The following is a 108,519-nucleotide window of genomic DNA, read 5'->3' as shown; positions in this document are numbered from 1 at the left end:
AAACACAACCTAAATGCTATCTATAAAATTCTTGCCGCAGCTCATGAAACTTTTAATATTCAACTTAAAATTTGCTCAAAATTGCGGCATTTGCGTTCACAAGCTGCCAATACAGGTCAGCAACTTTATAGAGAATTTTAGACGTCCCCCCCCCCCGATATTTTCCAGCTCCAGATGCATCACTGGAAGGGAGCCTGCAAGATTCATAAATATGAGGATTGGAACAACAGCTGAATAGTACCACAACTCTGATGTGTGTCTGTTCGTCTGGCTGGCTCACAAGCAGGGTGTGGTTTAATATCCTGTTCCCTCGGTTCGTTTTTTCATCTTCCTAGTTGCTCTTTTTGTGTGGTCAGATTCCGGTAAGAGACGTGAATCACAAGAAGAGCTCGGATCTGCAGCTACACCTCTACGAGTGAAGTGTTTAAAGGTCACAAAAAAAACATGTTTTAAATGTTAGTTTGGAAAGTATGAGAAGACTGAAAGGCTCTTGTGTGAAGACATTGTAATCGGACAAAGACTGGAGAGATAAGTGCTAGAGTTGTGCCACCTCTTTCCAAGACAGTATCTGTTCACACTGCATTCAAAGTTATGTCTGAGTGAAAATACGTAGTAAAAGACAAAGATTTCCTATTTAAGGCAGAACATTTAAGGCCTATAAGTTAAAAATCAACTTATTCAAACAGCAGACTAGTGACACACAAACAAAGACAAGCTTTCCTAAGAGAGAATAAACAAGTAAACAAGAACTTAAACTACTACGACTAATCTTTCCCTGATAAGCCTCAGCATCAGACTGTATCCAGCACAGGATACAGAGGAGCACAAATAAATTCTACCATCTGCCAGACGACTTAAATGAGCGCATGAGTTCAGAGTCTGTCAAGGGAGCAGTTCACATGATCATTATAAATGCGAGTTCCACGCACACAGGCACCAGACTACTGTGGAAACAAGTGTGCACACAGGTACTCGAATACTGTTGGTATGCACGGTCCAACTTTAGGAGGATAGAGTGCAAGAAAGAAAGACTCCAAGAGAAGAAAGAGGGAGAGGAAGAAAAAGTAGACAAAAAAAGAAGGGAGGAGTGATTCCGGGGGATCCAGGTAGACATGTGGTGTTGTGATACGGGGTCAGGGTCCTGCTGGACCGTAGGGAGGTGCTGGTGAGCTCGCTTGCCCAGACGAGGCTCTTCCCTTCTGGACACGCACCGAGCCAGTGGAGCCTGGATCCATCCTTCGAGCCCTCCCTCCCTTCACTCTCCCTTCTTCTTTTCACACCCCCCTCCCTCCTCTCTCTCTCTCTCTCTCCCTCTCTCTCTCCCCCCTCCTTCCCTCCTCCTGGCACTCCCTCTCGTCCCCCTCCTCCTGCTCTTCTTTCCCAGGCCGTACGGGTGCAGTGCCACGTCGCTGAGTGAACTTATTAGACTGAAGGAAAGAGGGAAAAAGAGAAAAGTGCTAAGCACCTCCACGTGGGCGAACGCTTTTTCTCCTCTTTTGGCTTTTTTCTCTTCTTTACTCTCGTGCAAAAATAATCTTCACTCATTGTCTCTGAGTTATTTGTTCCCAGGCTTGTGGTCAAATCAAATACGGTCACGTTTTATGGAAGAGAACGCCATAAACACTCCATGTCTGTGAAACTCTCTCATGACTTCTGCCAGTGTGCATCAATGTGTGTGTGTGTGTGTGTGTGTGTGTGTGTGTGTGTGTGTGTGTGTGTGTGTGTGTGTGTGGTGCAGGGGTGAGCCTGAAATATACCTTTTTACCCACAAGATAAACTTCCTGAAGCATATGTATTTTATTTGGTGCAACTTTATATTTGATGACTGAAAATGAGTCAAACTCAAGTTCTCATTTTACAGGGGCCTCACGACCATTTCCCTATACATTACTGCCATCTAGTGGATATTTCTGTTAACATCACATTCACTTTCTGATTCTTATGCTCTCAGATTACCGGAGGTAGATTAAAGAGATAAAATATATTTGAGAAATGTGTTTATCACTAACCATTTAATTAAAGTTTCAAGTAATTTTTGAATGAATGCAACAGGACCACTCTAATCTTTGAGGCATGTTGGTAAAAAGAATCTGGGAGGAGAATTAATGACATGAAAGCAGTCAAAGAGTGAGGAATACACACAACAAATTGAATTTCACACACATTAAATATATAGATGTTTATTTCTTTCAACCCGTTGGTAAGTTTCATTGGTTTCTGGCACATGAAAGGGATAAAGCTTGAAAAGTATGGGTGTCAATCAAAGTGTTTTTATAATCCTCTCGTGTATCTGTCAGTGGCTCAGTAGAAGTGCACCACCTGGAATCCCCGTAAACATCTGAAAGCCTGTGCATCCAACTTGCCCATGTCAATTAAATTGTGTTCCAGCTGCACTTGTACGAGCCTGCTGGGACTCAGACTTTTATTGCCCCAGCAGAAAGCGTCACGGGGCACAGACTGAATCTTGTTGTGCGTCAGTGCGACCGAGTGCAAACCTTGCGGCAGCTGTCGGGGGACTTGGCGCAAGGTGTTGTGGCACAGGTCTAACTGGTGCAGGACAGGCAACATCCTGAAAGCACCTATTGCAACTTTGAAGATCTTGTTCCGAGCCAAGCCCAGGTGTTCCAGGTTTTTCACGGTGCTGAAAGCGGCTTTCTTTATGGAAGATATGAGGTTTCCCTCCAGATTCAGAGTTTTGAGTGAGCGGGGAAGGTGACGTGGCACTTGCTTGAGTCTGTTCCCTTCCAGGTTGAGACTTTCCAAGCTAGTTGTGTTTAGGAGGGACTCCCTGAGAAGACCTTTGTTTGTCAATCTGTTTGCACTCAGATCCAACACCACCAGCTCTGATATTCCATTGAAGGCTCCTGCCCGGAACTGCTCAATGAGATTCCCTTTGAGATACAGCTCCTTGATGGACAGCGGTAAACCCATGGGGACCAATGTCAGCTGGTTGTGATTCAGGTTCAGAGTGCGCAGGTTGCACAGAGGAGAGAGCACTGCATTAGCAAGAGGTTCAGATCCGTTCCCCAGGCTGTTGTTGCTGAGGCTCAGAACCAAGAGGCCGGGGCAGCGGGCCCAGGCGGCCTCAGACATCACCCCAACATGGTTATTGTCCAGACGGAGCTCCTCGAGAGAAAATGGAAGGTCCGTTGGAATGCTTTCTAGGAGGTTCCTGTCCAGATAGAGGCGTTTCAGAGCTGGGACACCCTCGAAGGCGCCTTCTATGGCGCCGTCCGTGAGCCGATTGTTGCTCAACACAAGGAACTCCATCGAGACGTATTCGTTGAGCAGGTCCAACTGGATGCTGTCGATGTGGTTATTCATGAGGAGGACGTAGCGGGCGTTATAGGGAATGCCGTAAGGAACTTTTCCCACACCTTTATCTGAGCACTGAACCACTCTGAAACAACAATATGAGACACAGGTTCAGTTATTGATTACCAAACTATTCTAACACCAATCAGACAATTAATTTCATCAGGCTGTATGTGATATATGGAATATGACATTTGTATGGACTCAACAAATGAGTTACACTCTGTTGACCAACCACCAAGGAGCAATCGAGAGGATTTGGCTTAACCTTTGGGGAACCGTTATGTCGTCCATCTTTACATACAGTCTAAGGCTTTCCCTTGTGCTAAGCTAACATAGCCTGCCATTGGCTGTGGCTTCATATTTACCGTATAGACATGAGTGGTAGTGTTGCAAGAAAGTAAACAATCATATTTCCTAAAATGTCAAACTTGTATTCCTTTGCTTCATTCATAACATGTCAGTCACCAAGTTGGATTATTACATCAAGTATTATTAAGTGTAAATTATATCAGTATCCTTATCGTCTTACCTTCCATAGCAGGCACACTCAGGTGGACAGTAGTTATCTAAAAAGTAAGGAAAGCTCGTTGGCGCTGTGACCTTCTTCTTCTTCTCAGATGGAGTTTTATTGGTCTTATTGTCCTTTTTTCTTTTCTTGTCCTTGGACTTTCTAACCTTCTTATTTTTACTGCTTCTGTTGATTTTCGTTGGCCTCGTTGAAGGTGTCCTGGCAGTTGCCAGCCGTGGTCTGGCTGAAGGTTCGGTAACTGGTGGTCTGGAAAGAGACGATTTATTTTGCTTCACTGCGAGTTTGGTGTCATTTTCCATCAGTTTATCTGATCCTGGTTTGCCTGTGGCCTGTGTCATGTTTGGTTTATGTGTAAAATTGACCAGTTTAGCTGTGGATATGTTTTCATTTGACTTTGGCGTACGATTCGGTTCTTTTGTGCTTAGATCTTCTGCTTCTTTGGGTTTCGGTGTTGCTTCTTGCACACTGGGGGTAACTTCACTCTCTGGTTGAACGACAGTGTGTATTTCTTGTGCTACATTTGGACCAGCCTTCACTTCCTGATTCTGCTTGAGATGATATCCAGGAGTTTTCATCTCCTCAAAGAGGAGATCTTCAACCGGCGAGACAGACCTCACCTCGCCAGGGACCACAGTTGAGACCGAGGGATTGTGAATAAAGACGACAGGAGGAAAAAATTGGGGACTAGTTTTTGCGTCAGGGGTGGAAGGGAGGGAAGAGATTGGAGGAACCAGTGTGGGTGTAACCGGAACTAGTGGAGCGAGATTATGATGATTACGACGAGGAGGAATTTGAGTCAGAGTGTTAATTGCTGCAGACACTGATTCCACTTGTGCAGGGGCTGTTCTTAACAGAGGAACTAGTATGTGATCTTCCCTTTGTCTTTCCTTCCATTCATTATTCTTTGCATTTTTAACGTCCTGCCCCTGTTCTTCTCTTTCCTCGTTTCCTCTTTTCTCTGATGTAATTATCTTTTCATCCTCACGAGCGTCTCCTCTTCTGTCATAATAATCACTAATCCCTGCAACCAGCTTGCTTTTTCTCTCCTCTTCCACTAGTTCTTGTCTCGGCTTCTCCGTTTGCTCAAATTTCACATCTGTGTCATCATATTTTTCTTCTTCTTGTGTCCCTGTGTTATGACTTTTCACTTGTAACCAGTTTTTGGGGTTTGACTTTGGGGCATTCCGCCTCTCATTGTTTCCTTTCTCATATCCTTGATTTCTGTCCATTTTCAGCCCATCTTCTCCTCTCTCCTCCACAGGCATTTCCCTCTTGACAGGCGTCCTCACGGGGTTCGTCTCTGGACTCACTCCTTCACTCTGCTCCCTCTTCCCCCCATTTCCCCTCTCCTCTGCCGATATAAAAATACCTCTCAACTCAGACTGGTGGTCTCTGTCCAGCCCAGCGATCTGTGTCACGGTCGATTCTACAAACCAATAAAACAAAAACATCCCTTAGAAGACGACATTTTATGCAAAAATACAAAACATGTAAAACAAGTAAAACAAGTAAAACAAGTAAAACAGCTAGAGTCATCTTAGCATCTAGATTAGCATTCTCTTTGAGAGGCTCATGAAATAATTAGCATGGAGGCGTTTATGGTCTTTTAATTGTAGGATTGTCATTATCGGGGCAATTGAAGTCATTAAATTTGAAATATTACCAGAAAAAAAGGCCTGATGTGCGACTTACTTGGTTGCAGAACATATGAATATCCAGGTACTGTGAAGAACATGAGCAGGAGTAAGAGTGCTTCCATTTTATCTGAGGAAAAAAGCGTGGAAAAGCATCAGAACAGAGAGAATAAACTCATGAAGAGCAGCACTTTCTAGATGGAAATGTTTTTTAAGATCAACCTTTTTTAATGGTTTTAACACTTGTAACACATCCTGGGTCCTGCTGAATAAACCTATCTGACAATCGCCTTGATGTTTTTTTTCTTATTTTAGAATGATTTTGAATTATTCATAGTAAGACTTTTGTGGGCTCTTCTGTAAACAAAAGGAAGATATATCTGTTCACCAAAGTTAACGGTTACTGCTCCAAAATGTTTCTACAAATAAGGTTAGAAATCAAAATAAATAGAAATTAGACAGAAATATTTTTGCAAGAGTTGTCGTTTCTACATGTGCGACTGTAAAAATAAGGAAATCAACAAAGTGTATGGGTTAAAAATACATTATCACAACACAGCCTAAAGATCTGAGAGGTTTCCTGCATAATACAACACCTTTGTTCATTGAGTTTGACCGATGAGTGATGCTTACCTACCATGAGCTTGGCCTCCTTATGTGTCAGAGCAGAGTTCTTGCATTTGTCAGTCAGTTATCCTCCTGACCCTACACCTGCCTCTCTGAGCAGAATGAGAGGGTCCCGAAGTGACGGGGCCAACCTTTGAACCGCACGCACCGAGCACCGCCGGCTACAGACGTCTTTAATGATCCATCTCAGCGTCCCCTCTCTGTATCGGTGAATTTTCACACACACACTCTGGATGAGACATAGTTAAGACTCCTCGAATGCCTTTATCTGGAAGAGACTTCTCACACTTACCCTCGACGTCAGAGGAATCTGGAGGATCAATAGCGGGAAAGAGGAGCAACTTTGGGAAGAGGGGTCAGAGGTGACGGCTGGTTTTTAGAGTGGTTACTGTTTGCTCCGCTCAGTGGAGACATTAGCATCCCAGTGGTTATATGGGGGTGACAAGTAGCTTCTGGAAACTGCATGGCCTTTGACCCTTTGCTAATAACCTGCTGTACTATAGGAAGTCTCGGGGCTCCTGATGCTAATGTGCAACCGCTGAAGGTTTTATTATGTGTTTTTTCTAACAGTTCATGATGGATTCTTGCATGAGCTTTATCTCACATTGTGCGGACTGTTTTTCTGTAGTCCAAATGTAAGGAAACCGAATTTGGAGAAGGTCTAGAGTAACTATTACAGACATGGTGTCCATTACAGTTTCAAAGAGGCCAAGGCGACATCTTCTTTCCAGTCTTAATGCCCTTTCAAAACACTTCACCATCATTCACATTCATACAGTGCTTCATAATGTTATTTTTTCTCACACTAATAAATTCAGCAGAATTAGTCAATGTATTATTAGATTCAGCTTCCAAAAATCTTTTAATCAAAATCCTATCTGCGTTCTTACATGTTTTGATCACATTGTGCATCATATCAGCTCATATACAAGATCTGATTCAGTCTCCATTGCTGTGTTTAAAGTGTATTAACATATATAGTTATAAAAAGAATACTGCAGATATAACCACAAAACGAAATCTGTGCGTCACAGAACACACCTTTTTATTTTGTGAAATGAGTCCCTGCAAACTTTCACTGAGGTATTGACAGTTATTGTGTTGTCAAATGAGGTGGGTCTCAGCGGGTTATTTGCTCAAGCATTTATGAGAATGGGACTTTGACCCAGGAAGCAGAGACTGATTAAACACGAGGTGTAGTACCTGCAAAAAGCCACAGAGAGGCAGCATATACCCACATACCATTGCCTTTGAGTGTCCCTGATTGTCTTTGTTTTGCACAACATTGCATGGGAAACACACGGCTGAGGTTTCCATGTTGTGTTTGTGTCTGTGGCCAATTCCATTCTCCGTTTCCTCTGGACCATGACAAAGAAAAGCAAATCCACATGAATACTGAACGACAGGAAAAGGAGGCTGATTGAAGCAAAGGCCTGTAAGAAGAGCTAGAGGAGTGTTTTCTAACAACTTGAGCTGAGGCATCTCATTTCCTGTCGAAGGTGACGTCATGTGTAGGAGCGGAGGTGTGAAAGGCAGCAATAATGGAAGAAGCTGAGAGGTGAGGGGGGGGTGGGTTCTTATTACACCTGCACCTGTTTCTAGAGTAAAAATAACACTGTGTCTTTCAGTGGCTGCTGGATGTCGTCATTGTGGGATTTAAAGTGGGAATTTTATGTTCCGGAGAATTCACACCGTTGATGGAGTTTCAAGGTGTCATAGACAGATGAAGATGTCAACTTGGAACGACAACGAGATTCGAGAGCTTTTGGCGATGAGGGCCGACGCCGGTGTGGATGATTTCCACACGCTCCACCCAGGCGTCACCCCTCGCCGGAATATATTGGACATTTTCCTGTTGTTGTGAATGTGTCAGAACCAAACAATCTCCTGCTGTGTTCTTCATATGTGAAAGGCAAAGGCAGAATGTCCATACCCAATTCAATTTCGTACATTTCCATGTCATTTTTACAGCTGTAGAAGGATCCTGCTTCCTCTCTGACCCCGTTTTGATGCCACTTTATCTGTCTCTCAGGCAAAAGTTATATTTTTGAGAAAGTTTAAAGATTATCTTTGCTTTAAAATGAATTTCTGATATTTCTCTTGTTTTTGTGGCTTGGTCAGAAGAAAGAAACCCATTTGTAGGTGTGCCCTGACCTCACAGGGAAAAACACTGACCTCAGTAGTGGAGCAGAAACAGAAAAACAAGCGTGCATCGTGTGTAAGAGGCCTCGCAGCTCAGTGAGGAATTTGCATGGGTCTGAATGGGTACGTGTGTGTGTGTCTGTTGGTGTGTAAAGCGAGTAAAGGTGTGTAATTGCAGTTGTTTGTGCATGCAGGGGCACTGCAGAGCTTCTGGTGTATCTTGATGTAGGTTATGGTAATTGGACAGATAACTGATGACAACATTTACGCCGCTTGCCCTGGGGTTTTGTGGAGGAACACACAATCTAATTTACAGTAAACAGACCAAACATCAATATTGTGTATCTACAGGGCATAAATCCATGGAGGAGGGTGACAAAGAGACAAAGAAATGAGTAAAATTAAATACAGGCAGAAGAAGGAAAAAAAACTAAAGCATGAGTGACAACACGGCTGTGTAAAAAGAAACCCTCCCCCTCCAAACTCTCCCATCTGCTCAGAGCCTGTCTGGTGGCAGCAGTGGCGGTGGTGGGGAGCGGGTTAACAAGGGCAAAGGGCAAAGGTCACAGACGGTGATCAATTTGTTGGCTAAGAGCGTCAGACACACATTTGTGCCGTGTGCGTGACTTACCGGCCCAGCAGCTCAAAATGGAAATGAACTTTAATCCTTGTGCGTTTCTGTCAGAACAGATTGCTCATGTTCATGTGTCCTGAACTGAATGTAATTACCACACTTTTGGTTCTGTACAGTTTTTACACCGGGAATAAAACCAGTGCCCTGATATCCTGGAAAACTGGGTCAAGACAGGAATAAATGCTTTGATGCAACGTCTTCTAATGTTCAGTCTAATGTTCAATCTAAATTACCCTCATTATAATATCAGCCTTATCACGTGCTGTCGGTTTCTTGTTGTTGGGAATGTCGTACTCCTGGTTTCTCCGCCAGGACTCCCCTCGAAAAGCAGAACTTGTGACCGCAATAGGACTCACCTTGTAAAATAAACACACTGTCCTGCTAGATCTGATGAAGGTCTAGCACTGAAACATTGCAAACAAATAAAGGTTTTCAAAATATAAATGAATGTAAATGATTCCAGTATCAGACATGTGGGGATAAATAAACAATAAACATTAACAAACATTGACCATCGCAGTTCAAAAGTCCTTTGGCAGCAGAATAGCGACCAGTCACAGTCAAGGATTGATAATATTATTGGATAATTTTCTGAGATTAATAAAAACCTAAAATGTTCTTTAAAAAAAAAATCAGCGACCAGACTGTGTAGTCTGTGTTATTCTTTCTTTCATACTTTTCATTATAAGAACGTCCAAATATTTTTCCTCCCTTTGCTTCCCTCCCCCCCAGAGAGGGAGGGAGTCATCATAAGCAGAGGCTCCGGCCTGGACGCTGTTGTCTTAACCCTGCCTAGAATAGCTCCACCAAATTAAACTTGTGTTTTTGTTTAAGAGAGGAGTTCTTGTGTCAGTAAGTACAACATGACAAGAAAGGGAAAAAAAAGATGGGAGAGGAAGGGAGGGTCGGGGGGGGTTGGAAAAGGAAGAGAAATGGGAGATTCAAGCAGAAATAACACAGCATTCAGGCTCTTGTTCGGACTCGGGGCACTGTTCCTTTGAATCAAAGACTCAAACTGGATAGAACCCATTTCTCTGGTAGTAATGAAGCTTATCTAACCTGCAGGTCAGTCAGCTCCTCAAACATCACATCCAGGGTCAGGACAGGCTGATCAAAACAAGGTCAGGTGTGGAAAGACTGGCTGGACAGTCACATGGTCTGAAAAAGAAAAAATAAATATCATTAATATGTCTTACGGCATGAGGAGTACATTATTTTTATTAATAAAACCTTTTCAACATTTTAACAAATAAGAAAAAAACAATTTACTTTACAGAAATGTGTCCCTATAGGCAGGTGAACAATTCTCTCTGGCACATTTCCCATTCTGACATCAATCTGCCAAAATGCAAACACCGGACTTCTACAGGGAGACGTCATTCTGATTGATTTATTGCATGCTTAAAACCCACCCATTATTAATAGATTAAGTGCAACCCTTTCGAAGCATGTGTCTGGCACAGCAAACCTTTTCTTCCACTTGTAAAGTAGCTAAATGTAATTTGGACGCACCCTAAATGCACTTCAGATCATGCCCATATATAATGAAAATAGAGCCTGAGGACTCGAACGTGCAAGCCTCTGCAAAATGTGCCTAAAAGCAATGTTTCCCGTGGCGAAGACAGCAGAATCCATTTATTTATTTTTCCCCTCGATGTGAAGTGGAGAAGCATCAATGCGACGCAGCTTTGACATTTGGCCGTCACATATTACGTCAAAGCAGCAATACTGAAGCACTGTAGCAGAGCGGCTCCTATTGTCCTGTAAGTGACTCCATTGTTCCTCCAGACTGACTCATATGTTGCTGAAATCTCCATTTAGAGCCTATTAATGATAGCGCTCAGTGTGTGTGTCTATGTGCATGCTTAACCGATTATTGATGCCATCAGCCAAGAAAAGCTCCACCATATGCTACATGACGCACGACATATTGCAGTCAGTCAAGTGGTCGACGCTGTTAAACTTGTCACTTGCGGGTTTTGTTGTTTTGTGACCCACGGCGGCGCGGATGCACTTTAAACAGGATTTGAAATCGCTGCAGAAGCAACAAGTGTGAAGTAAGAGGGTGGGAGAATGTACAGGATGTATATAGGGGTTGTATTGTTTCAGCAGGACACGGGGACAGATGGACAAACATTGTTTTGCTGGGTGATGTGGGTCATTGGGCCTGGTTAACAATTCTCCATAGCCATTACGCAATCTGTCACAGTGCAAAACAAGGCCGAGGACGGACAGACAAGGTCACAGATTCATATTATTTTTCTCTCACCCGTGATTTCCTCTGTCAGTGCAGCATGTGAAATCGACCGCTGAGCACTCATGTTGTAAACATATTATAGCCAGCGTTTTGCTTTAATCAATATCTTAATCAACAGTAGACCATAAACACAAGTGTTATGGGGATGATTCACTGGATCAAACCCATAGAGAAGTATAACGGCACCCAGTTGAACCTCCGCCAAGGCCGAGCAATCATACACACGATCGTTTAGTTCTTATTGCGAACATATCACAGAAAGAAGTGATCTGATACTTCAAATGATTCATCATGAAAAGGTAGCTACATCCGCATTCGCACATTTTATCCACCAAATCGAGTAGTTCTTGCATAACAAACAAACGACAGTGGAAATATACACAACACTACCAAACAGACAAATGTTCTGCATATACACACTGAACAACCAAACACACAGACAGATCAGATTCTGACCAAGCCAACCCCACAGACTGTAAATAAACTATAAAGAAATGAAGCCAAAGCACCGCCATCTTGGGCATTTGGAGTCTGTGTGGTAGCGATCGGGGGGTGGAGTTGATGTAACAAGGTTCCCACCGAACACTTGAACAAACATCAGTGTGATTAGAACTACCTAAAATGACAGAAACCATCTTGGAGTAAAATTTATTTTACGTGGAATTTGGCTTTTTAATTTGGCTCATATCCCATTCACTAACATGGAGGAGGCCGAGTTTGTGACCTATACTCCAAACAGCCACCAGATGGCAATAGAGAAATACAGACAATCACACAGCATTGCAGAGTCTCCAAGTGTCTTTTTATCTACTGTTTTGGTTTTCTTGCTCACAACCAAAGTGTTGTTCCACTGTTGTTTTCTGTGGAACACAAAAAAAACCAACTGTGAATGCAACCTTCCCAGCAACTGATGACAAACACATTAAGTTTACAAGCATTTAGCAGCTAAAGAGCCGACATCTCCCTCAGCAGTTGGGGTAAAGTCCAAAGAACAGACAATAAAAGTCTAGTGAATATTAGCTTTATCTTCACCAGCTGTGCAGGAGCACAACTGCAACTTAATGCCTACGTTGGTCTGTAATAAAGAGCTGTTCACCAACCAGCTCACCACATTAACTTAAATGAAAAAAGTCATCCCTGGTGTGTTTACAGCTTGGTTGAATTGCTCCTAAAGGGCCAAAACAATCTGTTAAAGTTGGAATGAAGCCCTTAAAACACACAAAATAAAGAAACAGGCACCGACCAGTTTGAATGAAAAACTTGGTAAAACAAAAAAACACGTTTCCTTTCAAAACCCCCTTTGCTATGTTTTGAAAACCTTTATCTGCATGATCATAGTATTTTGATAGTATTACTTCATACCCAAAGTATTTCAAATTTCTAATGAATTCAAATGAAGGTTTAAAATACTTTTTGTGGGATTTAATATGTTCGATAGAATTTAAGAAAGTCCATTAAAAAATTCCAGTGATACTTAAAGTCCTCTTGTCTAACTCCGTTTCCTGACAGTAATCAAACAAAACTAGTGCAGATAACTTTATTATCACCATAAATCCAAATCAGCCTACACTCTGATGTCTCTTTGTGTCTGTGTCTGTGTGTCTCTCTGTGTGTGTGTGTGTGTGTGTGTGTGTGTGTGTGTGTGTGTGTGTGTGTGTGTGTGTGTGTGTGTGTGTGTGTGTGCACGGCGAGGGGCCCCTGTTATTATGTCCTGCTGCTTTTCAATAGAACAGCTGTGCGAGTCTCCAGCCGGCGACGAAGACGGCACGGGCTGCCTGGCAACTGCCCTCCCATTGGCCCACTTTCCACCTCTCTCCGACCAATCGCACGGGCCATGCAATGAGGAAGTGAATGGGGGAGAAAAACACAACAGAGAGCGAGAGAACAGAAACCGACTGTGAGAAAGTTTGCCAGAAAAAATAAAAAAGAAGAGATTGAGAAAGCAGCATGTGAGCGTAGGAACTGATCGTGATTAGAAGGCATGAAGTTTAAAGTTTCAATCTCTTTTCAAACAGATACACAGGAAACTAGTAGAAGTTCATAAATCCTGTCTCCTGTTTATTCCAGCATTATATCTTCACGTCACTTTTTTGAAATACAAAGGGGGACAGCATCTGTGCCGCAACTTTCTGAACTTTTCCTGTCTTTCCCTTTGTATTGCAACCAAAAACATGTCTGATAACACCTTGTCATTCATGGAAATTGGCTAAAATCAAACTTGACAATAAGCAGATAGGAAAAACGAGATGCAGGACATGACAAGTTGCGACAAAAACAGCCCATCAGAGGCCCAGGTTGTGCATCAGACCCAAACGTGCAGATTTCTCTGGATTCTTTAAGTCGACTTGGACCCGTTTTTGTGCGACGACAAGAAAAGGGTTGACTCGTCTGTTGGTGCTGCGGGGCTTTGTGTTTGGCAGGCTGAGACATGCCACTGCAGAACCTGCGTTTCCAGGGCTTCGAGTGGGCTTACTGGGGGGGATTTGAGTCACATCTCTTGGGGATAATAGGTGTTTGTTTTACAGTAGCTGTGACGCACGCGGCTGCTAGATGTGAGGTCGGCAGACGAGAAAAGTGGTTAGGACTGTTGTGGGTGATAAACAAGTGTGTACGTGTGTGTGTGTGGGGACAATTGGGTGGGCGCCGGGCTTAGATACATCCTGTAAATACAAACCCAAGCAGCTGGCAGATCTTTCTGAGAACATAAGAACGAGACACATGGTCCTCTTCTCCCCCGGAGGTCACACTTGCAAACGACAAGACGAAGTGAAGAGGCTCAGACACGAGGAAGGAGCGAGGTGTCATCTGTGATGTGGTAAAGACGAAGGCTATAAACTTGCGTGATTACAGACACACACGTGCACTGAGCAGAACCGTGCAGGCACACACATTGCACTTAAGTATTGACAAGGTTGGCGTGCAGCAAAAGTCACAACCTAAAATACACACCCATAGAACAACAGAGTGATATGCTGACATGGTCTAATGGTGGGCGACTGAGTCAGTGGTGAACCGCCAGCAGCTCCACAGCCTGATGATATAGCTGACATGATTCTCACGGCTCATGTTTACACAGAGCTCATAACGGTCTGTCAAATATTTTGCAAGCGACCTAGATTTTATGGTGTGACTTTATATCACACACACACACACACACACACACACACACACACACACACACACACACACACACACACACACACACACACACACACACACACACAATTGAGTTCAGGACATTTGATAAGCCGACTTCTTTAGACAACAGAGGAAGTGTTTGGGTAATTTATCATGTCTGAGAGTTTAATAATCCCAGAAATCTGTATGTGGCTAAAGTATCCTAGTGCCGTGTCAAATTTGGTTCATTTCGGACATGTGACCAGCCGCAACCAGCATCTCCACAGGCCAAACCAACAGGCAGGTTCCCTTCGCTCGACCCTTCAAGAACACACACTTCCCAGGACACTGAATCGAAACCATCTGCTGGAGCAGAACTAAAACCGACAACAAATAGGTATCACGGTCACTATGGCAACATGTTCGCATGCAGCAAACAAAACAAATCTACTTTAGGTAGTTGCAATATTCCCCCCCGCACCAACCAGAAGAGAGGAAATCGGCCTAAATGCTTTGTTTGTGTCGAGAGGAGCTGATCTTCTCAAATCTACTCCACGCCAACTAATCTGAGGAAATGACAGGTGTAATCACTATTTTCAGAAAAACAGAAAGATGCCTTGCGAGTTCTGTACAGGCTTAGAGTTGTGTGTCCTTGTGTGTGTGTGTGGTATTTTTTTTTTTTTAGCGTTCATATAATCCTGTCCATAATGCGGAGATGGTGGGTGGAGCAGACGTGGTAATCCAGAACTGGACCCTATGGATTAGGCTGGGATTGTCTGGGAAGCACGGTGGGAGCAGATTGAAGCTGTTCTCACACACATGTAGTCTTGGAAAAGACTCAGTATTGATTTGAACAGCAATTGGTCAGTTTGGGTAAACGCCCCCTCAAGAGGTTTGTGCAACATTACACAATGGGGGTGATTTGGGGTTGATTCCCTGTGGATGATAGAAAACAGATAAAAACAATGAAAAAACATTTCATGAGGAGATATTTACACCTGGTGAGCATAAGGTGCAACTGTGATATGTCTTAAAACATAACTACTCATTTATTCTGGTCTCAATAAATGGTTCCAGATAAATAGAGAATGGCCTTAAGAGCTCAATACACTGCAATTTTAGAGAACACACACACACACATGGATGAAACACAAGCAATATCAGCAGAACTATCATTGATTGGTTCTTAAAAAGGAACCGTTTGGAACCCAACTGGTTCAGTAAATAACTGCTTTTCATTGGTTGTTTTGTAGTTTTTTCAAAATAAATGGTTCTTTAAACATTTTTATTTAAGGTATTATGGGTATGGTTGAAAAACAAGTACATGGACATAGGTACTGTTCCTTTTAACTTCAATTAATTATATACACAGTTTTGGGTTAGGGAATTTGTATACAACCAAATAGACAAACAGATCATATAAATACAATTTCTAGAATTTGTTTAGAGTCGATGTGACTGTTGATCTGAGGGAGCCACGGTAAATCCAGGGGCCACATGTTGCAGGAACATCACAAAACATTAGGACAAAAGAACCAAGACAAAACAGCAACACTAACCGTACAGCCATTAAAAACACCGGTCTAACTACTGATTTATGGCAGTTTGCCTGCGCTCGTCTGGCTCTTCAGCAGCTGTGTCGTCTTTTCAGAACCTGTTACAGCCTCAGGCTACAGTGGCTGTCATTTCACAGTACGATCGCTCGTCAAGATAGACGACAACTGCTGGAGTGTGTCCTTGAGGGGAGACAGGACCACAAACACTTCGCTAACACACTGTTAGATGCTGCAATTGTAGCATTAATGTGCTGCAATCATAGGCTGAATGTTTTTGTATGTCCGAGCATGTCTGTACAGTACAAATGCAATAAAGTCACAATAAGACCAAATTAACTGTATAACGCTAAGACATGATACATTCTGAAAGGAAGCATGGTGATAAATGCTTGTCACTTCACATTTTGAATTTTATATTTTAGCAGCCGAAAGATTTGTCCCGTTTTAAACCGGCCTGTTTGGAATGGGCTGTGTTCTTGGCCTGTGGTGATGACCATAACTCCATTGGGCCCTCAACGATACACATGCAAATTGTAAATAAGGTGTATGAACAGTTCCTGAGATATGTGAGCCACATACAAAAATACTTTCTGGAATTATTAGAGAGATACCTCCACAGGTGAAGACAAGACAAGACCCTGTACATGTGTGTAGTTTCATGAGTGTTAATGGTTCTGAATGGGCTGATTTTCTGGAGATGAGAGACACATTAGCAGACGGTTCAGTGACTGTTTCTGCAGCAGAACTCTCATTAGCCATGTGATCTCTCCAGTGACCTTATTTCTTTCCTCTTCTTTGCAAGAACACGCTAAACCACTGATGTGACGTCTCTCCACGAGCATCTCTCACTTTCCACCCACTCCTTTCCCATTTTCATGGCTGAAAGAAAACCTTGTGAATTAACTCACGCAGACTTTGAAATGAAAAAAAGGGTAATGGGTGTGTTTCTTTTTTAAAAAGAAATGAAGATGCAGGTGTGGCTGTTCAAAACGTGACACTAAGACACGTGCGGCATGCGAGCGAACATGAGGCCACTTATCCAATGTTGCTAATCGACACACATGAAAAAAGATCATGCACGTGTTCGCCATTACACAAAAAGAGGAACACAGCAGGACTGAGGGTAGAGAATTCACCTGCAGCCACGAAAAGATTCTCATGAACGCTTATTCCAGTTGGACATGAACATTAATTTACTTTCTGAGCAGTTTTCAGACCAAGCTGTTCAAAAAAATACAAAAACACCATCGACCGGCCCGAGAGTTCGACGACCTTTGACCATTAACAACGTTGACAAATAGAAGTAGGAGGGAAAATAGACATTATTGGATTGCCAGTAGGTGTGAAAGATACCTGACCAACGAAATGTTTTGACTGCTGGTTTCGGCTGAGTGAAGCAACATCGAGAGAGTGAAACTCATCCTCCTAAGATTCAGAGATAAGTAGAAAGTGATTGAGGCTTTGAGACACGACAGAACCGACAGTCAGGCTCCAGTCAGTACATGATGACTCTGCTCAACAGCCTTAAATGTAAAACCTTTCCACTTTTCCTATTAGTGTTTCGCCTACACGCTTTTTTCCGGTTGTTTTCTTTCTTGCCTTTATCTTTGAGCACAGCCCTCTGCAGAAGTGGATGATGAGGGGTTCAGTGTAAATGATCCAGACTTAAACAGTGATTTACATCCCTGCTGAAAGACTCAGCGGTCCAGACACATGCATTCCCAGCTCAGAGGCTGTATTTTCCCCTCCGGTCTGCAGGCGATATACATTTAAGGGCAACGTCTTCCTATAATTAGACTGTGCTATGGCCCCTTTGAAAATAATGAGGAGTTTGTCTGGAAATGTGGACGTATGTAAAGTAGAATTCCCCCAAACCTCTTGTGTATTTGAGCTGCAGCAGGACGAGTGGTCACTTTGATGGGAGCTAATGCTGATCCTAATGAACCTGAATTCAAAATGAATGTTTTGCAGTTGCTTATGTTTTTAACTGATCAGGCGGTGAGCGGCAGACTCCTCTTCCTCGGAGAAGGGGGTCTTGTTTACCGAGTAGCTTTGGAGAAAATCTCACCCAATTACTGTCGGTGGTAGAAACTGGTGTTTTAAAAAAAATTATCTTGTGTGATTTGTGAAATTGGCTGTGATCAAGGTTCATACATGGAGGCTTCTTCAAAGAGATTAAAGTGTTGCATTGGATCTTTGAAGCAGAGTTGGGATCATGTATTTGCCCTCAGAGTCATTTGCATTAATTCATCTTTACTCTCAAAGTAATTCCTTGAATTAGACCGTTGAGGATCCATCTCTACTTTGCTTTGAAGGCTACATCCATGTTACTACGTTTTCGTTGGAAACAGTGTTTTAAAAAAAAAAAAAAACAATCTTGGAGCATTTTGGCTCTATATCACTTTTAATCCCGTCCACACTAACACACCGGGGAACGCATATCACATGAGCGTGTGGCAGATTGCTCAAAAAGATATTCAGCTGTGTCCTATAAAATATAAAATATGCTCCAGACAGAAGATTCAGCAGCTTTCGGTCTAGTTTAGTATTAATGATATTTTTTTGGAACATAATCCTCCATCATGCAAGGAAAACATGCTTTGTTTTGACTCGTCAAATCCTGAGCGATCCAGCGGGACAGTGGGAATTTCCGTTGAGCCCATTATAATCCTGAAAACATATTGACAGAAGGTATTAAGGTATGTTGGTATGATCTCTGCAACACTGGCAAATAAAGCAGCGCACTGTACGTTATTGATGTATACAGATGCCACACAGGTGCGTCCAGAGAGCAGCAAACTCACTCCCAGTTGGAATCCTGGAATTACAAAGCAATAACCTGTGAGTGTTTTCCCTTTACCTCGATGTGTCTGTGTACAGTCCGACCCAGCTTCAGGAAAGTCAACAGAAAACATCAAAACAGGTCAACTAAGAGAATCACGTTGCAAAAATGTGCAATGTTTGCTTCATATTTGACCTAATATTTGTGTTAAGTTTCATTTTAATTTCATTTTAATATGTTCTATATTATTTTCCATTATGTCCTTTCGAGTATTCTGACTTCATTCTCATTCTATTATTGTAATAGACCCGTTCTGATACAGATACCAGCATCGGAAATGCCTTCGATACTGCTAATCCGGCATCTGCAAGTATGCAAATCTATATAAGGTTTCGATACCATGTCTTTAAAGTACATCAGTTATTATTACTGAATTTAGTGTGTTATATTTTCTATAACTTAGTATGCCCCCTGAAGGATTTATACAAATTTGAACTGCCCTTTGATAGGAAAAAGTTGACCCACCCCTGCTCAGGGTATATCCCTTGTTACCTTTACGGTGCTGATGATTCCCTATGTACCAGAAATACAATAAAATAATCTTTAGTGAGGATTAAATTTCATCAAAGGATTATTTGATGCAGAAACACACCATGTGGAAATGTGAGGCAAATATGTAAAAGGAAGAAATATGTTGACAAATTGTGTAAATCCTCTTAAAGTGGAGTTATCTGAACATATGGAGGGAGAGATTTGTAATTTGTGGAAATTGGTGACTACCTCCTCTAGGGACAATTTGCATATGCAAAGTACAGAGATAGTGGAATAAACAATCTCTGGGTATTGGGTTGGGGGGGTGAACAGGACGGACATGGATCACAGATTACTGAGGAGCTGAGTGCATCAGCAGGGCCTCCTGCCACACTCAGCTGACTGTGTGTGTGGAGATAGCAGCGTGTGTTCGCCACAACTTCCAAAGCATGAAGTTTCTCAGTGAATCGCTCGGGTGTGAGTTTGTGTTTGTTCTGTAGAACACACAGAGATGGAGGAACTCAAATTACTTTCTAATTAAAATTTGTCCTGTTTGAAGAATAAATGAGAGAAACGAGAAGAAGCACAGTGAATCAAGTGTAACGGGAAAATAACAAAAGAGGATTTTATTAAAACAAGAAATAAAGACTTAGATTCCTTAAGATTTCCATCATGGCTGAGGAACTTCTTACTGGTTGTAAAAGCAAATGTAAGTTAATTTATACTGATTTCATACAAGAGCGATATGGATTTTAAGGGCCGATACTGATACTGGCGATACTATTATTAAAGTTTTTAGATACCAACATATGGGCCAATACATATCTAAAAAAAACTGCAATGACCCAACATTTTAACCATAAACCTTAATATGAATAACTATAAACATATATCATATACATGCTGTCTTACCAAAGACGTCACCAAGTGATATAGCAGGGAAATGTGTTTGCAGTTTGTTCTCTCGCAGCCGGATCAAAAGGTGTGTCCAGTTACTGCTATCATGCAAACACAGAGTCTGATATAAACAAGTTTAAACTGCAAGTAGTGATGCAGGATGTCATGCTCGCAGCGTTTCTGTGAATCCATCGTGTTTGTCATGGCAGCTTTAATTTGAACACAAGCAACAGAAGCTACTTTCAGTAAGTCAGCCTCATTAGTATTATGTAAGGGTTTGATTTCATGCAGCAAAGCAAAACAGACAGATGTAAAAAGATATGACACTGAACTACTTTAAACTTTACTTACACCTTTTGGTCACCTTTGTCAAATCTATTGCAAAGTCCTGATTTACATGTAGATGAAGCTCACAATTTAGAGGTTCCTTAATCATCTGATCTTTATTATCCATCGATACTCTATCTACCTTTTGTAAACTTTGGACACTGTTGTTAAACCTTTGGGTTGGTTGTTGTTCTTATGATTAATTTACTACGTCTGGCTGCAGCAGGTGAGTCTGACCCCAATTCACAGACTCGTACGTGATTGAATCAACAAAAAAACCCGGTAATAAATAATAAAGAAAAAAACGTTTGTTTTCTCTGATTGTGGCTTTCACAGTCTGCACAGCCTCAGAAACACTTCATTAAAACATGAATTAAATACAAAGAGAGCCAGGACATCCTGTCTTCATAGCCCTGTGTGTGTGTGTGTGTGTGTGTGTGTGTGTGTGTGTGTGTGTGTGTGTGTGTGTGTGTGTAAGAGCAACAACTAAAGAGACAAATGGAGTGCAACAACAAAACTGAGCCTGATCGACAGAGAGGAGGACGTGCAGTGCACGTGCGTGCGTGTGCGCTCGCGTCAGTGCAATCACATAACTTGTGATGAATGGAAAACAAAGAGCGAAGTGATAAATGAACACTGGCAGGCTTCACTGACTAAATGCTGGAACATTAGCGTTCGGCTGCTGCATAAACAGCAAACAGAACTGCACTCTGGATAATAGATAATATTATACGGAGCTGTGGCTTTTATTATTAAAGTCTCATATCACATGTAACGTCCGTGTGCTCAACAGGAAGAGCTGACCTTGCATGCGAAGATGAAAAGTGGCGCACACGTAACACGTTACACGCAGGTGGCCTGTTCTTCAGCAGTTAATACAGCGGGAGTGGGAGTGATTGACCATCGGAAGAATCTTCCAGGATCATGTGAAAACTCGTGCTTACAGTGAGTCCAGCTACACTGATACAAAAAGACAGGCCTGTGTTATAGGTGTGTGTGTGTGTGTGTGTGTGTGTGTGTGTGTGTGTGTGTGTGTGTGTGTGTAAATGCACTAAGCAGGGATTCAATGAGAATTGTGGGATTCAATGTTGGATGTTTGGACTCCATGCAGACTGGGACATGGTTTTTAAACGGACGACAGACTTCCACTCACAAGTAGAATAGCAATGTGTCATCAATTCACGTCTCAAACAAGCAAGTACACAAACCCCCATATTACAGTCCACACACGCACAAGCGGCTAATTTCAAACACAAGCAGACACACAAAGCTGTATCGCACATGTGCTACAGCGATCAATTAATCATAAATAATATCATTGCATAGAAGAAAAGAATTGTAGCACGTGTGTCGTATATGTGGCACTGTACAGCCCTGTGTAGAAACTAATCATCTGTGTTTACTGTGTGTGTGTGTGTGTGATTGTTCTATAAGCTATAGGCATCTATATTTATCATGTGTGTTTGTTGTTCATGTGTGTCTTAGTCAGCGCAAATGGAGGCAGGGATCAGTGGTTTATTTGTGCTTGATTATAGGACTGACTATGTGTGTGTGTGTGTGTGTGTGTGTGTGTGTGTGTGTGTGTGTGTGCTAATACTTATGTAAACAAACACACACACACACACACACACACACTAGGGTTAGCCATGTAGCTGTGATGGTTAAGGTCAGGGGCTAGGGAATGCATTATGCCATGTAAATGTCATCACAAAGAGAAAAGTACAAGAATGTGTGTGTGTGTGTGTTGCCTCAAACATTAACCACAACCCATGCATCCATCTTTCTTCCCTCATACTTCACGGCCATTAATAATCTGTGTTGGCAGTGACTGATTGCACTGACCTGAATGAACTGTGCTGCGCTCAGGTGGCTGTGAGAAACACCAGTAATAAGAGAGAGAGAGAGAAACTCTGACAATAATGGAAAGCTTATCTTGTGTTCCAGTTCGGTTCAGACTCACTGAGCCCGACAGTGCGATCGCTGTGGGGACAGACCGACGTCAGCTCTCCTCACTTCACACTGTCCCGGGCGTGCGCACGTCCACGTATGTGTTTGCATAACCCACTCAGCCGTGTTTTCGTAACCGCGTTCATCTTGGACATAGCTGCCTACTTCCCACACAGCTGAATACTGATGGAGCTACAGGTCTGATGCTCCCTACAAGGCATTAACTAAATTCCCAGATGCACTGTGAGTGGTTGGACAAGAGCAAAACTGACCTTGAGATAAAAACATTGCAGAAAATGAGAAATGTGTAAGTTGAGGAATCAAGTTGGCTTGTTACTCATTTTACACTTTACACATTTTAGTTTGATTAAACCTTAAAATGGAATTCAAAGATTTTTCATGACTGGATTGAAATATCTTTTCTGAGTAATCTTCGTGCTTGAATCTCTGTGACCAGTGTCTTCATGCAGCAAATGACAGGTTTTACATGTTTGCAGGAATAAAATAAGTTTAACCAGATCTGCAGTGCTTTTAAAACAATTCGATTTTTTTTGCATATAAAATTGATTACAGCCTAAAGTCTTATTCTTTCTAAGTATTTATAAAAGCCCAAACTTAACCATCGACCCGTTGAAGTTATCTGACATACATATGCATACACCCACAGGCACAAACAAGCGAACCGCCCTCCTGGGCCTTTGCCAGATTCACAGATTATACAACCAGTGCTGCAGTAGGTTACCATGTTCCACAGGCACAGCTTAGCACCAGCTGTCTGTGCCTCAGTGTGCATGTGTCAATGTGTGTGTCAATGTGTGTGTGTGGCAATCCAAACAGCTCAAACTGGAATGCATCCAGGCAAAGTTTTTTATGCATGCTGACAAGTGACATTTGATTTTCAAATTTATGACCTTTTGCCACCGTGGGTTCATCAATATGTGACTGTGGATGCGAGTGTCTCCAGGGACCCGGTGGTTGGCTGTGAATTAAACCGGAGACGCGGCCTCCCAGGCAGAGAGCTACGCTTCAGGACGCCTCGCAAATCTCCCCAGCTGTCTCTTATCTGTCTGTCTGAGCCCACGGCTTCGACGTGAACGTCTTCTGTTACCGATTGCTTAATATTATTATAGAAGGAGCACTCGCATATTGTGTTCCGGCACCCTCGTCATTATGACGCCGTCGCACTTCAGGTGATGAACTGAGCAGCTCTGCACGCCGATTCCTGTTGTTTCACAAGTGGAAGGTTTTAACACTTTAAATAATGCATGGGTGAATATGTGTTTATGTCGCCTGCTTTCTCTCCGTTTCTGTCAAGGCAACTGGTGTCACCTGCCTCTGCACAGATTTGTGCCACAGCATAAGAACAGAGTGCAGCTTTTCGCACCGTTTCCTGTCACCATATCCCCCCTTCTGCACGTCAACAATTCATTACCACCTGGAGAATTACATATTTCTGTGGTGTTAAAAGAGCACGGCGTGTGTTGTCACCTCTTAGTGCAGGATAGCTTGTTTACCTCATCAGTGACGACTGCCGCCACGGCTCAAGGCTACTGTCATGCTGTTGCCATGACATCTGGAATCCACAAAAGAAAATGATGGTGTGCTTGGTGCAAAATGGTGGTGGTGGTGGTGGGGGGGTGGCTGTTGACAGAAACAAACACACACAAGCCCACACGATAAAGATGCAGACGCAAGAGCACACATTTTATCTACTTAGATAAAAGGGGGGGATAGTAATCGCGGTGGCGGCTTCATGAGAACATACTGAGTGATTAGACGTCATTACAACACAGCGGGCTCTCAGGTAGCCAATCTGATTACACCCACACTGCAGCCGTTGACAGACAGAGTAGCCCTTCAGTGCAAGTTTGAGTCAAAACACATTCCCGGTCTGTCATTGAAGGAGTTTTCAGAAGTCTCCTGACAAACCTCTGGGATTCTGTCAGTAAATATTGCATATGTGTGGGGGTATGGAAATGTTGTGATGAGGAAAGAGTTGCATAAACATATTTCTGTGCCCTGAAACAGAATATAAAAACTGAGGGAACCGAGCTATAGCTTAAAGTAAGAATACAAAATAAGAAAGAAATGAAGCTGAGCTGATGTAACTCTACGTGTAAGAGTTAGAAATAAATTTAAATGTGAAGGGGGTAAAAAGCTAATGTGCAGACTTCAGGTGCTTTCATGTTCCAATTCATTTCAGTCGGTTCAGATACGACACACAACATCCCAAGCATTTGAACAGGTTTTAATGAAATCTGTGTACGTGTGTTCTACAGTATATTTTATTAATCTGGCAGCCAGGCACGCAGATGTCTCATGGTGAAGTGTGTTTAATGAGTTGAGACACCACTTCATGGATTTTTAAACACACACACTGTCCCACTGGAGCTCTATAAAGTCCATACTAAGAGCAGGACCTATATAAAATGCATTTGTTTTTCACAGAGCTGGGAACAAAGAGAAAAACTGCATTTTGGTTAAAAATACTTTATAGGAAAGCAGGAAAGCTGAGTTAACGCAGCCCACTTCCTGTGAACAATTCCACAGAAGAAGAACAACAGCGCAACACCCGTTATTGACAACATTGTGTAAAGCTCAGTGGGATGTAATGGGTCTAATCAGCTGTTATGCAACCCCTGTCAGGTGGTCGCCATGGCAATCAGTGCAGAGCCGCCACCTTTAGGAGGCACTGACCTGCCACAGTCTCCGGCCACACGACTCTGCTCTGCAGGCTGGTCAGTTTACTGCAGGGAATACCGGGACAAATGTCAATGGGCCCCCACATTGGTGGACCATCAAAAAATGCATTACGGTTTTATCGGACCTCAGTGTGTGCCCAACCAAGTATTCCACCCCCACCCAAATGACATATGAGACAGCCCTGAAGAAGACTACACAGGCTATAGGTCCACATTGTTTTATTTTTGCATCCGGTATCCACACTACTCTGGAGTTAGCAAGCCCCTAAAACTGGGGCCACATCCACATCAATGCTTTATTTTTAAAATACTGCACTTTTGTTATGTTTATGCTTGGTGTCCTCTCTACTGCAGTTTTCAAGCTATGAAGCCGCTTAAACTGGAAACTTTTCAGAAACGCTGCTGGCCCCTTTTTAGAAACTCCAGAATAGCCCTTTGGTTTGGATGTGCAAAAATAGAACCCACATTTACATCCTGATTGGGTCTTTACAATCAAGACTTAACTACCAGCAGTGAATGCAATTTGATAACAAATTGCAAGCCTTGCTAATCATCCCTCTTCTTTTTCACCATTACTGTCCCTTGTTCCTGGTACTTTGTACAACTAAGCAACCACATGCAGGGTAGACAAGCTGCTCTTTGTTTCCAGGTGTGTTAACATGGAGGGAGATCATATCTTATTCTGAGTTTGTATTGTATTGTTTGCACGGAGGATTAGTGTAGACGTAGCCTCGCTGACCTCTCTGCTCTACCTCGGTTTTCTCCTCCGACTTGATTTCTTTTGTATTGTGCTCTGCCCTCTCAAACAAAACAGTGCCATATTTACTTTGATGTCATTGAGGCGTTCCTCGGGTAACAATAAATGTTCAGTTGGTTTATAGAAGAAGTGTCAAACATATTTTGACTTCCCACAAAGCAAACATTGTGTCCTGAAGGTCTGATGAGAAATACAAGGGTTTGCTCATGTGCTACTGGTCGATTGTTCAACAACCCAAACACAATCTGCTGCTGTAATCAGCTGCTGTCCTGCTCAATCGGCCCTCAAACTTGGCACAGCGCTTATCCATTGAGCTGGTGGCACCAGGAGGCTTTAGCTGGGGGTATTATCAGCAAAATCTGAACAACAAACTAAGCCAGGTAGGGCTCAAGTCCCCAAACTTGTTATGTCATGCATGTGAACCTTGGACTAGATTTTTTAAAGATGCAGCACCGAGGTGATGGTAACTCTCGATATTCAGGTGGTTTGTGGTCAATCGTTCTCTCTTTTCAATGTAGACACACTGCAATTATTTAGCTAAAAAATTGCAGAGCAGCACATTTAAAAGCTGACAGTAGTATCTAAGCTATTGCAGCACAGCAGTATTTAGCAAGGCATCTTTCCCTGGACTTGTGTGAAGGCATTGCAACTGAATTGGAAGTCACACCGTGTCAAACACCATTTTCTCTGCTGGGCCATTTACCCCACAAAAATTATTGACTACTCATTACCCATTACTCAAAAACTTTGCAAAGTCCTACCTACACAATGAGGTTACTTCCAGCCCTGTTGGACAAAGATATGTCTCTGTTCAGCTCTCCTCACCCGCAGTGCTGCAAGGAGAGCTGTAGAAAGCTTGTAGCTTTTCTCAAGTCATTTATTTTCATCAGACATTTCATTTGAGAAACTCATCCTGTCACGAAAAGTACTTCTTTGCAGGCCATAGCTGGGTAATCCCCTTTTACTTTAGGAGTCGAGACGAGAGGACGCCATGCGAGAAGAAAAACATACCAAGTTCTGAAACATGACAGGAGGAGTCAGACCTAATCAGTGAATGCAAATGTCATCCTGGCACCAGCCTCAGGTGCTGCCGGGACTATGGAAGCCGAGGACGTGTGGAACTAATCCTTAGGATTTGGTACGCTTTCCTCCATAACCTTCCCACTGCTCTAAACTAATTTCCCCATCTCCCTTGTCCATCATGCTGCACCAACTTTTCCTCCATCCTTTCTTTTCATCACATTTGATATTTATGTTCTTACACAGTGGTCACCCATGACCTTCCTTCCATTAATCTGTTCACTGGCTCCTGCTCACTTCTACCAATTTGCCGTCCGCTTATATTTCCAACAGTTAGATTGCTCGCCCCCTTTTATTTTGCTTGTCACTCACTGCCTTCTACTTTCTCCTCTGCCTCCTCGCTCATTATCTTCTTCCTCTATTCCTCTCTCCCTGTGGTGCCTTCAATCCCCTGCTCCACTTCTCCTTTTGTGTTCTCCCTCTCACCCTCCTCTTTTTCTTCCCCTCATCTTCTCTCCTGTGGTACCACGAACAAACTCACACTGGCGGGGTCCTAAAGTTCATTTGCACCTTTGTGGCAGGCTCCACTGAACCATGTCGTGGGTCAGAGCGTTGACCTTGGGAGAACAGTGCTACTATGGTAACAGTGTTGGAGCCATGTTGAGTTACCACCTCCACCTTAGTCCACCGGCATGAAACCATATAATACATTTTGTGGTCACCGTGTTGGCACCAATGCTTGTACATCACCATGAACAGAAGTGAATCATAACAGTTGTGGCTCTGTGCTTGTTTATCTTCCAAAGGACACTATGTTATCACCACTGACTGCATATTAGCATACAAAGTAGGAAAAGGGTTCATGGACTTCACTGTAGCTCTCGACTAATCACTTGTTCATGTTCCATATTAGTCTGCAGAGCCGCTGCAAACGACGGAGAAAACTAAAACCTGTGTTCAGTAAATCTCACGGCCCTTTGCCCACAGCTCCAGGAAAGAAGCTTAAATAATGTTCCAGTGACCAATTGCCAAATGGCAAGCCGTATCAACAAGGTGAAGCAATTGGACAATTGAGGCTGTTACATCACATTTGAAATCGGGGGGGAACATTAGCCCAAGGTGAGGGTCAACATAGAAACATTAAATTGTTTGGGCTGGAATGGCTCTTGCGTCAATGCCTGACTCAGCGAGATCAAATAAGGATATCCTGTTGGAACTGGAAAACAATCTGTTTCTCTGAAGGCCCTCAAAGCGTAATTGTTCAAATGTTCAGTGTGTGTATGTTTATGCTTCTCTGTCTGTGAGTCTAAGCAACTGAGGGACTTGCAGAAAGAGAGAGAAACCAGTACCAGTAAGTAAATGGGAGGACGGGTCACTCAGTGCTTCTGTTTCATGTTATTTCCTGGTTTAAAAGACATTTTAACCTGTAGAAAATCATAGTATTTTTCTTGTATGACCTAATATTTTACTTTTACCTTTCCCAACTTGGTAATACATCCTGTTTTGCTTTCAAAAACTGGTACTATTTAGGTACAAAAAAAGCTTTTTCCCCCATTTAATTTGTACCATCCCCCAAAAAGTTGAATTTGAGCTTTACATGTCATTTGGCAAATTCAAGCTGTGTTTAAACTTGTAACAGATTAGTCTTCCATAAAACCAAACTTCTTAAATCCGTGGTTGCGCTCCCCCTCATCCCTGTAACCGTCCCTCAGTCGCTTCAGTGAGTTTCTTCTGTCGTGTTACAGGGTTGACAACTGTGACATCTGCGTCACACCGGGCTGAATCGAGGTAGCAACAGCAGACGTTGGGTGGTGTTACCACGGCGACCACTCTTCGGGTCTTGGAGATAGAAATGGAAGATTCCGTGCGCTTACGCTGTCAGTGCCGCTGTCAGGCTGCAAAGTGGATGTGGAGGTGAAAGGAAACAGGAAGCCGGACGAGCTGACCTGGCCAACGTTTCTGGAACGTCTTCAATGTTATGAATCTATCTTCCACCTCAACCTTCATTCCAACCGTCTGTGTGTGTTTTAACAGTTTCTCCTTGTGAGTGTTTTATTGCCTCCGTCTCTCCAGCTGGATGAAGTTGGAACAAGAGGTTTCCATGCATGTGTGGGCAGAGAATGGTTTTCCCATGTATGGCTCTGAGCAGCGTTCATGACGCTCGAGTAAAGAAATGAGCTTTTAAATTGTTTTTTTGCATTTCTTCCTTCTTGGACAGATGAAGTAGAGAGAGACAGGAAAGGGGTGGGGAGGTGGAGGGTGACGTGCAGCAAGATGTTTATTTTGTAAATTATTGTCCCATTTAGAGCAGAATTAAATAAAAAGCATGGTATGCATCGGGGCGTAGATACCGTGTAATTGACAGCTAGGACCGTCCAATGGGTGGAGGTCACAGGCGTAGGTAGTTAGTGTCCTCAGGCTCTACTCAGGCTCGCCCCTCGTCCAAATATGGTTACTCCTGGTTTTAAAAACCCAAGATGGCGCTGGACAAAATGCCAAACTCGAGGCTTCATAATGGCAGATTACAAACCTATGGGGGACGTCGCCATTCTTGTTGAAAACGCACTTAACTGGAGATCTGGATCTAAAACTTTATGCAAAACGTCGCTAAGAGGCCGTTACTTTCTTCTTGTGCATGCCCAGAAAAGAGGTGAACTAGCAATTTGCACCGTTGCCTGGGAACACACCTGGTAATTTATTCACTTGTGTTCTTTTAAACACATTAGAAGCAATTTAAATTTTGCACGCCGATACAAATCATATAGACAAAGCCGTAATCATCACATCGGCCTGGCCACAGAGGGAGGCAACACTCCCCCTCAGACATGACACATACAGACACACACTTCATTACCACATACTGAGAACACGAGGCTGTTCTCATGCTCCACCAACAGCACATCCTGTGATGCATAGCAAGAGATATACGTTACGCATGCATGATTATACAATCAGCATCATAGTGTGACACTTGTGCACACGCAGCAGCCTCCTCTTGTATGCACAAGGGCACTCTAACTCTTATTTACATGCGTACATACACACTATGCTCCATTGTTCACACAATCACACACACACACACTATTCTGCCCAGAAACTGTATAATTACGATGATGCTACTTTGGTCCCCAAACAAGATTATTCACACATCCTTCTTTTTCATGCATCTATCGTTCGCTGTCTTCCTTTTGTTTCCGTAGGAGGCTAAAGAGTGGTTTTGTCAGATGGCCCCTTGTGCTCACATTTGCCTGCTACCACATTTAGACTTTGTCAAAGTTTTCTTGATTGACACGGTGCACATAAAGGGTTGAAATATTACATGCACATGTGAATAATCACATAATTAAACATGTTATTTGTGGATATGGATGAGCACAGAAAGAAAAAGTAGCCTGGAAAAGCTTGAACAAGAGCTAATCGCTGGAAAAATACAGGTCACCGACGTCCATTAAATTTATCAGAGTGACCTCAAACCTAAGTTAAAGTATTAAAATGAAATTCCAGCCTGTTCAGTCAGTCGCCAGAGTTATGCCCTACATCTGTCAACCTGTTAAGAAACACCACACTTCTCTCCAGGATGTGAGGCTGCCAAAGTAGGATAGTAGGAGTGTGTCTGCATAGTAACAAGACCTGCCAAACCATGGGGAATAATGCTGTGTGTGTGTGTGTGCGTATCTGTGTGCGGTGTGTTTTTGTGTGCGTGTGTGTGAGATGACTGTCTGGTGCACTGGCTGCAGTCTGCAGGGGGTCTGTTCCTCTTCACTGGGCACAGAGATACAATGTAAACAACCCCCCCTGTCAGCCAATCAGACAACACGCTACGGTGACCACCCATGCCCCGACAGTAACCTCACCAACGCCCACACACACACACACACACACACACACACACACACACACACACACACACACACACACACACACACACACACACACACACACACACACACACACACACACACACACACACACACACACACACACACACACACACCAAACCATCTGCAAATTGTGCCCGTGCAAAAATTCCTCCAGTCGCAAGATATTTGAGGGTTTTTGCCACTTTTGCTTTGTCTGCACTTTATTCCAACAGGCCTGGTGTTTGCCTACATATTCATTGGCAAACCGTACTCTCGCTCTGATGTTCCTTTTGGAAGGAAACGGCTTTTTCCTGGCACGCTCCCATGCAGGTCAAATTTGTGCAATCTCGAAGAAGATTGCAGACGCACGCACTTTGACACCAAACAGTTGCACGAGTTACCTGCTGATCCTGTGATGAAATGTTGGATTGCAGTTCTGTCCCGGGCACATGAACACTGGAAGGATTCATTTCAAATAAAACTGAGATCTTTTTTAAATTCCTTGCCAGACTCTGACATCCGCAACTCTTTTTGTGGAGGTGTTTTTTATGTCTTATTTGTTCAAGTTTATCACTTTTATCTGTAGGCAGGGTTTCTGTATGGGAGTGTGCCAGGACAAAGCCTCCACTGTTTAAAAGGGAATGTTAGAGTGAGACTACAGTTTGCCAATGAATATATGTATATAGGGGAAAAGCAGGTCTTCTGGAATAATGTGCAGACAAATCCAAAACAGAGTTTGGCCACAGGAACAGTAGATATGTTATTGGCACACACCAAAGACAACCTGTCAAGAGAAAGTCATGTCAACGATGCCAACTGTACAAAAGAAAACCTCTTGCAAAAGGAGGAATTTTTGGCATAGACGAGTGGTTTCAGCATGAAGACGTCAAGGACTGGACGATTATTCAAAACTGAGGCAGAGGGTGTTACTAACGTTTCCACAGAATAATTTGTGGGTCTTGATGTGATGTACACATTTAGGAGAGAGATATTCATGAGTGTGTGCAGTACGGTGCAGCTTGGATGAATTTAAGGGGACTGCTGGGGCTTGGCAGTGCTCTGCGCTTTACTTAGTGCCATTCTGTTTTATCTGTGGGTTGGTTGATTTGTTTGTCAGCAGGATCAAGCAGAAATTACAGAACACATTTGCACGAAAGCTGGTGAATGGATGTGGCACGGGCCTACTAAGTTTTGGCACAGATTCAGACAAAGGCACGGATCCATTTTATTTATTTTTTATCTTTCTCCTTTACATTGCGATATAGGATGTTTTATTAAAATCTTCACTGGTTTGCTAACAATAATTCATAAATCGTGATGAAAGTAAATCAGGTTTATGAGTGTGTGCAGTTTTCTGCAGCTTCAAATACAACCACCAACATCTAGCTGCGATAATGTGGACTCAGAAGGGAATGAAAACCTTCTACGCATCTTCTATAGTTTTATAACTATGTCAAACCGAACATGACGAATTTGATGCAGAATTGAATGTGACCGTTGGGCCTCTGGCGGTGGTATTTCCCTTTTGATGTTATGTACGTCTAAATCAAATTTTGAAAAGGAAAGAAATTGGTGTTTTGGCGGCACACTGACCTGAAAAACAACAACAAACAAAAAAACTATTTCCATGGGATGCAATTATTTAATCACATGAATGTCCGTGGATTCACACACACACGCACAGTACGGAAAGAACAGCTGGAGGACACACGGCCGAGACATTCATGACAGTATCTGACCTCATTGCAGTGCGAGTGTGTGAAAGTGTGTGTCTGAGGTGGGGGGAGGCTGCAGACAGACATACATTAGTGATGGAGCTGGGTCTGCGTGGAGTTCCACATGAACAACATAATGGCACAAACACTGTACTCCAAAAAAGCTATTTGGCAGCGCACAGCATGCACCTCCACCCAGGACCGGCAGCGCGTGTGATACAGTCACCTGGAGAAAATGCAGCGTGAAAAACTCCAGTGTGGCCCGTTTGTGATGTTTGTCCTTGTGCTAGACCTTGTTTACCGCTGTTTTGTTCCTCTGGATGGAAGCCATAATGAAATCCCTGTGCGGACCACAGGATCGCATCGTCCTCGCCCGTCCTTGTCTGGTTGAGAAGAGACAGGAGAATGAGGAGAGGTGTCCCGGGACAGACAGACGGATGGACAAACTAATTAGTAATTAAAGACAATGACAGAAATGTATTGGTCTTGTGGGTTTTGGGAGAGAACATGCACACAGCGGGAGACGAGGATGACTTGTCTTTGTCGTCAAACAGTTCTGTCTCTTTGTCGTAATGTTTCTACTTGAGTTTGTTATGTGATTGATGATTTTCTAAAATGCCATTACCTCCACAGTAACATTAGTTTGTCATAAAGCTGCCAAACAAGCAATGTAAAAGTCCAAACTCAAGAAACTACAGGAAACAAAGGAGACAAACCAGGAAAACTGTAGCACAAGGATAAATCCAGGGATGTTAACGAAGGAACTGACTGTGAGGAGCTCAGAGACTAAATACAGAAAAGTAAACAGAGATAAAGAAAGACGGTGTTACACATTAGAGCAGGTGCAGACAATCTTGAAGGAGGGAAACCAGACAAAGACAGGAAGTGAAATAGGAGACACAAGGAAAGAAGCTATAAAAAGAAGATATAAAATCCAAATATACAAAACCAAACAACTGAAAATCACAAAAGATCATGACAGAGGCCAAATTATGACACGTCGGTCAAGATAGTTTAGGATCAGGCTACTTGGAGTAAGTAAAGTTAAAAACAATAGATTACATGTTAGTTGGGAAAACTTAGCATTTACTCTGAAACTCTGATATTACGCTGAAATGCTTTGCTTTAATGTGATAAATGATTTAACACTTGAAGTGAAGGGCTTAAAATAATGACAATAATTCTTACGTATATATAATAAAAATAATTTTCATCTTACTATAGAGTAAAATATATATACATTTCTAATACCAATCAACCAACAATAACATCAAATTTGAAAATACTGCACTTTTAAAAATGCGTTCAGGAAGCCTGCTCATGTGATGGAAATATGGCAAAAACTAATTTTTTGGTCTGGTTCACACTCACGCCTGCTTGACAGTTGTATGGAGACCCAGTTAAAGTTTACCTCGTTCTCTGTCTGAGTGCATTATCGTGTCTGTGCCGGTGATTTACTGAGCCGCTTCAGTCAAGGGCGTGTAAAGGCAGCGCCGGGACAATAGACCTCAGGGTCAGATCCATTTTCATTTTACATCCCGTTTACACACAACACCACGCAGATGGATTGATTCGGGGCTCCGATACATGCATAAACAACAGCAAAGGTACGGCACCTATGAGCCTCGTAACAGCGCACACACACACACACTCACACACTCACACACACACACACACACACACACACAAACACACAAACACACACACACACACACACACACACACACAAGCACTGAGGGCGACCAATACATCTTCATAAAGTGAACATGCCACTGTAAATTCCTGGAGTGAATTGAATGGGCAAAGTGCCTCTCTCCCTATTCAATATTCATGGTGATGGAGAGAGAAAGGGGTGAAAGGGTTAAACAACAATAACAACAACACCCACACACACACTATATTAAGTGTTTTAGAGGCAAAACATTTCACTTGTGGACTCTGATTTCCGCTTGATTACCTGCATGTCATTTATAATGATTTTTTTGCCTCCACCAGGGAGGTTATGATGCCACCCCTGTCTGTTTGTTTGTCAGCAGAATAACAGCAATAACTACTGAACATATTTCCACAAAACGTGGTGGAAGAATGGGACATAACTTTCTTTAACAAGGCGAGAATAGGGTTGTTAGCCTTGGTGGGGCTATGCACTCCCCAAACACCAATGTATTTGGGCTTGTGGTCTTCATCAGGGTCATCCTCTTCCTCTCAGAGCAGGTGATATCTCTTTATTTAATTATTCTCCAATACTATTTTAATAGTTTTCTGGGATTGCACGTATGATCCTATTCTGGGAGCAGACGTGCATTTCATTGTGCTCCACAGGCTCAACAAGAGTCCTTGGTTTCTCAAGGGGAGCGGGATTAAGAAACAAAATCCCGGCATGCCGAGTTGAGAATATTTAAATCTTCTTTTCCTCCAGACGGAGGATGAGCAGAGGTGTGGGCGCAGTCAGGCTAAAGATGGGATTGTCTTTCAGGACACACTCACTGAATCCATAACAACACTGTCTGGAAAGCTGTGAGCCTCTTGGGACATTGTGCGAGTGTGCATACTGTATCCATCTGCCCCATCATTCCTACCCCCCCCCCCCCCATCTCCCATCTATCTCCTCCCCTGCTCGCCTCCTTTCATTTCCAGGTGGGCCGACTGCAGCCCACTGCATGCATGTTATTAGTGCTTTCTTGAAGTGAGGCAACCTTCAGATGCCCTTCAGTTTCCATAGCAGCGAGCGTGGCGATGGCTTTCATTATAACTAAAATATGACTTGAAAATGAAATGAGCTGGAAGGTTGAGAAAAATAAGAGCAAGAGGCGGTAAAACATTCACACGTGTACAGTGATTTGTTTTGAAATCATAATTCTCAGAAATAAACCAAAAGGAACAATGACCAAATATGTATCTGTTTTTCCAGCACTTTAATAGGATTTTTAATATTTCTACTATCATATTTTTTATACATTTTATAGATGATGCAACATTATGACTTCATTGTCATTTGTCTTGGACATCTCCGGGTAAAATTTTAATGTATGGATTCATGACGAAATACCTGCAAAGCCGTTAACAATCCGATCAGCCTCCGCTGTACTTCGTGGTTAATGTCTATTTGTGCTAAGTTAAGATGCTAACACAGCCAAAGACCCATTTTTAAAGTATCAAATTACAAATTAAAACCAGACTTATTGGACAAATGAGCACTTGAACATGCATCAGTGTGAGAAGAAGTACCTAAAATGAGGAACCATCTTTGAGAAAATGTCACATCCACCACTTTCCTGCAGCCAGCCACCAGGGGGCGATCAACATGATTTGTCTTCACTTTTGACGAGCTATCATTTTGTCCATGTTTATATTCAGTCTACGGCCCAACTCAAGATGTAAACATTACACCATCGCTGCACATTACACATCTCCATTATGACCACGTTAGCATCAAGCTCTTGATATGTGCAGCAAGAATCTCTCCCTTTGTGAGGTTTAAAGAAACTACTTGCAATGTCAGGATTTCATTGAGTCGAGACAGCACGAGTTTATCGATTTTCAGTGTCCTTCATCTTGGCATAAAACATTGTGTAGTAAATCATTTCCCAAAGAGATAGGACTTGGCGTTTATGGCGAGGTACAGTAAGGAGACGTGTCCTCAGAGGCTCATTGGTGCATTGATTTGTGCTTTGAAATGATCCCAGTTTAACCCTGTGAAGGGGACAGCGGAGCTCGGAGAGGCAATAACAGAAGTTCCTTTTGACGGCGACTGGCCGACGCGCACAGACTGAAGTGCAGCACAGATTAACAATATGTCTGAACAATATTTAGAGATTTAAATCGATAAACACACAACGCAGACATACAGAGAGTGGGGTGGGCAGAAGGGTGGAGTGATTAGATGTGCAGGGAGTCAGGGATCAGACAGACAGTCAGAGACAGATTAAATAGATACTGATACAGGATTAACACACGATGTCACACACACCTACTCAAGCACACACATACAGTGGATTTAAGAGGTGGCGGCCAGCTGACCTTTGCCCTTTAAGCTGAGACGGGAAGCTCTCAAAGGTAGGAATAAAGTTACCTACTGGGAGAAGCTTAACATTTCTAATGAGGCTTTTTGTTTCTGCATGTGGACAGAGAGGTGATGAGGAAAAAAAAACAATGGATGACAAATAAAGACTCTTTCCCTGGTTATCTGCTGTCTAGCCTCTCATTTAGTTCCTGGGTCGGGATTTAGCATAATCAATTACAAGATGAGCCCCCACCCCTCCGATCCTTCCCTGCTCCTCCTCTTTGTCTGCCTCCATCAATCCCCTACTGTATTTCAGCCTCCCGAGTGCAGATGATTGAACGCCACTCTCTTTTCACGGCTCTGCATCTGCGCAGAATATAGAGACATCGTGGCATTTCGGCTGCCCTTTGTCCACGGGCCGCTGCGAGACGCCGATAAAAGACGCAACAAGCTCAGTCACAGATCAACCTTTCAGGGCTGGAGGAGGAGAAAGGGAGGGATGAAAAGGGAAAGTGCTTCAAAAGCCCAGTGAAGTGAAGGAGGGAAAAACACTGGGAGGGAGGGAGGGAGGACAAGGACATGAGTGGGATGCGGTGATGTAAGAAAGCAGCTGAATCGTGGCTGGCAGTGAACGTGGAGTGTGCGTATCATTTCCTGTGTCTGCTTGTTTGTGCAGGGGAAGGTGTTTTTCGGACGCATGTGCCACGTACAACACAGCGAGCGGAGCCGGCGGGTAAAGAGGCTTTTCTCAGACTACCGTTTGAGATGAGTGCCCGTTGTGTGCCTCCTGATGATGGCCACCTTAACCTATCACGGCGCTGCGTGGCCCCAGCTCGCCATACGGACCGAGCTCGAGGCCATCGCATTCAGCATGAATAATGCAATGATCACTCTCGCTCAGTTTTCTCCGTCTGTCTGCTCACCACTTCAGGGTACGGGACAAAATGAAGGCGCAGACAATACAAAGCTCGCCCACGCTTAAAGGGATATTCTGGTTTTTAAGATACTTTCATGAACTATTAAGCCTCGCAATTATATTATCCATTAGAGCTGTTTCCGCCTCTGACGGTGGTGGCTCGCAGCTAAAATCATTAATTCAGAACATAGCCTGCTGTTTGGTTAGGCTAATCATCATCAGTATAGACCTTTTCATTTTCTCGCTGATGGGTAATTTTTTTTTTGCTGTTTTCACACAGGAACTGTGGAAAATGGTGCGAAAATTGGGTCCGGAAATGTTTCAATCACATTTGAGGAAAGCTGCAGGAGATTGTGCGGGTCAGACGCGTTCACAACAACACGAGAAATGTACGGACATGACGCATAGATTCCACTGTGGAACTCCCTTATTTTTGTGTACAGCACATTGACTGGTGTCGTCCTTTATCGCCAAAAGCTCTTGAATCTCGTCTTTTAAACTTGAAGCTCATCAGCATCTTCTACGTGCATGTCATCTCTTTTTCATCCTGAGATGTTTGTATTAGAAGCAAGTTAGAAAACGTCATCAACCAGCCCAACCCCCTCTCAGTGAATCTTCCGGCCGTATTGTCTCATGGGCTCAAACGGACATTTACCGGACATTAACCCCAGGAGGCCAGCAGGAACATAATTGGAAAATGTCCATAGCAGCTGACTCGGACATTTGTGTTCAGAGAAACAGCCCCTCTGGAAAATTTCTGGTTAAATGTTTGGAATTCAGTTCATGTCTGAAAGCAGCTTTGCTAGAATATTATATCATTATCACAGTCTTGCGTTTATAAAAAATAATGGAATTTATAAATAAAATAGTACATCAATGTATAATAAAGGCTTGAAATGAAAAATACCATGTGTCATTCTTCTTTCACCAAACATTAGATAAAAGGGAGATAAAATGGAACTGAATATTGATCAGACTACTTCTTCTGTCGCTATTTTCTATGCAAATGATGGATGTCTCAGTTTTATTTTGCATCACTTAAACTCGCCGTCTCTTTAAGATGAATATATGTATATACGTATGAATCCTTTTGAATTCCCCAGGGGGCTTTTCCACTAAACATATATAGTACGTTATTCTCTGATTATTCTGAAGTGGCCTCTGAACAGTGGATATCATCTGACAGGCTGAGAGCGTCGGGGAAGATGCGAAGCGATTCAGTAGCAGGGTGGCAGAGCGAGAGAGAGCGAGAGAGAGAGAGAGAGAGAGAGAGAGAGAGAGAGAGAGAGGGGATGTCTATGAATGTAGAGTGGGACATAAACAGCAGTGTGATGCAATGTGCTGTAATCACAGCGCTGTCAGGTACACACTTTAGGTGTGAGTGTGTGTGTTCATGCAGAAGCAGGGAGATTGAAGATGGCAGGAAAAATCCATTGGGGCTCAGTACTATGGAGGAACCAGAACTAATCAGCGGCCGTGGGTTTACAGTATAGGAGGGTGTGTGTGTGTGTGTGTGTGTGCGCGCGTGCGTGCGTGCGTGCGTGCGTGCGTGCGTGCGTGCGTGCAGCAGGCAGTAATTAAAGCAATTAACACAACGGCACAACAGTGACATCTGTGGCTGGTGTGACCCGACAAACAGAAGCATCATCTACAAAATGGCCGTGGACATAATGGACTAGCAGGTCAAAAGATGGATTGCTGTGAGATTTTAATTTTGTAAATGTAAAACTTTAAATTAAGATTTTTTTAAAAACCAAATGACAGTTGTGTCTATTGGAATCAAACCGAATAAAAATTGTTGAACAGAAACCACTCTTCACGTTACAGTCTCTTCATTCATTGTTAATATAATGTACTGATGAATAATATACGTTTTATTGACGTATGAGTTATTATAGACCGGAGGAGGAAAACATTGCTGCTGTAAATCTGTTCAGTTGATTACAGTGTGTTTCCTTCCTATGGTCTTTCTCTGCGTGATGCTTTGCTGTTATTTACAGTTTGAGGCGGGTGCTCTCGTGTTCAGCATTATGTAACGTCAGACTCCAAAGGAGGCAACCGTTGGACAGACTTATGTAAACAGCTCTCCTGCTGTTCTTCCACTGACTCACTCCTGCTCAGACCTGTGCTTTGTGGGTGGCTGTGTGTTCTTATGTTATGATTGCAGCAAACGACCTCAGATGGCGATCGCACAAACTTGCAATCACTGCAGTGGCGTCTGCGCTGACGTGACCATTACACGACGAACACACACAAGCACATGCGGACACAAAGTCCCCCCGTCTTCCGACATCACAGGTAATTGGTTTTTCAGTGTATCGTGTCTCATCCTCCCACAACAAAAGACACACTTTTAAAAAGAACATGTTTCTGTGTATTCTCTCTGCGTCCTTCACTCCTTTGTCCCCACCCTGCTCTGTCTCTTCGTCTTTGTCCCTCAGCCTGTGAATATGTAACTATCCTCACGCTGAGGTGACTATGGTCTCATGTATGAGGAGATGCGACTATTAAGAAGGAGTTGTATGGTGGGTGGAGGGCTGATGGTTCACTTGTGCCCTGGGCTAAAAGCCGCTTTTCAAGGTATAGTAATGGAACAAAAAGAAGGCGACACACCCTCTCGGGTGGGGGTTTTCGTGTGCTAACTCCGCAGGAAACCAAGACTCCAGAGGCGATTCAGGTATCAGATGCATGCATGGCTGAGAAGCATGTGACACCCATTGGGGATTGCATTGTTTCTAACAGCGTGCTTCCTCCCGCTGGGCAGGAGCTGGTTGAATACACTGAAAGAAAAAATGCTTTTCTTCTCTCACAGCACAAGGAAGCTGATTATGTGATACATTTACCAGAGAAGAAGTGAGACTCCTCCTGTCACAGGCATGATGATTCATGTGTTATGAACACAACATTAGACAGATGTGATCAGGTCATATCATGCTTTGATTACACACCCACTTTGATTGCAGGCAAGAAAGAAGAACGGTGAAATCAGTCCACGTGTCTTGTAAAAACCCCAGAAATGGGGACGACCTGCAGGGCTGGTTGAAGCATAACTGGGAAGACCAGTTACCTTCTCAAAGGTGGTTTCTGTCATTTAAGGTGGTTTTTATAACATTGATGTTTGGTCAAGTGTTCTGATTAAAACTCAATCATGAAATGTGTGATTTCACGAATTTGACTTCAATTTAACACCACAGGACATGTTTCACTGCAGTTCCAGTAAATTAGTGCACGATGCCAAACGCTTCTTCTTCTCCCTTTTTTCCAATCACATGTGCCAATTGGAGAGTATTCCCTCTGTTCCACTGCCGCCTCGCATTAGGGGAAACATGCTTAGCGATATACGAGATTGATAACTGTAACCACTGAGACAGAGTAATTATAGGAGGACAGAGTAATTAGAGGATGCACTCATCATTAATTCTAACTGCCATTAAGTGAATATGTTACGGTTCATGTGTGCCGCTTGTGGTGGGATGTGCAGTGAACGGAGGTGAGGTGCTTGTGAAAGATTTATATATTTCTATAGGCGGTGAAGGATGTATGGTGCGGACATAAGACATGCCAGCAGATAGACAGGCACATCCTCACCCCCACAACCGGAATCAACAGGACAACCCAAAACGAAAGTTGCCACCCTCAGCAGCATCTATTATTGAGAGGGAAATATAGAATCACTCTGTATTTATGATATTCCATTATCTGCCTTTTCTACTTCCTCCCACTGAATTTAATTTTCGCTAAGCTAGAGGGATTTGTGTTTTGCTTACTTGCCGGTGGATTGTCAGAGTGTGAGAAGAACAAACCGGTCAGGAGCGTGCGCACACTTGAATCTGCTCTATGATTATGTATAGGGGTATTTAAATTCCCTCTCCTGTGAACTTCAGCACTAACAAACAGTCAGAGGAATCCAAGCATTATGAAAAATGGGTTGAATGTCAGAGACATCAGCATAAAATTCTGCACAAGCAGTATAACGTGTTAGGTGCGGGCGAACATCGCTGTTAAACAACACTCCGCCATCAGCTTCGAGTCATGCAGGATTGTGTTTTTGCTGAAAGAGACAAGTTGAGAAATGCTGAGTTTTTTTGTTCTTCAAACAAAAACACTGTTGGGCTGTTTCGGGCCAGTTTGTCTACGGGATGAAGGATTTGAAGACAAACAGGGAACCAGCTGCTCACAACATCATCCATTCCAATGCCTCTTATATGAAACCAATCAGGTTTGAGGATTAGGAGATCCTCCTCCAAAAAAAGGCAAAACACAACAAATAAATCTCTGATATTTAATCTTGTATTCTGTATTAAAAGCTTATAGATTTTATGAAGACAGCTGAACAAGCTCAGATGGAAAAGCTGTGCTACGGCAAACTGATTTAATTCAAAAGCGGAAAATGGCTGCCAAGGAGATTTTTACTATGCATGACGGATAGTTTTGCGGGAATACACAATAAATCAGTATCACATTTATCGTCACTTACATGTGACACATTTATCGTACATAGAAGTGAAATACCTCAAAAACTCTAATAAATAGCCTAAAAAACAATATATATATATATTGTTTTTGAAAACTTTAACTTGCTAATTAAAAAGTGGAAAACATAAGTACGGATTAAATAAGTGTGTCCATACAATTATAAATGGGCAGAACCTTATATAAGGATTTATGAAGTGAGGATAACATATTTCTGCCGCATATGTTTTAGTTTTAAAAAGGGTTTAAAAAACAAATATACCTCATGAAATAAGGATTTTACCGTCACATCAGAAGCTCCATCTATACTAACGCGCCTAAAAATGCATATCAAGTGACCATTCACATACACTGGGCACACATGCAGGTGTTAACAGGAAGCAGATTGTCGTCTCTGCAGGTCGTCGCTTGGATGCAGAAAGACAACAGAGTGTGGACACAGACAGGCTCAGACAAAACATTTGAAAGTATATTCGGGATCAGATCGGGTTCGGTCACATTGGCTGGGCTGCCTCCTTGATTGTTTTTACACTGAAGTCTCGACCAAAGCTAGTTTGACTAAAATATTCGCCACATTTTCTTCTTGTCTCTTTCACTAGCGTAATGGAAATCTAATCTCATTCCACCCCCAAGCAACATCTGCACCAGTGACATATCTTCTTATATCTCTATGGCAATTGTGCAGCGGGATGGTTGAGTCTCTCAGTCAGGGGTTAGAACCCTCGGTAATGGGACCATCCATCCTCATGGTGAGAGTTGGAAGGAAAAAACCTAATGTTCTGCGTTCTCTGACACACACACACACAAACACTAACACACACACACACACACACACACACACACACACACACACACACACAAACACATTCACACCTGAGCCGGAATAAATGAGCAGCCCCCCTCCCCCTGTCTCTGTAATATGGATGAAGGAGCTACTTGGCGACTTGACGACCCTCATTTCCACACCAATGGAGAGCGTCCGATACAGCTGTAGCTGATGAAATACATTACCGGGAGATGCAACTCCCCCTCAACAGATGATAGCGCCCACAGAACAAAGGCTGTCAGCGATGAAAGGGACAATAGTACGAACACCTGTTTCCACCGCAACGTGCGTCCAACACACAACGCTCAGGAAGAAATTGTTCAGCCGTCCTAAAGAAATGCAACACTTGAGAAAGTGTGTAAGTGTGTGTTTAATATGCTGACATAGTACAATGCGCTCTTATCTTTACACGTGTTTAAAGCCGTACATGTGCTTGTATCTGTGTGTCGGGTCCATTGCTCCACTGATGTGTCGAGCCCATATGGTCGGCAGGGTGGACCGTCCAGGAACAGTGCATTATGTGGTGATTTGGCAGCGCACACACCGTTACCCCTGCTACCCTTTCGTTCCCTTCACGCTCCGGCGTCGATGAAGAGGCACCGCACAAGGTGTAGGGTTTGTTTATGAGTGTACAACTGCAGTGTTTGTGTGTGTACATGCATGCGTGTGCGTGTGAGGTAACGAGGCATTCGGTGTGTGGGAGTATGTCCTGCCAGGAGTGTGTGTGTGTGTGTGTGTGTGTCCTCAGAGAAGGCATGTGGGCACTGAGACGGCCCACATGGTTGCTGCTACCTCTCTGTCACCTCCAGAAACGGAGCAGATGCCACCTCGGGACAAACCGCAGAAAATATAACCCACACTCAGGAATATTAGATATATTATATTTCTAAGGAGGGTATGAAACACACAAAGTAGAATTTGCAAAGCAACAGAATTATTTCACTGCCATACATCAAAATAACTTTCAAGAGACTGATTGAACTGACCACTGGCAGGTTTTTTAGTCCATCTATTTCTTAGAAACAAGGTGAAACTCCATGTTCCCCCCTGTTGTGCACTGATGTGTATATTCGTTCCTAATGTTGCCCCACAAGCTAACAGTCCTGTTTACCGTCACATACACACACACGATGACACACATAAACACCATCGCAAACCTATTGCACGATGAGCTAATGACTACGAGTGTGTAAAACCTTCACATCCAATGGGATCAAATGAATCACTGAAAGATGAGATGAAAATTTAAACGGCTGGTCGGTAAAAAGGGTCAATGCAGCGGCAACAGAACAGTACAACAACGAACTTGAAATGAACTCCAAATGGCTCCTACATTTAAACCTAGAAGCCACGTAAGCCTGCAATCCCCTGCATAATATTTATTCTGTTCGTTGAGCAAAATGTGTCGTGCTAGTGTCTGCAACAGGAGATAGAAGTTAACCATTGTGTCTGTTATTTCCATTTTCTGATGCAAAAATAAAGCACGTAGAGGATAATAATGTGGAAGCGTATGATAACCTGATGTCGGGCTTTTACTGTTGAATATTGATGTATTTAGAAGACACTGCATTTTTGAAAACAAAAAGAAATGATCTCACTATCCAGGAGGAGACCTCTGGATCCATGTCTTTACCTTAAGGACGCACGAGCACAAACACACTGTGAAAGATCTATGTTGAGCACATGCTGCCGCGGCAGTAAGCAGTCTGACAGACGTACAGACTGAGCAGTGGAAGTGGGTCATATCTCTATGGGGCAGGAGAATAACAACAGAAATATATAAATATAACTCTGTCCTGTCAGAATCATCCCACTGTCTGTCTGCACAAATGTAATTACACAGCGAGCGGCGGGGAATACACGCCGCGGTTTTCAGGCCACGGAAAATCCAGATTGATCTTTTTTTTTTATGAAATGGAAGAATTAGGAAAGCAGCAGCAAGTAAACATTTTTGCTGAGTGTGTGTGTGTGTGTGTGTGTGTGTGTGTGTGTGTGTGTGTGTGTGTGTGTGTGTGTGTGTGTGTGTGTGCGTGTGAGGATGGGGGTAGGGAGGTGAAAGGTCGAGCTGCTGTCTCGTCTTTTGTCCTTCTGGCTGTGCTTGGTTGCATTACATTTCAGACGAACGTGCACGCGCTAATTGTTACGCGCACACACAAGAGCCGCATCCCACTACTTGACCTAGCCATTGGCCATTAGCTGTCTACAAGTATTGTGCACAGCCATGACCTAATGCTGCCAAGGCAACAAAAAAAAGGAGGTTAAAGCCTGCACCCACGTAGCAGGAGGGACGGCCAAGGGCACAACTTGGCATCACAGGCGTATTACACAAAGATGGAGATATTTGGAATCGGCTGCATCCACAGCCACATCCACATGAGATGCTCTGATTGGTCCCTTAGCCTGTTAATGGGATTCAGCTGACGATCAATCATGCGCGCACACACACACACACACACACACACACACACACACACACACACACACACACACACACACACACACACACACACACACACACACACACACACACACACACACACACACACACACACACACAAGCTCTCGCAGGCATAACCACTCATCCCCCGCGGTACGCAGAGCTCCATCTTGTCCATGCTGGTGTCCATTTGTGACGCACTCTTTCCCTTTGTTGTTCGCACCGAGTGGATGTGCATGCTGGGCGTCCTTCAAGCCTTTAGAAAAGTACAGAGGTGTCCAGCAAGGCGCCTGCCAGACCTTTCACACCCTCGCAGGACCAAACGTAGCTTGAAAGGCAACGAGAGCAGGGCTGAGATTAAACTGCGGCACGGAGAGTCGACTTGACTGGAACTTGTGAATAAATTAGGTTACTTTTGTTTTATAAAAGGGAGTATGTGGTAAAAACAAGCACAGAGTCTGGCATGAGTCCACACAGATCAGAATTGAACGCATACATAATTATGTGAATAATAATGTGTGCATGAGATACAAAATTTAAGTAAACTAGGGACACAAACTTAAGATATGCAGACAAAAACATTACCTCCTTAGCAGAGATAATAATATATGAATCAAGTGTAGCCTATATATGTTTTTTTGTGAGTTTACATCCAGACTACAGCGTGATGAGCCTGGACATCTACCTCCTGTCACTGCATGTTATTATTGCTATTTAGGCCAATTATAATTCATGCTGAAATGTCCCCAAAGCCATGAATTAAACCATGAATAAAAGCACAGCCTCAAATGTATCTGTTTGGTTTATTTAGATTCTAAGTATTTCCTCAAACCATTGGAAGCCAAAATAAACGAATGGTCATTGAGGCAACAATGTCTTACAAGGGCCAAACCTCACAGTACAATCAATAAGTAAAGGCTAAAAATTGGAGTGAATTGATCTCTGAGACATTTGGGTCTTTTCCTCGTGGTAATTAAAAGGCTGTTTACTCGAGCTCCGGACCGAGGGCGGCCTACGATGCTTGAGTGGATGTGTAGAGAGAGAGAGAGAAGAGGTGAGGGGCTGTCCAAAAGGCTGCCAGCGCCAAAAACATTCTGGACAGGCCGCCGTTAGCCCAGAAACCCCACTCGGCGGCGGTGCCAACACCACACACACTCGCAGACGAAGCCAAGCACTCGGCTGGTCGGCCATGCCAGAATCACCCCTGGGGTGGAGGGTACATTAACTAATTGCTCAGCCCAGCTTAGAGAGCACAGCGGCATCGACAGGGAGAGAGCGGAGCGGGAGAGGAGTCGGACATGGAGACAGAAGAGAAGGAGGAGGAGGAGGAGAGCAGAGAGCGGCATAATAAAATGAAAAGAGCGATGACGGTGACGTGAATAGATGCAGAAGAAGAAGAAGTGCAGGCAGACAGACGGGCAGGCAGAAAGACAGACACACACACACAGGGAGCTTGTTTACATGGGCATGAGTCCAATGCAGCATTAGGACTTAGGCCAGCAGTGGCAGGACAATGGCGCAGGCTGCAGGGCTGTGTGTGTGTGCATGTGTGTTTGTATGTGTGTGTGTTATTCAGTGTGTGGCTTCTGGGACAATGGGCCAGTGGGGTATTGAAGGATAGGGGGATTATAGGTCAGGCCAAAGAGAGAGAGAGAGACATGGGATTTGAGTTACAGCCGGGAAAAGGGGTAAAATAAAAGAAAAACAGGGGAGGGAGGCTGTGAGTTTAAACCCCAAACAAACACAACACAGGTACAGACTCCGCAGAGACACGTCCAGACACTGTTGCTTCAGGCCTCTTTGTGGAGAAGCCTCAGATGTGCCCCCTCTGTCTCTGCCCACGCTGCCCCGAGAAAGTGTCTACAACCAGCATAAAACCCCCTCCCACACACACACACACACACACACACACACACACACACACACACACACACACACACACACACACACACACACACACACACACACACACACACACACACCCACACACACACACACACACACACACACACCCACACACACACACACACACACTCTCTTACCCCCTCACCCTTCAGCCTGCCTCACTCCGCCTCGCTCTCTTCATCCTAATAAACAAAAGGGAGTCCCACAAAACGGCTCGGCCCAAACAAGTGTGAGTATTGTTGCCGGCGGTTACGCAGAATGGCGCGGCCTTGGCTACTTTGTGGGTTGCGAGGGCCCTTTGGAGAACTTCTACTGGGTATCTATGGTGATGAGGGTGAAACGCAACACTTTTCTACACAGGAGTCCGTGAGTGCGTGTGTGTGTGTCTGTGTGTGTCTGTGTGTGAGTGTAGGAGGGGGTACTTTCCAAAGGCAGAGAAACGCAGGTGCTGGTATCCTCCCTCACACTATTTCTTCTTTTTCTCTTTTGTTGCTTTGTTGCTTTTGTTAACTTTCTCTGTCTGACAGTCTGAAAAGCTGAGACGTGTCGGACGGGGGGGGGGGAAGAAAACACCTCGAGCTCACGTGAAGCCCGTCAAAACATTCAAGTCTGCGGAGTCAATGGTCTAAATGAGGAGTTGTGTGGAGGTGGGGAAGACGAGGGTACAAAACAGCATCTGCTTCTCCTTTTCACCCTCTCATTCCTCATAATTAGATACAATAAAGGTGCTGGTGAGTGTCCTTAATATCTTACACGTCCATTTTGTAGGGGCACAATCAAAACTAAACAATGACCCATAGAAGGCCAGTAATTTGAAACCATTTACAGGAATCGAAATATTCCTTAATTCTCAGAATAAGGAACATTTGATGATATATGAACAGTAACCATTCAATTTCCATTCAGAAAAATGAACCTCTCAGAGTTTCTTTTAGCAAAGAACATCTGGAAACCTCCTACACAACACAAGTGTGGATGGAAAACATTCGATTCTGAGACATTTCTTTGCGACAGAGCCATGATGCCTGCATGAACGATTCTCGTTAGTGAAAAACAGAATCATCATGAGCTGTTTTCTGACATGAACTCTGGACTATGTCAGGAAAAGTGGGTCCTGACATCTTCCAGAGTTTGCCTTTCGTCAGGATGATAATTAAACCCACGGTGTTTTAGTCAGATCTGGCTCCTGTGCCGTATCAAAAATAACCAGCAGTGCTTGAACTGTTCATCTGTGAACATAACAAACCCATCACAAATTGGCCTGTTTCCACAGAACATGTAATAGCTCATCCATCAGTGACGGTAAATAAAGCCAGTAATGTCCCCATTCACCAGGGTGATGCAACCGTCTCTAGGAGAGGTGACAGACGGGTATTTCAGGTGCCAGAGTTTTTATTTTTTTTACTGTTGTTATGCAGGTGTTATTGCAAAACAACCGACCAACTGTGCACCTTGTTGTGGAAAATAGTCAGACATGTGTAAAAGTACATTTGAACTCACAGAGAAAAATATTTGCACATGCGACGGAGACTTTTAGAGGATGTAACTGTTTTCAAGCAGTTTCCTCTGTGACTTCAAAATGACAGTAATAACCACAGTTGAAGTTCTACTGCAAAACCTCAAAACACACACGTGCACACATGTACGCAGTCGCACACACACACATGCAGGACTTGTTCAGTTGCAATGTTGTTCTGTTGAACGCAAGGCGAGATATGGGACATATATGAAAGATATGCAAGATGTACAAGATAATGTTCATAACTATAACAAAGGTTCAAGATATATTGATTATTCATTGTGCAAACACAGTGAGGAGGTGTAACACATAATTCATCGAGCTCAGATTTATAAAATGTTTTGCTGTTTATCAAGTGTTAAACAATAACAATAATAATAATGTCACATAAATCGTGATCATTTTCAATATCTACTCTTATTAGATGTTGATATGATTTGTGGCCAAGTCTACTTTGAATGTAAAACATCCCATAATCAGGCTGCACAGGGAGTCAGAATGTAGCTCAATTACTAAACATATAACATTGACAACGTGAAGCAGAGGGAGACATGTCCAAGCACTTACCAACAATGTTGTTGTGGTTCAGTGTGAAGGTCCCTGGTTCGAGTCCCCACCGCTGCCATGGGAAACTTAGCTCTCAGCTAACAGGCTTAATTGCTACGTTAGCAACGTTAGCATTCCTCGCTAGCTGTCACAGGGCTGAGGCCGGGCAGGTGGAGGTGCAGGTCCGCCTCCTCCTCCTCACCTCCAGCCTCCAGCCCCTGGTGGTCCCGGTCAGTGACACCCACTGTTACTTTCGGTTTCACCCTCATTCCCACGTGCTGAGTCCATCTGAGGCTAATTTCCCACAGAAATCGCGTACTGGCAAACAGGAAGTAACAGGGTCAACAGTTCAACGCGTGCGCTGCTCTCATTGGCTACTTCCGGTCACCTGTGTTGTCTTTCTGTTTTTTTATTGGTCTAAAAGTACTTGTTGTTGACTGATGTATTTAATCATTTTTGTAATTATAAAGTATTACAACAGTTATATGTTCATTAAAAGGGAAATAAATATTGGATATTACAAGAATAAAGTTATAAGACATACTAAATATGTAAATATGACATAGTTAAAATCTTTTATTAATATTACAAAAATATAGTTGTGCTTAAATTAAATGTAAATTCATAGAATCACAAAAAATATGTTTTTTAAAAGAACAGAGTTGTAATTTTACAAAAATAAACGTTTTAATATTAGGAGGGGAAAAAAGTAGTAACATTACCAGAATAAATTTATGGTAGGTGTATGTTTCCAGATCAGTGTGTCGCCTGTGTTGAAATGAGGAATGTGTAGCATCTTGTTAAGTTTCACAAATAATGAAATGGAACTTCATTTGAGTAATATTTTCGACTTTATTCTCGAAATCTCAGAGTTTAGTTTTCTTCAATATGGCCTATTACCCCATCATTAATTACAGTATTCACACATTAAAAACAACAATAAATCACAGACATTTCTTACTGGTGCTATCACAGGGGTAGCTACAGCACCGGCAGGCCCCCTGCCTGGAGCCATCTATGGGTGGCGTCCTCTCCATTCATGCACTGATCATGACCCTTCAGTGTGTCCGGTGGAAGCTGGTTCCACACAGAAAGACAGAGGTGGACGGCGATGGCGGCTGAGTATTTGCCAGTAATTGCACAGCACTTTTCATTGAGCGCTGTCCCGCTGTGTGACACCTTTGAGTGACGGGTGCTGCAGTGCCCTACTTTAGATGATTGGAACTGCAGTTTTCACATGTAATTGTAATCTGTGTGTGTGTGTGTGTGTGTGTGTGTGTGTGTGTGTGTGTGTGTGTGTGTGTGTGTTTGCCTGCATGTGTGTGTGTGTGTATATACGTTCTGCTTCTGACTGACAAGCAAGATGATTCGAGTTGTCACGGGCAGACCGAGCACGGTAGAATGGTTTGTGTTCAGCCTGTGTGTGCGTATAATCCTCTCACACCATATCAGTGTGTATGTGTGCGTCTGTGGGGAGTGCATTGTGTACTTCCTCCGATTCTTTTTAGCAGAAACAGTTTTCCTGCCGAGGCTGTTGCTCAGGACAAGGTCGCATTACCATTGATACGCACACACTCACTCACACACACACACACACACACACACACACACACACACACACACACACACACACACACACACACACACACACACACACACACACACACACACACACACGTCTTACTTCTTAATCCTCTTTTAGCAGGCGGGGCCCACCTGCTCAGTCACATCTGCCCCGACACCATGTAATGACTCAATGCTGCATCTGTTGGGAGTTCTGACTGTACACATTGAGGCTGCAGAAACTCCAGAAACCACGTTTGCATGTGTGCCTGTGTGGTGGATGTGCTTATACCTCCTCACCGCTCCCCTGACCTCTTGAACTTTGACCTAAAGCTCCTCCGTCCAAATGGCCCGCATTGCTTTGCTCGATAAACCACACAAAAAAAGCAAGTTTCCATGACCTCACTGACCAGTTGGGCCTCTCGCTCTCTCAGTCCCCCCCCCCCCCCCCCCCCCCCCCCCACCTCTCTGCTGCTGTATCTGCGCTGATGCACTTTTTCAAACTCTTCCCCGAAATCAGGCTGTAATGAAAGATAATCACCCTGGGATTTGGCAGAGAACCGAATACTCAGTGATTATAGGTGATCTTTGATTACAAGTGATGGCTTCATAAATACACACTGACAGCAGGGAGTGAGCGCAGGAGCTGCTGAATTATTGGATCAGTCGCACAAAAACCCAACGCTCAAATGCGATCCTTAACTTTTGATTATGGAGTGGGAAGTGTTTTGATTACCGAGGAAGAACATGGAGGAGTTTGTGTGTGCGTCATGTTGTAGGTTTCATCATATCGCTGCCTCTGGGTGACGTCAGCGTAGCTTCTCTTACTCACACGAGCAGACACAGACACAGACTTTCTCCCTGTTGTCTCCTCCCCTCTGGTCATTTACCTTTTTTTCTGTCAGAATTGATTTGCACTGCTCGTATCTCACTGTTAGCTGAAGTGGAAAGAAAGAAAAAAAAAACCTTCAAACCAGTTCCACGACTTCTCATCTCATCTCATCTCGCTCAGCAGCAAAATATTGACTCAAGCACCGAAATAACGTTGATCTTTATTACAGCAATAATGACATTTTTTCAGCGCTCAGCCGCAATAGAGGTTTTCAATATTGTTCTCTATATCCTGAAGTACAAAAAAATGAAACAAATGGAAAGTGGAGCAGACAGAGAACTGAGTGGTTTAGGTCTCACCTGCATTTCCTTTAACTCTTCACTCACAAGGCAGGTGAATTAAAAGCATATACTAGTTTACACCAATACAGTAAAATATTATGTTTTGAAGTAACATAGTGTCTATTGCAGTGAGGACGTGACTATCTGCAGGTTGACACAGTCTATTTGCTGTCATGACACAGGCACTAGGGCAGCTGGGTTAACACCAGTGACACTAACGTTGTGTCACTAAGCTGGTTTGGCAAAGTTTCTACAGAATGGCACAATCATTTATTTTCTATTTAATTGATTTCTTGGTTTAGCCAAGAGACTATTTTTATCTGTAGTCCCTGGACATGTGTTACAAAAACATCCTGAACTGAAAAAGATTAAAAGTTAATTTAAATGGATCAGTTGTATATTTTAAGAAATTATAAATCATATTGAATAATTTGTTGTAGACCATTTGCAAACCCTGTATACACAATACAATTAAATATGATTCTACTAAACATGGATCAAGAAGAGACAATTACCATATATGGACTGGTTTCACCACTGGAGTACTTAGTATTTCTGTGGTAGTTAATCACAGAAATAGATGTAAAGATTTCGACAGTAGCACTTGTGCATATACACACACACACACACACACACACACACGTATGCTCTTATACACACACGTATCAACACACACTAACACCTGTTGCTTTGAGGAGGCCACTTCAGGGCACGTTGGAAAACGTCACCGCTATCATGAGTGTTGCTGTTACATAAGATGGTACAAGATACAGATGTTGCATCACACGCACTCTGTCTGCTATGCATCCCAAAAACACCCCACACAGAAGGTCGGGTCATATTGGGTGAACAGGTGTTATACTGGTGCACACATTTGTATAAATACCTTTTCATACACACATTTTCCACAAACAAACGAATAAAAACCCTGAAATCCTGCTTCATATCCAAGAATCTATTAAAAATATTCTAAATATTCAACTACTACATTGTCAAACCTTGCCATGTATTTCGCAATACACTGCAACATGTGGAAGGCCCAGGCCTGTGCGAAGACGTCAGCAGGATGTGACTGGACATGAGTCACGTCCAACGCAGACAAGTTACACATTCTACGGCCTGACGTGCGAAACCAGTTGTCAAGACGATAAATAGAGGGAACAAACAGCCACTTTCAATGACCTTGAATGACTTAAGCTTTTGTATATTTCTGTGCAGCTTAATCAGAAAAATAAATTACAAGATTGACAAAATAACCCAAATTCCACTGGTAGCTTTTTTACACTTTAAAGGTTCAGTGTGTAGAATGCAGTGACATCTAGTGGTGGAGGTGCATGTTGCAGCTGAACACCCCTCAACTCACCCTCCCCGTCCAAACATGAAAGAGAACCTGTGGAAACCTTCCGTTGTCATAAAAACTCAAAACGTGTTAAGGTTGTCGAGTTTGTAAAAAACATGGCAGCCTCCGTAGAGAGGACCTGCTCCTGATGTAAATATAAAGTATTTCAGTATAAATGGCCTATTCTACGGTAAAGAAAACAACAATTTGTATAATTCAGATAATCACACACTGGTGGAAACATCTCTAGGATTATTTTATATTCAGTTTCTGCCATTAGATCCCTTTCACCTAAATCTTACACACCAAACCTTTAAACTATTATGGCTTGGATATAGTTAAAAGTTAGTTCTTTTCTACCTTTTACAGATTCACTGAAGTAAGAAAAAACACTATTCACATTACTATACCCCTCAGTTTTTTAAGGGTATATATTTCTCGTATTACTCTTTCTTTCTCTACTACTTCTAACTTCTGTCTTTTTGTTTTGGTGACACACTGATACAGTGGCCTTTTCCGCTGATTCCGCCGGCAGGTCAGAGGTCACAGTTGTGGAGAAAAGAACTCATCCCTCTCTCTGTGCTGGGATCGGTGGTTATCGGTGTGGAATGAGGGTGTGAACGCCTCCCCTGGGCTTCCTGTCCCCCCTGCACCTCGCCCTCAAAGAATCCCACCGAGTGTGACCTTTTCACAGATGGTTCACTATACATATTTGCAAGGCAGCCACGTTTGCATGCTCACGTGGTCGTGGCTGGTGCGTTTGTGTTCGCATGTGACACAAAAACATGCACAGAGATGATTGTACATTTAATAGCTGATCTAAATGGTTGTGGGTGTGTTTTGGACACAATTTATCACCAGTCACATGGGATCACAGTGATCATTACAGTATGTTCATTATTTTAATCACCTCACATTGTCATCTCAGCATTTTTTACTGTGACGCTCATCAGCACACGCTTTTCTTGCCTGCTATGAGTCTTGAGTTTACGATTTTAGTAAAAAATGGTTGTTATGATATAGGTTCCTAGTTTGTTGGCAACTTCTATCCCTCATCCCACAGATGTCTAAACCAAAACATTCTCTAAGGAGGCGTTCAAAGCCGCTGAGGCCGAGCGTGCTGATGAAAGTCGACCTTTCTTTGTGATCGGGAGCAGTGAGAGATGGATGAGAGACGGATGGAGGGAGACACAGAGCTCTGCGACTCTCCGACAGCTGAGGTTGTTTGTTGAAACCTGAGAAACAGGAGATGGGATCAGCTACCCAAACAAGGAGGTTTCGGCCCAACAGGTGACAGCTATGCCTGTCCATATCTATCCATCAATCTATACTACCTTCTCACACCCGCCCTGTTGTCACTTTGCAGCTGCATCTTGGTTTCGCCTTATCATATCGGGGGAACAATAAAGAGGGGAAGAGGAAAAGGAGGAGGGCCAGTGAACAAACAGGAGGAGGAAGAAAGTTTGATTTGTTTGGAGAATGTGAACAAAAGGTCCTTGTGGCGCAAAAATAGAACTAAGAGCAAACTATTTAGCTTTCTTTTTTTTTTTTCAATTGAGCTTAAGTTGAAAAAAAAAAACTTGGCACATAAGTGAGAATGTAAAGAAACTTTGGCACATGGGGAGAGATAAAGGGATAGTTAAAGTTTGAAGGAGGCCTGGGGGGCTGTTGTTGACATGCAGGGTGTGTGTCCGTGCCTCATTGTCTGCCCCATCTGTCTGGGCTTTATCTCCACTTACCACCCCCCCCGGCTTCGCCGCCTACCATGCACCGCCTCCACCTCCACCCCCGGAGACGGCGCACACCCTTCATTGTGCCTCGGTCAGTCCGCCCTCTCCACCCCCTTTCCCTCCGCATGCTGGCAGACGACCAGGGAGCTTCCATCCACCGCAACTGGTGGCATTGTTCACATATGTGCACCGTCGCCTGCTCGTCTACAAGAGCATCTGCTGGCACCGGGGGCGTAAACACAGCGATCCACCTCAGAAGGCAGGAAAGCTATCTGGGGCATAGTGACCTTAATTTGTGTGTATAGTTCAATAATTGGTAGGTTGGTGGATAGAAAACAAAATATATAAATAATCACATGATTTGAGAATCTCTCGTCAACTTGGAGTCAATGTAAATATTTTCTATCATTGGAGTTAATGGAATAATAATTAGTTGCCTCATTTGACGACATCATAGATTGTAAATAAATTGAAAACAGATAATAAAAGAACAAAGAAATGAGAACTTTCTTAAAGAATTGTACTCCAGACAATCCTTAAAATAAGTTAAAGGAGAAGTTTGACATTTTGGGAAGTGAGCTCCTTCTCAGCGACTCCGTTATCACTTTGCATTTAGTTTGTTTGTTTAATTGGCACATAAACAAAAGCAAGTTGTTGTTTAAGACATGCGAGCTGTTAATGCTAATGCTAAGCTAATCACGCTTTGTCCTGTGTGGGGAGTACTGATCTGAATCAGCATATAACTTTTAAAAACCATCCAAACATTACCATACATTTTCACGTGTACATGAATCAGCCACAATTTCCAAATCTTCTTCTTTCCTGTCAGTGGAGACATTTCATTATTATTATTGACTCCTCTCTTGTGGCACACATCCAGCTTTAATATACAGTGCAGCACACAGTGATAACCCAAGAGGAGCTGGAACACACAGTGCAAAGATAAACACAGTTTTGGGAAACATCAAACACGTCCTTGGTTCGAGGCAGGGATGCGGAAGAGGAAGGTTTCGTCTCTTTCTCTTTGAACAGATTTTGTTGCTGGCAGGAACCATGTGGACACTCCTTTCAGTGGAAATCAGTTTAGTACGTTTGTTCCATGGTGGTTAATCAAAAGTTTGGATCGCTAATTCCCAGGGAGAAAAATACACACAGTTCAAATGTGATACTTACTACGTGCACTGCAACTCTTACTCACGCAAGCTCATTGTGTGAGGCAATAAATGTTTGCAGACAATCGTGCTCTCAGTCACGTCGGATCTCCCCTGGCAGACAGGCACCAATGCATGCAGGCAGAGAGAAGAGAATGTGATTCAGACACAAGAAAAAACTAATCACAACTCTAGAGTTACTGTTTCTCATCTTTCTCTTCATTTCTTGACGTTTTCCTCAAGTTGCTCTCGACAAGACGTCTACAAGGATGGACAATGAATCTCCAGTAAAATGTCCAGAACCCAAATTTCAGAACATTTTCCAGACTTTCCCAGGCTCTAAACGTATTCCTGATATTTAAGACTCAGAACCTGTCTTGGTAGATGTGTATTGCAGAACTAACACTGCATTAGTTATACACGCCCATGTATTGAAGATACCCTCTGGGATTAGAGAGCACAGTTTTTTATGGGTGGGTCCATTTTTTGTTTATACCGATCTATTCAAGGGATTGGCAGCTGGTGGCAGTAATATGCAAAGAAGTGTAATGTGCCGGACTGTCAGATTTTGAATATTCAAAAAAACACAATTTAGATTAGATCTCGACATTAACACATCTCCAAATATCCAGTGGGTCCAATCAACCGGATTGACCAGTTAGCCACTAGCCAGTGTGAAACAAGCCACCTATTTGTTTCATGCATCATATCCTGTGTGTGGATACATTTGCATACTTGCCAAGAGTGTTGGCAGCACCAGTGGAAAGATGCAAACAAAGAAGTTCTCTCCCGATGCAAATGAAATGAACGGCTATTGCTGTTGTAAATAACGCATGAAGTACAACAACAAATCTACAGGCACGGCCGCACTGTTCTTACGTCAGTTCACACCTGGCAATAGAATTTGTCCCGTGACCACTTGTGATCGGATCTGAGATGCGTCCTCATGCATCACATGTCCCTCCAGGTCTCACTGCTTCTAACAACTTCTCCCTGTTCTTTCTAATACTTCACTGTTTGCATGATGAGTCATCGTCCTGTTTTGTCTGGTGCCATGTCCTTGCTCTGAGCTTTGTTTTTCACTGTCGTCTCACAGAAGCAGCACAGTGACCATCTTGTCATCCAGTCATTCATCCACTTCATCAGCCTTTCACCAACAGCTGCTTTTTGTGTCTTTAGTCTGTAGGTATCAGATGCTACAGTATGATAGTGATTCACACGCAGCATGAAACGGACGCTACAGATCAGTTTGATGGAGAAGAGTACAAATAATGATGTCACCTGAATGTGAATCAATAATATATATTGTATATACAAATATGTCAATGTACCATGACACTGTGCTTCACGAGGAGTACGTTAATACTTATATCCATTATAAACACATATTATACAATTGCACACACACACACAAAGTCCTATAATCAAACACAAATAAACAACAAATCACTGCTTCTGTTTGCTCTGACTTACACACATGTGGACAACACACACACACACACACACACACACACACACACACACACAATACACACTTATATGCACCATCCGACATCCAGTTTGCTAATACTTAAAAGACAGCGCAGCCGTATTGCTCCCACCCACCCAATAATTTAATGGAATCAAAAAGTAGGCCAGGCGCATGCAGTCACAATCAAAGGCTGCTTTCATGTTGCAGCACGCCACTGCAGTTTACATGGTGCATGTACACAGTGTACAATTCCATTTTAATCCTCATAATAGAGGAAGGAGGAAGAGGAGGAGGAACGAACTGAGAGAGGAGCTTCTACAGTAAAGCACAAAACTGAAGACTTGGCTCGGATACTTTAAGAGCTGTATTTCATGGCAGAAATAGACAAGATGATGTGATTCAAACTTAATTTGTCCAGCAGCTTGTTGCCATGTCAGCACTCCGACAATTCCAAGAAAACCTAAATTTGTTGTCGTGTGATTTGGTGCAACGCTGGAATTCTGGGTTTTGGCAAACGCAAAGTATATGGCCGGATGTAGGATTTGAACCACAGCTGTTTTAGCCAACTGTGCATAGTCATGACCCCCAAAAAAAGTGGAAATATGCGAGGAAGCTCTGTGCAGGGAGTGGAGAGTGGCTTTTCACAGAAACGCTGCCCAGTTGTTTTCGCCTGGCCCCCGATGCACTCAACGGTTCAAAAACAACCCCAGCTGTGGTGGAGAGTTGTCGAAGAAGTAAAAAAAAAAAAAAAAGCTGGGGGCTCACAGAGAGAAGAGAGGGAACAAGATGAGAGAAACAACTTCACAGAGAGAGGGTGAGGAGAGGGGTGCGGGAGAAACATGGAGGGAGATTAAAAAGGAAGAAGGATGTGAGGGGCAGCAGATGTTTCCCTTATGAGAGGTATTAAGAGTCGAGTCCGTCTACCCACGCTCCCTCTCAACGGTGCTTTCATGTCAGCTGTGATATAGGACAGTCGAGCACCCTGTTAGTGTTTACTTATCTTATAGGAGAGTGCAGCGTACACAAAGTTCCTATATACTGTATACTTTCATGTCTACGTGCCTGTGCTGTGTGCATGTGTGCCCGCACGTACAATTTGTTTGTACAACTCAAGCTGTATCAGCCTGTTTTTTTCAGAGCGAAGCCTCATGTGTGTGCACGCGGTGTGGGCATGCCCGTGCCCGTGTGCATGTGCGTCGCTCTTTATTTACACTCTAAGCGAGAGACAGCAAGATGGCTTCCTCCTCTGCAGAGTATTTGTGTGTGTGTGTGAGTCTGACTGTGTGGGTGTACCGTCCGTCCATTTCCCCTCTGACACAAGTAGGCCAACGGAGAGCGCACGGCGGCACTGGAATGCGTGGCATGGGTCCAACCCATTCCAGCCGAGCCTGCGCTAAGTCCTACAAGAACTGGTCTCGATCAAGGCCGACGGGTCAGAGCACATATCTAACCCACACGCCAACAGCTGCGATGGGGGCGGTGGAGAATGTATGTGTGTGTGTGTGTGTGTGTGTGTGTGTGTGTGTGTGTGTGTGTGTGTGTGTGTGTGTGTGTGTGTGTGTGTGTGTCCTCCTTCACCCTCCAGTGACTGATGTAGTGTCCATATCTCCGTGTATCAATCACCCACTTCTCCAAACTCCCGCATCTGTTGTCACGCTCTCTTTTTGGGTTGTGTTGACAGCCGGCAGAAACGTGAAGTGACACCATACGTACAAAATATAAGTATAGACCGAAGTTATTACAAAGCTTCACTCAGCTCTCACAGCTGGTTGTTCAACATAAAAATGCATACAGCACAAAACACATGATTACCTTCAATTATTAATAAATAGGATCATCATTTTTGCCTCTTTGATACAGACTCGACACAAAAAGGTAAATTGTTCATTAGATAGCTCCAAGATTTTCAGAGCGGGACATCTTCTAGATATTTTAGGCCCTCTCAACACAACAAACTTTTTCCTCTGAGTTTGGATGTTTTTTATTGATGTCGATTTTATCGCCTCCTACTGTCCCAGCATGTTTAAGCATTTGTGGTGTTTGAAGCCATTTTTGTGTCCTTGTCTGGACGGAGATATTTTCGCAGAAGTATAGACGGGATATTTGTCTGCACACCCCCCGCTGTGATATGAATTAGCAGGTGAAATCAATAAGGGATAATGGATTCTCCTCATCCATGCACATCAGTGAAGAGTGGGTGTCTTCAATCGTTGGAACTGCAAAAATGAATAAAAACAAAAATCCATTATCTGTGACTTCTCTCCCACACCTTTTCCCACCTTTTTCACTTTCTCTGATTTGAAGCCAGTCTCCTCCGACGGCTCCGACCGTCTCCTGGCACTACACCTCTGGAAGGCTCCGTGGCAATGTCGCAAATGGTTTACGACCGGAGCTGAAGGTCCAAAATAGCAGGAGGAGAAGAGGAGAAACGACTGTTTACAGCAACATGAAATATACCTCCTCCTATCTACATCCCATGACACACTTAAAACCTTCTCTCTATTAGCCCACTCTCCGTATCCCAGTCTGTGCTGTCCCTTATATAGCTGAAAGATATCCTAGAGGTATATCCTACGCACACACACACACACACACACACACACACACACACACACACACACACACACACACACACACACACACACACACACACACACACACACACACACACACACACACACACAGAGGGTGTATGGGGATCGGCTGTTCCTGAGTCCCACCCCACTTCTCTATTAGATCCGGTTCCACTGGCTTTCATTACTCACAGTAATTTCCCATATATGACGTTTTTCATCATTCGCCCGGAAAAGCTGAGACTCAACATTAGAGTTTCATCAATCCACAACCCGAGCTACATGGGTAACTACCAGCCGGTAGAATTTAAGTGGTTATTTCCAGAAATGATTCGACAGTTGCACAATAACTCTGTGGCCAAGGCCTGATTCAGACTGTATTTCTACTGTTTAGAATTATATAGTATATACAATAATACACGTGTCTGTAATCGGCAAAAACATCGGTCTTGGGTCGGGTTCGGACAGAAAAATTGTGGCCCAGGACGCACTCTATTATGGAAATCTCTGAAACCTGCATTTTCTCAAATAACCAACAGGGGGTCAGCCCACTTCTTCCTTTATTTATAACGTCAGTAAACATTTTCATTAAGAGCTCATGGTCTCAATCTCTCGTTTCAAGTCTTCGTCAATACAGCATGATGTTCATTTAGTAAATTATGGTCCCATTTAGAATAAAACAGACGATGAATCACGCTGTGCTTTGGGCAGTGGATACCGTGTGATTGACAGCTAGAGCCGTCCAGTAGCTGCAGGTTACAGTTGGGTGTGCAGTGTCCTCGAACTCTCAGTCAGACTCCAAAAAACTCCATTGCGTCCATCACAGAGCGATACCTGTGCTCATAACATTTGGGTTACAATGCATAAACTTAATTATTTATCCATTTCCATGTTGTGTATCTTTCATGGAGAGGTGGTATGTGGGTAATGAGTAACATATTAGTCCCGTAGGGAAATTACTTAGCTACGGTTACTCATTAAGCTGCCAGTCGTATGTAGGTCACGGCTGTTTTTGCACGTTAAATGCTTTGCTGCTGCTTTATCATAGATATCTCAGAGCCACAGGAGCCGGGATATCACCCAGGGACACGAACTTACTCAGCGTGGAGCAGTTCAACTTAGTAATGTTTGGGTTAAACAAATTAAGTCCTGAATGTTTTAGGTGTTGCCGTCGTCGGAGCTGGGAAAGGTTTCTATTTTAACTCTCGTGCTGGTGATGATTATTCAGTAACAACAAACTTTGGAAATTTAATCACTGATAAAAATCTTTTCAGAGGGTAAATATATAAATATATGTGTGTGTGTGTGTGTGTGTGAATAAAACATACGAATATTTTGACTTTAAATCTCTGTGTGTTATGTTTTATAAGCTCAAAAGTGCTTTTTAATAGACTCGTTGTTGTGTTAGAGATGCAAGGGAAAGTGTGTGTGTGTGTGTGTGTGTGTGTGTGTGGTCCAGGTCTTCCTCATGTTGTGGGGAGCTAAATCTGTTTCCACAGTCACATTATGGGAACTTGTCTTCCTTATTGGGACAAAAATCCCATAACATACATCATTACATTATAAGGTGAAGACATTTCAAAGGTGAAGTTTAGGTTAGAGTTAGGCAACTTGTATGGTTACTATGGTAACTATGGTTAAGGTTAGAGTAAGTTTCCAGGAAATCAATGTCATGTCCCTTAAAGTCATTCAGACACGACTAAGTGTGTGTGTGTGTGTGTGTGTGTGTGTGTGTGTGTGTGTGTGTGTGTGTATGTGTGTTTGTGTTTGTGTTTGTGTACGTGCTTGGGCAGATTTGTGCATAATTAACTTGTGTTCCCTTTTGCGATTGGGCACAGCGTGTTCAGTGCGCCTGTTTGTTTTCATGCTGCCGACTGTTACGTCTTAACTGTGGGTGTGAAGCGGTTGGACAAAGAGTGTGTGTGTGTGTGTGTGTGTGTGTGTGTGTGTGTGTGTGTGTGTGTGTGTTGTTACACAGCTGTGATCACAGCGGTGGAGAAGCAGAGGTGCAGAATTTCCTGTCAGCTGTTTTCTGTCGTGCTCTCTCAGTACATTTCCACAGCTCTCAATCAAACTCGTCTCTTCCTCTGAACTCTTTGTCTCATTCACACAATACGTTTTATCCGTTTCTTATCTCTCATATGACCTAATTCATGATTCCCTTCGCCAAATCACCTCCTTTATCTCCCTGTTGCATCTCTGCATCCCTCGGTGCGGCCCCTTGCAAAGCAAATTACCTCTCCCCATCAACACAAACAGGAAACAGCTGAGGTGTTGCGTTCGCTTGTCTCTTTCCTGTCAGTTTCTCAGAAAACAACCAAAGCGTAGAGAAACAAAGCCGTCATGTGCTTTCATGTTATAAGCGAGCGGCGTCGTGTTTACAAGCAGCGGGGGCTTTAAATGAGCACGTGCTGGAGGGTGCGAAGATGTAAAGCCGCCTTTTGTTTCCTCTTCTGCTGCTGAAGTGTTATTTTCAATCAATTAAACCTCAGCCCTGGTGATCAACATCACATTTCACAGCGTTCAGATAAGGATCCGCAGTAAATGATGCAGAAAAAAAGCTGGAAGTCGAAAGCAAGTTTAAGAAGAAGTGCGAGAGTTTGTGAAACCTTGTCTTGTGGTGTTTGGGAAATGGCTGCTTTCATAACGCTGCTCGCCGGGGGATTTTCTCCTCCAGTCAGCAGAAAGTCGTCGGCCAGTGATGCAAGTGACCTTAAATCCAAGTCGTACGTGTGCATGTTTGTTTATTGAAGTGAGCACAGCCTTCCCACAGTGTTTACGTGAATTAACTGTCTGCACACCAGACAGAGCTGTTTGAGTGTCAGTGCCTTTGTCCTTACTTACATGGAGGGTTCAAACTAAATAAATCTGTGTTTGTACACATGCATGTACACACACTCGCACCTCGGTGTGTGTGGCCGGAGCTCACGCAGAGAACCTCTCGCTGAGCCCCAAGGCAAAGCTATATTTAGGCGGCTGGTTCCTCTCTCTTTCTCTCCGTCTGAGCGTTGCCTACTGATTGGGAGAGGCCGACCACAGGAATACGCTGCCTCCATGTCTCACCGCTGACTTTCAGATAACCATATGTGGGAGAACACAAAGGGATGAAGACATCAGCGGCGGTTGGCCTGTTGGGTTATCATTAGGATGCTGGGCTCGTTGGCTGCGGCAGACACGTAATGCGGGGACAGACTCGAAAAACACGACCGTAATTTAATTATCGATTATTAGAAGTGGTGCTTCCAGATTTTTTCCAACTGTAAAATTCCCATTTCAAAGTTTTCTGAATGGCAGCCTCGCTGAGAAATAGTAAACGGAAAGAGAGGAACTCAATGAATCCACAGGTTCCATTAGGCTTAGTTAGCATTTTAGGCCACATCCACACTAACATGCTTTTTGTTTTTAAGCACTGTTTTATTATGACCCGTTAGCAACGTGCCAGTGAACACAGTGAAGCATTTAGCAGCTGACGAGCCAGACTTCTCTCTCAGGAGTCGGTTGAAACCAAAACAGAGTGAGACTGAGATGTTGGATTTACATTTGCCAGAAACTTGGAAACACGACTCCAAGTTAGAAACAAGTGTTGCTTCGCATCTGCTGAATTTGCAATATGGCCGCCGCATGAGGTGATAACGAGTTTCTGTTTACAGCTCGTTCTGAGGCCCAACAACAGAAACAGAGAACAATTAGTGCTTTAGGTACTTTATTAGAGTTAATTTCAATTATTTCAACTGCGGCTCACAGTGTTTTCATATAATTTTAGGCTGATTAAAACATGAATAATCCCATGAAGAGTTCAAAATGGTTTGTTGTTTGAATTGACAGATGCTGAAATTATCATAAACTAATTTATAATCCAAAATTCAACTGTTAAATAAATGCTGAAGCCACATACACAACAGAGTATTACACTCAGGGTCTGGGTGGTTCATGCTGAAATGCTCATTAAGAGCTGCTAGTTTTTTAATTTGATGAAAATTGATAATTGCTACAAAATATTTGGTACTAATGATTCGACCAAAAGAGCCAATTCAGGCCTTGGAACTTCATCTGTCCTCTCTCTGGATTTTTACTTCCAGATTTCATACCTTTCACTTTGGAATTTCCCTTCTCTCTACTTCCTGAGTCACACACACATAAGCTCTGAAAACACAAGATCGCTGTGCTGCCAGACACACACTCGATCACATGACTCCCCCCGAGACCCCTCACCTTACCCCAATAAGGCCTGATGCCAGACCCGGGAATGAATTCCTCTGCCGTGTGAGTGTGAGCCGACTGGTGACACGGCGGTCTGGAGAAGGAGGGATAAAGATAGACAGAGGGCGAGGTGGTGGGAGAGGAGGGGCGGACGAGAGGTTATGTCCTCTCTCTTTTCCCCCCAGAAAACACCAGAGAGAGGGAGAGAGGGAGAGAGGGAGAGCAATGAGCTTAGGTTATTTTTGCTGAAGGAAAGCAGAGGAGGTATGAGGAAGTCGAGGGCTGCTAACGATACAGCATGAAGATACAGATCAAATCACACGCTCTGACTTTGCAGCTTTCTCACAGTGGCCATAAAAAGACCTGATCGTAGTTATTGCCAGTAGGAAGACAGATTTCTCACCAACCAGGACTTGACCTTTGGAGCAAAGTCTCAAACTCAATCACAGGAAACGTAGAGAGACACACGTGCACTCTAGCACATGTCCACACACACACATGCAAATACAACATACACACACTCGTCACAACTATTTGTTATTAGCACAAAAGCAACGTATTCATACCTCCATCTATGATTTAGGATCATGTTTTCCAACTGTATACTAACCTCTTCCCTGGAGACTCCTCCCTCAGTCGGTGTTAGTGACGTGGCGGGGCCCCGAGCTGGAAGTCTTTGTCCCCACAGTCCTGTGATTTGGTTCATTGTCCCTGTTTGGACGCTGGTGGGAAGGGCGTGTGCGACGGAGGCAGAGCAGATGTCGGCTCAGAGGATGAACAGTGCCCCGAGGGGAAGCGGAGAGATAGCTGGTGTCGTCTCTGTACCCGGGGGGAAGACCCACATGGGCAAGGCAGGGATCTGTTTCAAAGGGGAATCAGCTCGTCCTTGGCCTTTTGAATGACGCACACACACTCAGAGGGAGCACAGCGAGGCTGACACACTGGACAGCCAGTGGAAAAAAACACGTCCCCTGCACAGCTGCGGTTTTACACAGATCATCAAATATTTGGACATGGACACATTTGATAAGAGCTTTGTGAAGGAGACTTACAGTGAACGTTCCTGTTGTTGATTTTCATGTGTTTATTGCTGTTTGTCTGTTTGGCAGGATTAAGCAGAAACAACACGACCGATTTGATTGACGCTTGGTGAAAGGGTGAGGTTTGGGCCTCGGAAGAAGCCGTCAGATTTTGGCACGGATCTGGACAAAGGGGCCGATCCAGGAATTAAAAAAAATCACATTGTAAAAACGAATTTCTCAGGGGAATAATTCATGGATCTTGATGGGAAAAAAATCGTGCATATTTAGAGACAGATGTTCATGGGAGTGAGCAGTTAGGCTTGAATCTATTGAATATTTATGTCATTTCATAAGGGGACTATTGGGCCTTGGTGGAGGATCTACTCAGTTCAATTCTATTTTTTTCTGTTTTCACAAATGGTGATAGCTCTTGATTAAATACAAAAATTAATAAACCCAGGTTTCTTTGTGCCTGGCAGCACTCTCTACCCCTGCACCTGACTTTGTACCCTAAATACACAAGGCTCACAGTGTGATGCACATTTGCAAAAAAGCTTGCACGACTTATGCAGCTGCGGCGTAGCTTTTGTCCTTTAACCAGACGAACATCAACACACACACACACACACGCGTGCACTCACTGCAGGGGAGCTACCCTGTCATCTTACTGGCAATAAAGTGGGTCCCAGATGTCGCCCCCCCCCGTTAGCAGACACACAAGCTCACACTGTCACTCACCAAGCCTTTGTTCTCCGACAGCAGCATATTGCTTGTACACAACGTATGAATGTTGGCACAGACTCTGAGGACAGGCGTCTGCTACAGTACCCAGAGTACACTGACAGGAGGTCTGCGCTTTGTCTCAATAAAACAACAAACTAGACTGGAACTTAGTAGAGCTCAAGCCTCATCGACAGTCCGATTAAATCTAATCAAGCTACACCAACTATCACACAATCATAGATATCAGTCCCCTAAAGATGTCGGATTTTTGAAATCACAAGCCATGAATTATTCCCTAGGAAAATGTTGATAAACACCCTGTCTCGCGATGTTATAGAAAGTGAAAAACTAAATTCCCGGATCCACAACAAAACTCAATGGGTTCTTCATCCTTCCACCAAGTTTCGTGGAAATCCCTCAAGTTGTTTTTGTGTAATGTTGCTCACAAACAAAATGTTGAGCTGAATATCTTTACACATACTGACCCGACCTTGTTGCCATTCCACGCCAGCGCTGTATCGTAGCATTGGCCTCAAGTAACCTCACTGAGAATTCTCCTGATCTTTAATCAGCCTCTGGAACCTTGTGCCTCGTCAGAGCGTCTCTACAGCGTGACCTCTGCTGCCATGAGAGGGGGGGGGGAATATTACACCGACGTTTCATCAGTGTAGAACTGAAACTCCGGTGCAATTCTTAGACGACAACTTGATGACATATGTTGCAATAAAATTTGAAGAGTGACAGATTTAGTGTTGTAATAAACTATTAATGTACCTCTTAATGTACAGTATATGATGCAAAAGTTAAATCTTTATAGTTTAAGCTGCCTGAAGCTAATTTAAATTTAATGTGAGTCTGTTTTAAACATTTATGGCCAAATTTGGGAAAAACTCTGTTTCTGCTTTCAGATGTAAAGTCAAAGTGAAATGTTTTAACACAACCTCTGTAACGAAAAACGTGTCAAAACATCTTGCTCAAATGAGTCATTGCAACACCCTCGTACGAGGAGGATTGCAAAACCGGGTTAAATCTGGAGCACTGCAATTCACTTCCCCCCCAAGATCATATTTTCAAGCAAAACAAACCACACTGCGCCGTTTAGTCAGACACACCCCGGGAATCTGTGACCTGCTTCCACACCGAGATCGAACAGGAACGTTTTGCAGTGGAAAAAGAGGAGACAAGCCTCAAACGTGGCTGAAACCTCACATGCTGTGCCACGCTGACGGCCTCCAGTCATTTAAAACTACAATACCCACACACCCCAGCTGGCCAGGCCTCGTGGTAGCCAGTGTTTGGAGAGGTAGAGCTCAACTCAAGCCCGGTCACCTTCCCTCTCGGTGCCCTCGGCTCCCGTTAAGCCGGCTCTCCTCGCTCCCTCCTTTGTCAAAATGAGCCAAATGTTTTCCTTTTGCCTCCTGCTGCTAAGCAACCTGGGAGATCCAGAATGGGTTTTGCAGAGTCAGCTGGTTGGGGCGCAGCAGCATCGTGCATTTCAGGGCCCTGGTCGAGTTGGCACTTTTTTCTCCCCTCCAAGTTTCTGATAATAAAAAAAAAATCCTCGGTACCATCTGTCACATCCTATCATTTCATAAGAGGAAGGACTGCCGGATCCATTTGGATGGAAATTGGAACACGGAGATTTATTCCAAGTGTCCAACATGGTGTGCATGAGGATTTGAATAGTGAAGCAGTTTCTCCCAAAAGACGGAACTGCATCAACATTTGCTCACAGACGTCCAGTGAAGCAGATTTCAGCCATTTGCATGTTTTAAATATAAAATTGTGACGGCAATTAATCACTGTTCATTTTTAATCAAATTAAGTAGAGAGCTGGAGTGGAAGGATGATGTGCTTTTAGTTTGTGTGACCTAGAAATGGCTTTACCAAGAGTGTAGTTCAGTGTCGCAAGAGAGGAACAAATGTTTAGAGACAGGAGAGTTGCTGACGTGATCTCCTCTGCAGTGTTGTTTGCTCAGACGGCTCAGAGACCGGGAGGTCAAATTCCAATCTGGGACACCACATCAGCGTTTGTGCAGCTTGTTATATACAAGATATACTTCTTAGACTGAATAAATAAATACTCCAACTTTAATTTGATGTTTTCTGGGTAAATAATCACACATCTCAAAAGGGGAGTATGATGCCAAGATAGGAAATCTTTTATTACAGAGAAAAAAAAACTTTTTCTTCCAAAATATAGAAATCTGTACAACTTCCGCACAATCAATTTACATGAACTGTACAAATTTACAGCAGTTCATCACAACATACCCAAGGAAAAGAAAAACTGAACACAATAAAGATGTACTGACATGAGATCACAAGATAGACAGCTTTTCTTCTTGGGTAAGCTCAGATTTTTTTTGTCTATTTTCTGGTTTTGTACGTAAATAGAAAAAAAAAAAGAGAGGAAATAACTGAATTAGGAAAAGAGAATCCAGAAAAAAAACAAAAAAAACAAAGGATACGTCTACACTTACAGATCATGGAAACTAATATTTTTTACCAAAACAACTTTGGTCCTTGACAACACTCCCATCACAAATGGCTTCACTTACGAAAAAAGCGTCATCCATGTTAAAAGATGAAATACAAAAAAGGAAAACACCTAAAAACACTTCAGGATAGCAATTATTGGCACTTCCCATGTGTAATGTTATGTACTCTACCATTTGTTGTACAGTTACAATACATTCTACAATATGCAAAACACCTTAAATGTGAAAGTGGCAATAATTCAACTAAATCGATGACGATATTGACGACAACAACAACAACAAAACTGCTGTTCCCTTCCTGCTTCATGTCTTAACATGCACGACTTTTCCATAAGGGTATTTATTGAATGTCCGAGGCCTGAGTTTGGCAATACATTCCAGGAGAGACTTCTCGCGTCTCAAAAAAATGTCACACAACTTCAACTTGACATATTTAGTGCATTTTATGTGCTATTTTACCTCTGACTACTCAAAGCACTCTGACGACGATTCTGTAACCTATGTGCGCACAAGCTGAACGGGTGCCATTGAAATTATATCACCGAGCACTTAAAACCCATTTTGGATGATGGTAGTACAGTTGGGAAGGTGTCGAAGGGGATTTGGGGTTTAACTTTGTGAAAAATGTTCCGCTCTAAAGAAAAGGTCGGTTAAAAGTAGGTTAGATCACCATTTTTTTAAAAAAGAGGATAAAGAGAAGGAGATGGGGATGGCAGGATGACAAAATCCACCAGTGTGACCATAAAATACATCTAGAGAGAAGTGAGACGAGATGATCATCCCCTGTCCGAAATATAGACCAATCTCAAAAACAACTTTGTCACCTGACATAAAAATGCTGTAATGGAGCGGGGTGATTTTAAAATTGGTGTTCACCATGGAAACCAAAGCTCTGGGCTCCTTTCCCAGTGGACTCCTCTCCATCTGGCCAACATGGAACCACTGCTTTTCACAGATTGCTGAAGGGAGTATCAGCAGAGAGCAGGGGGGGGGGGGTTAGGGGGTTGCAGTGCATCAAAGGCTATAGCTCTATTACCCATGATCCTCTCAGGCGTAGGGAGCTTAAACACCCATAGGTCTGACGATGAGCGGTGAACCAGCGTGCCGTGACAGATTTGGCCGGTGGTAACGGGCCGAGCGGCACCGATAGCCACCCCCGCGGCTGTTCGGCCCCGCCGTTAGAACCACTCCTCCTCAGAACCTGAAGCTAAGTCGGGATACGTCAGACAGCCATCACATCCTCACATATGTGTGTAAACAGTTGCTACTCAAACTCAGTAATCAAGTGCAGCACAATCCGCTGAGATGAAAACAGAAAACGGCCCGGTACCCTCAATTCTTCATCTTTGATCCAAGTTTCCTCGTCACTCACTAGCCCCCCTAGTGCAGCGTATGCTGGTTTTTATCCATCACTGTTGAGGGGAGGGTCGAGGGCTTCTGGTCAGGGTGGGGGATGCTGGATGCTCAATAAAGTCCAGAGAGGGGGCTGGAGGGATTTTAGCTGCCCTGGACAAAAAGTGTCCGGCCCTGGGCCCCCCCTCTCTCACGCCAGCTCCCCGGCCCTGCCCTCCTTACCCAGTTCCCCACAGTAATGGATGATGATATGTGTCACATTAAGTCTACCTGCGTCCACAGGGGGTCAGCTAGCAGCATGCTGGCTTTTGCCTGAACAGGAGGTCTGAGCTGAGGGGTGATATGTGGCACTTGAGGCACTCTAACCCCCCCCTGACACAAAGGGGTGAGGGGGGTGTAAATTTGAAGCTGCCGAAATGGAAAGAGGACGCCTCCAGTGAGAGGGTCCGGGCAGCGCAATGCACCAGGCTGGCTCACATAGGCCCGATGTTCTAGTTTAAACTAACAAATGGCTCACAATTCATGACAATGAGGTCCCCATAAGGCAATGCACACAAAAGGAAGTCTCTCCCTCGGAAATACCTAACGCAAATTAAAAGAGAAGGCTGACAAGGCCCGGTGTTGTTTTTAAAATTCAAGTCAAAATTAATCTCTGAACAGTCGGCGCTGCAGACCTCCTTTTGGCCAAAGTCTCACACAGTCATCACTTAGTCCAGACCTTTCAGACTAACACAAATCACCATCTGTGTGTGTTCGAGAGGAGGGGGGGGCAGCTTAGCTCTGCATCCTGCCAGAGCAAACAGTGCCATATGAACGGATGAGAGAATGTTTCTAACATACCACCAAAAATACTCTTCAACTAAAAAAAACCAACAGCTCTGAAATGTACACAAATACAGTGTTAAAAAAAAAAAGGTTTTTTTGAAATCCAGAGTTGCGAACTCCCGATTTAATAGACATCCAGTCTATCCCGGACATGGGAGCTACAGTATGAACAAACGGCTAAAAGTGAAGAGGGTGATAAAAGCGGCGTGAAAACACGACATTCGAATGGATGGAATGCAGGCGATTTTCTCTGTAAAAAGTACACATCCCACACAATCTCACGTCAAAGTGCATTCAATGTCAAATTCTAACTGGGCCACGTGACCGAAATTTGGGTTAAAAACAGCGCCCCCTTTATTTGCTACACTTTGAAATTTTGGTGATGCAGGAGATGACAATGTGGTCGGAAAAGATGGGGCAAATTTATTTAAAAACACAGGAACTTGATTGTGAATTTCAACAACATTCGTTAAATGGGGGGGAAGGGGGAGGAGACTGCGGCCCCCATGGCCCTCACCCGCCAGAAAGCTACAAATACACGGGGCCGATGGGAGGGCGACAGTGCAACAGGCCACCCTGGTATCCATAGGTAACAGGTGTCCCAACACATTCCACTTGCACATACATACAGGCAGAGAGACGGTTGAGATGAAGGTTTTCTGGAGCTTGGTGACGACGGCTGAAGGAGGAGCACAGACTGAGCGTCTCTTTCCAGCTACAAGATAAAGAAAACAAACTCCCTGTGGTCCAAAGGTTGTTTTTTTTTTGTGTAGAAAATAGAGATGCTCTTATTTGGGGCGTTTCTTTATCTCAAGCTCGGAAAGTGAGAAGATGCAGCCTGAACCCCAACTTCCTCCAAAACACACGAAAAAACAAATTGAAAAACCTCGGGATTTTGAAATTCGAGGGGGTCGTTCCTAGTAAAAACTCCTTCAATTTAGGTTTTGGTGTTTTGCAGTGGCGTGTTGAACATGTACCCATAGTAACCACAAGTAAGAAAAGTGCAAAGTCAATGACCGCCCCTTCTGAGATGGAGCCGATTACCATGTTGTTTACAGTCGAGGAGGAGGGGGGAGGGGAGGTGCCAGTCTCCGTGGGGGTTCCTGTTTTGGATGGTTGATTTTAGCTGCCCCAACAGTTCCATTTCCACAAAGCCTCTCCTGAAAAAACGGAGTGCCCAGCTGATCCAATGACACAACAGAAAAGATGACAATGGGGGGAGATAGGGTAAAAAATATCAAAACCTACAAGGTTTCCATCACCTGGACGATAGGCCACATCCTCTGCTTTTTTTTCTCTTTTTCTTTTCTCTTCTTTCACTATTTCATTTCATATTCTTAGCTTTAAAAAGGCTCACCCTGATCTGGTCAAGTGATCTGACCAGGCATGGCGTGACCCTGAAGATAAGTAGGCCGGGGTGACAATGCGCCTCTTTAACTGGACACAGTCATCATACTGTAGGCTTTGGAGGGACTGGTTCTGCCCAGCACCATCAGTTCCTCCTTGCAGCTGATGTGACTGTCCACCATCGGGCCCACCGACGCGTTGTTTCCTGAGGGGGAGTTGGCGGCCATGCTCATTGGGGCCATGCTCATGGGGCCGGGCACCGACTCGTACAGGACGCAGATGGAGCCATCCTCACCGATGCGGTAGGACACCTCGAAGGGGTCCACCCAGAGCGTGAGCTCAGTGGGCAGCAGCGTGTAGAGTTGCTGGATGGTCAGGCCGATGCGCTGGCCCGCCTGCCCCACCAAGGGATCCATCTTGTGGTTGATGCGGATGCAGCGGTAACCTGAACCCTTGCATGGCCTGTCTGGGAACCAGTGGTGCTTGTATTGCTCTGCACGGAAAAAGGAGAAGAGAGAAAGGGGAAAGCGAAAGTTTAGCTTTGGAGTGATAACCATCAGACTGACACGCAGTGCAGACAGGATCATGTAATATGCAACGATAAAAGGCCCAGAGAGTTAAGCACACACATTCCTAAGTGCAGTATGTGTCAGTTGTGGCTGTGCAGTAGAGACTAAAGGTCAAAACGAGTAGACAGACGGAACTTTGTGTTCAGATAACTCCATGTGACTCAATAAACATATTATGGCAGTAAAAGGATTTAGCCAAAATAGGAACATTATAAATCCATTTATTTGAAAGTGAAGTAGACACTTGTGTTATTATATTGTGTAATAGTTTAAACAGTTTATTTTAAGGCTCAGATTAAATTCACTGCCTGATGTTTGAGCTTGTACCTTTGGGTTGTTTCCAAATATTAAAGAAGATATTAATCTTGTGTGTTTTAGCCAGGAGGCAGTTTCTGTAGTCATATAACAAGAAAGATAGTAATAAAATGATTATAAATCATTGTAGTTACTATGTAAATATTTTCCTAATGTCCCCGTTTATGTTTTACAAAAGGCAGATATATCCTATAGCTCACTAAGGACCCGGGTGTACGTATGGACACTGCAGGACAGGGAGCCGTTGTGTGCAGAAGCAGAAGAAAGGAAAAACACCACCACCTGCTACAGGCCTGATAAGGAGCCATAAACAGGCGGCCAGCAGCTCCCTGGGCCTACGTGACAAAAAGAGGGGCCTGCTGGATTGCTCAATCCCCCCCCCCCCCCCCCGAGCCCGTCATCAGAAGAGGTCCCCCATGTCCGCCTGAACAAAAACACTGCAAGCGTCGAAGTCCTGGCCAGCCATCTGAAACACACGGCTCCGCCTCTTAAAGGGACCCGATCGGGTTTCCCCACCCCCCAACCCAGTGTCTTTGTTGTGTGGAAGTTTAGGAGGAGCAGTGAAACCAGTGATTCACCGTGATGCCACTCGCACTGCGCTTCAGGCATTTCCGTGGTTAAGATGCCGAGGAAAATTAAAGTGTTGACTGTCTGTTTTGGTCTTTACGAGGAAGTGAAATGTGTCTCATCCGTCCCTGCTGGCATTAAAACTTTCCAGTTTGGTTTTAAATCTTTTGTTCAAATTGACCCCCACAGTCCACAGTTCACCCAGAGAAGGCTCATCTATATTGAATTTCCTTTCACGGTGACTGCATTGTGGCTTATGAAAAACCGGGGTAAACGAAATAGGGAGCTCGGGGCCCGGAGGCCACCTGTATGCATCTGTGGGATAATAACCCTCACTCCTACACTGCCGAGCTAATGGAGGGGCTGGCACTCGTGAACGAGCACAAGGGCCTGGATGATCTTTCGGCCTCGGACCGAGCCACAAAGGCAGCTACCCCCACAAACCCCGGAGCAGCTGGGAAAGGATCAGCTCAGCCTATTCTTAAAAACGAGGGCACATGGGAGGATATGGGAAACTGGAAAGTAAGCAGACATGTGAGCTTAAGCTTTCAAGAAATGTTTTTTCTGTTTATCGTGGCTGACCTCGAACATTAGAAAGGCAGTAACGGGAGCAGTTTATGGCCGAGCCGCTGGATGGTTTCCATTTGAAGCCGTTTGCTCAGGGAGTCGTCAGATAACGCAGCAAATTGCCGTTAACTGCGGTTACGCAACTATCGCAGGTTTCAATCCGTTCACAGGGACTCATTTGAAAACCCCCCTTGGCTCAGCACAAACACGAGGAGCGAGGCCTTTCAACACACAGACACAATAGTGGGTGACTGTGATGTTTCCATGCACAAAGGGGCTCTGGCCTAGTTCAGCAACAACAAGCCTCGCACTCATTTCTGTTTTTAATGCAGTAATCTTGTTGTCAAAATTGGCTTTTGGGAGGAAAACCATTAATCATTTGTTAGATTATCATGAGCTTTCAATAAAAGATAGTTACTTAAAAGCTGAAAGATGAATAAAAGCTTATAATCCGAATAATATTGATTTAATTCATGTTAATATCCAGTAAATGTCGGACTGTTGAAGCCTGTTTCTGTGGATTTCCCCTCCATTTCCTCCCCGGCTGTGCTGCCTCCGTCTTTAATGTCCTCCTATAGGTGGAAAACATCCCCTCCCCCACAACCAGGCCTCCCAGCCAACTCCATTCTACTCCCAACTTTTGTCTGTTTACAAACACCAGTCACACCGAGCTCTTGCAGATATTCTTTGTTTGTTTCAATTCAAGTCTATTATATATACACCCACACCTATTTTTGAAACAATAATAAGCAGAACCCTGGATCCTTTAGCACAGGTAATTAATCCGTTTAACGATTTTTTTTACAATTATTATATACGGTTAGTTTGAGGATTCCTTTGTTCCTTCTACCTCGTAAAGAAAAGAAACCAGTGCCTTCATCTTAGAGAAATGTCTTTATTTCACTCCGAGACCTATTATACTACATATCTGCAGTTCTTTTATTCGGTCGATGGTTTTGCATGTTTACTTGTATTCATTTGACACTTTACTAACAAACTACGGTGTTTTTCTGCACGTAGGAGGCCCTTACGTAAGAAATGTAGGTCATCTGCTGTCGGAGATGTGTTTACAGCAGGGAAGGAGACACAACCCCCCCCCCTTAGCAACACTGTCCTCTGAAGTCCTCCATAACAACAAAACATCAATGTTTGAATCTTAAAAATGCGGGAATGAATACGGGTAGTAAACGTGGGAAAACAAAAATAAATGAGAAAATGGGATTTGATTCCCAGTCCGTGTTGTTATTGAACGGATGATGTCACATCTGAGCTTAAATTGTGATATAAATCCTAAAAAACAGCAGGATGTGACTTTGGATTGTGTAAAAAAAAAAATGCAAGTCAAATTGTGTATGAAAGAACAAAATGGTTGCGTCCTTCGTGTTGATAATAATTAATTAATCTGACATGTTCGTTATGGCCGTCGAACGCATTACGTAATTGAGCAGCTAACTCACTGGAGGCTGTTTTGCTCCTTTCTCTTATCGACCGAGGCGCACTTCCTTGTTCCCTTCTCCACCCGCACCCCCCTCTTCCTCCTCCTCCCCCCCACAAACACATACACATCTCAACCTTCCATCAATAATGTTTATTTTTTTTAAATGTATGATTCTGATGTTTTAATCGTCGACTGAGCGGCCGGAGTCGTCCTGTGTGTTTACGTTGTTTCTCCCCCTCCTGCGCAAACCGCGCTGCGCGGTGGCAGCGGATACGTGAAGAGCGAGAACAAAGAAACGCGCCTGCTGCCTCGTTCCTCAACACATCGACGCGTGGTTCTGTTTTAAACTAAAATAAAAAAAACCCTCACACTTAAAATGAAGGTGTGGACGACGTGATGGCGGCTGGGCGCTGGTTTCTCACCTGACAGGATGTCGTGTAGGCTTTGGTTGAACGTCTGGACCTGCCGGTCGTTTACGTGTCCTTTTACCCGCAGAAATCTCGACAGAAATCCCACGGCGGCGTTGATCTCTGGTTTCATGGTTCCCCGGGCACAAAGGGTATGCATTGAGAAAGGCTACGGCGACGTCCGTGCGCTTTTGTCGGTGGTTGTTGGGTGGTGGTGGTGGGGGGGGGGGGGGTTTGTGTGTGTTTTTCCACGCGTTCCCTCCGTCTCCTTCTTCGCTCCACTTCCGATCCGTCACTGACGCGCGGGGTCTCCGGGCATGTGTCGAGGTAGAGGCCGGGTTGTTCGGTCCGATCGCTCGGTTCAGTGCTGGGACGCAGCGCCTGGTGTTGTTGGTAAATACAGGGGTTGATGTGGGGGCGGGGGTCCCGTGTAGCCGCTGACGGACCCTCCCTTGTTTCACTGACCTCCACCACAGTGACGCTCCCGCAGCCGGGGAGCGGGCTTTTATACCGGGGGCCCCTCCCCCCTCCTCGCCCCGCCCCTCCTCGGTGACGACAGCAGCTGCTACAGCAACAGCGGCCGGCCAATCGGAGGCCGCGCCGCCGTCTGACGAGCCCCAATATGGGAGGAGTGCGGCGGTGACGTCAGCGCTCTGAAAATAAACCGGGGGCGCGCGCGCACACGCACACACGGCAGCGTGAAGCCGCGCTGCTGCCTTCAAGGGCCTGTCGGAAATACGAGCACCGGTAAAAGGGTTTTTTTGGTTGTTTTTTCTTTACTCGCCACAGGAAGTGAATTTTTTGAACAGGAGGAGAAGGTTCGCTACATCAATGTGTTGCTGTTTTCCCCCTCAATTTGTTATTTGATGCTACAAAAAGGAGGTTATCCCTCGAGATCGATTGATCGCATTGTATCACAGAGACCGTGCGACCAATTCCCCAACCGCTATTGCGCAGACTCTGGCTCCAAACAATGCAGTTTAATGGGAGGAGGTGGAAATCCATCGTCCATCTTTATATATGGTCCATGATAGGAAACGACAAACAAACAAAACCTGACATGACTTTTGAGGTTGTTTTTCCTCACTCTTGTTGAGGGTTAAAGGCAGCGGATGTCGCACCTTGAGACAAATTATGATTAGTGAATAAGGGCTATACAAAAGCATGTTTGATTGATTGATTGAATAAATGTTGAAGATGCTTGACTTGACACTAGCAGTTACAAATTTTATACAAAGAAAGCTCTGCTACTTTAGTAGTGGCAATTAATTTAATCCCAACACAATTACAGGAATTGAAAAAAAAAGTAGTGTACCATAGGCCTTTAGAGTTCTTTTTCTTTTAATCTAAAAATCAAATCTCTTTTTTGTGAGAAGCACGCCTCTTCTGGATCATCAGTATAGCGGTTTAACAAATATTCCCAGAGTCCAAACGAAACACACACATCAGATGTGGAACAAACTATCGGAAAATAGAATGATGCTAACTAACAAACAAATGATGAAAACCTAACTTCCTTTGTGGAGTTATTAATGTTTACATTCTCCACCAGCCATGGGACTGAAACATGAACACTGGTTGTTTGGTTCTTATCCATTTTATCATGCCACATTTTTTTCCCTCAAGTTTCACATGACAACATCTTAATTTGACTCAAACAGTTTGTAAACAGCGTTTTGTTCCAGCAGATTGTGCGATTGTTTAATGGTACTGAATGTTCAAAGTCATGATTTAATCACTGCTTATTTTCAGGTCAGGCCATGATGTATGTTTGTGTGCGTGTGTGTAAGACTGAATCAGGAAGTGACTTTTCTGTTCTGGCCCTTGTTCTTTCATTGTGTGTGTGTGTGTGTGTGTGTGTGTGTGTGTGTGTGTGTGTGTGTGTGTGTGTGTGTGTGTGTGTGTGTGTGTGTGTGTGTGTGTGTGAGCATGTCTGTACGTGTTTATCCACGTGTGAAACGGGAAGAGTCGATCTTGAGAAAAAAAAAGCATCTCTTATGTGACCTTGTTGAACACAGAGGAGGAGGCAACACGGTGCCAGGTTCCTTTTCAGGGGTCAGCCGCTGCGTGCTCGTTAAAATCAGTGGAAAAGTACAGACTGCTGTGCCTCCATTTGTTGCAGACACAGGCGTGATGACCCGCTGAGTGCTCCAATCATGATGCAATCATACAGACCAGCATCACACCGACGGGCTCAATCACTGACCTAAAGGTGCGGAAAAGTGGGCGGAAAATGAAAGACATGTACAGACGTGTTTCGTGTCATTAAACTGACATGAAGCTGTGTACTGTGAGTGTTGACCTCTTCACATAGAAGGCGTTTATTTGTCCAGTAAATGCTGCAGGAATGGTTTAGCTCGCACAGTGTGGTATTGTGAGGAACATTTATGAACTCACATCATTATAACGTTGTTGTGCGGTTGAACTTTTTGAATTCTAATCAAATACTGATAGGATTGGGATTTCTTTTCTCGAAAGTAGGTGTTTATTTCCAGCAAATATAAGGTTCAGTAGTTTTTGCGTAATCCTGCAGAGTAACAGACAAATAACGGCGAGTATAACAAGGGGTTCGCTGTACAAATTCAAGTTATTATATTGTTATTGTGAGGTTGTACATTTTCTAATTCTAATCTAATACTGATAGGATTGCGATTTTATTCTCTAGAGTAGGTGTTTATTTCTGGCAAGTTACAAATCTTTAGAACACTACGGCCCTTTATTTAGATTTATGGGTTCCACAGTTAATTAACATTCGGTGTCAGTTAGACTAATTTCCTGGTCATAAAAATAAAGGTCTCCTCTCATGGAAGAGGGCTCCACTCAGTCGACATTGCAAGTCCACACATGTGTAAACCCCCAGCTCCTCACAACTCACACTTTCGCCCACACTCACACACCTCCCCGGTATTTCGTAAGAAACAGGGGAGAGTTTCGATGTGTCACAGACGGCCAGGACATTTCTCCTTTTTCACAGATGTAAACGAACGCACAGCTGCACGGCACGGTTCCTGGTTCGATACAGTCGAGAATTTCATTTTCCACAAATCATGTCAGAGTGAGCTTCGCATGTAAGCTGTGATTTTTCACATCACTCCCACATTCCTGTTCTCGTCAGCTCACACTGTAGCTGTGGAATTACGTTCCTTTCAGCCAAAGTATTACTGACCCAGTGCAGAGTAATATCCAGACTTGTATGAAGCAACATGTGAAGTGATGGCTGGATCTGGGGTTTAAAAGACGCAGGTTATGTTTTAAAAGATGTGGGTTTATTAGCATTATTACCAGAAACGTGTTATTTCCTTTACATTTTGTTATTACAATTTATTGAAAGACACTGCCTCTCTCGGAGTTAAACAACACCAGTTGTGTTGCTGGATTTTTGGTCGTCAATAAGTTCTGAAAATTCTCTGCTCTCCTTCTAAATATTCCACATATAACATTGATATGTTTGCCACAGTTATGGTTTAGTTTCTATCATTATCCTGGTGCATTACTGCTCATTAGTAGCTTTGTGGTGATATAGCAGTAGTAAGTGTTTTAGTCCACAGGAGCCAGTTGGTCCCTTAAATGGCAATTAAGACAAACAAATGAGTTGTGGGTTCATCTGGGCAGCCAATGAGTGAGCAAGGAATGAGTGTTTCCAGCCAATGAAGGACCACAAGGCTGGAGCTGTAGTGTGTAACCAGCCGAGTAGTCAGTCATGTTTTTGTGCATAGTTAACGTACAAAGTAGTTTGAGTAGTGACACTGTCAAAAACTTTATTCCATCCTGAAACCAGGAAATGGAAACTTTCTTACAGCCGAGTCAACGTGTGTTCAGGGTTTGATACTTGAATGTAGAGACAAACCACTTTAACAGGTGACACCGGATGGAGGAAAACATCTGACTCCTGCGGGTGGTGTTCCACCTGGTCGTTCAGCAGCTGCAGCCGAGCAAGCAGGATATTTGCATGCAAGTACAACAGCGCACATCTGTACCACACACACACACACACACACACACACACACACACACACACACAACTGTGGAAAGGCAAATGGCTCATTACTGACAGTGTGTGTGGGGGTGTGTGGTTGAGTTTCAGCAGCTCTGCAGGGGAGATAAAAGTCACATATATAAAAAAGAAAGAGAAAGAAGGTGCAACATCAGAGGGAGCCAAGGTAATTAAACCTGGAAAATCCCCCAACCTTCCTGCTCCTTTTGATAAACTGAAAGTACAATAATATTGTGGACCTGACATTCACCCACAAGCTGCAGCACATGTCCTGCTCTCCTAGTTGTTTTTAATGCGAGGGCCACCAATGCTGGGTAAAATACGGCCCTGGCTGTTGCCAGACAAGGGTGGGGTATCCTGTCGTTATGTCGGGCCCTCAGTTAGACTAATGAATGGAGGCTTTTATCTCCAAACCACACGTGAACTACAGCAGAGGAAAGAATGTCAGGTCGGGAATGAAGAGAGAGACCTTGGCTGCTTGTGGGCAGAGTTTTCCAAACACATTTTTGGTGAACACACACATTGCGTATGTACATCCTGAGGGTAACACACACACACACCAGCAAAGACAGCAACATCTGCGGGTCACACAAAAGCCAAACCGACATGGGCCTGTATTCATCGAGACACGAGACAAAACAACGCCGCCCGACGTTTCCCAGTGAACACAAACATACACAGATCTGAGAAACCTTCTCTCAACGTTCTCAGATAATTATCTGTCTCTCGGGGCAGATCCTGCTTATCATCTGAGAGCAGAGTCAGTGAAATGTTCTTTTGTACAGTAGAAGAACTTGGAATTCTCACTTTCTGACCAACTTAAACATGGTCGTGTTCACTGTGTGGAAACATGAAACCTGGTTAAACCTAAAGTTTTTAGTTGTACAGGTAAAAACTGCAATTACTCAAGTATCTGAGCAGTTTCCAGGTGCTTGTACTTTCTTACCTCCACCAAGGAGTCTTCATCTGGGTTCATTTGTCGGTAAACAGGATTATACAAAATCTACAGAGCCGTTTTCAAGGAAAGTTTGTGGAGGGGTGGGTCATGACCCAAGGAATAATCCATTGGATTTTGGGGCAGATTTAGATAAATGGGCCGATCCAGGATTTGTTTCATCCCACTTTCTTTGTGTTAGGCTCGGGGGAGTTATGGGCTCTCCATAATACGTGTGCCATCAGATGAAGAGAATGAGAGCGTGAGACCAGACAAAAAAATCTAAACAAAACAAACTGCTTTCCGAACTCTCCTGAAATAGCCCAGAAACAAAACCATCGCTTTCACGGATAACAACCAACATGAACTCCGGAACACTAAGAAAACTTTGTTCCTTCTAAAGAGTTCGCATCATGAGTCCACCGCAGAAACACCCCGAGGTGAAACTGGTCCACTGAAGCCAACGGGGGAATCGACACTCTGAGGTCAATTTAGTCGAATCAATAAACGATCAATTGTGGAATTACTTCACACGGATATAGAAGAATAAAGAAAGAAAGATATCATGCTGTTTTGAGTAGTGAAGACAGTAAAGCGTACTTTCCAGGAGGAATAATTATTTCACATTTATCAAAAACTATAGCTACTAAGCAGATGTGAGTCATGTGAGTTTTCACACACTTAAAGTAATAAATAAACTATTCTCATTTTTTTTTAAACATTCCAGTGACCTCACTGGAACATGTGTCATGTTTATTCAGGGTCAGGGTCAGTGAGTACAGAGCAGTTGTCTGGTTTTGTGCTTATCACCAACTGTGTGGCCAAACTCAACACAAAAACACACAGAACAAACTAGAATGACAAACGACTGACTAGATGCAAATGCGGCTGCGTGATGTCACGGTGGGTGTGGCTCAGACGCAGTAATCACCTCTCTCCGAAAAACAAGTCGCAGCGACTCTCCACGCCCTCACCGCTTTGATCCATGGCCACCAGGAAGAGACTCATCTGAGGAAACCACACACTTTCCATGATGCTCTCTCTCTCTCTCTCTCTCTCTCTCTCCCCCCCTCTCTCTTATTTAAGCAGGAAACAGCTTCCATTACCCCCGGACTGCTGCTCCATGTGGCTCGGCCTTGACTCCCTCACCAAAAAACGTGCACACTGAACGCCTCACTCACTTTTTCCCTCTTCCATCCTTCACTTCCTGTACTATATGTTTTCCCTACTTCTGATTCGGCTTAACTCTGTGTATTTATTTAATTCATTCTGAGGTTTTAGGCCAGATGGAGGCTCTGGTTCGCAGCACTATAAAAAAACTTTAGTACGCAGATATCCCATTATTTTTATTCACACTCGTGGCTCTGTGGAACATCTTGATTTATTCATATCCTGTGCTCGACAAGACAAAATGCACATAAAGCAGCTCCGGGTCGGACGGATTAAACGTGTTCGTAGCTGCACATGTTGATGCAGAAATTATTCAGTACCGCTCACACTCGAAGCTCCCCAATGCCAAGTGACTCAGTTCCTCAGGATTCTCAAGCTGGAGAAAACAAGGGAGGAATCACACATTTCATGTCTATATATAGAATGTTTGAGTTGAAACAATATAAGCCTCATATAGGTGTGTGTGTTTGTGGCAGTGTCTATGCCACTGTGTGTATTTATAGCAGTGACATTTGAGAGTGCGGGGGGACCGGCCAAGAGCAGTTCTGAGCGTTCAGCCACTTCATGTGTCTGTAAATCACAGGTTCGGAAGTTACTGAAACTGAAGAGATTCACCGACACTGACACGTTTGTATTTTTGATCCACAAACTGATGTGCGACATTTTAAATATAGGCGACGGTGTGAATGTGTGTATGATGCGCGGCGTCAGGGCTTTTCTCACGGACTGGAATAAGAAGCCTGGGCTCCAGACGAGTGAGGCCATGATGTAAGATACACCGGCTTAGCTGCATATAACTTATTTGCTGATGACGTCCATCACCTTTTAAGGGCGTCCATCTTAAGCCATTGCATAATAGAAAAAAACCTCTGTTGGTTTCCCCCATTCTGTGAAACACTGACTTCTCCTAGAGTGCCGCCATGAGGGGGGGGGCACTAGTGGGTTTAAATTCTACTACCTGCTAAACGCTATCTTCTGCTGTGCTTCGCGTTTAAGAGCCAGTATGCTAACTTTATACCTGCCAATGATGTTTGCTTAACATGTAAGCTTAGCTTTACATATTTGTTAACGTCTTCTGAAAGCTAAAAGACGAAACAGACATAATAGAGCAATAACAGAGGAAATCATGCGGGGGGGGCAGTGTAGCCAATAGTTTTAGCAAGATGATCGTAAGACACAAGCTAGAAATTTCATCTTCTGGAGGAGAGACAACAGGCATCGCCATGTTTGTGGACAGTGACGGTAACACTGTTTGAAATGGACGTATGAAGCCTCAAGTCGTCTGTAGTCTGTGACTTCTGACAAATTATAGGAGCCTTTAAACGTACGTGACCACATTTAAAGGTTGTGTCGTTTCAGCAAATGTTGTTTGTCGTGTTCGCTCGAAGTCCACACGCCGACTGGTTGGAGTGTTTGTAGCATATTGCATGTAGCACGTTGCTGCTCTCGTGCAGTGACTTAGTGACTCTCCCTGGTGGAATGGCCAAGTTTCAAGCCCTGGGGCTGAGTCACTACACACACCCAAAGACACACACACACACACACACAGACACACAGCCTGAGCGGGCCACACAACACAGCGTCTGACTGCAGCACATTTGTGCAAGATATAAATATGTAACATTTTCGATGAATATTACATCCATGTTCCTCTCACTTTATCTGGGACAGTGTATTCACACATACTGAATGTTTCGGAGCCGTGTGAGGAACCAGACTGTGCGAGCTGCAGCTCGGCCCAGATTAATGCCATATTATATTATGCCCTAAGTGGGCATTTAATTCTGATTGGTTGAAGAGAGGCTGTTAATTTTAGTTTTGCTGAAATGGACACTTAGAGTGGAAGTGTTTAAATGCCATTTGGCAAATGACTGAGCAAACTTTTAGTATTACTCAAGTATATTATGATCATATTTTACGCTGACATGTTTTATCGTGGCTGAAGTTGGTTAGACTCCCTGAAGGCTCCAGGATCCAGGTTTTCCAATAACATCTGAAATGGGATAACAAAGCGTTAAAAGAAATAGTTTGACATTTTTACTTTCTCACAGAGGGTTACACTGTTAAAAAGAAGACAGATTCATCCTTCAGTGCATAACGCAGGGGAACAATAATACGGAGGCTCTGAATAGAGACACATAAAACACCTTTTTAACTCTTTAACACCTTGTAGTTTCCAAATAAAGAGAGACCACAGTCATAACGACAGATGGATGGTGTGAACGCACACAATGGACGATCCAGTCGAGACGCAGGAGCACACACCTGGTACAAGTCTTATTTACGCTGTAGCCACATTTTGATCCTAAACACAAAGTAAGATACTTCGGCTTGGTGACGCTTCAGCTCATTTTCATCGGCCAGATTATCCTCTGGTGTACAACGTTTCCATATTCATTTATCCCTGACTTGTTTACTCAGTACGTCTGTCTGTTGTCTGTCTGCTCTCAGGCAGTATAACTCACACTGTAACTGGAAAGTCCAATAAAAGGTGTGAGATAACCTTATCGTTCAGGTAGATAAGAAGGAACAGACACACACACAGACAGACACAGACACACACACATACACTGGCTGCTGTCAGTGGACTCTGTCTCACCATGAGGCAAATATTGTCAGTGTCCATCCACCGTCTCCCAGAGCTAAAAATGAGAGAGAGAGAGACATTGTGCAAGTGTGAGCTACACTCAGTGACCGTGTTGCTCCAACCCCCTAAACATGACTCACACTTTTAACAACCCCCAAACAGCTGTGGGATCAAATCCAGTCCGGGCGCGTGCACGCTGTCAATTCACTGCAATTCATGACACAAGCTGTAGTTTCACAGGACAAAAGTATCCGGTTAAAAAACAAACTCTCTGCTCTTCACGTCTGCTGAGGTATGAGAGAGGCCCAACATGCGATGGGGGCCTTGTCGTGATACCAGGAAGTGAGATCACCTCATCGTGACTCACATGGTTTGTTGGATTATCCGTGAAGTATGTGCGCTGCTGTCATCATGAAGGTCCATTTTGTCCATTATGATAGAGGCATGTGGACACTAGTAGGACGTATTAGTCATGCATCCAGGACACGTGGTAGGTGGATGTGGTCGACCCCCTTTTTATTTTAGTAAAAATGTTTCTGCTGCTAGACCTTTATTATTTTTTAAATAAATATCTACATTTTGTAACTTTTTCTCTTCTTAAAACTTGATTAAATGGTCATAAAATGTATTTAATTCTGCACATGATATAAACATTGACAAAATGAGCGTTGCATCGGTTCTTTAAGATGGTGAATAATGATATTATGTCTCTAACGGAGACTGTTCAGAATGATGGACGACGTGACAGCCCCCCCCCCCCAACAGTGAAGCCAAAATGTTGGTGGTTTTATTCCTCTGTATCATAGAGCATCACTGTTCAGTGAGCCACGGTGTTGAGCACTGGCTAATAAATTACCAGAACGAACACGACCGCTGCTTGAGTTTATTTTTGAGCCGTCAATGTGAATTAAGTTGTCCTCAACAAATTCACGGCTGCGTATTAAATAGTTGCTAAAACCTGAAGTGTTTTAAGAAGAGAAGAGAATACACGTATATACTCGTCACCCCTTTTTAAAGATAAACCTTCTCAGTAAGGGAGCGGGACAGAAAGACTTGACAGATGGATTCAGTGTGTTTTGATCTTTTCATGGAAATCAAATGTCAGCTTCATTTTTAACTAAACATGCAATTAAAGAAGTAACAATAACCTTGTATGGGGTTTCTCTGCTACGTAAAAATACACCGTATTTATAGTGTCTTATTTTGGTGATAAATATATCAAACCATATTACCATATGAAAGGTAAGGCTATTTCTGGTTGAGTCAGTGTCAGGAGACAAGTGAGGACATGTTGAAGAACTGCCAGAGTTTAACGTGTGTGTGTGTGTGTGTGTGTGTGTGTGTGTGTGTGTGTGTGTGTGTGTGTGTGTGTGTGTGTGTGTGTGTTGTGGGCGGTGAACGAGAATAAAGCCAATCTGCTCAGATTTCACTTTCACCCTCTTCCGTCTCAGACTCTGACACGGAAGAGAGAAAAATCTAATATTTCTGTTATTTTTGGACCTGGTTTTGAGTTCTATGTGTATTGTGTCGTGTGTGTGAAGGGTTTGAGTGTTCAAGGGTTCATGCTGTGTCATTGCGAGTTTACAGGATGCCATGAGGTGTCATGTCAGGACATGTTGGGCTGAATGTGCATGTGTGTGTGTGTGTGTCTGTGTGTGTGTGGTCCAGGTATTACTTATGTTGTGGGGACCTTAATCTGTTTACAAACTCACATGTACGTATGAGTATAGTTTACTCAAGTTTCGGCTTAGGTTTAAGTTAAGGCTAAGTTTAAGTTAAGGCTAGGTTTAGTTAAAGATTAGGTTGGGGTTAAAGTTATGTTTATGTTAAGGCAAGGTAAAGATTAGGTCTAGGTTTCGCAAGTAGTTACTATGGTTAAGGTTAGAGTAAGTGTGTGTGTGTGTGTGTGTGTGTGTGTGTGTGTGTGTGTGTGTGTGTGTGTGTTTTCTCTGCAAAGGAGGCGTTCATGGCTTCTTAAGTTGCTTCAACCTGTCTAATTTCTCTGGGCTTGTAAAGCAAAGATTGTAAAACATCACAGACGAGACCCAAACCGTGACGACTGGATCCAAACCCGACATGTTCAAGCAAAACAGGCCACTGTGATGTCAGGTTAAAGAGCTCAACACATAGAGACACAGCAGGGGGGGGGGGGGGGTACATTTTCTGTGTCAAACCGCAGCTTAACATCAGAAAGCTTTAAAAAAAATAGTGTTTTGTGCAGAGGAAACATACAGTGGGTTTTAAATGTCTTCAAAGGGAGAACATGTGGTGGCAGTTGCCATGGCGACGTCCATAGATCCTGCTCCCTTCCTCCGATCAAAACAACACCAACAATGTGTTTGCTCATTTCAATACTCAGAGACTTAACTTAAATCCTTACAAACAGAAAACAGAGCTGTAATATACTCATGAATTTAAAAAAAGACCAAAAAATATACCAGTTTTCTTAAGAGGAAAAAGCAACAACTGAGTCTTCCACATGATGCTGCTGAGACTATAGACTGTATATAAAGATGGACAAATCATTTTGATCACCCCCTGGTGGCTGGCTGCAGTACAAGTCATAGCCTCTACCTCCTCATGTTGGTGGATGGGATATGAACTAAACAAAAAATTCAAAATAAACTTCTCTCAAAGATGTTTTTTTGTTAGTTCTTATCACACTGATCAAACGTTAGTGTGATAAGACCTAACGATTGGTCGAACATGTGTATCAGTGGGACCTCGCTATCGTGGCTCCATCCCTCCATCGCTAGTACAAAGACTCTGTGTCCACATGACGTCAGTGGCGGAAGATTGCAGTGTTCGTATCTGGGATATTTTGGCTTCATTTCTGGATAGTGGGAGGAAGTGGAGACAAGTCGTCCATCTTTATTTACAGGCTATGATTTAAACAAAAAACAAAGGGGAAATCTCCCGATTGACAACTAAAGACGTCCTTGTTGACGACATCCTCTGTAACACGGCTCCACCCCAGACGCATTCCACCTCCTCTTTGACACCATTTTGAAACCCAACAAAAATGAACAAAAAGGGTGCAGATGTGTGTCTTTGTGCGCTGAAGAAAGGAAAAGACGACAAAACCAAAGCCGTTCATCCTGTATTCAGGCCATATGGCCACCCAGCCTCTCAGGACTGCGACAAAGACAACTAATCTCCGGTTGTCAGCTCAGCCCCATATAGGAGCTATAGAATATGACAGGTATTGCCCCCTCCGCCGTCATCCCGGAGGACGGCAGGAAGTTGTGAGGGACCACACTGATCCAGGCTCAAGCTCTGACAGTCCCTGCCTCCCGCCTCTGCCTCTGAAGTAATTAATGGAGTGGCAGTGGTGAGCAGCACTCAGGAAATTGGCGCTGTGCAGTGCTGTCGGTGTCTTCAGGTGGCGGAGGCAGAGGGGACGGCGGCTGCGAGGTAGAAAATAGAGTAAATAGGAGGAAGATCGAGAAACAAAATCGAGACACAATCTAGATTGAGAGGAAGGGGAAGGAAACGTCAGTCGAGATTAGAGCGGAAATGAACGTGCGGAGGAGGACGACGTGTGAATGTTACACAATCTCTCCCCCCCCCCCCATTCATTTGTACATTAACAGGAGTATGAGAGTGATGTCACGTCCCGGAGAAAGCTTCGGGCGCGTTTCCAAGCTCCCATCAATTTGTTCTTTGACGACAAGGGTGAGGTGAAGATGGTGAGAAGGGCCCGATCTCATTTCAGAATGAGTGAGAGAACTGCGCAGAGGGAAATTGATACTGTGACAGGATGACAGACAGCCAGCGAGGCAAAGGGAGCTGGTATTTAACTGTGATAAAACCTGTTGTGAAAACATGCAGTGAAATAGCGGCCATAACCACTGCACTCTGCTATTATACTCTTACATTATTACCCTGTAACTCCTCTGAAGTTTAACAAGTAAAAGGAATAACTCTGTTTACTGTCTCACCAAAACTATGATTTACACAGATATCAGCAGTTCCAAAACTATTTAAGTCTCCAAATCTCATACAGGAGGAGCTGTGTGCTGTAACTGTGTCAAACAACAGTATTTCCATTTACCAAGTATTTGTTAAAATACGCTGCTGCAGGGATGGTGTATTTTGATTTGGTGAGTATAAATACAATGAGGCTGTGTTTGCCGTGTCTGATGTGATGACGTAGGTCTGACGGGTTTTGCTGCCTCCAAATGAAAAACATTGTGGATCGGAAAGTCACAAAACGTCCTCTCAGTTTTAACATATTTAATAGACTCTCTTAAAGGAGACATATTCTTCTCATCTCTAGGTTGACACAATCAGAAAACACATCGCTTTCCTCATATTGTCCTTTGAAGCAGCTCCTCTTTTACCTCCTGTCTCTTTAAGGCCCCCTTAAAGCGCCTGCTCTGGGTTCGGACGTCTTCCACCTTCCTCTGGCCGCTGCCCGGCCCGTAGCTCGACCAAGAGAGCGACGACTTTGATGGGCCAAACCCAATACAGAGCAGCAAGTGCAAGTCATCACATTTCTTCAGATTGACTTTTATTTCTGTTCTCGAGGGCCTGAGGTGTGTGTTCATCTGAAATTAGATTCCTGGCTGCAATTTGTACAGCCTTCAGCGTTGGTTCCACTTAGCTGGAAGGTGACAGAGGAAGTTAATTGGCTTCTTTACTCGCGACGGCAAGGCTCTTGATCAAGCATTGACGTGCAGCGCACCCTGGGAGCCAGGACATGTTCGCACTTTGTTATTATTTGCTGATGTTGTCCGAACAGGCCAAAACTCGGCTATTGTTTTTTTGAGGCCAATCATCAGATAAGACACACAACAGGAGAGATGCAGGGAAATCTATTTAGTTTATTCCTTTTTAATAGGGTTTAATCAGTCAGCGGGCAAAAGGTACGATTAAATGTCAGGCTTACTTGGAGATTACAAACTCTAAGGAGCAAATGAACTGTGACAAGATGAGCAGGGAATGAGATGTGGAAGGTGATACGCTCATCGGTGCCACGGAAAAAACAACAACTCCGACGATGTTCGTGGCCTGCTGCCCAAATTCTAACGGAGGGGAACAGTGCGGGTTAAGGCGAAGTCAACAGGAAGGAAAACAAGCCCGAGAGCATTGACGGCTGAGAAAGTGAGCACAGTGAGTACTTCACAGAGAGAACAGAGCAGATAAGGACGCGCTGGTATCAGTGTCTGATGAGCAGCAGATAACACAAGTGACAGCGGAGTTATAAATAAAAGAGAACGCGGGGCAGGTTGGCACAGAGTGTCATGTACATGTAGTGCCCGGCAGCCGGGGTCGTGCCACTCTGCTCCTAACACAGCTGCTGTCCCACCTGCACTTGTTTGTATTTCTGCCGACACGTGAGTCGTTTTCATTCGATGAGAACCTTTGACCTGGTGGAGAAACAATGTCAGCACAGATACAACTCAGGGAGAGAGTTGGCATGAGGATACGGTTGTTGTCTTTTATGATTTTATGTGCTTACCTGTCTGCACCATAGACTGTAAATAAAGATGGACGACATGACAGCTCCCCTTAGGCGTCTTGATCTATGATAACGTATGAATAATTATTTAATATTTAGATCGATTTAATTCTCTAGGAGCTCAGTGTCCACGAGAAATGTATTTAACAAGCTTGACCTTTTAGTTCGGTCCATGTCCCATTCACCAACGTGGAGGAGTTTATAAACTATACCACAGCCAGACACTTCAATATTGGGGTGTAGTCATGTCGCCCACCTTTATATACAGTCCATTAAAACACACAACAGCATGTAGCTGGGTTTTGACCCTAAGGGCTACCGTAGTTTATGCCTGCAGTTTATTGTACCCTCATATAGATAGACTGTTAACACTTACATCAGATGGGATTTAAATCTGAAAAATGTCCCCTTCCTACGCATTCTCCATCCTTTTAACACCCTCCGCTGTGTGACGCACACCACAAGTGTGAGTTGCATGGAAGGTGACACCTTGAATACTCACGTCTCTCCTGCTAAACAATAATCTGAGGGCCAGATTACCTCGCTAACCACACACTTGCTTTGTGCGTGCGTCTAAGCACTGTAATACATGAGCGTGCGAGTGGCTGGCTGCAGTTTAGAGGCTTATCGAGCGGGTTTTGTTTTTTTGTTCATTGGTCGTTGGAGTTGCTGACGGAAAAAAAACGTGGACTGGTTAATAATATATAAAACCTCGCACAACTGGATTCGTCAGCTAGCATTGAGCACGCACACGCATTTACATTTACAGCAAAAGTACAGTGTGAGCACACCTGCGACACAACCTCAGTCTAGACGAAATCTGTCATCGCCCCAAAAGAACAGGGTTCCTTGTTGCTGCATCGAGCCGGAGCGGAACCCTCTGTATTTACGAGGGAATTCTCGACCACGTGCTATTAAGTAAAAGCAGGAACATGTTAGTGGAACGTAAAATGGCCCCCCTCTCATGACAAAGCCGCTCTTTGAAGATTAGCGCACTGTTTGCTGCTTGACTTGGATTTGGTTTCACTGAAACAAAAAGACCTTAATAAGAGAGTGTGCTGGTCGAGTGTGAAGGTGCGTGTGTTGCATGGTTTAGAACATGTGTCACAAAGTGGCTGATTGTGGTGAAAGAAGAGGAGAGAGCTGGTTTTAATTGGTGAAGGCAGAGGAATTCCAGCGCTTCGACTCTTCTCTCTCATACTCATATTCTCTCTCTGTGTGAAATTAACTGTTCAAATATTCTTTGCTCAGGCAAACACTGACCCTCTCTGTGGAGAGATAGTTTCAAATCTGACTTCATTTATATGCCAGGCTAAATTAGACTATAAACTGCTTAATGAATCCTCCAAGGCTATAGAAGGAAATGCCTTCAATACAAATTGTAAGTTCACTATATAATAGGTACGAAAAAACAAGATCGCAAATATATGTATCAAAGCTTTATGCCGTGTACTCCTGACCCCTGTGGATTTATTAGTTGCTATAAAATAATAGATAATAAAATTATCCCAGCGATCGTGTGGTCGGTGATTAACTTGGAACATCTTGTCATCTGATTGCAATCAATGTTTAAATGAGCATGGGACCGTCCCAAAGAGCCAAAAGTCCAACAGTTCAAAACAATTAAGCTCTACTGGGATGATTAGATAAAGAAAATGATAGAAATCTTCTTTCGCCTTAAAGGACATCTTATGTTAGCGAACACATAATGAAGATTATATAACAAGATCAAAGCTAGTATCTAACATTACTTACATCATGTTTCTCCGTAGGACAGACTTGAAATGGTCAGGTGGGTCTAGGAAAAGGTATCTGGATGGTATAATAAAAGGATCATGATATTACCTGTGCACACATCACCACACACCGAGCACTAAACCCTTCATTAGCAGCGGCCTATTCAACAGCCGGGGCCTGCCGAGGAAATCCAACCATACGGGGCAGGAGGCGAGAGAAACGACAGCATGTGTTTGTAAAAGATAAAGCTCAGCTTTGTAGTGCTGCTGCCTTCGGGGAACGCTGCAGTTTGCACACGCCATCAAAGAGAGGGCCGTCGCCAAAGTGGTCACATTAACAATGGAACAAATGCATTTTTTATTTTCTTCGTGGATATTTGAAAGCTGTTGTGTGTTGTGTTTTTTTTTTTTAAACCGTGACCGAGGAGTTAAACGTGACAGTGAATTTCAGGCCCTGTACTGTATCGCTCACTGGCCTCAAGCTAATTCTTCTTTTATTTTGATGGCATCTATGAAGCTCTTCCCAAGTCGGAGACAGAGGCGCAGTCACAGGCCGATGAGTGCCACGGGGGTCGGTCCTGCCCACAGCTATCGCCATGGAGACAGGCCCTTTGAAGAATGTCCCTGCGTCACCTTCAAGTGACTGCGTTTTCCTTTTGTTCTTGGTAATTAAAATGGATTATCAGGGTTTTTTCTTTTTTTCGCCCCTCGCAAAGCTTTTACACATACACTTTCCTCCTCCTCCTCCTCCTCCTCCTCCTCCTCATGTTTAGGGCTTTGATTGGAACAATTAAAGTGGAGGACAGAGAGAGAGGGTGAGACACAGAGACATGAAACTAATCACAAATTGATTGTAAAAGCAGAGAGTCGTAATCCATGATGCTCCCTCAACCTTTAAACAACAAGCAGGATGGAGAGATTAAAAACACAGTGTCCCACGATCAATACAAATAAAGTGTCGAACCCAAGGTACTAGTTTGCAGCATGAAGATACGAGAAGTAGCCAGTTATTTAATAATAATATTTATATAGACAGTCAGGTTTAAGGTATTATCTTAAGTCAGTATGAAAAGGGAAAACACTAGTGCTACACATGCAAATGACAGAATTCTGATATTGGGTGGAGGCATCACTTTGAAATTATCGCTATTTTGAAAAGTTGATTTACTGCCATTTCTGGTCATGTACAGTGAAATACGTACATCTTTAGGGGTTAATATAAAGTAATGATAAATATAATGCAGAGCCACATTGGACTTCACAAAACCCTGTAATAGAAGAAGTCCTGAAGGTCCAACTCACCGATGAATTCTGATTCAGTGGTCATGAGTGACAGAATGTTTACTCCTGCAAAGACCAGACAAGGACCACTCTCCCTCACGTTTGCCGACAGGAGCAGTCAGATTTAATAACCATGCAACATTTTCGAAATCTTGTTTACTCCAATACTGGCAATAAAAAGGGCCTGATAATAATTCCTAAGGCCAAGGACCCTCTTGGCTCCGCGGCCCATGGGCACGTGCCCAATGCGGCAATCTGTCCCTGGACAAGCTTGGACTCCTCAGACCTCCAGCTTCTGCAAATCCCTGCAACACATTCTGGGTGAGAAAGCAAACAAGCAGACGACCCCCCCCCAAACTGTCAAAACAATGGAGCATTGCAGGGATTAGCAACTGTAAAGTGAATTTCAACTTGTTTTCCCGACAATACTGTAGTGTTGCAGCTGAACACTGGCCTGGGGGGGGTCCTGGTCCCTTTAAAAGCTGAAACTCACACTTAGCATGACAAGATGACCCGGTGATTAGAGACATTGTCCCACGACTTAATGATCTAACTTCTCATCCCTGCAACAAGCGATCTGTCCTGTCAAAGCGTCCTTCAGCATTAGACGGAGCCCCCATTAATAAGAGCATTAGCTAAACGGCCCGAGAGGCGGCACAGGAGCTATCAGAGAGTTGTAGGCTGGGGGGCAACCTTGATGTATAATTTCAGCGGCTCTGCAAAGGACTCCAGTGACAGTGATGGATAACCCGAGGAGAGGAGGAAGAGGAGGAGAGACGGATGGACGGACAGAGAGAGGGGAAGAGAAGAAGAGTTTGAGGCAGATGTGAAGAGCAGAGCAGACATCAAGAGGAGGACTGAGAAGGAGGACACAAAGGGAAAGAAGAAATTAGCTTGAAGCGGAGTAAGTGGAATCCAAGCAGCCGAGTCTCATCTCTCGTTTCTTTTTCTTTTTTCTTTGGATGGGGATTACATAGGGAACAGTGCCAGCGAGACAGAGAGAGGTAGAGAGAGGCAGCGGGAGAATGGGGCAACCGAAGGAAAGAGAGGGGGCGCTGACCTACTTTGAATGGGAATTCTAATTCTGCATCTGAAAAAGAGGCGGAAATGAAAAGAGGAACGAGATGATGGAGGCTTCTTGCTCTCAGAGGCTCCTGCAGCAAATTCGAACCAGGCGGCGAATCGGCCACAGAGGACTGGGCTCTCGCTGGTTTCACTGCAGCTCTCTGGAGAAACCATCTGACTCCATCGGATTTCCAGCGACCGCCGCTCCGAACGGCGCCAATCAATCTTTCCTCATAATTCGCCTGCATTAGGCTTTAATGGAAGCAACTTTTACAAAGCCCATTCGTCTTGTGTCACGGGGTGTGCGATGCCCTCCATCAATTGTGTGTCCCCCCCCTCTATACCCCATACTCAGAACCTGAATTCCTAATCCATTTATAATTAAATGCCATATATTTGAAAGGACAGGAGATTAATAAACAGAGAGGTGAGGAACGGCGGCCAGAGAAACAAATATTGACCAGGAGAATGTGAAGGGACGTATAGGAAAAGCTGCAGGGACCGAGAGGGGGGGATTGTGTGTCTTTGTTATATTTGATAGATATGACAGAGAGATAAATGGTCAGAGCATTTTAATCTCATGGTCCGGCATGAGGGAACACACACACACACACACACACACACACACACACACACCCACACACACACACACACGTGGTGCAGTCCTATAGAGGTATACAGCTCTTAGAAAAAGGGATTTCCAAATACCAGCTACACACCTTGACATGTAACACAAAAGAATACGGACACACATATGTTGAGCTTTGGTGCAGACAAAGCAAATACAGCAGCAGCTTCTTGACGGATACAAAATTAAAGGAATAGTTAAAGAAACAATCTCACTACAAAAATGTCCAGTGAAATTTAAGGCCACACTGTCTCGATATATAAAATGAGCAATGTTTTTGTTTCGTTGTGCGTTTGTTAGTTAGAAGCGTTACACAAAATCTACTGGATGGATTTCTATGAAACTTGGTGCCGATCTGAATAAATGGGCAGATTCAGGAATATAATTTCCCTTTCTCTGCAGCGATTCCCACAGAATTCATTGCACGTGCACATGCACACGAACGTCAGATGCTACAAAGTGACAAAGACTGAAAGAGAACGTCTTGTGCAAAAGAGGGAATAACACAACTCTCGCTGCTGAATGTGAAGCTACAGGCAGCAGATTATTTTATTTCAGCATAAAAGGAGGGGATCAAGGTCGTCAGGCAACCGCTGGAGACTCCAAGAGGTTCCTGTGTGTTACCGTGAAATCGTATTGAACAAGTCGTTGTTTCATACACTTTGGATTCTCAAAGATTAGGGCTGACCTGAATACTTTGAAGCATCGAAGCTTCAGACAAATCAGTATTCAAATGCCTTGTGCACCTCATTTGAAGATCATGAGGTTTGGTATCACGTGTCCCTTTTGCTTAGGGTCCCTTAAATTCTCTTGCCACACCCCCGCCTCCTCACACATGGAGACCTTTCCACAAAGAGGTCAAAGGCTACGATCAGCTGTCGTCCATCACCTGAGCTGAAGCTTGCAGCACAACCATGAAAAGCCATGTAGACAAAAGAAATAATTGCACGTCCCTCTCCCCTCTTACCACTGCAGGGTGTTACTGCGCCGAACTGGATCAACTCGAAGCAGAATATCGCTGGTGACATTTCTGGAAAGCCAAAGGTTTTAAAAAGAAGAAGATGATGATCTGCATAGTAGGTTATTTGTTCTCCTCACAAACATAAAGAAGAAAATGTTGCTTTATGCTGGTGTTTACAGTGTTTACGGCGTTTTAAACAACAACAACCCGAGGCAGGTTACATCTTTGATGACTATCTGCTGAGGGCAGGTGGTCATGCCCTTTTTGGCAGAAGATCTCATCAGCTCCCCGGGGCAGGCAGAGAGGATGAGCCAGGGATTGATGGGGATAGAACAGGGCGTACTCACCCTGGATGAGTCACCCAGCGCTTTGGACACACACACACACACACACACACACACACACACACACACACACACACACACACACACACACACACACACACACACACACACACACACACACACACACACACACAGACAAACAGAGAGAGAGAGAGAGAGAGATGGAGAGAGATAGTCTATCACGAGGGTAATACAATCTTACTGAAAAATCACAGGCAGTAGATTCTCGCTCGGATGTAAACGTTAATCTCCAGCAAGTCCAGACGTTTACCTCAAATGTTCTCTGTGTGCATGTTTGTGTTTTGTGCGTAAATATAAAAACATACGTCTGTTTTCTACGCGTCTCTTCTCACGCGACATCTTTGTCTTTCTCACGAAAACAAAGCTAGTTTATTAATGTGTTTTTTCCTGTGGTTACATTTGTAGGCGGAGTCATTCGCTTGGTCATCCGAACCGTAGCTGTGTTTTATAAAACGATTTATTTATTGTTTATGTATTGTTTTCTTGAAAATGACCCAGGTGCAGTTATCTTTTAAACCTCTGCTAGGATACTTCTATACTTCCAACATTTCCCCTCTGGCAACGCTGGCTCCGTATATTTTCCTATTATTGTGAACGTATCTGACTCTGACAATCTCCTGATCCATTCTTGGAATTCTTGATCTGGAATTTCCGGACAGTTTCCTGAAAACAGCTTAGTTTGTGTCTCTTGTTACAGACATGTCTTTTTTGGGGGCTAAGCTAATGTGTGATTAAAAATGTTATGGCTATTTTACATGTTCTACATGTAATTTTTATGTTCCTTTAATTCAAAACAACTAAAAAGTTTGGTTCTGCTGAGTTAAAAATGGTGAATCAGTCCAAGCACTAAAAGCAATAAAAATTAAGAAAGCCCCCCCCCCCCACCTTTTAAAACACCCTTCTTTAGTGCCCAAAACCAATTAGCTCTAAATGTCCATATGTTGCAGAAGTTCATATGGAACAAAAGCATTTATAAGGCTGAAAATAAGCTGCGCTCGCACACTCGCTCGCCCTTTACGTCGCCACAGACCAACCTCTCTCCAACACACACCCACGACCTCATATTCATTAGCTCTCGCCCTGAGTGTGTGAGAAGCTCTTCCACACACGCTCGGCGCTCTAATGTAATTGTCTCATAGATTGCACTATCCTGTCTGCAGCAGACTAATGTGGAAACTTAAAGTTAAACCCCCCCCCCCGTAGTACAGAAGCTCGTGAGCGTGCACGTATGTGAGGTTGTGTGAGGGATGAAACGCAAGACAGGTGAAGATGAACATCAACAACACTCCGTCATCCTGAAAGAGAATCTCTCCAGGTTAAAGATTCCTCTTCCCCGCTCGGCTCCCTCCGGTGGGGATAGAGAGCTGAGAGAGGCGGGGGAGGAGGATGATGTCATTCCTCCAATCGATGGAGCTACTTGATGTGATTTCGACTAAATTTATTAGCATCATACATCCCATGAGCCTCTGGGCTGAAACGAGACTGAGACTCCTCTCCGCACACATTTGCCTGACATGCTACCTCAGCTGAGAGTCGATATATTGATAGATCGCCCCAATGCCGAGTCAATAAAAGCCATTTGCTGGTCTTACAGTAAAGCCGTTTGAAGAGTTTCCACTTTCACATATGAAGAACGCAGCAGGACACTGTGCAGGTCAAACGAGGAGGCAGGACATGACGTGTGTAAATCCTGCTGCGGAAATCACATGTTTTTCTGATTCAAATTCAAATCTCAGCTCAGGTTTTTAATTGTAAAATACTAAAAAAGACTAAAATAGTCAAGCAGACGTCTCTTCTCTCGGGAACTCGAGGGTTGAAGGTCTTTGTGTCTCGCTGGTGCCGACTTCGAATCCTTATAAATAAGAGATAAACCCAGGGGACACTTCAGGGCAGGCAGGGGGAGGGGCAGCGATCTGGGTCCAGTGGGAGGATAGAATCCGTGTGAGATCATTGTTTGACTGCATCCTTCTTCTTTTTTCTTTCTTCTTTCCACGCGCCACAAAACATGAAGCAGTGTGAGTGTATGAACGACACAAAAGAATGAAATGCATTGTAAGTGTAAGGTTTAAGATCTTTGTTGTAAAAATAGGACGGTCTGCTTCCTGTCCACATCGTCAGAGAATTAAATCCAAGCTGCTTTCAGACATGACCTCTGGAAAATGTCAGAAAAATTGGGGGTCTGGACATTTTCTGGTGTTTCCCACATGTGAAGATCGTAGAAGGAGATTTGCTGCGTGAGAGTCGCTCACAACAACAACAGGAAAATGTCCGAAACATTCAGGCGAGAGGTGGCGTCATGTGTTTTTTGTTTACAACATATCGACACAGACATCTGCCCTTATCGCCAAGAACTCTCTAATCTTGTATTTGGCATCTTCTACGTGTACGACTCCTCTTTCTTCATCCTGAGATATTTGTATTTACTTTTGCGTCCATCACGTGTTAGAAACGTCGTCAACACGCCATTTAGTGACCATCTTACCTGAGGGCTGTCAGTAAACCTCCAGAGAATGTCGAGAGCACCCGACTCAGACATTTGTGTTCTCACCCACAGCCCCTCGAGAAAATCTCATGTCTAAAAGCCTTTCTACAGTCTCGCAGTCACGAATCAGCCTTAAAATTGTGCTCATTCGCGGAAAAAAGAAAGTCGTAAAAAAACCCTAAATAAACAGGGAGAAGTGTGCAGATGGCCATTAGGCTGAAGATTTAATCAGCTGGTGTGAAGCACTGAAAGAAACAAACGAGAGAACAGAGAGAGGAGGAGGAGGGAAAGATTGAGGAAGAGGAATGTTATGATGATTATATTGCCTCATAAATGACGTGCCCAGTCAGAGTTGGAAGGAAAAGCGTCCATAAAGCGCCCACACAGGGATTTTTAATATGTGTACATCTATTGCACAACAGATTGCGTGTGTTCCTCATGTGTTCTATGTATATACACATGCGTCGGTGTGTGTAGAAACATGTTGCCCATGCGTATATGTACTTATGTAACTACGTGGGAGAGGATCAAGTGAAACAATGAGGTATTTTGACAATGAAGCTGAGATTGGAGGCCGGCTGGGGGGGGGGGGGGGGGGGGCCCCGGAGAGATGACAGGAATCCAGGGTCTCACCACATCCCGATGTCACAGGGAGAGAAGAGCACGTCCCCTCTCTCACACATGTACACCGTGTGTGTTGTTATTCCCTTTGCACCGGGGTCATCAGATCTGTGGCTTTACCAGACGACCTTTCACAGCATCATGCAGCCGCTGTCACACTCCATCAGGACTAATTACAAGTGGGAGAGCAGTTTACGGGCAAAACGAACGACCTTCACGGCAGGTACCGGGTTCCAGTCTCCTTCACCGCACACACATGGAGTCACATTGATACACACACACACACACACACCTGATTTATGCAGGCTGGTGTGTGCACACAAGTGGCCATTATGCTACAGTCCGTAAATCAGTCGAGTGATGCAGAGGGGTTTTTTATAGGCGAAATGTTAAAATGTTAGCTTATAGAGGACAAACAGGTTTTTTTTTGTCCTTCTGGTGTCAAACGACAGAGACGCGATCAGACTGAGGCTACGTACTGATGAAGCTGAGCTGCTTTTGTGTTACAGAATTGAAAAGGCCTCTTGAACAGCTGTAATTAAACTTTTATTTTCAGTTACTAGCATCTACAAGCAGTAAATAATAGTAATAGTAAATGTTTATTCTGTGTATTTTCAAATTTATTGATGAAACAACAATTTATAAAGACAAAAACTTGATTCCATGATCACTTTTATGAACCCGTTCATGCTAAATAACTTAGAATTTAGAAATGGTCGACTTACATCATGTGTTTAATGCTGAGAGATTATTAATAGGGATTAAAATCAAGTGTTATTATTATGATCAACATATCTTAGTGTCTCAAAATACCCAGGATTTCAGAATAAAAACAAATAAGTCTCTATGTTTCTGCTTATTTCTTGACAAATACTGTCTTTTGAGACTTACTGAGGCTTTAACCTGACATGAGACAAGTACAAACACATTTATTTAAGGGGTTGAAAGCTAAAAGAAATTGCAGCTATTGTTCTAAAGAAAAAGACGCTCCAGTTCTGTGCTACTTTTTAATCGTAAATCAATGTTTTCCTTTTGGGAAATAAAGACTTTTTGTCAGTGGCGCAGGAAGCTATCACAGAATAATGTGATTTCCACATCAGAAGAAAATGCAATAAAAATAGCAGACACATGAATAAACATGCGGAATTCTTTCACTTACTCACACATGTTAACTTTGAGCACTCAGACACATTCTCCCACGCTTTGTTTAGGCTGGTTACAACTAAATATTTTCCACTTCTGCGTAACAGCAGCTAATTGAGTCACTTTAAGCTCACTCTACCACTCAGTGTGGTTTAAGGGGAGATTTTCCCTTAAGGTTAATTCACCATTGTCTGTTTCCAAACAGAGATAAGTGCATTTTCTAGAGACTCTTAATCCTGGGTGCTGACCACAGTGGTAACTGACAGTGCAGCGTAGCCTCAGGGCGCCGCGACACACACTGCCTTTTCTTTCCAGACCGCCAGGAGACATCAACGGGGCCGATTGTACAACAGAGATCGGTGACATCATTCCCCCTCCCAGCAGGGCAGTCAACACACACACACACACACACACACACACACACACACACACACACACACACACACACACACACACACACAGACACACACACATCTTGGGCCGCCCCTCCACAACCCAGTGACTCTAAAAGAAGTCTCTCACAAAGCTCGGGGTCAAACAGTCCAGCATGCAGGGGCAGGCAGAGAACTCCATTGACCTACATCACAGACATAATCAACAATGGTCATTTGATGAGTCTCCACAACACACAAGCACACGCACACACACACACACACACACACACGCACACACACAGGCCTACTATCACTTTCCAGTAAACATAGTGCACCACAACCTGCATCTGTCTCGCAGTCATAATAGGCGGCTTGTTATTAGTGAGCTCTGCCAGCCCCCGCAGGACTGTCTGCCGAGGCCTCGCCGCTTCAATGGGCCTCTTATATCTGCAGGGAGAAAACAGCCAGCGCCAAACAAGACTGGCACAGAGAGGGAACAGCGTGGGCACGTGGGAAAAGCATGGGCGCTCCGCGGCTCATCTCGTGATCGAACACAATGAGCTTTAAAACAGGGAGGCTGGAAGACGGGAATGAAAAACACCAAATATCCTAGAAATTATCTTTGTTGTTCTGTTTTGTTTTTTTGAAATTTGCACTTTTGCTCATTTCATAGGTCCCCTCGGTAAACTTCAGGGCATATTTGTGTATTTATTAAACCAAACTAAAATTATAACCCCGGATCATTTGACTCAAATCAAATTCAAATATAGCTTTCTTTATTCCAGTCCTGACTCCCGCAGCGGTCATATGGAACAATCCTGATGTGATTGCTGGTCAATAACGGTTCTGCCTCGAAGTCAGAAATCTGCACTCTTACTTTTTATCAGTGCTGTTTCTTAATCATAGTAATTTCTGTAACTAAGCAACCAACCGCAGGGTACACAACCTGCTTCCTGTTTACATGCGATGTTCATGTAGTTATGACGAAACGGAGCTAAAACACTCGTCTGGACAAAGTTGTAAAACGTAATCCAAGCTTCCCGTCACAAAATGGCCGGCTGTTTGGGATGCAAATCAGCGGGTCCTAGGAGGATCCTCGGAGATGCCATAGTGGGAGATAGTATCTGCTGTGTTTGCATATCCTGCAGGGAAGAGAAAAACAGCAGGGACCGAAACCGGCCCGCTGGAAAAACACAGGCCGACAAATGACGGCAGACGATGGATTTGATGGCACAACTTTCAGTTCCTTATCTGTCAAACTGCTCTCTGTGTACCATAACAAGTTGTCAGATAATCCTGCACTACAGAAGATCAAGTGTGCGTTCGAGTGTGTGTGTGTGTGTGTGTGTGTGTGTGTGTGTGTGTGTGTGTGTGTGTGTCTGTATGGGTGTATGCAAAATGGATTGTGTACTTGTGTATGTGGCTGATAAGCGTAAACAGTCCTCTCAGACTGTAGCATTTGCCTACGCTTATTACATCTCCTTTGCCTCTGCCAACCAAATCAGTCTTACCCCTTCTTGCTGCAACACACACACACACTCACTCTCACACACACACACACACACACACACACACACACACACACACACCCACACACACACACACACACACACACACACACACACACACACACACACACACACACACAGGCACATGATATGTAAACACTTGAGCTCATCTGTCGCTGTCGACAAACAGGCTGTTTAGTCCCTGAAAATGTGACAAACGCAGAGGAAGAGTGAGATGGAAATCTTGGACAATGGTGAACTCATACTTTCCCGAGCTCCTGTATGCTAATGAAAGGCTTTATGTGGACGGGCTGTGGGGGGGGTTTATAATTACAGGGCTGCGTCGGTGCTAAAGAGCTGTAATGAGCCGTGTAGCCTGGTGGGTCCTCTGACTGGAGAGCTGGAGGGGAAAAGCCTCCCGTGGATCTTGATTCTGTATATATACATTTATATGTATGTGTGTGTGTGTGAGTGTGTAACGATAATTGTGGGAGTGCTAATTCGTGTGTTATCGAGACTGTTCTGATTCTCCAGCTGCCTCTCTGACGCGATCGATTTTGAAGTCGGATCAACCAGATGTCGGTTGTTCTTCTGCCGGTTCCAACATGGCAGCGCTGCACGGAAAACAACCACCCGGAGCCTGCGGGGGGGGGGGGGGATTATTGTTTGGCTGTCGCTACGTTTGAGCCATTTATCAATGCGACCAGTAAAACGAGAGGGGAAAAGAAGCTCGTCGGTTAACTGAGATTGAGCTGGATTATCGCTCAACCTTCTCGGCTCTGGTCTTAAAAAACAAACGTGAAAGTTGGGCGACCTCGGCCCGACAGCTGGACGAGTTTCAGTGAAACGGCAGATGTTGTGTGTAAGAGTGGGATCGTCTTGTTCTGTGTAACTTGCCCTAAAGAGAAGCTGTAGCTCGGCCAGATTCCACTCAGCTCGTGCCAAACATTTCTGTTTGCTATTTACTATGTGATGATATCATTGTCTATGAAGCTTTAAATGTGACTCAGTGTCTCGAGCATCTGGTGACGAGCAGCTGTCGGCCTCAGCGACACGTGGTCCAAAACTGGTTACGCATTTCTACCTGCAACTGAGGCCACACGACCTTTAGGACCTTTGAGCTATAAACCACGTCTCCAGAGTTTCAGCCACTCGGTCGTTTCACAGCACAGGAAACTACAGCAGCTCTATTCTGTGATTGTCCACCTGTTATCTTGCTTCAGTCCCGTCTTCGACCTCTGTGAGGACAGAGTTTTACTGCAGTTAATTGGGAACAGCATGTTTTTTTGTTCTCAAGTTAAAAACATTGAAACGTCACACTACAGGAGATCAGTAGGGCCGAGCATGGGAAGAGAAATCAGAGGAGGATGTTTTTGTTTACTTTTGCATGTTGAGAATAAAGTCAAACTTTTGGATTGCCAATAAAGTCGAAATGTTACGAATCAATCAAAATCAGGAGGATTTATTAAAGTTGATATTCTAAGAAATCTTGAGAATAAAGTGGAATTGTTGAAAAAAAAAAAAGCCGAACTAATCCATTGGTGATCTGCCGATGTTCCATCTTTCCAGTTCAAATACGAGTTTATCTGCTAAAAGAGGAAAGAATTTCCTTGTTATGAAAACTGATTCTGAAAAACAATTTCATGAAATCATCTACCAGAGGCGTTTTGTAGAGACTGTCATATTTGATATATTCTCAAAGTTCGACTCATCTTCCTCTCTCACTCTGTGCAGATTCCACACAATTCACTCCTCGTTCCGTCTGAACACACAAGGACAAGGAAACCAGTTTTAAAATTGTAAATCTATGTTTGTGGGGGTGAGATAAGGTCAGTGCTTCCATCCGTCTGTTCTGCCAGCGTCGCTCCACATGTGAGCCGATCCAAACTTCGGCTGATTGTGGAGACAGACGAGAGACACGGAGGAGGAACACAGGACCTCATTCACCACGTCCGCCACCCTCACAGAGGCTTGTGATCTGGCCTTTTAACATCTGCTGCAGACTGAGCGACCTTTGCACCACACACACACACACAGACACAGACACACACACACACACACACACACACACACACACACACACACACACACACACACAGATCTGCAGAAAGCTCTTTGTCTCTGCTCGTCTCTTTTTTCAGTCACATGGCTGCACAGTCTGAGAAAAAAAATAAATCAAGAGTTGAAGGCAATAATGTGGATTTGTCAAACAAAACCTTAGCTGTCAACCCCCCCAGCCCCCCCCCCCCCCCTCATCTCTTCTTTCCGTAAATGTTTTTGCTCCACAAACCGTAGCTGGAGCGGTGGCATAAAAATCCCCACGCTTTCCCCGAAAGAGGAAACTGGCTCCGTTGCTACACTGCCTCCCTGCCACCAGAAGGAGAAGTGTTTTTTTTAAGACAGAGATGAAAACAACGAGGCCAAGTCCGTTTTTTTTTTTTAATGCTTACAAAAGGGAAAAAAGTGGAAACTTTAGTAGAAGCATGCAACCGTCCTGTCACACTTCAGATAGTCTCTGCAAGCGGCTCCTCAGGTCAAGTGAGAAGGTTTCCCCCGGACTTTGCCTCCCAGTCAATCATATTCACAGAGGTGACAGGGTCATGTGTACAGAAAGGTAGATATGGGGGGGGGGGGGTCGCAATGATGTTATGCTGCAGGGAGAGAATGAGAAAAGAGACTTAATAATAAAATGTGTGTGTTTGGTTGAACCTTGAAGCAGCTTCCATTTCCCTTTAGTTTGTTTCTGTAATTTTTGAGCCCTATAGAAATGTATGTTCCAAATCTCATCCCCTGTCAAGACGTGGTTCTTTTTGTGGTAATAATACTTGGTGTTTTATCTCCTGAGTGTAAACTGGAGATGAGGAAACGGTGAGAGCACTCGAGCTTTGTCACATGTTTTAATGCCATAACAATGATGTGTTGAAACAGGAAATTGAACGTACACACCAAGAAAAAGCTGTAAAAGACACACGGGCTGAAATCACACATGCAAATTGAGGAATGGAAGCCGGCGGGTGAACGTAACCCGATGTGAGATATTCAGATCAGCTCTCTGCTTGTGCCACGCATGTTGAAAATTACATTTGTGATCAATCTCCGCTCCTCTTTCCTCCTCGCACTTAACAATCAGCTCCACGTCTGAACCCGCCCGCCCAGCCCCGCCTCCTCTGTGCTATCTCAATAATAACCTGATTTCCTACCGACACACTATCACACAATTTAAACATCTTCACCTTGCTGCAAGGACGTTTGTGCGTATGAAGCGAAAAAAGGTTTTACATACATTAGAATACAGAATGCTTCGTGGCTTAATGTCTCCGGGTATGAAAGCGGAGACAATGTGATCCTCGGAGTACAATGTGCGAGTCGGGGGAATTGTCTATGATTGGTTGTGTTGTCTTTCTTCGCCACACAACGCCGTATGGATTATATTTGCATTTGTCCCCTAAAGATACAATTCACTGCCACACGAGGAGGCCTTTTTCAGGGGGATGGGAAATATCCTTTGAGAAATGTGTCACATAGAAAATACTAGATTTTTCTATTGTCCCTGCATCCGTAAGGGTTGTTGTTTTAATCAAAAACCAATTAATTGACTGTTGATATCTAAGTGTTTGTTAAACATTGTATCGACCAACTAATTCGTCTGTCCCTAAACAACAGAATCATTTCCTGATTGGTTATTTGTCTTTATTTTGCCTCTGCAATGCTCGGCACTGAGCTGAATTACAGAGCTTTTATTCTGAAGGTTGTGAACTTGAAGATTGCTTAACAGATCTCTGAAATGACCAAGACGCAATGTATCACAAAATAACAGCAATTAGGTAAATAATTCACAAAATTTGGTTTCATTTCTTTAAAAAACATAAACTTTAACATCTTCTTTGCAGTTAAACCAGGTAGGATGAACACAGAGTTTTCCAAGTTCACTCAGCACCTTGGAATGTTTATAAAAAGCTCTGCACACAACGTCCAGCACACGAACAATAAAAAGGTGACAGCATATTATAGAACTGTTTGAGGAGGAGTCACTAATGACTGAAGTAGCTCCGTGGCTTTACCACAGGACACGAGGCAGGTTTAGAACAGCCACTGCACTGGTAGTGATTTAAGCTTTGTGTGATTTCATCGTGGAAAAAACTGAGTTCACAATAGCCATCGTGTTTTTTCTGGGAACATAAAACTCTGAACTATATTGAGCACGGAACGACAACATTAAAAACCTCGGAGCTGAACGTCTTCCTCGAAGCTTCTTCCTGTTTTGGCCGAGCACTGGTCGCAGATTTCCTATGAAGCTGTGACTCAGACTTGGAGCGTTGGTCAGGTTTTTGCAGCCAGTCGCAGTTGTTCTCTTTCTCCTTGGTCACCGAGGAAAACACGAGGCCTGCACTTACCATTGTTTCACAGAAACTGATGCCATGCTTGCTGCCTCTTCCAAAAAAAACCCACTACAGCTGTAGCTCCATGCAGCGAAGCCCAACGCGGCTTCCTCTCTTGTTGTGTCGTCAGTGTCATATATCGACTTTTAACATAAATAAATAAAAATCTAACTTAAAGATCATTTTACTAAACTTGAAAGGCTGCTGCTCTAATTTCAAAAAGATAAACATTTGTGTCTCTAAATCAAATTATATATATATTCTCCTCAGATTTTTGGGGGACTACTTAGCAGTGGGGCCCCACAAGTGATGGTACAGTTGCTGTACATTGAATCAAGTGAAAAGCATCAAACCTAAGCGACAGGAGTATTTTCCGTAAAAGGTGGAATAGAAAGAGAGAAAGGAAGAGGTGGAGATTTACCCTATGGAAGGAGCAGAGACTGGTGTGTGTTATAGAAGGCAGGCAGGGAGGAAGATGGATGACGGGGGGGCGCGTTGGGAAAGACAACAGAAAGGCCAGGGAGACATCAGCATTTACCTCATTACCATTCCTCTTAGTGTCTCTGGAGTTGATGAATCAAAGGGTATGAGAGCAATTTCATTACAGGCAGCAAATAGGGAATAGGGGGCTGGAAGGGAATGCGGAAGAGTGGAGGGAGATAAAGTGCATTGAGTATAAACAACAAGCAAAAGCTATTATTTCAAGCTCCCACGTACTGGTTTAATATAACAGGAAAACCTTATATCAAGTGACATACACACAAAGCAGCACGTCAACCGCTCGCTATCAGCGCACTGCATACGTTACACTGTCTCCCTCGTCAATCTAGACTCAAATCACCTTGAGTTACTTTTTTCTCCCACACTTCACGTCGTACAATCATTGTCCACTTTCCAGTAGAACGGGCAATTTTTTCCCGGAGCAGATGATTGTTTGCTCGACCGACATTGTCGCTGCAAACCGACCCCAAACCTGTTATGTATGAAAGTGTGTGTGTGTCGGGGGTGAAAACAAAAAAAGCAGATATGACGTGACAAACTAAATTACCTGGTGTGATGGCAGGTTTCATGAGGGGTAATAACCCCCGCTTTAAAAAAGGACATATAAGTGAATTATGAATGGGTCGTTACGAAAGAAGTGTGTAGTGTTTTGGAAAGTGCCACGGGGATAAACAGGCAGAGACGATCAGCAACGGGGGGGGAGGATAAGCAGTCCCGGGACTCCACAACCTGACGCAGATGCTCACTCATCAATTCGGAGGAGGCGGGGGGGGGGGAGTATGTGTGTGTGTGTGTCGACTGAGTGATGGACAGAGTATCTGTGTTTTGAAAGTCCTCCGTGACCCTAAGGGGCCTGATAGGACGGGCGTATCTGTCCGCAACTGGAAAGATTGGTTGGAAAGAGCTGATAAACAAACAAGGCCTTTTGTAGTCAGAGCGTCGAGGGGACAAAATTAGAAAAAGCACTCAGTCGGGGGCCAAAGGTAACGAGCGCTGACGCAAACGCCGCAGCTGCTCCGCCGCCGCCGCGACTTTTCCATGCATGCGTCCCCTGCTTATAGTCATTGTGGTGTTCAGTCAGTCACCTCTTCCTATGTGTGACAAATAATTGGCTGTTTTATGAGATCAACATGTTGTGACTGACGACTCCCGGTGTTCCGTCCTTTCCGAGAGATCTTCAAAACACTGATGTGGGTTTATTTACAGTACACAGCCCAGATACAGGTTTACTGAAATGACGTTAAAGAAAGTGTAAACACGAGACGGCATGGCGGTCATGAGATTGCTTTCCAGAGATACAATATCAAAATTGAGTTAAAACAAAAAATGTTCCCACAATCCAACTGTTTTTACCACGTCTCCAAGAAAGTTGCACAAAACGTCCTGATACAGCAACAATGAGGTATTTTGTTCCCAGAATGTTCTCAAAACATAACTGGGAAAAACAAATTACTGGTGTGTCGCGTTCTGCTTTTATCTGTTGTGTTCTTGACTCGATCCCGTGAAGTCTGCTGC

At 43.8% G+C, this 108,519-nt stretch overlaps 2 protein-coding genes and 2 long non-coding RNA genes across 4 annotated transcripts; 1 reads left to right on the top strand and 3 right to left on the bottom strand.

Moving 5' to 3' along the window:
- Positions 1–2,187: 2,187 nt before the first annotated feature.
- Positions 2,188–52,544, bottom strand: LOC117757728. Its single transcript, XM_034579109.1, has 6 exons — positions 51,732–52,544; positions 9,944–10,042; positions 6,115–6,418; positions 5,540–5,611; positions 3,848–5,273; positions 2,188–3,400 (listed from the first exon to the last, which is right to left on the bottom strand). Exons 3-6 carry the CDS (start codon positions 6,119–6,121, stop codon positions 2,302–2,304), a joined length of 2,604 nt encoding a protein of 867 aa, XP_034435000.1. The 5' UTR covers positions 6,122–6,418; positions 9,944–10,042; positions 51,732–52,544; the 3' UTR covers positions 2,188–2,301.
- Positions 52,545–68,061: 15,517 nt separating this feature from the next.
- btg1 (B-cell translocation gene 1, anti-proliferative) lies at positions 68,062–76,301 on the bottom strand. Its single transcript, XM_034578650.1, has 2 exons — positions 75,827–76,301; positions 68,062–72,441 (listed from the first exon to the last, which is right to left on the bottom strand). The coding sequence occupies exons 1-2, from the start codon at positions 75,969–75,971 to the stop codon at positions 72,035–72,037; spliced, it is 552 nt and encodes a 183-aa protein (XP_034434541.1). The 5' UTR covers positions 75,972–76,301; the 3' UTR covers positions 68,062–72,034.
- On the bottom strand, positions 68,062–85,845 carry LOC117757463. The gene is made up of 2 exons (XR_004613122.1): positions 85,811–85,845; positions 68,062–70,519 (listed from the first exon to the last, which is right to left on the bottom strand). It is a non-coding gene; the product is annotated as an uncharacterized LOC117757463 (long non-coding RNA).
- On the top strand, positions 70,387–93,766 carry LOC117757462. The gene is made up of 3 exons (XR_004613121.1): positions 70,387–70,527; positions 82,367–82,378; positions 93,732–93,766. It is a non-coding gene; the product is annotated as an uncharacterized LOC117757462 (long non-coding RNA).
- Positions 93,767–108,519: the final 14,753 nt, after the last annotated feature.

This window comes from Hippoglossus hippoglossus, chromosome 23 (genome assembly GCF_009819705.1).
Source record: "Hippoglossus hippoglossus isolate fHipHip1 chromosome 23, fHipHip1.pri, whole genome shotgun sequence".
Lineage (NCBI taxonomy): Eukaryota > Metazoa > Chordata > Actinopteri > Pleuronectiformes > Pleuronectidae > Hippoglossus > Hippoglossus hippoglossus.
This window is presented reverse-complemented; position numbering and strand designations above follow the sequence as displayed.

Excerpts from the sequence above, each read along its gene's own strand:
- btg1 (XM_034578650.1), bottom strand. The coding sequence starts at position 75,971 with ATGCATACCCTTTGTGCCCGGGGAACCATGAAACCAGAGATCAACGCC. Across the intron at positions 72,442-75,826 it reads CCTACACGACATCCTGTCAG|AGCAATACAAGCACCACTGG; the intron begins GTGAGAAACCAG and ends TTTTCCGTGCAG.
- LOC117757728 (XM_034579109.1), bottom strand. Across the intron at positions 5,274-5,539 it reads TTCATATGTTCTGCAACCAA|AATCGACCGTGACACAGATC; the intron begins GTAAGTCGCACA and ends ATTGGTTTGTAG. Across the intron at positions 3,401-3,847 it reads GAGTGTGCCTGCTATGGAAG|AGTGGTTCAGTGCTCAGATA; the intron begins GTAAGACGATAA and ends TTGTTGTTTCAG.